This window comes from Peromyscus leucopus, chromosome 2 (assembly GCF_004664715.2).
Source record: "Peromyscus leucopus breed LL Stock chromosome 2, UCI_PerLeu_2.1, whole genome shotgun sequence".
NCBI lineage: Eukaryota > Metazoa > Chordata > Mammalia > Rodentia > Cricetidae > Peromyscus > Peromyscus leucopus.
In genome coordinates this window covers 59,176,109-59,320,287 of record NC_051064.1, presented here as the reverse complement: position 1 = coordinate 59,320,287, position 144,179 = coordinate 59,176,109, and the positions used below count along the sequence as shown (strand labels likewise).

General features: G+C 40.5%; 2 protein-coding genes across 2 annotated transcripts in view; one reads left to right on the top strand and one right to left on the bottom strand.

Annotated features, from left to right (window-relative positions):
• Erp44 (endoplasmic reticulum protein 44) overlaps positions 1 to 45,818 on the top strand; it is an 88,058-nt gene extending 42,240 nt beyond the window's left edge. Inside the window, exons 5-12 of the mRNA XM_028882766.2 lie at positions 15,633 to 15,817; positions 17,164 to 17,279; positions 24,099 to 24,156; positions 27,481 to 27,597; positions 30,931 to 31,042; positions 31,954 to 32,095; positions 43,125 to 43,227; positions 45,472 to 45,818. Of these exons, the coding sequence (XP_028738599.1) occupies positions 15,633 to 15,817; positions 17,164 to 17,279; positions 24,099 to 24,156; positions 27,481 to 27,597; positions 30,931 to 31,042; positions 31,954 to 32,095; positions 43,125 to 43,227; positions 45,472 to 45,573 (935 nt within the window). The 3' untranslated portion in view covers positions 45,574 to 45,818. The remainder of the gene's footprint in view (positions 1 to 15,632; positions 15,818 to 17,163; positions 17,280 to 24,098; positions 24,157 to 27,480; positions 27,598 to 30,930; positions 31,043 to 31,953; positions 32,096 to 43,124; positions 43,228 to 45,471) is intronic.
• Positions 45,819 to 60,704: 14,886 nt separating this feature from the next.
• Positions 60,705 to 114,695, bottom strand: Stx17 (syntaxin 17). The gene is made up of 8 exons (XM_028882768.2): positions 114,627 to 114,695; positions 107,668 to 107,846; positions 97,305 to 97,370; positions 78,602 to 78,827; positions 69,968 to 70,083; positions 69,833 to 69,883; positions 62,169 to 62,255; positions 60,705 to 61,438 (listed from the first exon to the last, which is right to left on the bottom strand). Exons 2-8 carry the CDS (start codon positions 107,788 to 107,790, stop codon positions 61,199 to 61,201), a joined length of 909 nt encoding a protein of 302 aa, XP_028738601.1. The 5' UTR covers positions 107,791 to 107,846; positions 114,627 to 114,695; the 3' UTR covers positions 60,705 to 61,198.
• Between the last annotated feature and the right edge of the window lie 29,484 nt (positions 114,696 to 144,179).

The window sequence follows — 144,179 nt, the reverse complement described above, 5'->3', positions numbered from 1 at the left end:
TTTGTTTTGTTTTTCGAGACAGGATTTCTCTGTGTAGCTTTGCGCCTTTTTCTGGAACTCACTCTGTAGACCAGGCTGGCCTCAAACTCACAGAGATCCGCCTGGCTCTGCCTCCCGAGTGCTGGGATTAAAGGCATGCGCCACCACCGCCCGACAATGTGCCAAGTTTTATGTGTAATAAATTTTTGAAAATACCAATCATCTCATGGGTTTGAGGTGATATGGTTGGTTTGCATTCCCTAAAGTTTAGTGATGTTGAGTGTCTTTAAATATGCTTGTTAGTTATTGGGGAAACTTTCTTTTTTAAAATCAGTTTTTGTCTTTCTGTTACTGAATGGTTAGAGCTCTTTATATATTCTAAATATTAGTCCTTTATCACACATAGGACTTTCAAATATTTCTCTCATCTTGCAGGTTGTCTTTTTACTTTGTTGTGTTTTAATGCATAATTTTTTTTCAATCTCGTAGTACAATTTATCTGTTTTTACATTTGTTGCCAATGTTTTAGGTGTCATAGCTAAGAAATCATAGTGAATCCAATGTCAGTAAGTTCTCCTATATTTTAATAGCTTTCCAGTCTTAGGGCTTACATGGTCTTTGGTACTTTTTGACTTAATTTTTATATATGGAGTAAGGTAGGAGTTTAACTTTATTTTTGTGCATATAAGATATCCAGGCTGAGCCGGGCGGTGGTGGCGCACGCCTTTAATCCCAGCACTCGGGAGGCAGAGCCAGGTGGATCTCTGTGAGTTCGAGGCCAGCCTGGGCTACCAAGTGAGTTCCAGGAAGGGCGCAAAGCTACACAGAGAAACCCTGTCTCGAAAAACCAAAAAAAAATAAAAAATAAAAAAAGATATCCAGGCTGTTTGGAACCATTTGTTGAAGAGACTGTCCCCCCAATTAGATAGTTGTGGCATCCTTATAAAACAACAGGGGATGGTGTATGTGATCATTTATTTCCAAATTCTCTATTCTGTACCATGATCTCTGTCATACAGTTTTATGTTAGCCCTGTGATAACTTTTGAAATATGGAAATGGGAAACTTCAGTTTTGTTCAGTATTGGCTTTGCTGCTGTTTTCAGTTTTGTATTGCACTTACTCATTTGTTGTTGTTGTTATTGAACATGCCACTGCATGCATGTGGAGGTCAGAAGACAACTTGGGGCAGTCACTTCTCTCCTTCTGCTGTGTGGGACCTGGGGATCAAGCTCAAGTTGTCAGCTTGGTTACAATCACCTTTATCTTGCTGCACTCCCCCACCCCCCACGCACACATTTTTAAAGGTAAAATATAATTACTTCAGTTCCCCCTTCCCTCTCCACCCTCTAGTCCCTCTCATGCGCCACCACTCCTTCTTCGTGGCCTTTTCTTTAATTATTATATATATATATATACAACCTGCTGTTTAGTGTTCCTTGTATGTATATGATTTCAGGGTTGATTATTTGGTGTTGGATAACCAATTAGACTAGTTATCCTGAGGAAGACTAATTTTCCTTCTCTCAATTGTCATTAATTGCTTGTAGTTCTTTGTCTAAGGGGGTAGGGTCCTGTGAGCATTCCCCTTTCCATGTAGCATGTCTTTGGTGTTGCCATTGTTTAGGTCTTGTTTAGGCAGCCATATTGCTGAAATATCGAATGTGGCTTCCTTGTTGTTTCTAAGAGACATACTCTCACAGCAGACTTCCTAGTCCTTTGGCTCTTCCATCTTTCTGCCCCCTCTTCCACAGTGTCCCCTGAGCTATGGGTGCAACAGTTGTTGTTGTAGTTGTATTCATTGCCTTTTGGTTTTTTGTTTTGCATTTGTTTGTTTGCTTCCTTGCTTGCTTGTTTGAGTGAGGGTCTCACTAAGTATCCCATACTACCTTGAGGCTTAATATGTAGCTGAGGCTAACCTGGAACTTGTAATCATCCTACTTAAATCTCCAGCGTGCTGGCATTGTAGAACTGTGGCACCACACCTAACTTAAATGTCTTGAATACCTTTTTTAGATTCATTTTACTTTATGTGTATGAATGTTTATATGTATGTACGTATTCACAGCATGCATGTGCATAAGTCCTTGCAGAGTTCAGAAGAGGGAGTTAGATCTCCTGTAATTAGGGCTGTCTGTAGGGAACTGAACTCAGGTCTTCTGCAAGAGGAATAAGTACTCTTAACCACTGAGCCAGCCTTCTGGCCCCATGTTCTTAATTTTGGTGAAGTCCTACTTACTGATTTTTAATGGATCGTACTTTGGATTTTGTATATAAGAAGTCTATTCTTTTCCAGATATTACAAAATTTTCCTGCCTTGTTTTCTTCAATAAAGTTCATAGTATGAAGGTTTCCATTTATGTACATTGTTCATTTAGAGTTAGTTTTTACATGTGGAACAATACATGAGTTAAAGTAGGTGGGTGGTTTGTTTTATTTAGTTGTCAAACAGATCTATCATTACTTGTTGGTGAAAAATCTGTTTTGTTTTTTTTTTCCCCACTAACTGCCTTCACATCTTTGTTGAAATGAACTGGCCCCGTGCTTATGGCTCTATTTCTGCTCTTTTTTGTATTGTTGATCTAGTGTCTGTTCATTGCATATTTTGTGGAATTTGTAACTTATAGAAGATGTACTTTTTTTTTCAGAGTGGCTTTGACTGTTTTAGTGGTACTGTATTTCCATATGACTACTAGCCTCCTAGACAGAATTCTAATTAGAGTTAATTTCATTGGGACCAGTTTGGGGAGAATTATTATTTTAGTAATCTTAAGTCTTTTGATCCATAAACATTCTTAATCTTACCATATATTTAGATATTTCCAATTTTAGCAGTGTTTTCTCATTTTCAGTGTACAAATATTATTCCTCTGATACTCTTATAAACTATATTAATATATTTTATTTTAGATTGCTTGTGTGTGTGTGTGTGTGTGTGCGCGCGCGCGCGTGTGTGTTCCTTTACTCATTTTGCTCTACCATCAATATCTTATGTTACTATATTGTCAGAACTGGAAAACAATCCTGGAACTCCCCTCATGCACTCTGATCATATCTGACCAGTTCTTCCACTGATGTCTTTTTTTCTCATCCAGGCTATTACATTTACTTGTCAGCTCTTGTTTTTTTCTGACTTTTTTAATCTTTATTTTTCAGAACCTAGGCAATTCTAAGGAGTACTGGTTACATAATTTGTAGAATATTTTTCAATTTGGGTTTGTCTAGGTTGCACCAACCTCCAGGCTTTGTATTCTTAACTATGTCTTACTTTTTAAAACTGTTATAAATGGCTTTTGCTTTTAATTTTAAATTTTAATTTGTGTTTATTGTTGTAATATGTAGAAATTGAAATTAACGTTTGTGTATTGCTCTGTGTGTTGGATTTAATTCCAGCAGTTTTATATAGAGTCTGTATGGCTTTCTAGTGAAAATGATTGTGCTCTGTACAAATAAAGTCAGTTTTCCTTCCTGTGGTCAGTATTTCTTTTCCATGTTCTGTCCAGAATACTTGTTGCTTTGGGATTAATTTTGTTGGGGTCAAAGGATTCATTTCCTATCAAGGATACAAGGTAGCTTAAGAATCAATATATCATCCTGACTCTGCCACCTTGTATCTTTGATAGAACAACAATTTGGCGTGCCAACTTGGGGCTCAAATATCCAGCTAGAGCCTGAGAGAAAGCTGAACAACAACAACAAAAATTGGATAGGGCTCCTTTAAGAGTTTTGGCTGGACAGTTTCTGCAGGTTACAGAGCCCTTGAGCAGCTAGTACGTTAAATAGAAACAAAAACTAAGTAAAAGCGTCTGCCACGGTGCAAGCATTGGCACTCTAGAGCTATAGGAAGGCTGAATGCAGTTCCTGGTCAGACAGACTCTGACCGGCCTCAAGTTTCACGCTTGGCCTTCATGACCGAGAAGTGGACAGAGCCAGCTGAGAGCTGCAAGCAGAGAATCCAGGTGTACCTAAGCAGGCTAAAGTTTGCTCCTGTGGTCAGAAAAGACTAGAGATACACAGTAAAAGAGATCCAGATAGAAAGACCTCTAACCAGGTTATAATGTGTTTAACAATGTATGTAGACTTAAGAAAAAGGGTATAGTCACAGAAAGAATTGAATACTTTAAAAATAATGTCTTTAAAGAGAGAGTAAAAGTAATATAACAGAAAAAAGCCATGTAAGATGAGAAATACACAGATCCTGTATGTTGTTTTGGCTTTGAATTTTTTGATTGTTGAAAAGCAAAGGACAGCTGCAAAGAGACCTGGAATTGAAAGAGGGACTCTTGAAATAAATCAGTCTATATACTTTAGGAATGCCTTAACTTAAAAAGTAAAAAAATATATTTGTCAAATGGAAATCAAAAATACTTTGGAGTTTTGTTCCCACAGGAGATGAGAGGCTGTGGATTCCTTCAGGGTTAATATGGATCAGATTTGATCAGGCAAGACCTCTTGAGACTTGACAGGTGATATCTATCAGCAAAGGTTATGGCTGGACTTGGTCATTAATCTCAAAATTTTCTCTCTGGGACCCTAAAGATACTTCATCTGCAGACAGCATGAAGAAGGATGGAGAACACTACACCCGCATTCCCAAGAGTTGGGGGTGTGTGGGTGGCTTTTGGTTATTTGGTGGGTTATGAATGTTTGTTATTATTTAGGGGAATACAGAATATGATACAAATTCAAAGTTATTTTTGTTACACTGTATATGTTTCTACTTTTGTTTAAAAGATTTTTGTATAATGCTAAAAATTTAAAGTTATTTTTTGTTACAACATATTGTATATATGTTTAAATTCTTGTTTTAAGTATTGTACCCATGCAGTTTATTTAAAAATATAAGGTAAAATTCTAGTTTTTGAAAGCTGTTATTATAAACTATATAGCATAATCGGGAATCAGGTTAGTGGTTAGTCATTTATAACAATAATCAAATTTGTAGATATGTTAGGTATAGTTTATATAGTTAAATAGGTATATTTTAGATAGATAGTCTTCAAATAACTTCAAATATCTATAGAATATGGCATTTAAAATGTTTTGTTAACTTAAGATTTTTCATGACAGTGAGACACATCTGCCCCTAGCAGCACCAATTTACTTCAGAGAAGATGATGGACATTGTAGAAACTCCTTATGGGGTTTGCTTTTACTGTGGCAAGGTTAGCCCCTAGGCAAAGAAACTGTTCTTGCCTTTCACTGCTGACAATGTGCTAGCAGACTGGACTTGTTACACAGGAAAAAGACTGTTGAACTTTGCCAAAACAAGGCAGAACAGTCCTTCACAATTCCTGCTTCACAGAACAGTCTGTCAGATATTCTGCAAGACACACAGGAAAGTGACAAACTTTGCCAAAAACAAAGCAGGAGAGTCCAAAATTCCTGCTTCATAGAAAAGTCTGCCAGATACTCTAGGCCTGTATGCTGAAGATGGATTCTCCAATGTTGTAGAGGAATTTTGGGTGACTGTTCAGGCAGCCAGATGTCTCTGTTAGACAATATTAACATCCTTCTGGGTCTTTGATGGAGATGAAGAATAGACAGTTATAGCTGCAGTTTTCCTTAGTTATGATAGAAAGTAAATTAGGTATAAAATTTTGGATTCATGAAGATAGGATAAATAATGCATTACTTTCTCTGAATATGCTAACTACAAATGAACAGAATATTGTGAATGTCATCTTTACTTGATAATTGTTATTGTATATAGTCTTACTATGTTAAAGTTAAAACCTTTATTTTTATTTAGACAAAAGGGGGAAAATGTAGTAGAATATTTTAAGATATGTTACTTTTGTTTAGGTTGCATTTGTTTAACTCTGTGAAGCAATGTTACTGTGCCTGTGTAAAACACCTGATGGTTTAATAAAGAACTGGCCAATAGCAAAGCAGGAGAAAGGATGGGCGGGGCTGGCAGGCAGAGAGTATATATAGAAGGAGAAAACTGGGAGAAGGAAGGAGCCAGAGAAGGAGGAGGACATCAGGGGCCAGCCACCCGGCTACACAACCAGCAATGGAGTAAGAAATAAATACAGAAATAAAAGCCGGGCGGTGGTGGCACACGCCTTTAATCCCAGCACTCGGGAGGCAGAGCCAGGTGGATCTCTGTGAGTTCGAGGCCAGCCTGGGCTACCAAGTGAGTCCCAGGAAAGGTGCAAAGCTACACAGAGAAACACTGTCTCAAAAAAAACAAAAACAAAAAAAAAAATAATAATAAAAATGAAAAAAGAAATACAGAAATAAGAGAACAGGAAAAGCTGAGGGGCAAAAGGTAGACAGGATAAGTTACTTTAAGGAAAGCTGGTAAGAAACTAAGCCAAGCTAAGGCCAGGGATTCATAAGTAAGAATAAGCCTCTGTGTATGAATTACTTGGGAATTAGGTGGCATGCCCCCCCCCAAAAAAAAGAGTAAACCAACAACAACACACATGTCTACTAAAAAAGAGACAGAAATTGTGCTTAGTCCCAGCTGTTTTTTTTTTTTTTTTTTTTTTTTCCAGAGCTGACAGAAGAACAGGTGTCCTTACTAGTCCTGCCTAAGAGCGGGATGTCAGGTCACTTTTTTGGCATTATTCTGACAGTTACCCTCTTCCTTCTCAGTCTGGAAGACTTGATCTGGATATGTGCTATTGTTTATCCCTTAGACAGGGTGGCAGGAGTCTTAGCTTCTTATATTGCACTGAGGGGCAAACTGCAACATGTTTCTGGTGTGGATGCTATATGTTAGGGATGTTAAGGCTCTTCTAAGAGTTTGGCCCATGGAAACAGAAGTTGTAATGGAAGTAGTTACATCAGTAATGGTGATAGCAATGACAGTAATAAAATACAAGACTGGGTGTGGTGGTGTTTACATTGAATCTCAGCATTTGGGAGGCGAAGGCCGGTGAATCTCTGTGGTTCAAGGCCAGTTTGGTCTGGATCAGGAATTCCAGGCCAGCCTAGGAAACAGCAAGGCATTGTCTCAATCAAATAAATGAAATAAAATGTGAGTCCTGTGAGAATATAGACCTTATCTCTGTAGTGGTCTTTCCCAGCACTGAAACCTAGCAGGTATAGTTGTTCACTTGTAGTTACTGAATAGATGAGAAAATGATTGAATGCCTACCAGTAGCCGGCATCTAACAGAACACTGTTTAGTCCTTTAAATAGATTATTTCAGTTCTCCCAGCAGTACATGGAAGTATTTTCTTCTGTATTTCTCCAAATCCAGTTCATCATTGATTATAAGGAACAATTTTATCTTCACATGTAGAAATTAGTGTGTGTCTTACAGGAAGGAAAATTCATTCACAATCTCTTGTGCCTCATTTGTCAACTGATTGGGCTTTTACATGTTTCCACGCAGTGACTGACTCCACACATTGAGAGTATTACCAATATTAAGGAAGTTTTACTCAGCCCTTTATCCTGCAAGGTGCTCAATCCCAACGGACGGACATAAGTTTTATGTCAACACTTTCCTGTTTGACCAACCTGAGAATTCACTTTGTTCTCAATTGAAATATGTCACTGCTAGTTAAATGGGTTTTATTCAGAGTCAGCAAGATAGAATCTAAAATATCAATAGTGGTTTTTCTATAGAGGCTAGAAATGGTTAAGAGTGGAGGCTGGATTGCAAGGGATTCTCTTTTCTTTAGTTTATTTTCCAAAAGTTTTTGTCATTCATGAACACTTTATACATGCTTGTGTGTACATGTATGTACATGTCAAACATACCCTTGCCTCCACTGTGGAATATGATCACATGTCACCTAGAGTCTCCTCATTTGAGAGAGTGGGAATAGAATTCATCCTTCTGTTTGTTGTAAATGCTGCCTTGAATCTGGAAGGTTCAGTCTGCCCCTGGTGGGACAAGGTTCTCTGCTGACCTCCAGTGGCTAGAGTCTGTATGGCATTAAGAATGGCCGCTCATGTTTGTTGGTCAGTACAGAACCATCCAACCTCCCATTAGCATTTCTTGGGAAGTTCTTTGTCCTTGAATTAGACAGTAGACTACCATATGACTGAGTTACTCGTATCTGTCTTCCAATGCTACTTGAATCTTGCTTACTTGAAATTAAGAAGCTTTTATTAGAGCTGTACATAAATCTTGCATAAAGAATGCAAAACCATAAGTGGCTCGTGTGAATAGGGCAGAATTTTGGTGGTCAGGGTAAAAATAGTTGGAAAATAAGCAACTATAAAGAAAACAGTCACATGCATTCACCCGCTGCGCCGCTGTTATTGGTTCTTAGCACTATAGAGGAGTGACTAGCTGTAGTTTGAATTTTGCTGGCTTTCTGCATTACCTGGGGAGCCCAAGTTCTAGGTAAGCTGCAAGATTCAAGGTCATTTTGAATTTTTCTGTTTAGGGTTTTATTTTGATGGTGTGTCTTGGGGGAGAATGTTTGTTTTAGGGAACCATGGTTTAAGAAGAGGAAGAGGTATGGAAACAGCAGTAGTCCTCCTCCTGGATTTTGAACAGTGATAATTTCCTGTTGAAACCATCTGCCTCCTTGGACTGACTCTGTGGATAATAATAGTGGGCCATAGATAAGGCAAGGGCATGACACAGTTTCCCCATTTGGAACCCTATTGGGTGTTTGTGAGGGAGGGAGGAAGAGTCCGTCAAGAAAAGTTAGTGACCACTGAAGCAAAGTACATGCTAATTTTCCAATCAGGAAGTTGTTAACCTCTTGAAATTTCTAATTCCTCTGACATCCATTTTAACATTTGATCTATCCAGTTAATTTTTAAAAACCATTTATTATACCCCTTAAGTCATTCTTTGTTACATTGTCAAAATGTCATGCTGTAATTATCTTAAAATCACTTTTGGCCAAAGCATATAAAAAGTCACCTTTATGCTTGAAATTACTGATCAATGTAATTTTAAAGGTTTTGCTTCTTAATAATTAAAAGTTACCTCATTGTGCAGCATACCTGCTGGCATGTTGTTCAAGAATGAATTCATTGACCAGTCTCCTGATAGTCTCCAGAGATTAGTTTTTCTCTTCATAACCATATTTTTAAGGCAGCCCAACAGTTATAATGACTGAGTATAGAAACAGGCTCTTGCTGCCTGTGCCAGTACTGCAGTACTTCTTACAGTGGTCTGTTACTGCTAGGTGAAGGTTTTGAGAGTCCAGCCCCATAGCTCTCTGGCCAGTTACCACAAACAGGCTAGCTAGCATTCAAATTCTGTTACTATAATAATAACTTCAGACCCTCAGGAATCTCTCTATCTTCCTATAGTCTGCTGTGTACAGATTATTATTTTTTAGTATATTAGGTTTTCATTCCATTCATTGTTTTATCAGTTTTAGAAAGTTAAAAGGAGAAATCAAGAGAGACCATGCATGCACATGAAGTTTGGTTGTAGTAGGATATAGGGAGAATCTAGGAGGAGTTAGGGGAGGGGGGTGAAAATGATTAAAATACATTGTATGAAATTCTCAAAGAATTAATTAAAACACTATTTTTTAAAAAGTTGAAAACATATTGTCTCTAGTAGTGCCTTTTACTGACCATTTTCAAACTGATCCTTACATTGCAAATGAAAAAATAAATGCTTTCTATTAGATTAGTCATTTCATTTTATGTGTTCACATGTCCTTTTTGCCAAATCCTTTTTGGGGAAGTAAAAAGAAATGTTGACACCTTGATGGAAGCTTAGAAACTCACCTAATTTAACCTTATTACCACTGTATATATGCTTAAGTTGTACCTAATAGGATATGTGCAGGGCTTGATATTTTGAGTTTAAATTTTGAGGGTTTTGTTTTTGTTTTTTACCAATATGGTGGACAAAATTTCATTTCATAGTTTAATCAATAACTTCCTGATTACAACTGAGCATGCTTTTTTTGATTATTGATCATCTCTGTTTTATAAATTGAAAAATATCTTTAGTTCACTTTTCAAAAAAAAGAGTATTTATTTATTTTTGGTTTGTTGAGGCAAGATTTCTCCGTGTAGCCTTGGCTGTCCTGAAACTCTCTCAGTAGACCACACTAGCATCAAACTCACAGAGATCAGCCTATCTTTGCCTCCCAAGTGCTGGGATTAAAGGCATGTGCCACCACCACCCAGCTAATTCATTATTTTTGATGGTCCTTTTAAAAGTGCATTCTTTCTTAAGTATTATCATTTCTTTCTTGTGTATGTTACAAGTACCTTTCTTTTAGTTTGTCATTAAAAACTCATGGCCTTGCCAGGTATAATGGGGCATACGAGCAGGCAGATCATAAGTTCAAGGCTAATCTGGGTTACATAGCAAATTTGAAGGCAGTTTGAGATCCTTTTGTAGGCAGAGTTTTTTATCGGGACTGCCAGTCAGCTCTGTCCTACCAGCCCACTCTCAAATAACCACACAGAGACTTCTTATTAATTATAAATGCTCAGACAATAGCTTAGGCTTGTTACTAACTAACTCTTAACTTCAGTTAACCCATATTTGTATCTATGTTCTACCACGTGGCTCAGCACCTTATCTCGGTATGTCATGTTCATCTGCTTCCTCTGCGTCTCCTTGCTACTTGAAAGACTCCCATGACTCCCCGCCTATCCTCTTCCCAGCATCCTTTCTTCCTGAAAATCCTGCCTAGCTATTGTCCATCAGCTCTTTATTAACAATGAGAGCAACACATTTTCACAGTGTAAAAAAAGGATTATTCTATAGCATTTTTCCTTTTTATCTAATTAAAAAGTAAGGTTTTAGCTTTAATGTAGCAAAATTATATACAGCAAAAGCAGTTATCAAGTAAGAATTGCAGTTACATTATCCAGTCCAACTGTATTTGGCAAATTTGGAGACAGTATTCTATTATCTTTGTGAATCTAAACATTTTATACTTAATTTACTTTTTATTATAACTCAGGAAATCTTTAAGTTTAATTATTAGTCTTTAACTCCATCAAAGACCCCAGAAGGGTGTAATGTTACCTAATAACAGGGACATCTGGCTGCCTGAACAGTCACCCAGAGTTCTTCTGCAGTGTTGAGGCATCCAACTTTGGCCTACAGGCCTAGTATATCTGACAGACATTTTTGAGGAGCAGGGAATTTTGAAGGACTGTCCTATGTCATCTTGGAAAAATTTGGCATTGCTTTCTTTTGCTTCCTGCTGGTGTAGTTTTGACAGCATACTGCCAGCAATTGAGGCAAGGGCAGTTTTCTGTTGTTGTTGTTGTTTTTTGTTTTTTGGGTTTTTTTTTTTCCCCAAATGGCTACCTTTTGCCATAAAGAAAGCAAACTCCATACGGAGATTGTTCAATGCCCACCATCTTCTTTTGAAGTAAAGTGGTGTATCTGACTGTCATAAAAAGACTTAGGTTATTAAACACATTAAATGCCATATTCTGTAGGTCTTTGAAGTGTTTGAAGATTATCTATCTAAATATATCTGTTTAACCTTGAAAACATACCTAATATGACTACAAGTTTGATTATTATAGATGTCTGTTAACCTGTATTTCTTAATTATACATTACATTTTTAAATGAACTGCATAAACAATACCCCAATGAAGAGTAGAAAATACATACAGTATAGCAAAAATAATTTTAAATTTATATCAATAAACAAAAATCCATACCAATGTAAAATATTTTGGGATTAATAGTTGTGTTTTGGATTAAGGTAGATTTAATAATCTACCCTTTTATCTCATCATTTTTCCTTTTAGAAAGAGATCTTTGAATTTAACTCCTTTGTTTAGCTTTTTTCCTGACTATGACCAATAACAACTTGTAACTAACTCCTTTAAGTGATGACAAACATCCACAATCAATCTTTTGGGAATGTGGGTATTGTTTTCTCTGAACTGTGTCTTACTGTTTGAAGGTTCTGGCATCTTTGGGGAAACCTTGAGAAAATTTAGGGTAATGGTTAAGTCTAGGCTGGAGTAGCCTATGAGGCTAGACCATCTCAACCAGCAGCCTTGAAGCTGTCTGGATGCAGAATTTGAGGAAGCTATAACCAAGGCATTCTGAAATGCTGGATTACCCGAGCCATTTGTTTTCATTAGTGTTTGGTCCTCTTGCTCTGAAAATATATGAACTTTTAAAGGTAACATACATATCTGCATTAATAAAGTATAGACTATGTGTTATAGACAAGCTAGCCAAGGATAATTTTTTTGTTTTATGTTTGAGTAGGTAAAATATACATCACATGTTTTGTAGTTTTTTTACGTTTATTTCTTTATATCTATAGCCAGGATTTTCAGGGGGGTCTTTTTCAATCAAACCTCATCCATATCAACTTGGAATGAATCTACAGTCTCTCATTTTCTGTAGAAGTAAAAACATACCCAGAAGCACTCCCAAATAACAACACAGAGACTTATTATTAATTATAAATGCTCTGTTGATAGCTTAGGCATGTTACTAACTAGCTCTTACAACTTAAAATAATCCATATGTTTAATCTATGTTCTACCATGAGACTAGGTACCTTATCTCAGTATGGCATGTCCATCTCCTTCTGCCTTTAAGAGGTTTTATTTATTCTTAAGAATTAATAAATATCAATATTTTTATTGTATATAACTTGTTTTGAAGTCTGAACACCCGAACAGTTAAAGGTCACCTACAAATTTATAGCTTTTCTTAGTTGTAATTTTTTATGGTAAAAGCACATAGCACACACACCCTATTTGCAGATTTTAGCATTCCATCATTAACTATTGTTACCTTGATGTACAAGAATCTTTGAATTTATTCCTTATAAGTGTGATTATGTATTCTCTGACAAGCATTTTTAGTTTCTCCCTGACCTCTTAGTTACCCTGGTCTCCAGCAGTCGCCATTACACTCTCTTTCTAAAAGCAGCCTCTTTTTTTTTTTTTTTTTTTTTTTTTTTTTTAGATTCCACATATGGTTATGATCATGCTGTTTTTTGCTTGGTTCATGCCACTTAAACCTTCTAGGTTTATTCATGTTGTAACAAATGACAAGATGTCATTATTTTTATAGTTGCATAGCAGTCTGTTTCTCTCTCTGTGTGTGTTTTCATTCACCAGTGACTGGCATAGGCATTTAGGTGGTTTGGTCTTGAATGTTGTGACTAGTGCTTTGGCAAACATAGGAGTGTGATCTTTTGACAACATTCTGACTGTACCTTTGGATATATAACCCAGCAGCAGAACTGACAGGTTCATGTCATGTTCTCTCTTGAATTTTCTGAGGAACTTTACACTGTTGTCCATAATGACTCTTTCAGCTCTTACATTCTCACCAAAAGTAATGCACAAGTTCCCCTTTTCCACCTCCTCACCAACACTTAGTGTCTTTTGTCTTTTTGTTAAGAGTCAGTCTAATTGGAGTGGGTGATGTTTGTGTTCTTTCCTGTGTGTGTTGCTGGGGCCATGCTAGACTAGACAGGTTCTCTGCCACTGTGCTGTTTCTCAGCCTCTCCTTGTGGGTTTGACTTACATTTCTCTGATGGTAGTGATGTTGACATTTCCCCCCATGTACCTTCAAATAACTTTTACCATTTTTAAATTGAGTTCTTTGTACTTTTGCAGTATACTTGTTTGAATTCTATGTAAAGTTTTAAGTGTTGACTGTTCATTGTTACTTTACAGTTATTTTCCAGTCAATAGATTGTCTCTGTATTCTAAAGACTATTTCCTTTGCTGTATAGAAGCTTTTTAGTTTGAGATAATCCCATTTGTCTAGCTTTGCTCTTCTTGCCTATGCTTCTGAAGTCTTATCCAAAAAAATTCTTGCCCAGGCAAATAGAATGAAGTATTTGTCAGTTTTATATTTTACTCCCTTAGGCTGAAACTCTTGATTCTTAGTGACCTTACTGATATCAAATACTTTATCTACCAAAAATCTGTTAAATTTCAAAGCAACAATACTGGTATTAATGTTTTAAACATTTTATATTCATGTTAAATATTTGCATGGTTTCAACGTCAGAATTGTAAAACCAAACTGTAAGAATGAAATCTAGCTGGGCGGTGGTGGCGCACGCCTTTAATCCCAGCACTCAGGAGGCAGAGCCAGACAGATATCTGTGAGTTTGAGGCCAGCCTGGTCTACAGAGCACGATCCAGGACAGGCACCAAAACAACACAGAGAAACCCTGCCTGGTCGGGGGTGGGGGTGGGGGTGGGGGTGGTGATGAAATCTAAATTTCTTCCAAAGGGTCTCTCAGTTTCTCTCACTGGCGATCTCTTTCCTTTTTTTCCTCCTTTGGAGGTAGAATAGGGACAAATGTTTAAGCTGGAACATACATGTGTGTGTTTGTATATATATATATATAAATATATACATATATATATATATATATATAAGTATATACATACATATACATATATATATACACACATATATATATATGCATTTATATTTCTCCCCTACATTTCTTAGGCTTTCACATCTGGCTGTTTTTTCGCTTTATAGTGTATGCTGAGTATTTCATTTTAGAAATATACAGAGGTTTCATTCCTTTATGTAATAGCTTGGTATTTCATGTTATGAGTGCCTATCCTTAATTAAACCAGTCTCTGGGAGATACTTGGGAAAATTATAACTTTAAAAGAGATATTTTCAATTCTCTAGACAACAACATTGCTTCATCGGTCAGAGGAACTGTTTGATACAGTTTGAAAAGCATTTTAATTAAAAACTCCATTGTATTTATATATCATGTTCATTTGTCACATGTTATGTGTAGTGTGCTGGAGAGGAATGTGTTTTTGACAGGAAGGTCACTTTCTTGTGACTAAGCCACACTTTTGTACTCTGCATTTAGAGCTTGTACTTGTTGTGGACCACTCTCACTCCAGTATAATTGCATCCATTCCTTGCTCATAGGGCCTAGAAACACACTCTCGCATTGTGTGTGCCGCCCAAGAAGAGCTTGTAGCTCATGGACTTTCTGGTTCTGCTATGAAGTGATCTGCTCCTAAGCCAGGCAGTTATTGGCTTTGTTAAATATGTATACCTGTGTTAATAATTCAGATTTAAAGAACTTTGGTAATGAATTGTGATTTCCTCCTTATAAATCCTCCATGGATTTTACCCGATTATGTGATCTAAATTACATATTGGCTTTTATCCACTGTCTCTTTTGAGAACTCATGCTCCAACTTTAATCTCTAATATTCCTTTAGTATTCTCTAAATGCTTGTCCTAGAGAGAAAACAATGCAGCCTTAACTTAGCAAATATTGTAAGTACTGCTGCCTCTTCCTGAGCACTCCAAAGGCCCTGGCATGCATAATGTAATTTACTTCCTGCTTATTGCCCTCCTCCTAGCTTATATGCTGTGAAGGCATAATTGTTGTTGCTGTCTTTTCATTCAGATGTCCATCTGTCATACTTACTGTGCTATGTTTTTGCATTGTCTAATTTGATTCATATAACAGCCTTATTGTAATAGAAATTATCCTTATTGTAGCATGAAAAGTGAGGGCATCACAGTTTATGCCCTTTTAAGGTTCACACAAACAGTAAGTAAACAGTAGCGTCAGAATTTAAGCCCAGGCAGTGAGTCCAGAGCCTGGTTCTGATAACCAGTATAAAGTCATGACTGAGTATTTTCTTTTCTCTTTCACTAAGAAAGATGTCACTAAGTAATTGTAATGTTTCTGACTTTTGGACTAATCTGCTCACCCTAACTGAGTGATAGCTAACTTCTTTTCATGCATTCTTTTAGCTGATATAGCCCAGAGGTACAGGATAAGCAAATACCCAACCCTCAAATTATTTCGCAATGGAATGATGATGAAGAGAGAATACAGGGGCCAACGATCAGTGAAAGCGCTCGCAGACTACATCAGGCAACAGAAAAGTAACCCAGTTCACGAGATTCAAAGTATAGATGAAGTCACCACTCTTGATGTAAGTTAACTTATGGTGGATGAAATGTGCATTGCCTGTGTAATTAACACAAACAGACCATATTATGAATGCAGACTCTGCATGTTCTCTTACAGTTTACTGCAGTGTATTTGACAATATGCATACTGGAAAGAATTTGTCTGGGATTAATTTTCAAGGGAAATGCCAATGATTGCTGAACTTCCAGATAAATGTATAACATATAGTAAAGCTGCACTAATTAAGTTAATGTAGTACAAAGAGAAGCCTGAACTATAAACAGAAGTAAATCAAGCATGCACACCAAAATTTGCCTATTTGCTGTGGTTGACACCTGCAGAGTATCTGCTTTAGTCTCTATTCAGCTTTATTACGATTTGGTGCCCTTTAAAATAGCCCCTCTTGATAAACTTAGCAAACTTGTTTCTTTGTAAGTTAAATAATTAAACACACACACACACACACACACACACAACACCAAAAGCAAAAACTATAGTGTTTAGTCTTTATTCCAGTTGTTATCAGGTGACATGTTAATAAATTAGCCTGTTACCATTTTGCGGTTGTTGTCAGAGGAACATGAGTCCTGAGTTAGAGATGAATGATGTTATTGCTTACATCACAGCAGGCCTTGTGAGCCTATGAGCCTTTCTTGTTATTGCCGTCTCCTAGCCCCTATGTCCTGTGAGAACATGCAAAGGACCATGATGAATGCTTAACAGGCAGTGGGTTGTGGTACAGGAAAAGATGGCTAGGCTAGGGGAGCTTGCCATTTCAGAGCAAACAGCAAATTCTCCTTTATTGTCTTGAACAAAACAATCTGCCATACCTTAATATTTTGGCTGCAAGCATGCCCCTGAGAACTGACCTTTTTAGAGAGTGGACAGGGTCTTATGCAGTAAGCATAGGCAGTACCATGTGGAGACATGTGAGGGACCATGGAGGAGTCTGAATTAATACAGTTTTAATGAATTGATAGTTACATTTTATTGTAGCAATACTGTTTTCAACCCAGCATAATTGTTGATAGTTTTGGACTAGGCATTAAATGCTATCACTGGATTCATAGTTATTCTTCAGTTGCAGATAACTGAACCACAACCAGAGCTGAGTTCCAGAATAAACAGTAAATGAAGTAGCATGCTCTTAAAACTATATATGTCGTTGCCGGGCGTGGTGGCGCACGCCTTTAATCCCAGCACTTGGGAGGCAGAGGCAGGCGAATCTTTGTGAGTTCGAGGCCAGCCTGGGCTACCAAGTGAGCTCCAGGAAAAAGGCGCAAAGCTACACAGAGAAACCCTGTCTCGAAAAAACCAAAAAAAAAAAACTATATATGTCGCAAAATAATTAGATACTTTATTTTACAGCGCAGTAAGAGAAATATCATTGGATACTTTGAGCAGAAGGATTCAGACAATTACAGAGTTTTTGAAAGAGTAGCAAGTATTTTGCATGATGACTGTGCCTTCCTTTCTGCTTTTGGGTAAGTATATTAACCAGCAGCCTGCTAGGAGGTGAGCTTGGTTATCCCATTCAATTCTTGTTGTATTTGGTCATGTTCTAAAGATAACCTCTCCAAAGATGACCTCAATCCTTTTAAAGACACCAATCAGTTATACATATGGCCAATCCTCTAAGGGCCTCAAAGTGTTTGTCGTGTTATGTTTCAGAATGTAGATAAAAACATAGGAGTGGCCTAGTTAACAGTGAGCTCTTTCATGCCCTGATTTCAATTCACTGACCCTTATGCCAGATATACTGCTAACCCATGACTGCACAACTGGCTGAGAATGTTCTCTTTCTAGTTAAGAAGCATAGGTTTTTTTATCTTCCTTTATCTCCATATCTTTACCACCTTCCTTTATTTCTTTCTTGTCTGAAAATAGCACCAACCCCATACACCCTTCCCTCTGCTGGGGATCAGAACCAGGGCTTGCTTCTACATGCTAAGCCTGTACTCCACCTGATCTGGAGCCCCAGCCCTACAGCTCGCCCTTCTAAGACTGATCTCTTCATTCTTGGAACCTGTCCTTGTAGCTCTCCCCGGGACTTTGACCCATCAGTTCTCCCTGCTTTCTCGTGGTTTTACCCTGGCCCTTACAGAAACTGATTTCTCTTTCCGAAATCCCGTTCCTCTCTTTTCTGACTCACCACTTTCATCTCTTGAGCTATAATGCCATCTCTTTCTTTTCATTTCTACTTTTTTAAAGGCTAGTTTATGCTTTGTTACCTTGACTTTCTCAAAGTCTTCCACATAAAAACTCTCAGCTCTTTGGAAGCTGGCTTACACCTCCATCCTTCTAACAAAGCTTGTCTCTGGATAGTCACAATATGATTGGCTAACCCAGCAGATTTTCTTCAGTTTGATCTCAAATTCCCTGAAGACTGAGACATCACCTCCCCTCTTTTTTCTCTTGTCAACACTTGACATTGAGTCCCTCTGGTTTGCCCCTCACAGTTCCTTTTTCTCCTTTTGTTCTTTTTTATCTCTGAATGTAATGATTCGAAGTCCTGTCCTTGACCCTCTCTTCTCTGAGGTTATCTCAGCCACCTTTGGCTTTTGTACAGTGTGACTTCTTTTATTTGGGGCTCTTAACAGTTGTATTAGTCTGGTTGCAGTAGCTGTTCTGATACCTTCTCCAGTTGATGACTTATGCTCCGAGTCCTTGCTTTCATACTTTTGTGTTTTTTTTTTTTTTTTTTTTTTTTTTTTTTTTTTGATGTTTCACTGTGAACATTATCAGTGTTTCTGAAGATCACTGTACAGCATGGGCTTTTGCTTCACTGATGTCTGGTTACTTAGCCCACCCCAGATACTCTGAGCTAGCCTCTGCCTCAGAGCCTTTGAACCTGCTGCTCTTCTGTCTGGAAGTAGTTTTAGATTTTTAGAGTTTCCAGAGTAGCTGCACTAATGTGCATCCCCACCAACAGTGAATGAAGGTTCATCTTTTTTCACAACCATACCAGCATTTATTGTCAATTGTGTTGTTGATCTTAGCCATTCTGAGTGGGATGAGATGAAATCTCAAGAGTTGTTTTAATTTACATTGCCCTAATTGCTAAGGATGGTGAACACTTTTTAAGGTATTTCTTAACTATTTTTATTCCTTCTATTGAGAACTCTCTATAGAAACCTACTCCACATTTTAAATTGGGTCATTTGTTTCCTTGACTTTGTGTTTTTTGAGGTTTGTGTATATGCTGGTTATTAATTTTCTTTGAGATGCATATTGGCAAAGATTCTCATTCTGTAAGTTTCTTTTCACTCAGTTGTTTCTTAGCTATACAGAAGCCTTTTCACTTTACAAGGTTCCAGTTATCAGTTGTTAGTCTTAAATTCTTGATTAATGGAGTTCTGTTCAGAAAGCCCTTTTCTTGGGCTGGAGAGATGGCTCAGCAGTTAAGAGCACTGGCTGCTCTTCCAGAGAACCTAGGTTCAATTCCCAGCAAACACATGGTGGCTAACAACATCAATAGTGGGATCTGATGCCCTCTTGTGGCATAAAGTTGTGCATACAGATAGAGAACTCATACATTAAATAAATAATCTATCTTAGAAAGTCCTTTTCTTCACCCACATCCTTCTGCCTTTCTTCTAGCAGTTTTAGTGTTTCAGGTTTTAAATACATCTGGATCTAATTTCTTTGCAGGATTATAGATATGGGTCAAATTTAATTCTTCTGAATGGGGACATCTAGTTTTCCCAGAAACCATTTGTTGAAGATATCATCTTTTCTCCAGTGTATGTATATCGGTGCCTCTTTGTCAAATATCAGATGGTTTGGATTTTCTATTTTGTTTTGTTGATTTCATGTCTTTTTTGTGCCAGTATCATACTGTTCTTTTATTCTTTTTTTTTTTTTTAAAGATTTATATATTTATTTACTATGTATACAGTATTCTGCCTGCAGGCCAGAAGAGGGCACCAGACCTCATTACAGATGGTTGTGAGCCACCATGTGGTTGCTGGGAATTGAACTCAGGACCTCGGGAAGAGTAGCCAGTGCTCTTAACCTCTGAGCCATCTCTCCAGCCCCTCTTTTATTCTTTTTATGGCTCTTTAATATATCCTAAGATCTGGAATAGCAGATTGTTTTAGCTATCCAAATTCTTTTCTGGTTCCATATGAATTTAAGATTTTTTTTTTTTTTTTCTGTGAAGGATGTTGTGGATGTTTTGATTGGGGCTACACTGAATTTTGATAGGATGGATTTAATATTGTAATATTTTTTACAATATTAATGATCATTTTTGCAATATTAATTCTACCAATCCATGAACAGGATGTCTTTCTCAATCTCTTTCTTCAGAGATTTGAAGTTTTTATTGTAGAGGTCTTTTACCTCCTTGGTTGGATTTATTCTAAGATATTTTATTATCTTTGATGCTGCAGTAAATTGGAAGTGTGCCCATGAGCTCTTTCTCATGTTTGTTGTTGGTGTGTAGAAAAGCTACTGATAAGAAAGAAAGAAAGGAAGAAAGAAAAAGAAAGAGAAAGAAAGAAAGAAAGAAAGAAAGAAAGAAAGAAAGAAAGATTGATTTTGATCCCTGCCTCTTTTCTGAAATTGTTGATTATTTCTAGAAGGTTTTTGGTGGGATATTTGGCATCTCTTATGTATAATATTATACCATCTGCAAATACCATCTCCCAGCAGATACTTGGACTCCTTTAATTTCCTTTTTCTTGTCTAATTGCTCCAACTAGTGTTTACAGCACTATATTGCAAAGGAGTAGTTGGGATAGTGGACAGCTCTGTCTTATTCCTAATTTTGGAGTAAAGCTTAGTTTTTCTTCATTTAGGATAATATTGGCTGTAGGTTTGTCATATATAGCTTTTATTATGTTGAGGTATATTTCCTCCAGTCCTACTCTTTCTAGGACTTAAATCAAAGAAACATATTCTGTCAAAAATTTTTTTTCCTGCATCTATTGAGATGCTCATGTGATTCTTGTCTTGAAGTCCATTTATATGATTTTTTTTTGGTTTTTTTTTTTTTGTTTTTGTTTTTCGAGACAGGGTTTCTCTGTGTAGCTTTGCGCCTTTCCTGGGACTCACTTGGTAGTCCAGGCTGGTCTCGAACTCACGGAGATCCTCCTGGCTCTGCCTCCCGAGTGCTGGGATTAAAGGCGTGCGCCACCACCGCCCGGCTTGATTTATTATACTTATTGACTTACAGATGTTGAAGCAACTCTGCATTTCCAGGTTAAAGCCACATTGATCATGGTGGATAAGCTTTTTGATATATGTTTGTATTCAGTTTGCTAGTATTTTTTGAGGATTTTACATCTCTGTTCATCAGGGATAATGTCTGTAGTCTTATTTTGTTTGTTATATCTTATCTGGTTTAGGTATTAGATTAATACTGGTTTCAAAGAACAGATTTTGGAGTTCTTTTTCTTTCTTTTTCACTTCTTTCTTTTTTTGTAGAGTTTTAGGAAAGCTTGGTTATAGTTCTTTCAAAGTATGATAGATATCTGTTTTGAATCCATCTGGACCTGGACTTTTATAGTTGGAAATTTTTTAATTACAATTTTAATTAACTGCTTTGTTGTGGGTCTGTTTAGGTTGTTGGTCTCTTCTTGATTTAACTTTAATATTTTGGTTGAATCAAGAAATTCATCTGTTTCTTTCATATTTTCCAACTTAAGGAATGAAGTTTTTAAAGCATTCTCTTATTATGTTGTGTATTTCTTTGGTGTCTGTTGTAATGTTCCCTGCTTGTTTCTGGGTCATTGCTTGCTTTCTTTTTGTTAAGTGGGCCAGGAGTCTGTAGACCTTGTGGATCACCTCAGAGAACCAGCTCTTAGAGTAATTGACTCTTTGTATTTTTGTTTGTTTCTGTTTCTCTGATTTTATCATTCTTTGCTGTCTACTGGGTTTAAATTTGGTTTGTTCTTGTTTTTCCAAATTCTCGATTTGTATCATTAAGTCATTTATTTGTGCTCTCTGTTTTTTTTTTTGTTTGTTTGTTTGTTTTTTTTTGGTTTTTCGAGACAGGGTTTCTCTGGCTCTCTGATTTTTTAATATAGATGCTTAGGTCTGTAAACTTCCCTCTTAGAACTATTCTTAATATGTCCCAGAAACTTTATTGTATTGTGCTTCATTTTCAGTTAGTTCCAGGGATATTTTGATTTCTTCTTTGACGCACTCATCATTTAATTTCAATGTTTTTACAATATCATACTTGACTAGTGCATTTACATTTCTACCTCTCCTCATTCTCCCTCCAACTCCGCTTGTCCCTCTATTTCCTCTCAAATTTATGACCTCTTCAACTATTGTTTTGTGCATATACATGTGTACATATATGTACATACATACACACACTCACATTCATCCTGCTGAGTCCATTTAATGTGTATTTGTTTAGGGCTGACCACTTGGGATTGTTAAGTAATCTGTCAGTAAGTAGGCTCATCCCTAGAGAAGACCGATTCTTCCTCTTTCAGCAGACAAGAATTGCCTTAGCTCTTCATCTAGGGGTGGGGCTTGTGAGAGTTCCCCCATCCACGTTGGAATGTCAGCTGTTATTATCATTGCCCAGGACTTGTTTATGCAGCCAAATTGTTGTGATTTCCTGGGTACAGCTTCCTTGTCATATAGAAGACATAGTCTCCCAGCAGACAGCCAAGTTCTCAGGCTCTTGCAGTCTTTCTGTCCCTTCTTCTTTTTCCTGAGCCTTAAAGGTAGGGGTTATATTGGAGATGTATCAACTGACTTTGGTACCTCATGGCCAGTTGTTGCCTGAATTTTAAACAGTTGTGGATTTCTGTAATGGTCTCATTCTCTTGACAAAAGAAGCTTCTCTAATGAGTGATGAGCTACATGTATCTGTGGGTGTAATCAGTTTAGGAAAACAGAAGTAGTAGGTTTTTTCTCTAGGTTCCATGACCTCACCAGCTGTGGGTAGTTGGTTAGGTTTTCAGTACAAGCCATGGATTCCTTCCTGTTGAGCAGCCTTAACTCCAGTTACACAGCTTTCGTTGGTCTCTAATGGGTGCCACTATTACACCCTTGGGAATATCTTGTCATGCTCGTCATTGCCTGCTTTGCAGGCTTTATAACTGGTAGGACTGTTGTGTTCTCCTTTGGCTGTTGTATAGCACCTTTGGATATTATGAGAGCAAGTCCTCAGGGAGGAGGCTTTCAGGTCAGTTACAGGTTGATTCCTCCAAGTCCTATGTCCTAAGTTTTTGTGTCTTCAGCAACAGGATCTTCCCTTCAAGTTCTAAGGGGCAACTAAGGGCAAGTGTTAATAGTCTGTGTTAGTTAGAGGGAGTCTCTTCAACTACCCCTACCAACAACTAGAAGGAAGGTTCTCCAGGCCTGACGCCTAGGTTTTTGTTGGATAGTTATGGCTCTTGGAGGGGGCATCACACCAAGTGGTGTAATTTAATTTGAACCACACATACGTGTGCACTTGTGCACGCACACATACACACACACACACACACACACACAAAATTATGTATAAATGTATATGTACTCTTAAGTAACCATAAAATAATGTTTCCCTCTGGTTTTTCAGACATCTCCAGTGTTACTTATCCCTCTTCCTTTTCTCCCTCTTTCTCAGTATTGTCCTCCCTCCCTCCTCCCAGTAAAATGCCCCAGTTGTCCTCCTCATAGCTCCTCTTCTCATTCCCCACAGAGTGCCTTCCTTACATTCATCAGTTAGCACCTTCACTTCTTTTTCTGGACTATGTAGTCAGAAACTGAAGGTGTATTGGTGTTTATTTAATCCACAAATTATGTAGGAGAATTTTCTAGTTAAATAATTATTATACAAGACCAAATATTTGTTTGCCAGATACTATAGTAGGCCCAGGAAATGACAATGTCCAAGTATACAACCATGCTGTTTTCTAAAACTGTGTTTTTATGATATTGGTTAGTTCTATTCATTTGTTCTTAGAATTGCCAAATTTAAAAAGTAAGAAGTAGAAAGTTAATTTTTTTTATTGATATCTGTGAACAAATTAATGTCCTTAATCTATAGGTGGAAATCAGTCTAGAGTCAAAATGACTGTCATGCTGATCCGTTCAATCCAGACTTGTAAAATCCTAATACCAAAGCAGCTGACTGTAATGTTATTTTAAGAAGTCTACCTCGTATTAGTTTGCTTTTAAATATATGGTTATCTTGGTATTGCATAGTCTAATGAATGGGACAGGTATTGAACAAGTGTATATTTCATGTTTTTATAATTCATACATTGCAATGATTAGTGAATTCTGTTTTATTAAAGTACATTGTTTCAAGTGTGTTTCTTAAAACATTATTTTTTCCCTCCTATCAGAGATGTTTCAAAACCAGAAAGGTACAGTGGAGACAATTTAATCTACAAACCACCAGGGGTGAGTTGCTCTTTGACGTGTGCTTAAGACACCATATTTAATACATTTAATATTTATTTAATACATTTAATAAATGCTAGGAGAAGTACTAGGGATTGAGCACAAGGCCTGTGTATGTCAGGCAAGTGCTCAGACACTTCTACATCCTGGCTCTTTTCTATTTGTGAAGCAGGGTCTCACGAAGGTGCCTGGGCTTACTTGAACTTGAGACCCTCCTGCCTCATCCTCCAGAGTAGTATGGATTAAAGGCTTGTGCTACCATGACTAAGTGATGTAATTTTGAAAAGTGTCCTGGTCTAGTAACCCATGTTCAGAGTGAAGGTTGGGCAGCAGCAGCCTGAAGTCACAGACCTGCAGTGACACATGAGTCCCCTGGCTCCAGTTCTTCTCTCCCCCTCTTCTTGCACTCAGTCTGGGAGGCAAATGTTAAAGATGCTGAGCAAGCCATGTTGGCCACTCCTTTGCATTGCTTCTGCCAACCCCCAGACCTGCTGGGAAATAACTTAGCTTTTTGATAGTAAAAGCACTTAGGTTGTTTTCAACTTGGCAAGTTATTTTCCCTTTCTTCTTTTTTCCCCGAAAGAAAAAAAAATAGATATAGATAGTATTTTTTTAAGATTTATTTGTTTATTATGTATGTATGCCTGCAGGCCAGAAGAGGGTAACAGACCTCATTATAGATGGTTGTGAGCCACCATGTGGGTGCTGGGAATTGAACTCAGGACCTCTGGAAGAGCAGCCAGTGCTCTTAACCTCTGAGCCATCTCTCCAGCCCATAGATAGTATTCTTTAGGAGAATTTTATATAATGTTGTATTTACTCCCTTGCGACACCAACTTTTCCCAGATCTATTCCCTGCTTCCCTACCCATTCAACTTTATCTTCTTTTTTTTTTTTTTTTAAATCCATCAAGACCAACATGTAGTGCTTAACTATTCTTAGGTGTGTGACCTTCACTAGAGTGGTTGACTTAGCAGGGACTACACTCTTGGAGAAAGCTAGCTGTCCTTGTAGTTATTGGTTACCAGTAACTCAACTGATGGCATGGGATTGTGTTCCAGCTCCCCTCCCCATGTAGGATTCGGTCTGGTTTGGACTTACACAGGTCTTGTGCATGCTGTCACAACAGCTGTGAGTTCATGAGTGTAGCTATCTGTGAACAGAAGACGCTGTTTCCCTGTGCTCACTAACCCTCTGCTTCTGACACTCTTTCTGCCCCTCTTCTGCACTGATCCCTGAGCGAGCCTCGGGAGGAGAGATGCACTATATATGTTCTCTTTAGGGCTGAGCATTCCATAGTTTCCTATTCTCTGCACCTTGGCCACTTGTGGGGCTCTGTGTTAATCACCATCTATGCAAATAAAAGTTCCTTTGCTGAGATCTGAGAACTGAATCATCTGTGGGTGTAAAATGATGAGTTGTTAAGAGTCAGTTTAATACTGTGTCTATTTGACAGAATAACAGTGGTAGGTTCTCCCTTTGACTAAGTTTTGTTTTTAAGTGTGTTTAAACATTGCAATAGTTGATTTTGCCTGAGTAAATGGTAGGAACAACTAAGAAGCAAAATTTCCAGGAATGTTATCTCAAATTGACATAAATGTCTATCAGTATGAACGTTTCACATCCCAAAGATAGAAACATGAATATTTTTTTCAGGTCATAGTTTTGGTTTTTTATTGTTGTTGTTGTTGTTTGTTTTTTGTTTTGTGTATGTGTATGTTTGTTTGTTGAGACAGGGTCTCTCTAGTATGTAATTCTGCCTGTCCTAGAACTCACTATATAGACTGGGCTGGCCTCAAACTAAGATCCACCTGCTTCTGCCTCCTAAATTCTGCCTCTGAGATTAAATTACACATCACCACACCTGGCCAACATCACAGTTTTTATTTTAATGTGTTTATAATGTTTTGTCACTAGAATTAATTTTTATGTAGAGAAATAATTTATCATTACTTTTGTAGCTCATTTTCAATTCTTAATTCAGACAGCATTTGAATCCATTTTCTATCGTTATAATATAATATCTAAGGTGGGTGCTTAAGAAGAAAAGAGGCTTCTTTTACTCACACATGAGAAGCTCAAAGTCCAGGACCGGGGTGTTCCTTTTGTTTGGTATCCTTAAGGCTCCCTTGAACTGTCACAGCATGGTGAAGGAGTAGAAAGGAGAAAGATGTACGAAGTAGGCTGCGTGGTGAGAGGAAACTGAGACTAACCAAGAGCAAATTGGCTCTTTTATGACAAGTTAATCCTGCAAACCTACATTAATTCCTATGGGGGAGGCATCTCAGTGACCTGATGACTCTCCACGCTCCACCACTTAGTTAAAAATTCTATTACTTCTTGAATCGTCACATGGACCAAGTTTCTAGCTCGTGAACTTTTAGAGGCCATACACAAGCTGTCTTCAAACCTGGACATGTGGGCATTTGTCTGTTTTTTTTTAGGTGTGTTTCTGTAATAGCAGTTACTCAGTGTTATCATTAAGAACCAGTAGTGTCTTAAGTGTAACGTGGCATTCAGTGAGCGTGGCCACTGGCCTTAGGCTGTGCCTTCTGGCTGTATTATGCTGGGAGTGTTTCTTAGCTTCTGAGTGCTTTGGATTTTGTCATTAATCAAAATAACATGCCATATGGAGAAGTAAGTGACTTATCACCAAGTGCCTATAACAGTGCTGGACACAATAAGCTTACTGAACTAAATGTTAGTTTTTAAATTATTTTCTGTGCTCTGTGAGCTCTAATTTTGAGTGGAAACAGTCACAGGTGATTCTTACTAGAGATGTACTTACCTTAGATTTCCCAGCATCTTTTCTTTTTCAAAGTGTGTTTGACTGTCCAGATTTTCTTTTTCTTTTTTTTTTTTTTTTTTTTTTTGGTTTTTCGAGACAGGGTTTCTCTGTGTAGCTTTGCGCCTTTCCTGGAACTCGCTTTGGAGACCAGGCTGGCCTCGAACTCACAGAGATCCGCCTGGCTCTGCCTCCCGAGTGCTGGGATTAAAGGCCTGCGCCACCACCACCCGGCTGACATTTTCTATTAAAAGGAATAGCTTAATTAATGCATTTAGGTAATTCTCTTTAGCTGCCTGACTTTGATGAAACTGATGATAGATAATTGTCTTAAATCTGAGGGATTTTTTATATCACAAGTTAGATTACCAAGTTCCCAATTAGCACAGATTTGTCCTTTTTTAAAAAGGATAAAACTATTACCTTCTTTCTTAGAAATTCATATTTGATGTTTCTGAGTTAGTAGATGGATTTTAAAATGTGTTTTTTGCCTGCAAAGGTTATAGTAATCTTAATTCTTAATTCTGTTTTTGTAACAGCGTTCTGTGCCAGACATGGTGTACTTGGGATCTATGACGAATTTTGATGTAACTTACAACTGGATTCAAGACAAATGTGTCCCTCTTGTCCGAGAAATAACTTTTGAAAATGGAGAGGTATGGACTCCAGTGTGGGTGATTTTAATTCAGTTGTGTGAAAGAACTCATTGCTTCTGTTCCCATGCTGTTTAGAGTCACCAGTTGTGAGAGTCAAACATTGGGCACACCTGTGTCTTAGCTGTTTTCATAGTGCATTGGCACTGGCTTCACACCTCCCCTATTCTAGAATCCTTGCATTTCTAGTAATAGCAACAGCTGTTAGTACTCTTGAAAATGAACTTGAAAGTAACTGATATGCTTCTGATAGCCACCATTGGGTAAAGGTCTCTGTTTAAGGGGACACCCATTAGAGGGACAGGTCTTAGTGACTGTAGGCAGTCCTTTGCCAGTAGAGGTTTTTCTAGTTCCTGCCTATTCTAAAAAAAACACAAAGAAACAATTGAACAATTATTTCAGAATAACTATTCTGAAATCTTTTTCATTTTGTTCCTGTCCTTAACTTTGAGAACAAGGACAGATTAGACTCTCTGTAATAATAGTTCACCATATGAATGGATGTCTGGTTGTTTCTTGACTCCGTAGACCTTTTGTGTGTTTAGCATACTTACTTTTTTTTCTTGCCTTTGCTCAAAGGCTCAAGAAGATTTGAACAGTGGTACATGATACAACGTGCTTTGGCAGTTCTTGTCAGAATAGTTTCAAAAACAGAATTTCAAAGTTGAAACCTGGAAATCTTAATTAAACATTTCCTTCCCTCTGTGGAAGTTGCCACATTTAATAACTCTCTTTTTTTTAATTTTTTTTATTTCTTTTATTGACTCATTGTGTGTAATGGGGGAAGAGCTTGCAAGTTGGTTCTCTTCTACTGTGTTTGGTGGCAGGTTCTCTTGTTTCTGTCTGAACTGTTTATTCCAGGCTGTTGCATGTGAGCTCCTGCAGGTACCCCTGCTTCCTCCTCCCATCTCCTTGGGAGAGGAGATACAGATGTGCGAGAGGAAGTACAAGTGCTTCTGCATCTGACTGTTTATATGAGTGCTAGGATGACCTTGGGTCAGGATCACAGAGCAAGAACTCTCATCCACCAAGCCATCTCCACAGGCCACATTTAATGAGTCAGAAGATGTAGTATATGTTGGAATCCACCACCCATGCATTACTAAACCATAGGAAAGCAGTTCTTTCTCTTGAATCAGGTTGTCTTAGAACCTTTCTGAATGCTTTATACATGCTTGGTAAAGAATTTGTTGGTGTAGACATGGATGGACATAGACGCCTGAGAAGCATGAGCTACCAGCTGCTGCGTATTTCATTTTGGAAAATTCACTGCTATGTATTTCAAACTAATATCATATGTTTCCAAATCTGTTTGTTGTTTCTCTCTTAATAGTTGTATGTTCATGCATACTTCTGTGGAGTGTAATAAAGTCAGGTGACATGTGCTTTTATTTTAATTTCCTAGTTCTTAAATATCCTCTGTGAGAAGTGGCCAGTCTTTTTCACAGTAGTATTGATTAAGTAGCACTTATTTCTTTGTTTTTTGTCCTGTGTTGCCCAGATCCTTCTGTATGGAAAATCTGGGAGCAGAACCAGGAATGAAATGAGGTTATCTGTCCTCGGGCTTGTCAGTCAGTATTTGACATGTCCAGAGAAAGGAACAACATGTGCTCAGTGCCACCTGGGGGACACTAAGGAAAGCCTGGGAATTCAAAGAGAAAATTAATTTTTCCTTTAGAAACAGGGTGGGATGGGGGTCTACTTTCATGAGGAAACCGTGCAGTCCTGAAGCCAGGGCTGAAAGAGAAAGGGATGCCGAGGAGTGTGGAAGTAGGAGAGCACTGTCACTCATTCTGCATGTTTACGATGCTAGTTAGACTTGGATGTGCACAAGTGGCCAGTTGGAAACCGGCCTGTTAATTCTAGAGTGAGCTTTGTTTGTGCGCTGAGCTAAAGTAGCCTGTGATCTGATGATGGAAACTGTTGCACTAGGGGAAGGTGCAAGCTAGGGCAGAAGAGTACAGAGAGAAGCGTGGATCAGTAAATGAGCACTGACAAACCATAATCCAAGAGAGAAAAGATGAGGAAGAAGAAAATGTAAATCAAATTACCAAAAGATGAAGGTAATGCCAGGAAATGGGAGCAGGGGAAGATGGGGAGTGATAGTTAATAGATGTAAGGTTTATCGTTGGGGTGACAAGTGTGTTCTGGAGGAAGTGAGGATTTTTGCACAACCTTATGAGTATAACAGCAGATTGTCCATTTAAAATGCTGGATTTTTGTGGATGAGAGTTATCTCTCAATTAAAAGAAGGGATACTATAATAAGCTTAATTATTTATCCAAATATATAAGTGAAACAAGTTTAAATATGAGATAGGAACCAAAAGGAAGCCTTTTGTCTCACGTGATAGGTCTCGGGGATTTAAAAAATGGTTATTAAAGATAAATGATATCTGTGCTTCAAGCTGAGGCAGTTTGTAAGGCCAGCTTATGTAGATAGCTACATGAAGAAGACCTATCTGGACTTCTTCATATAAATAAGAAGATGACATTTGTTAGGATTAGATGACTCATATCTACTGTCTCAAGTTTCTTATACTCTCACATAACAAGAATACAAGTTTTAATAGCACTTTGCCATTTTCACGGTTCCTTGTATGTGTGTATATTGAAATGACAAATGTGGAGCTTTGTCTTCAGTCCTTCAAACACTTTCCACCTTTGGGTAGGTCTCACATAGTGGAATACATTGATAATACACTTTAGAATAAGCATGGATTTATGATTCAGATTTATTTATTGCTGGCACACTTGTGTTTCCAGTTTTACTTGTGAAGACTGGCAATACTAGTCGATGTTCATGTCACTCCTGGATTAAGAACTGACTATAATTCTTCCTTTGCTCACCCTAACTGGCTTCATGAGGCTGCCCCTATAGTCATATATGTAGTACTGGCTAACACAGTTCTCAACTTCCTAATGCTGTGGTCCTTTAATATAGTTTCCTCATGCTGTGGTGACTCCCAACCATAAAATTACTTCATTGCTACTTCATAACTGTAATTTTGCTACTGTTGTAAATCATAATGTAAATATCTGAAATATATGACCCCTGTGGGGGTCAAAATCCAGAGGTTGAGAACCACTGGGCTAACAGATTGGCCAAGTTGAATCCATGTCTGTAACAGAGCAGCGCATGTGTCTTTCCTTAGTGTTCATACCTAAGATGCAAACGGTTGAATTCCTTCATTGTCGAGTCTCGTTTTTCACACCACTAGAACCCTTTTTTCCTGATTACTTGCAATTGTTAGTTACATGGATCGAGTCCACACTTGGGATACAGCTAAACTGAATAGAGAGGCCACTGATCTTCATCAAAAACCTCTTTCTTCAGGAATTGACAGAAGAAGGACTGCCTTTTCTCATACTCTTCCACATGAAAGAGGATACAGAAAGTTTGGAAATATTCCAGAATGAAGTAGCCCGGCAATTAATAAGTGAAAAAGGTAGACTGTTTAAGGTGTTTATTTTCAGGTGTTTCATCTTTTTCTCACTACCTTTCTGTTCCTTTCCTGCTATATATTTGGCCTAAACACACTTAGGCTAAAAGTTTAACCAGCTATGTTAACATGTGGGTTTAGATATAAAGGCAAGGAAGCAGTGGAGTTATGATGTGAAGTCGTACTTTCTGTGTGTTTGCTCTTGTTTTCTGTACCATGACTTGTATAGAGGGAAAAGAACAAATGGCATGAAAAGTGGTCCTAGGTCAACAGTATTGTTTGGGGACCCTTTTCCTGGTACCTAAGTGCTTCTCTGACACATTTCCAGAGACATTGCTAAGAGACAACACACTCTGATCCACATTTATTTCTGTATGAAAGTTGAGCAGCTGTCTGCATTTCTCCATGGTATTTTAGCAGAATTTGGGGTATCAAACAGCTTCTCCTCGGTACTGAGGATAAAAAGTCAAATGATGTGAACTGGTGGCATGGTAAAGAGCTGCCTATTTGAATCATTTAGTAGACATTCTGGGTCTAAATTAGATTAAAAAATAGCCAACTAGGCCCCAAGGGGCATGAAGATGGTCCCAAGGGAACAGTGTATGTGTTAGACTTGGGGACTTGCTGTCAGAATCTGGGGAGCCTACACAGCAGACAACTGCCAATTGAAGAAATAAAAAATTCACAATAGCATTCAAACTTGAGTGTTCTTATCATTTCTAAGGGGATTATACTCTGCCCTGAGAACTAAAAAAAAATTGTGCTTCTTTTAAATATTCTGTTTAGGTTCTAGTTTTCCTGGTCTTTATTAATTTCAAGAATATTGATGTTGTTTTTTATGCTGTTTTTGAGAGTTCATAATCAGAAAATACAGTTAAAATTCTAATGTAGTTCTTAATATTCTGTTTCTTTCAAAGGTACAATAAATTTCTTACATGCAGATTGTGACAAATTTAGACATCCTCTTCTGCATATCCAGAAAACTCCAGCAGATTGCCCTGTCATAGCTATTGACAGTTTTAGGCATATGTACGTTTTTGGAGACTTTAAGGATGTATTGTAAGTATCTCTTTTTGTTCTTTTTAAAATTACTGATATATCCCACAAAGGAACAATTGCTTGTTCGTTTTACATAGCTGTATATTATGAAAGTAAACTCAGGGGTGGATATAATAAATTAGAGTGGTTCCTCATACTTTCATTGTGTGTGTGCCATCACTGACTAGAGAAATACAAATGCTAGGTAACTGGGAACTAATCTCTGAAAGAAAGATTGTGTACTGTGAGAAATTCGCTTTACTCTGAGGTTAGTTTTTGCTATATCAAGGAAAATACATATCCTAGGTCAGCTGAAACATTGCTGGTAATGTTTGGTTGTTTATGATTAAATGTTGTAAGAACATTAAGGGCATGTATATACAACTCAGAATTATTCTATGACCAGGAATTTGTAATGGCATGTAACTAGAAACTTTCCAAAGACAGGTACTAATAAACATGGAAGCCTTTTGATTAATGCACAGACCAAAATCTTTCTAGCTTCAGGGATATGAAGTACAGCAATTAAAAGTTTGCAGTATTAATATATGAAAATTGTAAGCAGTACAATTTAAGTAATTCACACTTAAATATTTCTTGAACAATTCACTTAAATTTTCTAAATCTCAAAATATTCTGCAAGAGATAAATTGAAGCTTCACTGAAGCATAAGTAATCCCACATACTTCTGAATATTTCAGTAGAGATGTGAGTTTTCAGAGGTTGTGAAACCCATGTAGTATTGAGTTCTTCCTTGAGCTGGTCACTGAACTGCTGTTCTTTCTTCATGTATACAGTAGGGTTGATAGTAACACTGCCTAATGAGAGCTTTGTGAAGATGACTGAGAGATGATGGTTGTTCTATAAGCCTTGAAGTTGTAATAAATCTTAGTAGATGGTTGTATTATAACTAATAAAGTGTGTCAAAGGTAATTTTTAATTTTACTTACACTCAAAGAGTATCATTTAACCTATTAATTCATCTAATGTTTTTCTAAGTCTTCTAAGTGATAGTAATTATGCTGGATATCAAGTGTGTAAAATCTACTATGACTGGGTCTTCTGGAGCCTGATGCTGGCCCCATGCTGGGCAGGTGGTGGGACTTTCTCCTGTTAGAGATGGTTTGGAGTTTAGGTCTGTGGATGTTGACCTGTTGACTGAACCCAATTGGCTGGTTTGGAACCTGGAGGCTTGACTGGAGGCTGAGGAGTATGCAGGTGTTGGCTAAGTCTTTGGCTTACAAAGGAGCACAAAGTTAGTGGAGGAAATACTAAAAACCAGAACAGGGGAGCCAGAGAGGTGAGTCTGCAATTGCCTCTGGAGGCCCTGGGTTTGATTCTCAGCATCTACGTGGTAGCTCACAACCAGACTCCAGTGGATCTAACATTTGCTTCTTGCTTTCTGTGATACACAGACACACTGCATATGAAATACTTAAAGACATCAAATTTTTTTTAATTAAGAAAATAATCAGAGCGGAAACAAATGAAATGGACTCTAAAAACCATAGAAAGCCAATGAAACAAATTTTTGAAAAGGTAAATTGAAAAGCATTTAGCTAGACTGCAAAAGAAAGGCTCAGTAAATAAAATCAGAAATAGAGGAGTCATTATAAATTATGTTACCGAAATAAAATGGATAAGAGTATCAGAAATAAAATGAAAAATGTGTGAACAAATTGACAACTTTAAAGAAATGAACAAATTTATAAAATTGAATCATGAATTAATAGAATTTTTGTTTCTGTAATGATGAACTATGACCTGAAAATATAAGCTAAAATAAACTTTTTTCTCCCCCAAGTTGCTTATGGTCATAGTGTTTTATCAAAGCAACAAAAAGCAAACTAGAACAATATCCAAAAAAATTAAATCATTATGTCAACATGATATCTGCACTCCCACAATTCATTGCAGCATGTGGATGCAGAATCAACCTACATCTACATCAGCTGAAAAATGAGTAAAGAAAATGTGGCCTACATACCAGGAGTACTATTCACCTGTCAAAGGAGGGAAATTCTGTCATTTGTGATAACATAGATAACTAAGGGAGATATTAAGTGACATAATGCAGGCACAGAAAGATAAATTACATGATCTAACTTTTTGAATAAGATGATTGCGTGATCTTACTGTATGAGAGTGAAATGGTGTTGAACTCAAAGAAATGAGAGTAGAATGGTGGGTGCTCAAAACAGGAAAAGAATTGAGGAAGGAACATGTACAGAAGACTGGGAAAGGCTAGTCAGACTGTATTAGTTAACATTCTTATCTTTGTGATAGAATATTGTTATAATAAATATAAAACTACAGAAAAAGGATTTATTTTAGCTTATGTTTTCAAAGAGCTCCTAGGGTTCAGTCCATGGCCACTAGATCTTGTGCACTTGGGGAAGCTGTCGTGACAGCAGGAATGGATAACAGGAAGTTCTGACTTCCTGTCAGACAAGAAACAGAGAAAGGAGTGGACTGGGGTTCTGGTCAGCTTCAAGAGTGCAGTCCTGCACTTACTTCTCTACCTAGGCCCCATGTCTGAAAATCTTGACACTTCGCAAAACAGTGCCATCACCTGGGACCTAAGCATTCAAAATCTGAACCTGTTTGGAACATATCATACTCCTAACATAGACCTAACAGAGGGGCAGAAAAAAAACGAGGAAAGCTTGATGATCATGATAATCAAGTAGGGAGTAGTGCAAGCAGAAGGGGGCACTCAGCTACAAGGTAGAGATGAAGAAGACAGAAAGGACTGCCCAACTACAAGACAGAGATGAAGAAGACAGAAAGGACTGCCCAACTACAAGGTAGAGATGAAGAAGACAGAAAGGACTGCCCGACTACAAGGTAGAGAAGAAGACAGAAAGGACTGCCTGGCTATGAGGTAGAGAAAAAGAAAGCACTGCCCAACTATGAGGTAGGGCTGAAGCATCTGTTTGATTTGATAGTCTATATTGCAACAAGTTGCAAGTGAAGAAGAAAAAAAGAAGCTCTTGTAAGAAACTGGCCTATAAAAAGAATAAATGAGAGGGGTGGGGACAGTTCCAGAGAGAAATGGATTACATAATTTTAGTTCTCTTGGGTGGAAAACCTAAACATGATTAAGTGCTTGTGAAGAAGAGTCAAATGGAGTAAAGGTGATTGAGATGGGGACGATGCTACTCCATGAAGTAAAGTAGAGATCATAAAGGAGATGAGAAAGAAAGGAAGGGGAGTGATAGCCTTCTAACTCTGAAGGGATTGGGGAGCAGAGTTTCTTTGTGGGTTGGTTGGGGATCTTGGTGGATTGCAGCAAAAGACTGTTGAAGTTCTTGTTTTTAACTGGCAAGTAAGATCGCCTATTGAAAGGGAAGAAATCAGGCAGTTGAGAGAGCAAGGCTGTGTTGGATTTAAAAGCAGAGCAGCTTACCTTGTAATCCATTTCTTTTAACATCCAGGCATGTTGAGAGCAAACCTCCTATCACATAGAGGGCCCTCGTTTGTGTGAGCATTTACTATTGGGTGAGGTCTGGCCACCCTACCTAGTTGGGTGTCTTGTTTTACCCTTCCCCAAAGACTGCATGCTCAAGCTGAAAGATGCTTTCAAAGAGAACACTGACTTCTGGGAGCCCACAGGCAGTGTCTTAACCAGTGTTCTATTACTGTGAAGAGACAGTGACCACAGCAACTCTTACTTCAAAAAATAAAAGCATTTAATTGAGGCTTGGTTATTTAGTTTCAGAGGTTTAGTCCATTGCCGTCATGGCTGGGGAGGGGGGTAGTATGGCAGCATGTAGCAGACATGGTGCTGGAGAAGTGGCTAAGAGTTCTGTATCTGGATCAGCAGGCAGAGAAAGAGTTAGCCACTGGGCCTGGCTTGAGTTTCTGACACCTTAAAGCCCACCCCCAGTGACACTTCCTCCAAGGCCACACCTGCTCCAACAAGGCCACACCTCCTAATCCTAACTACTGCTACTCCTGATGAGTAAGCATTCAAATATATGAGCCTATGGGGGCCATTCTTATTCAAACCACCACAGGCAGTAACTGTACTTAGCATTGAAATGCTCCCTGGCCAGTGTGCCATTTTGATGAAATTCATCAGCACACCACTCAGCTTCTAGTTGTGGGTAGATCGGAGGGTTTGTGTACTTTTGATCTCTTTTTAATGAAAAACTCACTTCCAACTATAAAATCTTAAGTTATTCTTGGAAACAGGCCTACAAGTCAACAACCAAACACCATGCCCAGCTTTTTTTTTTTTTTTTTCTAATTTTTTTTTCTCTTTTTTTTAAAGGACCATAGTGCATTGCATGTATTCATCAAGGCCTTTGGGGACCAACTGACCTCTCATCATTGGCCCAGAGCCCTGTCCTCCTGTCTGTTTAGTTTAATCAGCTAAATCTACAGTCCCTCCCTTCCTCTTCCTCAGTGCTTCAGAATCTGCTGTTTTAACTCTTTTTTTTTTTAAGATTTATTTATTTATTATGTATACAGAAGAGGGCGCCAGATCTCATTACAGATGGTTGTGAGCCGCCATGTGGGTGCTGGGAATTGAACTCAGGACCTTGGGAAGAGCAGTCAGTGCTCTTAACCTCTGAGCCATCTCTCCAGCCCAATTTTTTTTTTTTAAATTAAATTCCTGGGGATATTGTGTTACATGTTGTGGGAGTTCTCTGAAGGTTTCCAACTTGCGTAAGTCCTGTTCTACATTTCTGAAGTCAGATTAATACTGGCATTTGGAATCTCATTTTGGTGTATGAGTCCTGGAGAACCCAAACAAGCACTAGCAATCATATTCCTTTAAAAAAATAACAAATGCTTTAGTTTGTTTTTGTTTATGTGTGTCTATGTGTGCCATCTGTGAGAGTGAGTTACAGGTGGTTATAAGCTACTTGCTGTGGGTGCTGGGAATCAACTCAGATCTACTCTGAAGAGCAGCAAGAACTCCTAACTGTTGAGCCATATCTCTAGCCCTGCAAATAAGAATACTCTTTATCACCTCACTCAGGCTTTTTATTCCTCAGCTGTAGCCTTCTGGACCAGAAATGGGCTGCTGGCTAAGTAGAGCTAATTAGTCATCTAGGAGCATAGCATGCCTTGGGGAGGGGGGCAGGGGGAAGAAAGTAAATCTGAGCCAATAGTAATCTTGAAAGAAACCTGGCAATGAGAACTGATCTTCTCTATACTGCAAGTGGCACACACCTTTAATCTCAGCACTGGGGAGACAGAGGCAGGGAGATCTCTGAGTTTGAGGCCCGCCGGTCTATAGAGCTAGTTCCAGGACAGCCAGGGCTACACAGAGAAACCCTGTTTCAAAAAAAACAAAAATACCATTGCATTTGAAGCTCTGTGAAATAATTCACCTCTTTAATTTCTCCTTTAGGTGTCCAATTTCCCCTTCCTGCTAACAGGGTTTTAATTGGGAGGTGGAACATGCTGTGAGAGCTAAGTGCTAAGCCTGTGTGATGCTAGTGTTACACCAATAAAGCATGCAGCAAGGTGAATCTGACACACTGAATGGCGTGTATAATTGTTATTGTGCTGCCTGGTAATTAGGCTGAAATGATAAGCACTTTCCATAAATTACTGTTATTACTATTACTTAATAACTCAGCATTTCTGGAGTCATCTGGTGGAAGTGTGATTGTAGTAAGAAAAGAGAAATCTATGCCTGCTGGAGGTGAAGACTGCCAGTAGAATACTCATCTTCTTTTCAGAGAAATTGAATCTTCCTGAAGTAAAATGACTTGCAAGACAACACAGATAACCAGTAGCAAAACTAAGATTTATGTAAAATCTATTGGATCCTAGAATCCCAGCTCTCAGTACTATATGCAAAACAGTGACATTCCCAGTAACTGAAAAGCAGTGGAAATGCTGGTGTTTGAAGAGCTAGTGCTTCCCAGTGATGAAATTAGATCACAGTTCTGTGAGCCTTGGCTTGAAAGGAATAGATTTTATATGAAGATGGAAGAGTAGAGATAATTTTAAGACACAGGTAAAAATACTGTACTGTTCTGCAGCCTGAGAAAAATCGTATAAAACTGTTCAAGGACTGTGAAGAAAACTTAACTGTCTTTGGGCCAGAGAGGTGATTCAGTGGTTAAGAGCACTTGATGCTCTTTCTTCCAGAGAACATGAGTTTGAGTCTCAGAACCCATGACTCATGGCTCCCACCTGCCTCTAACTTCAGCTCCAGAAGATCTAATGCCTAATTCTACCTCTGTGGGCGCCTTCACACACATGCACTTAGGCATATTCACACATACACGTAGAAAACTGGTCGTCTTTAAAACTGTAGTCAGTGAATATTTTCTCTAAACTGGAAATCAGCATCTAGACAGATTGCAGGACATTCCTTGCAGACTTTGGTTACTTACTGTCATATCCACCCCAAATGGAGTACTCTGATGATGATGATGTCCCAACTCTGGGCTCCATATTATTTCTCCCCAAACACCAAATCACTATAAATTAGTATTGTAATTTCTTAAGCTCAGGTGACTCTCATTTTGTCCAGAAGGAGGGGTACAAGCAAATTAGTACATAAAGCAATATAAAGCAAGACCAGAGAGGAGGGTGTCCACTGATACAGAGCTATCTAGAGCTCTTAACAAATGATCCATCTCCTAATCTTGGAAGGTGTAAGAACAGTGTAGAAGTTCAAAGACTTCAGAAGGCTATCCAGGAGAAAATATTGCTAGGTTATCACTAAAGTCTCTTCTGAGAATCTGTGGAATCTTGTTCCCTAGGGGCCACCCCTCTGAAGTTGGAAGTGAGGAAGAATGTGGTTATTGGTGGAACGAGCCCTTTCCCTTTCCCCTTCTCTCTTGTGCTAGGCTTTCTTCTGAGACTCATAGTTGAGCCGAGGGTTCCCGTGGGCTGGGCAAATGCTGCATCAGTAAGCTGCACTGTTAGCCCCTTTCTCCTTTTTTACTCTTGAGGGAGGGTCCTATTGTCCAGTTTTAGCTAGAATTTGTGGTTCTCCTGCCCCAGCCTCCTAGCTGGGAGTACAGGCATGTTATACCATGCCCAGCCTGATAGAACTTCTTAAAAGGCACATTTTGTTTATCCAATACTGTTTTTATTATTATCCCTTGTTACCAAGTTGACTGATGTCTTAGGGTTTTATTGCTGTGAAGAGACACCATAACCACAGCAACTCTTATAAAATAAAACATTTAATTGGGGGTGGCTCATGGTTTCAGAGGTTCAGTCTATAATCCTCATGGTGATGTGCCGGGAGGTGTGGTGCTGTATCCTGATCCACAGGCAGCAGAGGCACCTGTGACACTGGGCATGGTGTGAGCATAGGAGACCTCAAAGCCAACCCCCACAGTACATTTCCTCCAACAAGGCCACACCACCTCATAGTGCCACTCCCTGGGGGGGGGGAGGCAATTTTTTTCAAACTACCACCACAGCTGGGCCAACCGAACATCATCATACCAAGAAAGAATTCCCTCTCGTGGAAAATTAACTTAGAATCCATCATAGATGTAAGTAGAAAACATAAACAAGAACATCCTTAAGAATCGGGGTAAGACAAAGTTCTGAGAGCAGCAAAAACACTTAGGAAAAAACGATAAATTGGTTTTCATCAAGTTATAAACCTTTGTTCTGTGAATGATGTTGTTAAAACATAAACAAGATACAGAGATGTTGTTAGGACACAAGCAAGGTGCCCAGGGTCATTATGTAGTCAACAAATGCAAGTTAGCTTCACAGGAAGCTACCTTCAGCTGCAGGAGGTAAAATAGCAACAGTGCCCTGCCTTCACAAGCATGTAGGTCGGCTGCAGTCTGGTGGCACACTGGTACAGTTTGACAGTTTCTTTGTAAGTTAAGCATCTGTGTAGCATCTGACCCAATGTCTTTTCTGGAAAATAAATTTACACAGAAATCTGTGCAAAAGGGTTTGTTGTAGTGTTTCTGATCCCCAAAATCCTGACAGAATCCAAATTAATAGACTTTTATATTCCTCAGGGGAATAGTTTTTGGCAATAAATAGACGACATATAAGGTGAGTGAATGTCAAATGTATATTAACATGAAAAGACATTCTTGTGAGTACATGTATTAGTGTATGTATGGATAGGATCAGCAAACACTTGAGTGGTTGCCAGGGATTAGGAGGAAAGGAAGGTCCAACTGCAGAGAAGTGCTGGAGATCTTAACCTGGTTTACGGAGGTGGTAAGAAGATGCTGTGCATTTGTTAAAACTTAGAGAATTTAGCTGGGTGTGGTGGTGCACACCTTTTATCCCAGCTCTCAGGAACCAGAGGCAGGTAGATGTCTGAGTTCAAGGCCAGCCTGGTCTACAGAGTAAGTTCCAGGACAGCCAGGACTACACAGAGAAACCATGTCTCGAAAAATCAAACCAAACCAAAACAAACAAACAAAAAAAAAAAAAAAAGTAACACCATGGCTCAGCAGTAATTCAGCATTTGCTGATAGGCAGAGGCAAACAGATCTGTGAGTTTAAGACCAGCCCAGCTACATGCTGAGACTGTCTCAAAAACAACAAAACAAGTTACAGAACTTAAGTTAAAAAAGAAAGCAATATCTATTATGCATCATTCTTTGAAAATAATAAACCTAGTTTCTTCCTTATGGTGCACTTGTCAGAGGGTGGTCACAGTTGACTGGTTTTGTATGTGTGTGTTTCACTGTGTCTAAAAATAAATCAGTGTAAACAAGAAGTTTAGAGGGTGGAAGAGACTTAGTGCTCCACACTTAGTGTTCCAATTAGGAAAATTAGAGCCTGAAATAAAAATAGGATTTATTTCTTGTGCCAGTCTTCTTGCAGATTGCCATGCTGTCTACTCTCTAATAATTTATTGATCATTCACTGATTGTCTCTTCCTAATAATGACTGATGGTTTCTGAGCACATGCTAGCTAAGAGTTTTTCCATAATCCATCTGCTTCACAATGTTGTCCCAAGTCTGCCCTCCTCCCTGGCCTTTGCTTTATGCTCACAATTCTTTCTTCCCTCTTGTCTCATGACAAGGGGAAAATTCTGGTCAGTGAAAAGCCCGTCTTGAGTATTCTCAACTGTCACATTTAGGATTTACTCATTCATAAAGTATTCCTTGACCAGCAGTAGTTCTAATGGTCTTAGGAATTTGTAAACAAACCAGCAGCATTATCTCAGGTGTGATAAAACATTCCTAGTCTGTGGCTTGAATTTTATACTTCAGCACTTTGCTGTGGGGTGACAGAAGATGATGTCAGAAGCAATGTAAATTGATCTCCTCTCAGTGTTTATCTCTGCTGTATGTGCAATTACTTTTGCACCAGAGAACCTTTGCAAGGCATTCTGTCAATACAGCTACCTGACAGTCATTTGTATTTGTAAACTGTGCATTTGGCACCTGCTGGTCTCGATTGCGTTGGAGCTAGTGGGGAGCCAGCATGGTGTACAATGAAGTTATTGGTTGGTACAGCTCAGTGGGAGTTATTGAAAGTGGAAAAACAAAACAAAACAAAACAACCAAAACAGCACTTCCAGGACCTCAGGATAGAATTTAAAAAGGAAAAATAAAAACTGGTGATGTTAACAGACTAGCTATTCTTTGCTATGAAAACAAAACAAAAATATTAAAAAGTCAGTCTGTTATACTCAAGGAACTAAAGTATGTATGGAAGTACATTTTAATTTTTGTAATAGATATAAAAAACACTAGGTTTCTATTTGAAGTATATAATGTATGTTCCAAAGCACCAAAATCTCCATAAAAGGCAGGCAGTTCATGTGCAGAGGAGTATAAATTAAGCAATGAAAAGAAAACATTCAATTTGTCAAGAAATGTAAATTAATGGGGCTGGAGAGATGGCCCAGAGGTTAAGAGCACTGACTGCTCTTCCAGAGGTCCTGAGTTCAATTCCCAGCAACCACATGGTGGCTCACAGCCATCTGTAATGAGATCTGGTGCCCTCTTCTGGCCTGCAGTCATACATGCTGTATACATAATAAATAAATAAATAAATAAATAAATAAATAAATAAATAAATAAATAAATAAATAAATAAATAAATAAATAAAGGAAGGAAGGAAGAAAGGAAGAAAGAAATGTAAATTAAAATCCTGCTATCTGTCACTTATCAAATTAGCAAATCAACTTCAGTTTTTAAAAAAAAATCACATTGGCAAAGACTTTAGAATGCAAATCAATGAATAGCAAAAAGTGATTGGCCTTATAGGTATCATTTGTTTCTACTTTATTGGATACAAGTCAAGGAGATAATTCCAAAGAAGGTCTGCCTTGTAAGTCTGCTTTGCTCCACATAGTCTGGACCACCTCAGAAGAGGACTGTACTTCAGGGGATAGGATCTACAGGCTCATGCTGGGTTCAAATGCTTTGAGACACTGAGTGGTGCTTACTAGTTGCTCCAGTTATAAAACAGTACTTTTATGTGATTACCCTCTTATTATGTTTTTTCCCCTTTGAATCCCAACATTTTTAGTGTAGATTTGGAGGATATAGGATTTTTTTTTTGTTTTATGTATATGTGTGTGTGGTGCTAAAAATATATGAATTCTCTCTCTCTCTCTCTCACACACACACACACACATATCTAAAGGATAGTAAAACACATCTGGAATACACCATCTTGATAGCATCGCCTTTGTTAATGGTAAATGTAGTAAAATTTCTGTGGAACAAGTACAATGATTAAACATAGGGACTGAGGAAGTAGTTCAGCAATTGAGAGCCCTGACTGCTCTTGCAGAGGACCCACCTGATTTCCAGCACCTACAGGATGGCTCCCAACCATCTGTAATTTCAGTTCCAAGGGATCTGATACCTCTTCCAGCCTCTGCAGACTAGGCACTAGTGCTGGTACACACATGTAAGCATTCACACATATACATAAAATAAAAACTAAAAAATTAGAACCCTTAACTAGTATCTAGTTGCCTGTAGTAGTTGTGGTAGAATTGGTAGGATATAGTAAAATACTTCTTTACAGCATGATTGTTGCTGGAGGGCTTGAAGTTAATAAACTAGTGGTCAGCCAGTTTTGGCTCTTGAAGCTAAATAATTATTTGCCTTTGTTTTTAGAGTTCCTGGAAAGCTCAAGCAGTTTGTATTTGACCTGCATTCTGGAAAACTGCACAGAGAATTCCATCATGGACCTGACCCAACTGATACAGCCCCAGGAGAGGTAGGACTTAGGTGATTGCCATTGGGGAAATCTTCTGTTGAGATGGCCTCAGAGGGGACCCGAGCTAGAGTTTTAGCTCCTGATACCTCTGTAGAAATCCTGAACTGACAATAACATATTCAAGTTATGCTCCTTTTACTTAAAGTTACTTTTAACTTAACTTAAAGTTACTTTTGAAAATGTTAGGCCTCCAGAAAAATTGTAGAATGTTGTATCTGATTTCTCAATCATCTGAACTTGGGTAGTCTGAATATGATTTCTGTGGAACATGGCTATACAGAGTTAAGTACTATTAGCTTCAGAGAGAAGGAAGAAGGAGGACTTGGAGAGTAGATGAGCAAACAAGTCAGTGGATTCCAGTGGTTGTTCCAGCTTGCTTCTGTGGCTGGACATACACCCTCACTATAAAGAAAGTCATGATTTCTTATTTCCCTCATCCATTCTAAGAACCTTCACAGATGCATTATTGATAATGCTCAAAACTTAGGGCGTAATGCAGCTTTCTCATTTGATGTTTGAATGCTTAACAACTATTCACCAATATTTTATATTAGCTTTTATTCACATACAAATTCTCAATGGAAATGTTACTATATAGATTGATGAATAATAGGTAGATAGATTCTCAGAATGGATGAATGCATGGATTTTAAAGCCTGAGAATTTTATTATTTCTACTTTGTAACCTTTGTTACAAGTAATTTGTATGTCCCTCCTTTTTGAAAGAATCCTACATTTGCATGTTGATGTGTTATTATTTATATCAAATCTATTATACTATAAACCATAAAACTAAGAGGGAGATGATATAGATTAAACCACTTGTTTTATAGGCCAGGACTTAAGTCTACTACTTTGTCCAAAGAACTTGTATTTATCAAAGAAAAATAAAAACTAAATTTTTCTTTACCTTATTTTGGAGTCAGATTAGATTCAAAGTCAAGAGTTCTCATGGAAAGCTGATAAATATGCTTTATTTGAGAAATGAGGTCAGATTTTTTTTGGTCGTTAAGCTGCTATTACAGGGGGAATTCTGCTGTGACAGTAATCCAAAGGTAATTGTTTTCTTCACCCACAAAGCCTGCTCATTCCTCTAGACCAGTGTTCTCAACCTTCCTAATGCTGCAACCCTTAGTAGAGTTCCCTTGTGTTGTGTTGTGGTGACCCTTGACCATAAAATTATTTCTGCTGCTACTTCACAGCTGTGATTTTACTACTGTTTAATGAGATATCTTATATGCAGAGTGGTCTTAGGTGATCACTGTGAAAGGATCATCCAACATCACCACCCCCAGGTCGTGACCCACAGTTTGAGAACCACTGCTCTATATGCTAAAGAAAAACATCTAGTTTACCATATTGCATTGTTTTGTTTTGTTTCACTTTCTCCCTTAGACAGTGTTTTATTTATCCATGTGTTTTAGTCACATTTTTGTACTAAAACCAACTTGGTACGAGATACTGTGTTTATAGTAATGTAATTTCAGCTTGAACATGTATTTCAGCAGAAAAATGCTTACTGAGGAAGTGGAGCCTGGCAAAGTCAAATAGGTAGAGGCATTATCTACCTCCGTTCTTATGGGCGCACACTAATCTAAGTTAGACCATCCGGTGTGTGCCATGTGCTGTCCGATGTAGGGAACTGGGACTGTCCCGTGGTGAAGCTGCTCTTGAGGTGCTCTCAGTGCGAAAGTAAAATGCAGACGGTGCTGCTTTTCTTCAGAGCTCGTGAGGCACTTGATAGTTTCACTGTGTTTTCTCTACTTCTGGCACATGAGTATTACAGAGGTTCATTACAGGATTGAGTGTTTTTCCTCATCTCAACCAGGTTTTACTGATTTCTGGAATTGAGATTATTGATAAATAGCAGGTTTATTAACAGAGTGGGATCGTTTGTATCAAAGCAATTCCTCTTAGCAGTCATTTGTGAAAGTGTAGGGTTAGGGCCAAACTAGGATGTGCCGCCTCTGTGGGGTTCTCTAGGAAGCACTGCGTATTTGGTGTTTTGTCAGTGACAGTGACAGGCCCAGAGTCAGTGGCCTTATGGCAGCCATGTCCTGAACAGAGTAGGGGCATTTACCTCAGGAAACAAGATCGCAAACTTACCTCTTGACTTTGGCATACACTTTTTCTCTTATTTATTAATGCGCAAGTAATTATAAGGCCACTGCCAGTCATGTAATAGTAAAGTATGATAGCTCCATAATACATTTTGGTACGAAGATTCTTTTCTTTCTTTTGTAGCAAGACCAGGATGTAGCAAGCAGTCCTCCAGAGAGCTCCTTCCAGAAGCTGGCGCCCAGCGAGTATAGGTATACTTTATTGAGGGATCGAGATGAGCTGTAAAAACTCAAGAACATTGCAAGTCCTTCAACAGCAGCATTGGCTTATGTGGTGGAAATAGTAAACCTATATTTTCATAATTCTATGTGTATTTTTATTTTGAATAAACTGAAAGAAGTTTTGAGTTTTTAATTTTTTCCTCCCCCTGACTCAAATGCATTGTCATTTAATACAGCCTCTTTTTTAAAAATCTGCTAGGGTTTAAAAAAAAAATACAATAAAAACCAGAGGCCTATCTCCACTTTAAATCTGTCCTGTACAGTTTTTATAATGCAAGCGGAAGGTGGTATTGCCAGGGCGTCCCGTTAACTCCACTCCCACTGTGAAGGCAGAGAATCCCGCCTGCTCCTGTGTCATGTGTGCTCCTGCTTTCTCCTTTTCACGGATTCTTATTGTTACAGGTGGGAAGCTAAGGGGATATAGACTCTAAAGACCTAAGATTTTCACATTGGGTACTGTGTTGTACTGATTGGTCGGGCATTGCTTATGAAAATTCCATAGTGGTTCTTCTTGGATTCCTAATGTGTAACTTAAACATGCTATGAAGAGGAGGAGAGCCATAAGCCAGAGCATTTGGCAGAAATTGTCCTTATGAATTAAGAAAGAAAAAGTGGAAGTATTATTAAATTTCTGTGTGTGTCTGAGAAACCGGCATATGGATGGCATTTAAAATTGTGAACGACTTAACCCTGCAATCAGGAAAGTAGAGACACCAGTGGAGCGGGTTACTAGTGTTGAACTAGAAACGTTTAAGACTCTTTCTGTCTAGAAAGTTCCATTTTCAAAGGGAAACTGTATTTCAATTATTGTAAGCCTCCTTCTGTCTTTTGTAGTTTTGCTATAGTTATGTAGAGCAAAGACAAAGATGTTAAGGAACATAACATTTTAAATTCTTCTCCCATTTTCAACTATTGTGAATTGTTAAAGGGCCTTCCCCCTCCGGCTTCTCTGATTTCCCACACCTGCAGTGTGTAGTCAGAAGGTCCCTGCCAGGCCTCAGTACTGCCAGGGATAAAAGCAGAGGGAGAAGACCCTCCACATTATATCAGGAATCCCATCGCCAGAGGTCATTCAGGCTCAAAACTGGCTTTCCTCGGGGCCTGGGTGTGGTGCTATAGGCCAAGGGTCATTTATCCTTGGGATATAAGTCAGTCCCAGTTCGGGGAGATATTATTTTTAAGCTTAAAAGGTTGACATGTGCCATTATATGTAGTATGTGATATATGTAACATCTTCCAATCCTTTTAAAATAAAATGAATATTTATAATGGATATTTAATAACTGTTATTTTTAAAAATCAGCTTCCAGTTCTTAATTATGCATGACTTTGTCCATAGTTTTTGTAGTTTTATTCAGAATAATACATATTAATGAGGTTATAAGGGCATGTTTAGAATATGTCATCAGATTGTGACTAGAAAACTAGGACAGAGCTTTCTAGAAGCTGGCCTTTATTCTGTCACTTTATTGCTTTTAGTCAGTGTGATATGATCACAGTTGTTGTTTTCAGTGATGAGACTGACCACATCTGAAGGGTTCGGAATGAAAACTCACAGGTACACAGCAAGCTCACAGGCAAGGTCCAAAGAGTAACAAAAAATCAGCTGTAATAAATTGTGATCCTGTAATTAGGTTTGAAAAATAATAAAAGATACCACTCAAATACTGGGCTGCAGACAGCTAGCTGAGAATAGTCATCCGAAAGAAGGCCCTAAGGAGCAAGCACATCTTCAGTGTGCCCTACAGTGGCATAGGTGCCGTCTAAAGTGAAGACGGTGCGTTATGTAGCATTCAGACATAGCCGGACATGGGCTGTAGCCCTGCCACGCCATTGTCTTCTCTGGACGGTGAAGGCATTAAGGACAGTGGTTCTGAACGTTGTGTCTGTGGCTACCAGTTTGGACACTTAAGTAGTCATCTTCAAGTGTTTATTGAAAAAATAAGAAACAAAGTGGCCTTGAGTATTTTTTTTTTTTTTTTTTTTTTTTTTGGTTTTTCGAAACAGGGTTTCTCTATGTAGCTTTGCGCCTTTCCTAGAACTCGCTTTGGAGACCAGGCTGGCCTCGAACTCACAGAGATCCGCCTGCCTCTGCCTCCCGAGTGCTGGGATTAAAGGCGTGCGCCACCACCGCCCCGGCTACCTTGAGTAATTTTTATACCATGGAAAGTGCTCAGCACTCAACAGGACTTGATGCCAGTTTATTAAATGTTCTTTACAAGTTCAAGTGCACCCCATGAAGAGAATGTAGGGTAATAAAATGTTTTAAAACATAACTATCAAGACTGCTTTTAGACAGGCATGGTAGCACACACCTTTAATCCCAGCACTCAGGAGACAGGTAGGGAGATCTCTGTGAATTAAAGGCCAGCCTGGTTAGAACGAGTTCCAGGACAGCCAGGGATACACATAGAAACCTTATTTCAAAAAAACAAAAAGACTTTTTCTTAGAAAAAACATGGGTGAGAGCAGTCTAGGTAATTAAAAGGTTGGCATTGTCTGTCTGGATTCCAAGGGTTGAATTAGGATTGGGGGAAGTCATGGTGGAACAGGTATCAGCTGACAGTTACTCAGAGTAAGGTTTTTTGGTGCTGTAACATTTTACTTAATAGTTGCTTCTAATTTGTCAGGTCAATGACTAGATGAATGATCATTGTAGCAAGCGATTCCAGATTAAACAGGAGAAAATAGAGGTAATGTGCCTAGCACAGAAGCACTGAGTTCCAAAAATTCCATTGAAATTATGCTGGAGTTTTAAAAGATGAATACCTGAAAAGAGGATTTGTCATGGATATAATAATGTGAAACAGCATGATGTACTAGGAAAGAGTACTTTTAGGAAGGCTGACTCACTGGAGGCTGGGTAAAGTGAGCACGCGGCTCAGGATCCCAAGTGAGGGGATTATCCTCTACTTTGGGTCCTGGGGATTCATAGTTGAGAATGGATACTACAGAGGCAGGTCTCCAACGTTACCATTCCATCTGAACCATAAGTCATCAGTGCTACAGACGTTGCCTCACTGTTCTCAGTCTGCACTGAGCCTTAGGCTTCTCAGCTAGAACTAGAAAGGATGCCAGATTGCACTGAAGAATGGGTGAATAAGAACCAGAAGCCAGACTTCCTGCTCCTCCGCCTAGATGATGAAACAGGACATTCACTGTCCTCTGACTTCCGTGTGCATGTGCATGCACACACACACACACACACACACACACACACACACACACACACACAAGCATGGCAGGTTTAAATGAATGTATAAGGTAGAGAATGATCATCTGACATGTCTTGTGGAGACTTACTGATGAGGTCAGTTTGTCAGGTGTTGTGTACCAAAAGAAGGGGAGCTGGCATGATAAAGGCTGCCAAGAGACATGCGATACAAAACAGTGTTTGAAATGGGAATGCTCAGAATGAACTCAAGAGAAAGTGCTAATGTTGCCAAAAAACCTTTCAAAAAATGCATCATGGATTTATAATCAGGAAACCAGGACAACTCAACTTTTTTGACACATAGTCTGCTTGGTCAAAAGTAAAATGACATAAAATTTAAATGCACACACACAAACAAAAAAACTTGCCACTTTAAATTATGTTAAGGCTTTTGGCCTATAATTTGTAGCACACAGCAGTCTCTCTATCGACAACTATTTGGACAGTCTGAGAAACCAGGATACACGGTTAGTTGGGATCAGTATTCAGTTTTCAAAATGATTGTAGTTCGTGGCATTTAGCTGTTTTGCTGGATAAGTCATATGAACAAAATGAAATGCCAGTTGTCCGTGTTGGGGAAGATTTAGGTAGTTCTCAGAGCCTGAGGAGAAGCTACTCCAGGATCATGCTGGCCATAATGATTTAAGTAGTCAGAAAACAGTGTGATAGGACCTCTGCTTAGCAACTTTTTTAGCTGTATGTGAAATTTTGTATGTATTTCCAAATAATAAAACTATATTTGTAAAATACTTATATTTGAGACTTTTTCCTATTTCATAAATACTGCATTATTAATGTTTTACTGGGAATCTAGATGACCAGAGCCACTGGCTTTTCCAGACCATGTCGTGCTTGACTTGATTCAGTGGGGACCTGGGAGTTCATGTGCATGTAACTCAAACCCAGCCTTCAGCTGATGTGTCCAGGTATTCTCAAGAACACTGGAAAAGGCACAACTGTCCTTAGACGATGGAGGACCCTGGAATAGTGCTGCTTCAAATTCCTTCTCTAAAGTCTCGCCCTCCACCCACATACACACACACCCTTTGTCTAGCAAATTCTACCTAGTCAGTGTGTACAGGGCAAGTGTCATCTTGTCCTGGTTAGTCTGTTTACACAAGTCAGAGTCATCTGGGAAGAGGAACTTCAATTGAGAAAATGCCTCTATCAGATTGGCCTGTAGGAGCTTTCTTGATTAGTGATTGATTTGGAAGGGCCCAGCCCACTGTGGGTGGTGCCACCCTTGGGCAGGTGGTCCTGGGGTGTAGAAGAAAGCAAGCCAGTAAGCAGCACTCCTTCCTTGCTCTGACTCAGTTCCTGCCTCTGGGCTTCTGCCTCAGGTTCCCTTCATAATGGACTATAAACTACAAGCTAAACTACATAAACTCTTTCCTCCCCAGGTTGGTTTTGGTTGTGGTATTTTATCCCAGCAATAGAAAGCAAGCTCAGATGCATCTCCTGTATCCTCGCAGTCTGTTGTGTGCTCTAGGTTACTCACAGTTGGGGGTACGTGCGTTCCCCTTATTTCCATGTGCATACAAGGTAGAAGGGAAGTAGGAGAGCCATCTTTCTCTTCCAGCCACTTGATACACTGGAAGAACTCAGCAGGTCTCTGATGGGAAACAAAAGCCCAAGTACAGAACAAGCATGCAAACAGGCGTCAACGACAAGAAATTGTCCCTATAGCTGCAGTGCATGCCGATGGCAAGCCTCTGTGTCTCGGTTACCTGATTTGGTCAGTTACAAAAATCCTACAAATGAATCAGTCACCTTCAGACCTACCTGCTAAGCCAGCTCTGCGCCCCAAAGGCTGCCAAAAAATAAAGGGTCACAGTGCCCACCAAGCTAGAGGTGTGGAGTTTGAATCAGAGTGGTTGCTGTCTTGGCAACAGTCTTGGGTACTGGAAATTTTCTAACTCCACATTTCCTGTAAGTTAGATCTGACCCCAATTTAGTCAACCATCTTTTAGGCAATGAATTGTTTGACAAAACTGCTTTATCATTCAGTAAGCACGAACTCTTTCCAGACTAAAGAGTCAGCATTTAATAACCTGCCCCCTCCCATTACGAAGCTAAAAGTTGAATGAAGCGACAAAATAATAAAAAGGTGGCTATAATTGCACATACCTGCTATGGTCTGAGTCACGGAAAATGGAACCACCTTAGACTACACACAGAAAAGGCACACTTCTATGCCCATATTAGGTTCCTCTGCTCTAGGAACATTGACATTATCAGATGCTGCTGTTACTACTTCTTACTGTAATGGTAAGTATTGCTGGGTATTGACTGACCTATTGTTTCTCCAAACTCATCCATTTGTATCAAAGATCATCCAGTAGCCCTTATGTGATGGACCCTGTGTATTTAATGAGGACAGCTGTGACAGGAAGTTTATGTCTATTCTTGGTGCCCTATGGTAAACTTAACTAGGTAGGAATAAATTCATTTTGGAAGATGATTGGTGCTTTTCCTTGCTCTAATCACGACCCAGGAAGGAAAACCATGGCATTTCTGGCAACACACAGGAAAGGGGGGCATCATAATGAGCCTGATGTTCTGATTTAAGACAGGCTACGTCAGACATTCTATAAGTCAAAGGAAAATTTCCTGGTCATTTGAAACTGAACAGGAGCATATGTAACAATTTTCTAGGCCAACAGATATAAATGAAGATCTAAGATTACTCCTAATCAGATGTCACACATTTTCATTTTGGGGTATCACTCTCGATAAAGATAAATGACTATCAGTCGTCTATCAGTCACAACCCAACCCCCTTTCTTCAACAATTATGTCTTTTAAAATCATTTAATAAATTATTGCTGGCTTCCCAATGAAATTGAGAAAATCAATAAGATACACCTTAAAAACATACTAGTAAATCGGAAGGTGAAGCAGATGAATTTCTAAATGCATATGATCTATTAAAACTGACATCAGATAAACAGTGAGATGGAAATGATAATAGAAAATTTCCTACCCTGGGGAAGCTGACCTCCATAACAAAACTCCAGAATCCTGGAGAAGGCAGGAGTGCTGGGGAGGTGTTTAATGCCAGCACCTGGGAGGCAGAGGCGAGTGCAGTTCTGCATGTCCAAGGCCAGCTGGTCTACATGCCATTTTTCAAGCCCATCAAGGGCTACATGGTGAGACCCTGTCTCAAAAATCCAAACCAAGGGGAGAGAAATTGAAGGTGACTAGAAGATGGAAATGCCTTCCGTGCTCATGAATGGAGGAGTCAATGTTGTAAGAATAGCTGCCGTGCAGTCTACAGATTTACAGATTTAACACAATCTCTGTCAAGATACCAATGCCATTCTTCACAGAAATGGAGTGGTGCAGAGTCTTAAAATTCATTGAATATTAGACCTCTGGTAGCCAAAGAAATCCTGAAAAAGGAATGCTGATAGAATCGCCGTAGCAGATTTCAAGTTATACTGCACAGCCATACTGATAAAAACAGTAAGGCACTGGCACAAAGACAGGTAGATAAACAGAGTGGAATAGAGTGAGATACAAATCCATTCTGCCACAACCACCTGATTGATTATTGCCAAAGATGCCAAAAATACTGGCGAAAAGACACACTCTGAGAAAACTGGTTATCTACAAGTAGTAGAAGGATGAACCCAGATCCTTCCCTCCTCACCCTGTACAGAAATCACTACTGGAACAGAGACCTTACTATAAGACCAGAAGCTGCATCTGCTGGAGGCAAAGGTAGAGAGCCTACATTATGGTGCAGCCATGGGTAGGGACTTCCTGAACAGAACACCAAACCCTCAGCAAATAAGGCCAATTGCTGACAAAAAGGGCCCCATGAAATTAAAGAGCTTTTTGGACAGCAAAGGAAATAATTTTAGGCACAGCCTACAGAAATATTTGTCAGCTCTGTGGATGCCAGGATTTTCTTTCTCAGTGCTGAGGCTTGAACCCAGGACTTTATGCATATGAGGCAGATACTCTACCAATGAGCCATATCCCAACCTCTGACAGGATTAACATATACAATATACAAAGATCTCAAAAGGCTATACAATAGTCAAAAGAAAATGGGCTGAGGAGACCATGGAGTTCTCAAAAGAAATACAAGTGACTTTTTTTTTTTAAAAAAAAGTGTTTAGCATTCTTAGTTTTCAGGGAAATGCAAATTAAAACTGCCCTGAGATTGCACCTCCCCCACCAAAAGGAAGGACAAATGCTGGCAAATGTGAGTGAAAAGAGGAGCCCTCATTCGGTGCTCACGGAGACAGTGAACTGGTGCAGCCATTCCTCAGAGCTAAAAGAGAACTACCAGTTAGTCCAGCTCTGCTCCCAGATGTGCACGCACCCCAAGGACCACGGTTGTACTTCCGAGACACTTGCTCCTCATGGCAGCTGCTTGGTTCACTGGAGCAAGGCAGTGGACTCAGCTGAGATGTCCAGAGACACATGGCTGGGTAATTAAGATGGGGCACATATACACAATGCAATCTTATTCAGCTGTAAAGAAAAAAGAAATTCTGTACTTTGCAGGAAAACAGGAACTTTTTACTAAGTGAGGTGACCCCGCTTTGGAAGTACAAACATGTCCTCTCACATGCAGATCTTAGCTTCTGATTTTTATGTATGTGTATTTATGTGACAGTGAGTATGGGTAGAGACCAAGAAACTAGGGAGGGGCCCATGAGAGAGAGGGGTAAAGAAGCCTTAAGGGAGAGGAACAGAGAAGGGCAATACTAGGAGTGGAGGGGTTTACACTGGGATGTGGGAGAGAGGAAGGTTGTGGGAATGTCAACCTGCTACTTTGTATGCTAAAATAAAAAGTTTTAATGTTACCACCATTTGTCTAGAGGAGAGATTATATCAACCTACTCTTAAAAATTCAATTATTTTCTCATCTCTGCTCATTTTAGTGTCACCCAATATTGCTTTCACTATTCTAGGGTGCAACATACTTTCGCATTAATGCACATGAGTTTTATTGCTATTGAGGAGACACCATGATCACGGCAACTCTTATAAAGAAAAACATTTAATTGGGGCTGGCTTCCAGCTCAGAGGTTTAGTCCATTACTGTCGTGTCAGGAAGAATGGTGCAGTGCAAGCCAACATGGCGCTGGAGAGGTAGCTGAGAGTTCTACATCTGGATCAGCGCACAGCAAGGAAAGAGAGACACTGGGACTGACTTGACCTCTGAAACCGCTAAACCCACCCTCCTCCAACAAGGCCACACCAATAATGCCACTCTCTAGGAGTTTATAGGGCCATTTTCCTTCAAACCGCCACACTGGAGAAAATAATAGTAAATGCTATAATTATAGCTACTAATATAGTTAGTCTGAACCAACCACTATTCTGGGCATTTATCATACATAATTATTTTAACACTTAAGGTCACCCTGTGTCATAGGCAAGGAGGTATCAAAGGAATCGTCTGTAAGAATGTCTTGAGCTGTTGACCCCAACCCTACCCAGATAAGTGGCAGTAATCTTTTATGGATAAGACAGAGAAAAGGCAACTATAGTGTTGCTCTCTTTCCATTCCTATCAGGAGAGGCTGTTTGGTGGGGTAAGTGTATGAATTTTAGCACCAGAAACCTGGGTTCAAGGCCTGTCAAAGTGTGTCCCTCTTAGCTTCAGTCTTATTCCAGCCTAATTCCATTCTCTGCCCAACCAGGCCTTTGCTCTCCTTCAGCTACGTCCTATTTCACTAGTCCATGCCATTGTAAATCTCTTAAGCCCTGTGACGATTAATACTACCAAGTTGACAAGATCTACAATCACCAGACATCGGAACAAGCCTCTAGACATGTCTGCAAAGGAGCTTCAGATTAGGTTAATCTGGGCTGCACTGTCCTGTGGTCTGGGGTCCCAGACTACTTACAAAGGAGAATGCTGTGCACCAGCGTTCATCACGTCCCGGCTGCAGAGGCAACGCCAACGGCTGCCTCAAGCTCCTGAGACTGGGGCAAATAAACCCCTTTCCTTAAGTGTTTTTGTTATTTGCCTCAGCAACAAGAAAAGTAACTAATATAGACCCTAGTAATCCCACAATCCAACCCTAAAACAGTACATTAAAAAAAAATCCCACTGGGCAGCAGTGGCGCACGCCTTTAATCCCAGCACTCCGGAGACAGAGCCAGGCGGATCTCTGTGAGTTTGCCCAGGCTACACAGCAAGTTCCAGGACAGGCACCAAAACTACATGGAAAAAATCCCTCTCTAAGTAAATAAATAAATAAATAAATAAATAAATAAATAAATAAATAAATAAATCTGACAGAGAAATGTCTTCACCTCAAGATTCCAGAATGTTCCTGACATTCAAGTACTCACTGTATTCCCCAAACTTCTCTTGAATCTTGCGTCCCTCTTAATGGCAAAAGTGGGCACTACACACAGACTGGGTATGTCCTAGCTATTGTATTACACACCTCCAAAGTTGGGACTCAAATGCCATGGCCTTACCACTCAAGTGTGCTCTCTTTTCATCGATGTATTTCATGCCCCCCCCCAAAAAAAATCAAAGATGCAAATGTATGGTCATATCCCAAATGAAGCTTCCAGTCTAACTGGAGAGGTCCTACTACCACTAAAGAGAAAATTTCAACTCTGAAAAAACCCACAGATGAATGCATCTGTCAGAAAACATGACCATGGCAAGCGGGATTGGAGGTCCTGGGAACTATAAAAGGTCAATTCCATGGCTCTTCATGGATTTCCAATAAATGTTTATGGAATGCATAATCATCATTGAGAAAGCATTCAGTATTAAACAGTGGGGATCTCACAAATGAGGTGAGAAAGGAAGGTAACTATACTAACATACCAAAAGCTCCAGCCAGTATGAGAACATTTCTGGCAACAATGGGGACCCTTTCACAGGATCACCTAAGACCGTCAGAAAACATAGATACTTACATTGCCATTCATAACAGTAGCAAAATTAGTTATGAAGTAGCAATGAAAAGAATTGCTATTGGGGGTCACCACATTAAGGTTGAGAACTACTGTCCTGGAGTAAACAAATTACATTTTTTAGATATATGTAGCCACTCTAATCTGTCTCCCCTAACCAGCTTCACTGTTAGGTCATCCATTCAATTCCATGTTTTCTTGTTATTAACTCCTTGATTTTTCCCATGTCATTTTACATTTCATGGAATTCCTTTCTCACTTGAAACTTACTAGCCCCTCTTCCATCAGGCATATCTTCCTTACCTACTGCTCAAACCCTGAGCTCTACAAAGCCTTCCTATTCATTTCCAGGTCCTTCATTGCAGCCTCTAACCCTTTGTCCATTGTCTTCTGGGTACTTGGCATGTTTTGGTGTGATGTACCCGTTTTCCGTAACTGCGTGGCTCACTACGACAGAGTCTACAGGTCTATTTTTATAAAGAATGACACTAGCATTCAACATACAACAGAAAATTCGTTTACTGTTTGTTAAATGGGTGAATTTTATTGCATATTTCCTTATTCACGCACCACTCAGCAACATAATAAATGACAAACCAATTCAGGAAGAACTTAATTTTGCAGAAATTCTTGCCATTTAGCCTTTCCTGGTCCTTACCTTGCCAACACCTATAGTTCAAAAATACTGTGGAAAACTCCTTTAAGGGGTTTAGCTAATGAAACCTAAGTAACACAATTTAGTAATTAGCATTAAGAGGAAAAGCTCAAACAGTTGGGAAATGTATGCAAAAAGCAAACTATTGACTGTTGCTCAAACAAATTGTGCAAGGAGTGGACAGGAGCTGATGGAGCTCCCCTTGCTGTTAAAGGGGGACCCTTCTGCTTTGGCTGTAAAGGCACAAGTGGCGAGGTGACTGACACTGTTTGGAAGGTCAAGACATTGTATCTAATTTCCTCTAGGAACATTTCTTTCTACTTGGGCTGATTTGGATCACTGAGGTTGTGTTGAGACCCAATCTTTAGCAGGCAACTTACATGACATAACAAAAACTTAATAAAAACACATGGAGGATCCCCCACCCCAGATCATTCTCTTAGATCTTACACAAAGTAGCTTTGTGATCTTGGGCACTTTTTATGTTTTTATTTCAATATATTTGTTTGGTTAATATTGCACAGATGTATTTTTGTCACAAATTAATTTCTTTGAAGATAGCAATGTAAATACAAAACTTTTACTATTATTTATAACACTCAAGAAGGGTTGTGTGTGTGTGTGTGTGTGTGTGTGTGTGTGTGTGTGTGTAAGGGTGTCAAACTGATGAACCCAAATAGAACCATTTGCTGGAAACATGGGTGTTAGTAACAGTTATAAAACAGAGTTGGATGCTTATAATCCCAACACTTGGGAGATGGCAGTGGGAGGATTGCAAGTTCAAAGCCAGCCTGGGCTACCAGTAAAACCCTATTTCAGAAAACAAAACAAACAAAACTCCATACACAAACAGGATGAATGTGTTTGATGACTGGGTCAGAGAGGAAGCACCCGGCCTTGTTGGACCTCCAACTACTTGAGAACGTCATCAGATGAACCACAGCCACATTCTAGTCTGTGGTGAGAAAGCATTGCGTGTACACTGAGGACCTGACCTCAGGCTTTCCCTCCTCTATCCAGAGTCCGTGTACTCTCAGTGAAGGGCTTCTGGGGCTCTTTTGAGAAATGCCTTTGTCACTAGCTAGTCAAAGGATGGTTTGGCTTCTGGGCTTTTACTGGAATATTGTGTGCTAGATATTTGTAGTTCTATTTCAAGCCGCCTTGTGAACATTGGGTGTTATGAGCATCCCGTTCTCACGCTGCAGAAAACATAGAGCATGGAAGGCAGACAGACAGACAGACAGAAGGACATTTGTGGCCATGCAGGAGTTTCAGGGTAACCCCAGGCCCTGCTCTAGAAGTATGGCCAGTTCTAGGCAGCTTCAGCATGCTCACTTTCTAGGCATGTTAGGTCCCTGGCTTCTGTGTGTGAGGTAGGATAGTTACTTCAACAGAAGACACAAAATTGAGATGGGAAAAGAGCAGGTCACAAAGGTATGGGAAATGGCCTGTGGCTTTTCTTATTTGATGTTCAAAAACAGCCTAAGTGTTCCCAGCACCCTACTGTGTGTGCATGGCTTCCCAGGAGCATCATTTAAAGGGTGATGATTAATTGATTCTAAAAGCTATGAGAGATTTGTCTTAAAAAAGTACTAATGTTTATTTTTAATTATATAAAACATGTTAAACAATGATCATAACCTATGATATAAACCAATGTGTAGAGGGTGGGGCAGAATAGTGGCGCTCTTCATTTTATACTTGAGGAACAGTACAGTGCTATGTTCTGCCATGGCCACAATTAAGAGCAGGCTGTGGACACCTGATGAGGCACCAGAAGACAAAGAAGCAAATGACCAGTTGTTCACAGCTGGCCTTGTAGGCTTCGGGAGAGGTGGCAGAGCATAACCAAGAGAGACTGAGCATCAACACACACCCAGTACCATCTCAGCTTCCTCCTTTGGAATTGAATGACTCTACACATTACTCAATTCCTCTGAGGCCCAGTTACCCTCTCCATAAATGCCTGGTAAAGTGCCTGGCTAACTGCTTGGGAAACACCAGTTCTTCTGTAGGGAAGGATGTTTTCTGAAAATTGCAGGTAGCAATTGGTTTAGTAGATTGAAATTAGTATGTTGAAAAACAAAACATCAAAATGTATTGCACATAATGGTAAACATTTTTATGTATATATGCTCAATTTTAATACATTTTTTTACTGTGTGTTACACCAAAATTTCAGAGAAATTCTCTGATTATAACATCAAAAAGTCTTTAGAAGTGCTGCCATTACTGAAATGAGTCTTAACAATTTTTATGAGCTTAATTAAAGTGGTCCTTTTTAACTAGTTGAAATAAAAATAAGACATAAATCATAGAGAAGATAAATTTAACTTGACACTATGGGGCATATTAAGTCCAATTTTAAGATCACTTCTGTGTCATATTGACTAATTTATACTTTTAAGTACTTTATATCATTTATAGTTGATTAAACACTTCTAAGCAATTTCCACAAAAAGTTAGCTATTAGGTTCAATTGTAGGGAAATGAGGTGCAATTTCTAAGTAACTTTAAAGTATAAAAATTTAAGAAGACTGGAACTTCCTTAAGCATTTAGACGGCTAGAGTCAAAAGCCCAGTACTGACAGTTCATGATCATGTCAACAGTTTCCACATTGGCTCAGTAAAAATGCAAAATCCCGAAGACGTGGGTTTCAAATGCAAGCCTCATCCTGGTTCTTCTAGGTCCTTTGTGCTGTGGCTATTATGGCCCACTGACTGAGTGGCCCTCTGGGGACTGGCGGGATGAGTACTAAGGCATGAGGAAGATGAGGTGAGCATGGGAGATTAAACAATGAAACAACATTACTATTCTTATAATTCCAGCTAAGCAGGCTGGACTGGCTGTATCAGAATTACCCATGATGGAGGCCCAGAATCTTGTTTTAGTCAGGCGGTGGCAGCGTGTGCCTTTAATCCCAGCCCTCCAAGGCATAGGCAGGTGCATCTCTGAGTTCAAGGCCAACCTGATCTACAGAGTTCCAAGACAGCCAGGGCTACCGAGGAGAAACCATCTTGAAAAACAAAATTTAAAAAGCATCTTGTTTTAAATAAAATCTGGATGAGTTCTGCCTCCTGCTCAGGTTTGACATGCCCACCTTAAAGGAGCAGCAAGAAACAGAGAACAAAGGATGAAGTTAAAAACATTACTCCAAATACTTAGTTCCCAGTGTCAGTGCCTCAGAATCTGACACTTACTCGAGTACTTCCTTTTTGGGGGAGGGGAATATTAAAGTCTTTAGTCAGCAGCTAACAAATACTTGATATCTTCTAATATGTATGATGTAGTGTTTCCTTTCATAGGAATGAATGCATCAGTGAGACTCAAAAGCATCAAAGGGAAGGATCTTACAACACAGAAGGAAAAGTTAGCAATCAACAGAGGTCAAACATCAACAACACAGCTTTGTTTTGTTTTGTTTTGTTTTTTGAGATGGTTTCTCTGTAGCTTTGAAGCCTGTCCTGGAATTCACTCTGTAGACCAGGCTGGCCTTGAACTCAAAGAGATCTGCCTGCCCCTGCCTCCCGAGTGCTGGAATTAAAGGAGTGCACCACCACTGCCTGGCTCAACACAGCTCTTAAAAGGATAAACCCTTTGGTCCTTGAACCCATGCTCCTGGCTGACTGTGCTTTCTCCTCAGGGGAGATTAAAGAATGAGGCGGCCAGTGGCTCCTTCCTGTTAGGATGAGTTAGGATGCAGGGTGAGGCTGCCTGCAGTCTTATTCCTTTTCTCTAAATTTCAAACCTTTATGTTTGAGACAGACATGGAGCTGGACTGGCCCGTGGCTGCTGTCCATGTTATCTGTTGGGTTAGCACCACAGATCTTTCACTGGGTCTGACTCTTGGCTGTTTAGAACATGAGAGCAGTTAGGTGTGAGCACTGGGAGAGCGGCAGAGAAAACTGAAGGACAGGAGACAGCCCGAAAGAGGGCAGCGGTAACAGAAGTGAGGTAGAAAGCTCCTTCTCAACCCCGCAACAAGACTGAGGGGCCAGACCCCTTGAGGCAGGTGTGTCAGCCCCTTGAAGTTCTAAAGTGCCCCATGGTGTGACCTTGTGCTCCCATTGCCCAAAAAATGTTGGAAATGTTTAAATTTTTGTTTTTCAATTTAAGAGACTACAAGTAGGGGTAACTAGAGATAGGAAATGATATAAAAAGGCAGATTATGAGAAAAATCCTCACAAGATGGGTAGAATTCACCCCAGAAGCAGAGAACCTTCAGAATCACCAGCTGCAAGTGGGTTTGTGGCTGGGTCAGCAGATCCAGCACACAAGCTTCTGTGCTCCTTAGCTGGAAAGGCGGGGAAGATTTCAGAAAAGATATCACCCATGTCACAATGAAGAGATTGTCAAGAGAAAGTGGGCGTCTCTGTCCATTTTATAGTGTTAGTTTCCTTCACCAGAAAATACAGATGGATCCAAGCACAGAAGGAGTTCACCCGGGGCCCCTTGGTAGCAGCAACATCCCTACCTGATAGAAAGACTCCAGAACTCACATTCCGTTCCTTCCCTGTAGGAGAAATAATCTACACATACACTGACCCTTGTGAGCCCGACACATTTCACACTTCTTAGATCCTTAGAGTTAGAGGTTCAGTTTTCACATTTCCAGGCAGAACATTTTCTCTTTGGCAGTCTTTAAACTGACCCGATAGACATCATATACCCTCAAGCCCAGGCTCCTCTAACATCTCCATTAACAGCCAGCAAACAAATACATCCGGTTATGGTGGTTCAATACCACATGGACATGAAGAGCCACTCCCCAACACTTGTGTTCCAACAGCTGAGCATTCAACAGCAGCAAGGTGCTCCTTAGGATGGATGCATTGGCACCAGCTGGAAGTTTGGGCTTTAACTGCATTTTTTGTCACTTTGGCTAGGGAGATCTGGACAGCTGGAAGTGAGCTTCTCCATCATTTTCTGTTTCCTTCTTTGTATCAATTTTCCACCTGTGAAGCCCAATACCCCACCACCAAGTGCAGCTGCAATTCCTGCCACTTTGAAGCCTGCGAGGAGGCCGATGGGACCCCCCACCACTCCTCCGATGAGTGCACCTGCCACAGGCAGGGCTGCCAGCTTGTACTTTGCAGCCTGTAAAGGAAAAAAAATTCAATTTAGAAATTGAGTTGAGAAAATCTGCCTGTGGTGATGTGCGTTTTCCTCTCATTACTCCTGGCAATGCCTCTTTAACTCTGGGTTCATAATTAACCTCAGAGATTATTCTTGGGAACGTGTGTGTGAAAGTATTCCACAGGTACTGCCATTGCTCCAGACCACAGAACAAAGGGAGGTTGTTCCAGAATGGACAGCTACAAATTGATTTTACTTGCAAAACAATCAATCCACTATCTGGCTGGCTTATTTAAACAGTTTCTGCAGCCACGGGCTCCCACCAAAGCTTTGATTCAGCACAGGGGTTATTCCACACTAGGCAGCCGGGCTGAAAATCACATCATACAGATAATAGATGGTCACACTCCTCGAGTGCTACTGCAGTCTCACTCTTGCTCTGCCTGGATTAATGGACTGCTCTCTCTTCTCCCTAGGCCTCCGCAGATATTCCTTCATAACAACTAAATGCCCTAGAGTGAGAGACCACAGTTCATTCTCTTTGGGGGAAAAAAAAATCTCTCATGACAGAATGAATCTGGGAGTAGAATATTACAGCCATTGATTTCTTACACTACCTATGTGTCATTTCTTCCTTATTTCCTTAATTGCTGGTTCCCTCAGCACTGAAGAGAGTGGATCAATTGGGTTAATACTGGAGATTCCTGGGAGCCAGAGTACCATTGATTTGTCAGCAGGAGCAGAATCTTACCTTCCCCAAGTTTCTGGTTCCCTCTTCAACATTCACAGCAGCACTGTTGACATGGTCTGCAATGCTGTCAATCTTCTCCTGCTGAGACTGGATGCAAAGGAATTATGAGTGAGCGGTCCTGCTGGGGAGCAGTGGGAAGCCAACACACACTATTTTAATTCCTGTAATCAGGCCCTGGGTACTGCAGCCTTGCAGTCTTAATAGTGGTTCATTAATAGCATCTGATAAACCATGTAGAAAGTACAAATTCACTTTCACAAAAAAAGGGGGGGACTTAATGATTGGGTAATAAAAGGGTGGTACCTTCATAGCAAAAAGCACCTCACACTAGAATTCATTCAAACATACAAACATATTATTCTCCAAATGAACCTACTTTGTAGGAGGAAAAAAAATTCAAATAAGCATTTACATATCATGTTGGGTTGATAGCAAAAAAAGGAAAACAAATTCAAACAAAGTCCATAACTTACCTTCTTTGGAGATTTTCTTTAAATCAGATTTACTTTAGCAGTAAAATGCCACTGATCTAACAAATAAAAACTGTTCTTTTGTATGAATGGGACTACAATGCGGAGTAATCCAGCATGAAATCTTTGCACTTTTGATATGCAATAAGGAGTAATGAAAGAATCTGTTGTCTTGAGTTTTACACCTTTTTACCACATACTATATAGTCCAAGTTAAGATAGTTCAGATCAACAATATTAATATAATAGTTTACCCAAAACAGCAACACCTGTTATGACGCAGTAGCGATCGTGACTCCGGAGATCCCTGATGGATGAATCGTGGAGCTGGAGACTGCCATTTGCTCTCTAATGTGTGAAACCACCTCATTGTCACTCATGAGTGGCTACTGAGCTCTGCTCTGACACCTCAGGCACAAGCACTCTGTCCTTACCCTGGAACCAGGATCTCATTAAGATCAACTTTATCTAGTTTTTGTGGGTATATATGTGTATATATATTATATATAGTTAGTTATTAGATAGATAGTTGTATACCACACTATACGATCATGCTGGTGGAGAAGTAGGATAGGTCCTAACCAATGTAGAAACCCATGTGATCACTATGACCAGCAGGGCAAAAGCAATTTCTATCACTTTGCAGAAAAACAGAGAAGAACCTCTCTTTCATTCCACATAATGCCCCTTATACAGTGATTCAACTGTCTTTTATGCTAAACCTATTGAGACTGAGGCACATGTAACCAAAGCTTCCTATTCTAATCAGCATTTCATGTGAGAACATAAGCGCAACCCAGCTCACAAGCCCCCAGCTGTTTCCTATTAGCATTATTGATAGTCTTTCCTTGCCAGGCCTTTTGTGGTGGCCTTTTATTCCAGGATTCTCCACCACCATCTTAACATCCCTAACAATTCCTAAAATAGTCTCTTTTCAATTTTCTTCTGAATCTGTCACACAAGTGTAGCCAAGGCTCTTAAACTTGAGTACAAACTAGATCACCTACAAAGTCTCTGGAAACAAACTGCTGAGCCCTAGCGGTGATATATTTGTAATCTAAGAAATAAAGCTTGCCTGAAGGTTGGAGGGCAGAGCCAGCCACAGAGTTAGCCACAGAGGGCAGGCAGTGGTGGCACACACCTTTAATTCCAGCACTTGGGGTCACACACCTTTAATCCTAGCACTAGGAAGATTGAGACAGGAAGTGATATGGCTGGGCAAAGAAAGGAATATAAGATGGGAGGAGACAGGAATTTGCATCCTTGCAGAGGCTCTGTCAGGCTGAGGAGTTGGTGAGGTAAGAGGTGGTAGCTGTGGCTGCTCTGTTTCTCTGATCTTTCAGCTTTCACCCTGATGTCTAGCTCTGGGTTTTTATTATAAGACCATTTAGGATGCGTGCAAAACTGGCTCTGCCACAGGCTGACAGTCCTGAAATATAGTCTGAGAAGTTCTGCGTGCGCGTGTGCGCACGTGCACACGCACACACACACACACACACACATTAGTGGGTATCAGATCTCTTGGAGCTGGAGTTATAGGAGGTTGTGAGCCACCTGCTTTGGGTGCTGGGAACCGAACTCAGGTCCTTTGCAAGAGCAGTGCATGCTCTTAAGTGCTGAGCCATCTTTGCGCCTCTCATTTCACACACTTTGAAGGTCACTATTGTCCATGATAAGACTGGCACCTAGGAGAGGATATTCGGTGTTCAAATCCCAGTACTGCCCTGGTATGTTCTTGGGCCAAGTACTCTCATCTGCTATATGAAGATAATGATATTTCTACTTCATTGTGTTAAAAGGAGGATACAATGAGATGTCTGCAAAGCACAATGGGAAAACAGAAACACCCATCCTGGTGTTCCCAAGGAAGTGCTAACTCTCATCTTTCCAGCAAAACAATTTAGTGAGCTTGTTCCTAATGATGGTATTCTCAGATAACAGTTCTCCTACCTACTGGATTTTCATTTGTACAACAGCAAAGCTCCTTTCGATCAGCTTTCTTCTAAGCCACAGAAACGAGTGCCAGCTCCAGTAATAGCCTCCTTGCCTGTATCCCTGACAGGACTTCTGTCTGCCTCCACTCTTGCCTCAAACAATCTATGCTAGCAGGTAAGCCACTGCAGTAAAAGCCTGTCACCAGCTTTCCATCTTTATAGCTAAGGTAGAGGGTAACGAGCTCCTCTCCCTCAACTAAGGGAGGAGTCGGCTAGGGCTATTGCTATGTCCACACTCCAAGAGATCACAGACCTCAGGAAGATATATTCTCTGTGCCCCTTCCTAAAACTTAGGATACTGCAACACTATGGCTGTCTTAGTCACTGTTCTGTTGCTGTGAAGAGACCCCATGACCAAGGCAACTCTTATATAGGAAAGCATTTAACTGGGGACTTGCTTACAGTTTCAGGGGCTTAGTCCATCATCATCATGGCAAGGAGCACAGTGACAGGACCTTAGTGGCACCCATGGTGCTGGAGAAGTAGCTAAGAGCTATATCCTGATCAGTAGGCCAAGAGACAGAGAATGGGCCTGGCATGGGCCTTTGACACCTTAAAGCCCAGCCCCAGTGACAAACTTCCTCCAACAAGGCCATACCTTCTAATCCTTTCAAAGAGTTCTACTCTCTGATAATAAACATTCAAATAAATGAGCCTACTAGGGCCATTCTCATTCAAACCATCACAATGACCTTTAAAGTTTAAAGTAGAATATTAAGATAACTAATTTTTCCCTACAAAAATCCTTTAGAATAATTGGAGAAAAGACTACCAGGAAAATGCCTACCCTATGATTACTCATTATTTCAACTGTAATGCATTGATCTGCAACTACCAGCCCAAAATGAGTCCATTTGTCCTGTGGTTGTAGCCCACATCCGTAGGTACTACAGACCTTGGGAAGCTTGTTTAGACATGGGGATAGGAGAAGTCAGAGGGCAGAAAGCCCTACCCTGGGATCAACAGATATCACTCAATTATACAGACCGAGCTGCTTCTTCCTTTAGTTTGGCTTCAATCCCCCAACTGTCTATATCTTTAGATTCTACTTCAAGCATAAGAAGGACTTGATATCCACAATGATTATAGTTAGCTGTAAATCACAATCAGGAGAATGCCTAACTACACTGCATTTAGTCAAGTTCTTAGCTCTGTACGCTGGACCAAGCTGCACATATATAACATTACCACAGTCTGCAAAACCAAGCTTCTCCCAACAGTGGTGGCTCAGGGCCTCTGCTTCTATCTACTTACTTTCCCTCTTTGCTTCTGATTCTGTCTTCATCTACCCAGATTTCCCACACTGGACAGTCTTCAACCCCCATACCCAGCCTAGCATTTTACTCTTTGGCACTTAGAAGTGTTCTCAGCATCCCTTTAATAATGAACTAAGCCATTTGTAAGGCACACTGTAAGGACTATTCAATTAGGTTGCCCTATTGGCCTGAAAATAGTTAAATCTGTATAAACAGTTATAGGGGCACCTAAGATTCAGGAGAAAATGTGAATAATTAAGTTAATACTTATTGAGAAGAATGCAACTTGGGTAGATGAATTAAAAACTAATGAGGAATTATTTTTCCCCTTAAATGCTTGCTGTGGGCACTTGTCAGCCCAACATGAAATAACAGTTCATGTTATCATATCAAAAATAATAGTTCATGCAACAAATTCACCCTCAAATCAATTTGCAACAACAACAAAGCTCTTCTTTGAGAGGTTATTGTATAGTCTTATTAGTGTGCTTGGAGAGCTGTGAGTTTACGACAAAGCCAAACTGTGGCTAGTTCCCTTTCTTCCTCCCTAAGGAAGATCATATGCAATCACACCAACAGAAAAGCCCAGAAAGAACTAGAGATGTGCCACACAGGCAGAGAATGGTTATCTTGGCCTAGCAAAGGCAATAAGGAGGGTGGAGAAGCAGGAACACTGCAGTGGGAGGGACTGAAGGCCACTGATGGCAAAGGTAAGAGGTAATGTAAAGATGGCTGCAGAACAGCTGAAGCAGAAGGGCAGAGGATGAAGGATGCTGTCTGAAGTAGTCCTCTCATCAGGTTTGCAGAACCTGCTGTCAAATAACATGCTAAAGCTCACAGAGGCCATGCATGGATAAATCCAACTGAATCCATTGCGGCCCTATTCTAATGCATCCAGAACAAAATTGGATTCCAAAAGCCACAGAGAAAAAGATAAAAGATAGAAATCAAAACAGACCCAGCAGTAAGCATAGCGTGTTGTCCAACTTTTGGCCCAGAGTTCTTTAAATTCTCCTTGACTAGAAAGAAACGGATCTGGTCACAAGAAAGGGGCACTTGTACAAACAGAGCAGGGGCCTGTACATATTAATACACTTAAGAGTTACTAGGCCATATTGTAATCTCTCATTATCTTTGTGAATCCTGTTTTAAAGCAAACTATGTATACACCTAATATTCTAATGACTTCCAAGTATACACCTTTGGGGCATTTCATTCACAATGTAGAGACATCAGCCTTCTGAATTTAGCAAAGATGTGCATACAGAGACAGTTCCTTGACTGCATGGCTGCCCAGATACAATCACATCCATGTGACAACAGCAGAGGATGTGGTCACTCCTGCATTCCTTGCTTACTCTGTACCTAAATGGAGCTTCTGTGAATCCTTGGCCATGTGTCATAAGAACTCAATCTTCCTGGGAATAACAGTCAAGGCTCTCTTTGAGCTTCTGCCAAACAGCATTGTGCCTCATGTCCTTGCAGAGACAATTATAACTAGGACATTTGTATGGAGCTGTGAGTGTGGCCAGAACCTTCCTGTATAAGTGCTTCTTAGACTGATGTTGCGACCTGCTTACTCTATAACTGAACACACAACTGCTAGTTCTCCACAAATTTTATTTTCTTTCATATGCCTACCCACCGGAAGAGAAACGCATTTGTCTTGAGGAGAGCTAAGTATATCTTTAGTTTGTTTTTTTAAGTCAACTTTAGTGATGTATACTTTACATGTATTGAAACACATTTAAGTGTGCAGATTGATGGCTTTGGCGAGTGCATATATTTATGTAACCATGCATATGAAGACTTTATGAACTGCATTAGAGTGGGAGATTAGTAATTACAATAACTGGATAGATCTTGATTTTAAACAACACATGTGTTTGGAAACTCTTGTATCATTCCCTACCATTGTTAAAATAATAACAGGTCATAAAGACAGCTGGTCTAGAGACGTCTAATATTTTCTTCTTTTGACTTAGAGGCATCAGAAATAATTCAAACAATTTACTACTTTCAATTTTAGTCATTACCATTCAATAAAATATCCATAAGCTAGAACATAAGAAGAATAGGCTAATACCAGATGGTCTAGAACTCATTGGTACAGGAGAGCCACAAATGGAGAAAGTTTCTAAGAAGTGAAAATGTGTTTGGGTAGGTCAAAGAAACAAGAACATTTCTCTCATAACCTTGAACCCCTCTATATTGAAAGAAGACAAATTCTTCCACAGATGGCTCTAGAAGACAAATGTGCCCAAGAGAAATTACACAACAGAATTTACACAAGGAAGAGCTTCCACCCTCTCCAACAACTTTCAAAAGAATGGCTGAGCATCTATAACTGTTAAAAAGACAGAAGGTCAGTGGTCTGAGAAGCTTGGGCAAAGTACAGGCTAGATTACCAAACTCTGGAGTCCTTCCCCATTCCAGCTCTGAGGAGCTATGCTCTAGGAGTTCCCACCTCAAAGCCAGGCCTTAGGGAAGCCACGACCCAGAGAAGCTGGGTTGCCATTCACAGCCTGATCAAGAGCAGGGAACTAACCTAGCCACAGCACAAGCAGAAACTGCTCTTGCACCCATGCAAACAGGTATCCGCACATGTGTTCACACATCATACTTTTTTTTTTTTTTTTGGTTTTTCGAGACAGGGTTTCTCTGTGTAGCTTTGCGCCTTTCCTGAAGCTCACTTGGTAGCCCAGGCTGGCCTCGAACTCACAGAGATCCGCCTGCCTCTGCCTCCTGAGTGCTGGGATTAAAGGCGTGCGCCACCAACGCCTGGCACATCATACATTTTTATAATTCCCAAGGGAAAAACAAACAAACAGTTCAGAAAAATCTATCTTTCCTACCAAAACCATAATGTGCTCCCTAATCTATGACAACAGATTCATCCAGGCCTTAAAGTTTCCTGGTTTTGACTTTACCTTCCTCCAGGTTGATCCTCAAAAAGTCTTCTGAGCATTCCTTTACATTAAAGGTAAATGTTACTACTCTACCTACAGGTTAAGTTCTTGCAACTGGTTCCTAGTTAGTCACCCTCCCCATGACCTCCTCTTCATCATTATACCAGTCTTCCTAAGCAAACTGGACTGCAGGACTTCAGCTTGATCACACATCTGTACTGGCTCCTTCAGGCTCACAGAGCAACCAGCACAAGCTGGTCCTCATCAGTCCTTGCTTGCCCCTGGTTCTGCAGGCTCTGGATAATAGGTACACTTAGTAATCTTTGACAGTCCATAGAGCTCGCCATGTCTTGTCCTAGTTCACCTATTCTGAAGTGCATCCCTTGAGGCCCTCTCAGCATTTACTCATTCTTCAAGGCTCATGTTAACACTAGCTCGGTGATGATAGCTTTAATGCTGCTGTCTCATAAACCATGCCTCCCTCCTTGGAATACATGCTTCTTCTTGGAACTGATGAGGCTTCTCTCTATGCCTTAGATTGCATTTAATCATCATGCTTGAGAATCCCAGCCCGCCTCTTCCTTCTATGGAATCCCCACAGGCAGAAAGTAGACTTGATTTATGTCTTTATGCAACCTTGTAAAACCTCCAATGCTGAGAATCTACAATATTTTTACATAATATTTACTAAATTGCTCTAGAATTTAGGAACCATATTTACAGTTCAATACCATTTTTTAAATTGCAATCTAGGCTCAGTGGTTAAGAGCACTTGCTGCTCTTGCACTGGACCCAAGTTTGGTTCCTAGCATCCATATAGTAGCTCAAAACCATCTGTAACTCCAGTTTCAGGGCATCCAATGCCCTCTTCTGGCCTGTAGGCATCAAACACACAGGTGTTGCACATTCATACATGTAGGCAAAACAGTCATACACATAAAACAAAACAAATATTTTAAAAACATGTGACTTCTATTAAAATTCTAATCAAAAAGACAGTGACAGATCAGTTAGGAGCCTCGGTTACATACTTACATTCACCAGGAGGGAGAAATCAGTGACCAGATGGCTAAGTTCAATTAAGTCCTTTAAAAAGAGAAAGAGGGAGGAAATTACTTACTTTTACATCTCTCAGTAACCAAAAAAAAAAAAAAAATCCACTTAACATACCGCTTCTAAGTTATCCCAGGACTCAGCAGCATTTTGGTCTCGAGGAATTTCAGGCAAGGCATATATCTGAGTCAGACTCTGAGAAGTAGCTTCAGCCTCCGAAGCGTGGAGTGCTCCTGGATGGATACAGGCCTGGTTAGAGCTTGCTTCTCAGAGAGGACAGAGCACAAACTGGCTCCAAAGTCAACTGTTACACAAAATACTTAGAATTCCGCCCTTCAGGCTAAAAGTAAATGAATCAGAATATAAAAACAGCATTATGTACCCTTGGGCAGCCTGTTCTCTGAGTGAGTTCATGGAGAGGCACCAAGCAAGACCTATACATGCTCTTCATGCAACTGAGTGACAAGGGTTAGAGGTGGAGGAGGTAGCAAAGGGAGCTACACCTAAGACACAGCAGCAGCACCAATCTAAAATGTTTTGCTGCTAAATCCTCAGGCTTGGCCTTAGCTATTTTAGTAACAAGGATCAGATATAACAGAAGCAGGACAGTGGGGTCAGTGAGATGGCTCAGCAGGTAAAACACTTGAGTTCAATCCTAGAACCCACGTAGAGATGAAGGAGAGAACAGATACCACAAAGTTGGCCTTTGACCTACACACACACACACACACACACACACACACTCACACACACTCACACATTACACACACAATAATAAATAAATAAACATATCATTTGAAAGTAGGAAAGTAGGCTGGAGTTTATACGGAAGGGCACTTCAGTGTACTAGTAAAGAAGGAAAGTGATGCAGTTATGTGCTTGTAGCAATTATCATCAGTCTTTACTGGTGACAATCTCATCAGCAACGAGCACATTTGCCATATGAATATTTTTGTACATGTAACTCTGCTTAGATTCATTCTTCCACATACTTCCATGGTTTCCCTACTTCTAGTTTTTAAAAACTTTCAACCCACCAAAAACTATTTATTAAACATTACTATAATAACAAAGCAATATACACTACAAACATCTACCTTCAAGTCTTTCTGGGTCTTCATACTGGTTTTACCAATCTTTCATTCATTAAATTGACACTTGTTGCATGCCTATCAGAGACCCAACAGTAGGTTATAAACCCATCCTGAAGTGGCAACCCCACAGGGCTCAGTTCTGCGGCTCTGTCAGGAAGACCACTGTGGTCAGGAAGACCACTGTGGTCAGGAAGACCACTGTGAGAACCCTGGCTTGCTGGCTTGCTGGCTTGCCGTTCCTGTTTGTAAAGTCAGTTGCTGTTTACTTTGCATAGAACTTGGCCCTGCTGCTGCCACTGCTACTGTTGCTGACATGGACAGAGCTCCCATGGAACCTGTGGTAGAGAAATGTAACAGTCAAGTCAGTCAGTATTATCTGACAAGACTATGCCACAGGTTAGTATGATGTATGTAAGTGTAAGCCCGACATCAAATCCTGACTTGTGGAGAGACAGTAAGTAGTCAAGGGTTGAGGCTGAAGCCCGAGGATGAGAGAAAATAAGCCAGGTGGAGTGGGGTGAGGGTGCAGGGAGATGCCTGGAGTTTCTAACTCAAGGAGAGCAATGTGTGCAGAAGCTTGAAACTGGAAGACATCCAGTCTAGCTGATGTACAGACTGTAGTGAAGAGAAACGCAAAGGTTGAGGCTGACAGCCTAAGGTGAGATTATTGCGGGCATCGGAAAGTTTTTCCAAGAGCTGTGTCTTTCTCACATGATCGATCACATTAAAAGGAATTGGAGACTACTGGAAGTTGGAAGGTGTCATAATCGGACCTTAGCCATAGTGTGAAGAACGTGTTAAGGATAAAGTTGACAGGTGAGAGTGAAACCCCAGCTGGGAGGCTTTACCATCTATCCAGTGCAAACAAAATGATGATCTCCAGCTCTAGAGCAGTGACAGTGGAGATGCAGAGGACACCAGACGCTCTGCTCTCTCCTTTAAACCCCAAAGGCCTGCAGTCCTACATTACCATCTTCTAAAATTACGCTTTCTTTATTTATTTACTGTGTGTGGACATGCATGTGTCTGTGCCATGATGCACATTGGAGGTCAGAGGACAAACTGATAGAGTAGGAGAAGGTTCTCTCCTATGTAGGTCTCAGGGATCAGACTCAGATCTTGATGATAGGCACCTTTAACTGCTAAGCCATCTCACTGGTCCAACTTTAACATTATATGTCGTCATTAGCACAACGGATGAAAACATGAGTAATACAGAGTACTACTCTCAAAGAACCTACATTCTAGAAGAATTAGACATACAAAGGGGTGATCATAAAAAAAAGGGGGAGACTGCATTAGCGATAATGAAACAGAATTTGTAGGGAGTTCTAATCTAGCTTGATGTGGCAGGTAGTTCAGACTTTCTGGAAAAGGTGACATTACTCGGCAAAGAAGAGAGGAATATAAATGCCAGATGGAGAAAGCAGCATGAGCAAAGACCTCCAGAGAGAAGTAATACAGCTAAGGTACCATCAGCAGCTGACATTATCAAGCATGAATGGAAAGACAGAGGTGCAGGTGTGAAGACACTGTAAGCGAGGAGGGGCCTTTCTCAACAGGTAAGGACTCTATGTGGCAGACAGCAGAAGGCTGCTGAAGTCTTACAAGCCTGTTAGGAAATGACATGATGACTTGTGACCTGACCTGCTCCTGAGTCAGTCATTATGAAACTATATTAATTCCTATTTCCTTTCTGTTCTTTTTTTTTTTTCAGCCAAGCATAAAGACAAATGATACTTTATAAAACTTTGTGGTTAGTTATCTTCAAAGTTAATGAACACTTTATTCTTAAGATAAAAGCTTGTTTGACCTGACCAGGAAGGACGTAATCAGCTGAACAAAAAATGGCAATGCAGACATCAGAATTCATAGTGGCTATTTTTCAATTCTAAACTTGATTTATTTGAAAAATATATATATTTCTGCTGAGATTCTAGGAGTGTCACATTGTCCATATAGACTCAGGTTTTTCTTAATAAGCTTCTTAAAAGAATATTTTTATTTATTCTTTGTCAACAATATATCTTGATCATGCCCAACCCAAGGTCCCCTTCTCCTCTGCCCGGAACCTCCAAAACTCCCCCTTCCCATCTTCCTGTCCTCTTTTTCTTTTCTTTTTTTAAAATATTAAATCTAATTAGTGCCATCTGTATTGTCTGTGTTTTTGTCTTAAAGGAAAAAAAACAGACACAGAGTACATTTTATAACATTATAGTAAAGAGTCAATCTTGAAAGCTATCAATTATTTTTTTCAAATGCTTGAAATATTTTAATTTTCACTTCAGTCAAGATAAATGAATGAACTATGACTTCTTCTTCACTTCACATTCCATGTAACTTCCTGATCAGCATCAGACAGAACAGAGGCAGCGTTCTAACTGTGTGTACTCTAAAGATCTTAAGTCACAGCCTATATACTATCAAAGAAGATGCAAGTAAAATAGGCACGGTCTATAAAACAAGGTAAGATTATAATATAAATGCTTTATCTAAAAAAAATAGGGATGGGAATTATCTGACATTTTAAACATAAAAGATTTCGGTCAGTACAAAAAAGAAATGATTAGGTCATTTCCATCTCACTTGAAACCAAACTACGTATGTGTCTCAGTTACAACAAAGATGTCCTTTCTTTTCCATGTAAAACCTTGTTGTTAATTTACAACTCTGAACATTACAAATCAATTCAAGGCATGACTGTCAAGAAAGAACTCTTTTAATTTCTACAACCTCTGCAATTCACTTACTTCAACTTGTACCTTAGTGCTCATCCTTTGACTATGAACTCTTAGAAACCTGTAAAGGGTGTGTGTGTGTGTGTGTGTGTGTGTGTGTGTGTGTGTGTGTGTGTGTGTGTGTATGTACATGAGTGTGTGGTGTGTGTATATATGATGTGTGTGTGGTGTGTGTGTTTTCTAACCCTACAACTGGATATAAAGGCTTATAACTGGCTATACATTCAAATAAACCTAAGACGGTTAACTCCCCATGGCTGAAGTGATAAATAAGCTATGTTAGTAAATAACAATGTTCTGCCCTCTCTTTTCCTCTGTACCTTGTGAACTGCAAAGATTCCACCAGGAAGTACAGCCTAATACATGAGAAATCTCCACTAACCTTCACAACATTAGTAGTATTTCGTTGATTGGCTTGATCAGTTTGGGAGGCAACTAGGTAGTGGGACCAAGTCCTGTGCTCATTGCATGAGTTGGCTGTTTGAAACCTGGAGCTTATGCAGGGACACTTGGCTCAGTCTGGGAGGAAGGGACTGGACCTGCCTGGACTGAGTCTACCAGGTTGATCACAGTCCTCGGGGGAGGATTTGCCCTGGAGGAGGAGGGAATGGGGGGTAGGCTGGAGGTAAAGGGAGGGGTGGGAGGGGGAGAATAGGGGAACCCATGGCTGATATGTAGAACTGAATGGTATTGTAAAATAAAATATATATATATAAAAAATAAAAACAAAACATTAGCAGTGTTTCTCTACAAATCTAAATAAATTAAAAAAAAATAAACTTTTCAAGTTTAAGGAATCAATGAAATTAATTTACTGATCATATTGAACATAAACCTATCTATCAAAATAAAATGACTTCTAAGTCACAACTTGATGCAGAAGAGGATTTTGAGAATAAAATCAACTGGATATGGATCTTCTGAATACTATCAGACAAAAACAGCTCTGTGCTCTGTAGAACCATTCAGTGCACACACACCGAAGGTAAAAATCCAGTATTGCTTCAAATTCTATAGGCTGGTCTGAAGTTACCAGCAGCTTTAAGATTGAGATCTTTTCTTCTGAGAGTATTTGTTGAAAACAGACTAAGATTCCCTTCCTGCTGTGTTGCTGATGAGGATGCCTGGATGTGGGGATGGGGAAGACAGACAGGAACTACAGAGAGGCGACTTCACCCCAAATGGCATGGACCTCCATTCTGAATGCAAATCACATGGATGGGCCCATCATTTCTCTTGATAGGGAGCAATGAGAAAGAAATCAAAGTCACCCCACAAGGAGACACAAGGAGCTTCTCGTATCAAGCAGGGTTGGCAGAGTGAACTTTTGGAACTCAGAATCTGGACAAAAGATACAGCAACACTCACAGCTTCCCCCTAAACTCCCTTCATTTTCTAGAGAACATAAGATGCCCTATTCTACTCATTATTTCTATGTGTAAATAGAAACTATTTTTGTATTTTTGATTTCACTCACAGAAATGTGGCAAGATTGCTGCTGAATCTGTTTCCAACCAATGCATTTAGAATCCGATTTAGAAAGAAGAAAGAATTTTAAGACATTTAACTTCCACGCAAACAGCATACATTTCTCTGTATAGGCTGTCATTATTATAACGGGTATGCAAAGCAAAAGTAAGGAGAAACTATAGCGCACAGATTAAAACACGCAGAGTGACAGAAGAGTCCATAGTCTGTAGGCAGCCACAGCACATGCCCAATCTTGTCCACCTCAGAAGCCTGTGAAAGTTTGTTGCTCGTGTTCTTCCCATTATCCTCCTTTGTTAGTAACTTTTCTGCATACAAGGCAACTAAGTACAGACTTACTCTGTGACCTCGGGTGCTGGTCAGACCTGCTTTCCATGGACAGTAGACTTGGGGTCAAGAGTAAGCAGTCAGAAACTGAACTCTCCACTCTGTGTTAGCTTTACCTTGGTTTGTGGCTTTACAAACTGTAACTAGAGTTTTCCTGCCTTGCCCACAGTCAGGACAAATCTCTGTCACCCGCCAGTCCCACAGCCGCTCAGACCCAACCAAGTTATCACAGAGACTTATATTGCTTACAAACTGTATGGCCATGGCAGGTTTCTTGTTAACTGTTCTTATAGCTTAAATTAATCCATTTCCATAAATCTATACTTTGCCACATGGCTCGGCTTACCGGCATCTTCACATGCTGCTTATCATGGTGGTGGCTGGCAGTGTTTCCCTCTCTCAGCCTTCCACTTGCCAGAATTTTCCTCTTTCCTTGTCCCACCCACTTCCTGCCTGGCCACTGGCCAATCAGTGTATGTTTTATTTATTGACCAATCAGAGCAATTTGATATACAGACCATCCCACAGCAACAAACAGAATGACTGCCTTCATCACATCAGCACTGTGTTCTCCAGTGGCAAGCATTAGAAGTTTAGATTATCTGATAGTTCATGAATTGAGAGGTTTGAGAGAATCAATATAGTTTAAAATTAATTTCACATGCTGTTTCTTTCCCCTCATCCTGTCTCCATCCTAATTTTTTTTATTTCATTAATATATACACTTCCTCTGATTCTGCCAAGTCTCAGGTTTCACACTAGCCTTATGTTTATAATGAAGGATAATTGGCATGAAATGGGTAACCAGGTAACTCCCCAGTGACATATACTCAATCATGTTGGCCATAAATAGTTCTGCTTGGATAAATGCATACAATGCAATGTCAAAATGCAAATTAAAGCAATTATCATGTTACTATTGTGAGAAAAGTCCTGGATGAATTCAAGTATTTTGCTTCAGATTAAAACACTAGTGATGAGCCACTTGAAGTTAAAGAGGAGGAGATTGACATCAGCTACTCGTTCCAGAAAATCCTATTATATTCACTGTTATTACTGCCATCATTGCCAAATGTCTAGGTATAGAAGGCAGTCCATTAACACATGGAAGTAGAAAGCCCAGTCTCTACCTAGGCACAAAAGGCATCAGCTCATACTCGGTGATAGGAGCAGCCTTCCTCTGCACCAATATGGTGGTGATAACCATAGAACTGTGCAAACAGTAACAACAAACTATCAAAAAGCACAACCCCCAAATGTTCTTTAAGAGCTGAGCACTAACATTTTAACACTGGCTATGCAGAGAAGTGACTAGAGTACTTTTTTGTTTGTTTGGTTGGTTGGTTTAGTCTTATAAGAAAAGGCTCGCTTGTGTACCCAGGATGGCCTTGAACTCCCAATTGCTCACCCCAGTCCAACTTCCTAAGTGCTGGGATTACAGGTATGCAGCATATCTGAAATGACAAAATTGTCCCTAATATATATTTGCTTATTTGTTTTTTGTTTATAATACATCTATGAACAGTTCAATATGTGTAAAACACTGTGTAACGTTACCCAGAAACTCCGCTGGGCAGCCTAAATGTTTCTGCATTCCTTGCAAAGTACTGAATCATTAGCAGTGAACATGTATACATTTTAAATAATCTAAATTTAGAGCTAAGGGTGAAAACAAGAGTTCCCTGGTAGATAATAAAGGAAATCTGGCCAAGTACAGTATCCCTAAGTTTCCATTTTAATTTCTAATTGATTTGTAGCCCATATTTTTCATGAGGATTAAAGGTCTCTTAAGAGATATAAAATGTAAGGAAATGGAATAAATTAAAAGTAAAAGATAAACAATTACAACAGAAAAAGAAACAAGGTCAGCAGTTATAAAATAAAGCCAACATACTTTACAAGTTTAGTTTTTAAGGAATAAAAAATTTGACTTTAAGCTTTCTAGGAGATAACTCAATTATAGAAATCTTATTAGTTATTCTACTTACTACTTATAAGATTTAAATCTAAGCCAAACTATCCAACAAAACAAAAAACAGATACTTTGAAGTATTAAGATGTATTAAGATAATTTTTTTCTGCATAAAAGATACTAGCACAGTGTCATCTAGGATTATGAAATACATCCTTAGAAATGACATAACACTGTGTTCATAAGGCTGTTTCTTAGAATATTACTTCACAAAAGTTGACACCATGATCCCACCATAAATTTTTCATTTGTTAGTTAAATTCAGAGAATGGAGAGTGGAGAGAGACCTAACAAGTGTGTGAAGCCACAGAAATAAGAACAGCTCTCAAACATGTTGTAAAATAGTGAAAGATGTGTTATATTTGCTTATGCTGTGGAATATTTGTTTAATGATGCAAAGATGTGTTGCATTCTTTAGGCTGCATTTGTTTAACTCTGTGAAGCTGTTGTTACTTGACTGTTTAATACACCTGATGGTCTGTTAAAGAGCTGAATGGCCAATAGCTAGACTAGATAAAGGACAGACAGGGCTGCCAAGCAGAGAGAATAAACAGAAGAGTGAGGAGTGAGAGGAGGAGGAGAGGCGAATGCGAGGGGCCAGCCACCCAGCCATACAGCCCGACACAGAATAAGAAGGAAAGAAAAGATATACAGAAATAGAGAAAGGTAAAAGCCCAAAGGCAAGAGGTAGCCAGGATAATTTAAGTTAGAAAAGCTGATGAGAAATAAGCCAAGCAAAGACAGGGCATTCATAAGTAAGAATAAGACTCCATGTATTTATTTAGGAGCTGGGTGGCAGGTCCTCTAAAGAGCAAAGAGTTAAAACAACCAACTACACAAACAGCTTGCCCCTGCCCTGGAGAGGAGAGAGGTGCACATTACATACAAGGACAATATTATCTTTAATAGTAACTTTAACTTTTCTTTTCAATATATGGGCAAGCAGGTACTTGAAGCCTCCAAGTTCCAATCCACACAATTTTATCTTGCAAAATTTCCAGGGTACACATATCTGGTCTGTTTGGGATTGGCCAGCAGACTCATGGGACATACAAGGCCTCTCTTTGTTCTACCTGAGAATAGGGGCTTTAGCTATCAGCACCGCTAGTTTCAAGAATAAGACATGTGTTACCACCAACGGTTGTGGATCTGGTGAGAGAAGACTGTGATAAGGCTTCTTCCTCATTAAATTGTTTCTTGAGCTCTTCAACAGACTCCAGATGGAGCTGGAGAAACTCTGCTGTGGCCACCGCTGCTGCTTCCTTCACAGGATCAATCATCCTCTTCAGAAGAACCAGGTCATCCTTGTGGACTTTCAAGCAAAGCTTTTCCATTTCTCGGATATTAGAACGGAGTTGCTATAAATGAAAAAAAAAGAAACATTACCAGTGCCATCTCTTCATATAAGACCTATTTCTTCTCAGAATAATTTGCTATAATGATTATGAATGCAAATTAGTACATATTGTCTACCACGGGGCATACAATTTTTCAGTTTCCCACATCTCTTGGCTGGCCAAATCCAACATATTTAGAATCCATGCCCTCAAACTTTGACTTTATATAGTGATTTTTCCTTTATTGAATGTGACTACCATACCGTAAATGTTGTACAACTAGCATTTAGCTTATGGGGCACACGTGGAACTAAAATATTCTAAGGACCCACATGATCTATATGGCTAAGTCACAGATACATTCTATAATTTCTAATAAAAGTAAACAATTCCAAAATGAGTAAGGTAAAAATGGAAATGAAAAAAGAACCAACAGAGCATAAGATAAAAGCATGTAATAGGGGCTAAAAAGATGGCTCAGCAGTTAAGAGCACTGGCTGCTGCTTCTAGAGGACCCAGGTTCAGTTCCCAGCACCCACATGGCAGCTCACAACCAACTAAAACTCCAGTTCCAGAGGATCTGATGGCTTCTGGCTTCCATGGGCACTGCACACACGTGGTATACAGACATACACTCTATGCATAAAATGAAAATGAAAATTAAAAAAGAAAGCAATAATAGAACAAATGATAAAATCAATAATTATATCAAATATAAATTAAACAAATATTCATTATGACTAAAGTTTATTTTAGGACTGGATAAATACACAAAAGAGATACATCTAAACATAAATATAAAATGGTTCAAACTAAAAGAATAAAAAAAAAGCCACATAAACCTACCATCTTCTCCTAAGAATGACTACAGCAACATTATTGTCAGATAAACCCACTTTAAAGCCAACACATTACCAGAAATTGAGAATCATTTTATAATAAGATTCTCTTCAGAAATATATAACAACACAAACAGAATATATATCATACAAAAGCTGACAACTACCAATTGTTTCTTTCAATATGTGTATGTGTGAGTATTCATGTTTGGATGTGGGGAGGGGGCATGTGGTAATGCACATGCATGTGGGGGCACAAATTTGATATCAAGGGTCTCCCGTGGTCATTCTTCACTTTATTTTCTGAGGCAGGGTCTCCGAATGAACCTGTAGTGCACTAATTCCAGCTAGTCTAGCCAGACGCCTTGTTCTAGGCATTCTCCGTCTCTGCGTTCCAAGCACTCTGGGGACAGGTGGCCACCATGCCTGCCTGTCTTTGGTCCTTATGCTTAGGTGGCAAATGTTTTATCCACTGAGCCATCTCCCTAGTGCAAAAATTTTAAATAAATCCACAGTCATAAAGAAAGGCCTTAAAAGCCTCAGTAATTAATAAAAGAAACGGCAAGGGTATGTTAGGTATAGAGTGTCTGAACAAGAAATTTACACAGCTTGATGTAAGTTACTTAGAACATTAACCCAACATACAAAATATATACATAAAAAACAATGTTAAAGCAACTTTCACAAATTTGAAAAACATTTACATTATACACAGCATGCACTCTGAGCATAATAAAGCTAAATTTGAAATCATTAACGAAAACATCTCTATTGTACATCTAGAAGGAAGAAAGGTACTTCTAAATAGTCTGTATGTAAAGAAAGAAATCACAATGGAAACTAAAATACTATTGTTTGAATGCAAAGAAAAGTAATACATATTAAAATTTATAGTGCTTCATAAAACAACTACATATATATTAGCATAGGGCTAGGCTGTCTCTAGGGGCTGCCATGATATTCAGCTGGGTAGGCCCTTGTGTTGTTTGATTAAGAATGAACCCCATAAGCATATATATATATATATATATATATATATATATATATATATATATATGAATGCTTAGTCATCAGGGGTGGCACTACTTGAGAAGGATTAGGAGGTGTGGCCTAGTTGGAAGAAGTATGTCACTTGGGGTCGGCTTTAAGGTTTCAGAAACCCCAGCAAACTGCTCTCTCTCTCTCTCTCTCTCTCTCTCTCTCTCTCTCTCTCTCTCTCTCTCCTCTCTCGCTCTCTCGCTCTCCCTCTCTCAGGATGTATAAATCTCAACCTCTCCATCATCATGTCTGCCTGAGTGCCACCATGCTCCCCACCAAGATGACAATGGACTGATCCCTAATTAAATGCTTTCTCTTATAAAAGTTGCCTTGGTCATGGTGTTTCTTCATAGCAATAGAACACTGACTAAGACAGCTTCCTTCCTTTTTCTTCTCTTCTGTCTTTTCCTTTCAGATGCTTGACAGAGCCAACATATGCTTTTAAATTCCCTGACAATTTGGGTTCCCTCATCCATAAGCGACCATCCTCTGACCTCAGGCTGGCTTTTTTCTCTACTCTAGGCCTCCCCTCCATGCAGCTGACATACACAGCTTTCTCTGGGCTTTTCTTTTATTTGAAAAACAAGAAAAGAATGGCTAGAAATTAGCAAGCTAAATATCCATCTCAAGAACCTACAAGAAGATCAAAAACAAGGGCAAATATAAAGAGGAGAAAATTACAAAGATGAGAAGAAACTTAATGAGACAATGAAACAGGTACACAACAGACTAACAAAGCCAAAACTATTTTTGGAAAGAGTAAAAAAACTGATCAGCTTCACAAAAGTAGTTTTAAAAACAGACACAAATAACCTAAATCATAAACAAGGAGGCATCACTACAAATCTTAAAGAATTAAAAAGATAATAAGAAATTATGAATAAGCCAGACAGAGTGGTGCACACCTTTAATCCTAGCACTCAGGAGGCAGAGTCAGATGGATATCTAAATTCAAGACCAGCCTGGCCTACAGAGGGAGTTCCAGGACAGCCAGGGCTACACAGAGAAACCTTGTCTTGAAAAACAAACAAAAACCAAACCAAAACAAAAGAAATTATGAATAAATTTATACCAATAAGTTAGAAAAGTGAGATAAAATGGACAAATATCTACAAAACTGTAATTTGTCAAACTGATGAAAAATCAAAACCTAAATGGTCACATAAACATTAATTATGTTTTTCTTGTTTTCTGAGATAGGGTCTCATCTAGCCCAGGATAGACTCAATTTTGCTATGGAGCCAAGGCTGGCCTCAAGCTCCTGACCCTCCTGCTTCTGCCTCCTGAATGCAGAGAGCGTAAGCACTGGTCACCATACCTAGTTATGATTAAACAAATTAAATGTGTATTTTTTTTAAATTCTCCTGCCTCTCCTTTACCCATGTTAAACAATAGTCAACCAAACTGTTTTTAAACAACAGAGCAAAATCAGCAGAAATTGTGTCACTAGTCAGTTTTACCAAATATTTATAAGAAATTATATGAATTCCTCATGGGAATAGTCAAAGATTAGGCCTTGATACCAAAAGTCAACAAGGAAAAGAAACTATCCACAGCAAACTCCTGCAGTCTCACAAACAAGGTACAGAAATCCGAGGGAAATGCAGGAATTCAGTACAGCAACAGTAGTAAGTGAGCAGGCCCACTTTAAAAGATGGACTAGAAGATACTGTTGTAGGCAACATCAGTAAACAGCAAGGCAGTCTCAAAGACCACTCTGCTTAGCTCAGTCTCTACAATGTTCTGAAACAGGTTGAGTCAAACTGTTGTCTCAAGGAGTCATTTGGTGGCAAATTTCAACAGAGAAGATAGGAAATATTGGCCACAAAAGTCAGGATGGTGATGCCTCTGGTGAAAGGTGATGGTAATCGAGACAAGGCCACAGGACCTTCTAGAATGCTTGCAGCTTATCCATTTTGGTGCACAAGTACCTAAGTATAATTATTTAGGAGTATATTTACAGTGTAAGTATTTTATAGTACATTTAATATAGTTCAGAGTTGAATGCTTTTAGAAAAGAAATTTACATTGATCTAAGTGATAACCAACCAAAGGATAGATATGGTTGAAAACACCTGTGTAGGGATAAGATGTAGTGGAGGTAGGGTTGAGTTATTAGCCTATGAATCTTTTTTCTTTCATCGGGTGAAAGAAGACTACTTTGGGATGAAAGAGACTACTTTGGGATGAATTCCAACCTACCAACATAAAACCATGCTGTAGGAATAAGCCCTAAGAGGCACACATCAGCATGGAGTGACTGATAGACGACAAGAGGAATACTGCAGTTTGTGAGTCCTGGTTTTTTTTTTTTTTTTTTTTTTTTCAAATTTTATCAGCTTTGAAGAAAAAGGCTGTATGATGCCACAGCATAAATTACTATGATAAGGTTTGGGGGGGGTCACCTTCTAAAACGTGAACTTATGACACTATAAAAGCAAATAAATCCCAAGTGATAAAAGAAAGTAACATCTAAGGATGAGGTATGACTGCAGGTTACGGTATAGGAAATCCAGAATCTTGAGACACCAAGAGGCAAGGGGGAGGGTAGTTGAGTGAACCCAAGAGTGGTGTGAAACAAGGAGAATCATGCAAGTCAGCGCCCAGAATGAGCGGAGGCTGGTGAAAACGTTAAGAACAATAAGAGGCTATAAAAATACACGTACAACAAGAACAAGAGAGAAGGCTCAGGCCCACTGCTTGGGGCAGATGGTGTAATGCTAACAGATGATGCAGAGAGCAGAACCACTTAGCTCCTGTTTTGCTTTTGATTCTGTATTAAGGAAAATTTCAAAATTGCAAGGGACTAAGAAACATGCCCAAAGGAAATCTGTGTCACTACAGAGATCTGGATAGGCGTCACAAAGCAGTAGCTTGGTGTTGTCTCTGAAAAACAGTCTCAGGGACATACTAAACACAAAGCCCTCTTGGTCTGCGCTTCATCTGCAGCAGGACACCCTATCGTTTCCATATTTCACAGCACTGAGCCGGACTAGCTTACACACCGGGCAAAAGCACTGGACCAAGTGAAGTAGCAGCATCTGTCCTTCCTGGAGGGAGACAGCATGATGCCTTAGATGTCGTCCACCCCATCCTACCCTACGCCAATTAGGACATAGGTCAAAGATCCAGAGTCCAGATTAATCTCATAAATATTTTAAAGCAAAATTCAAGTTAAATTCCTCTGAACCCACAATAACCTAGAGTAACTTCCTTTCTATTGACGCCAATTAGGAAGCTGCTTCTTACCTGCCCCTTGCTACCTCCCCTGCTCTCCCAGTTAACTCCTTCCCTCTGAACTGCCGTCTGTTCCCCTCATTCACTCCCTTTTCTATTGCTTCTCCTCCTGCCCAAACACCTTTTTTGGAAATAAAAAAGTAGACCCAGTGTTCCTTCTGCCTCCTAAGAAGATCATGAAAGGCACACTTCCCATCTATCGAGTCTCTGACTGGTTTTACTTTTGTGTATCTGTGCAGCTTACAGAACTGAGTAGACTTCTTACAGGCAGTATCCTTCCAAATGAGTTCTGAAATCTCCTGAACCAGAATCTCTAAGGTGAGCCTCAGTTATGTCTGCTCCCAACAAGTTCCAAGTCAACGTCTGTGGAGAAGTGGAGCTGAGGACATTTCTATAAGGGCCACGAGGGTTCTCCAGTGACTTATACAGTAACAGTTTCCAGCACCTTTACTTCCTTGTAAAAACAGGCCACAAAAGTCTTTCTTAATGCTAATATTTTCTTACTCCAAAGAAGAAAGGTGTTAAGCATATCTATTTGCAGTTTCAAAACCTTAGTGAATGGTCAACTTGTTCTGTTGTCCAGTGACAGCAGGGTTCTGAGACTTGAGCACTGGGGAGAAAAGAAACATGTACTATAGCCCTGGAGATACTGTCAGAGTGTTCAATGGGAAATGAAGAAGAACCTCAAAGTGAGGAACCCATACAAGGCTGGGGAAAGAATCATCTGAAGAGATGAAAAAAAAAAAAAATAGTGCCCAGCACTCGCACAGGGTAGAGGCAGCACTTGTCTCCACCAGCAACACTAGAAAGCTCCCATCCACACGGCACTGAGGGCATGCAGAAAGGAGGAATCATTGAGCAAATTAAGCACTGCTCCAACTAGCCTCTAGTTAATGAATCATCGAAGAAGGACCTAGCATTACCACGTTGGTTCTAAGTAACTAGCAACTTAATAACAATCCAGAACAATGCTCAAGAAATATTATAGGAACATAAAAACATACAGCAGTTAACAAGATCAAGCATCATCAGACAGAAACAGGAGAATAGGAACCATAATGGGGGTAGTAATCACAGATCCAAAATAGACCTGAATGACACAGACACTAAAGCAGTAGAAAGGGATATGAAGTTATTACAACTGCATTTTACATGTTTGAAAAATTAAGTACCAATAAGGAAGATAATTAAGGAAATCCAAGTCAAAACACTCTAGAGATGACAACTTCAATGTGTATGAGATGTCAATATATGAAGGACTAATGACAGATTTAACCCCACCACTAGAGACCAGGAGACAGAGGCAGAGCACTGGGTGTCACTCAAAAGGAAAAGACAAAAGGCGGCAGTCCTTTAACAGCACCAGTCAGCTGTGAGATGACACTAGAACACGCGGGTCTGGAGTTCTTGGAGAAGGGAGGGACAGGACAAGGAAGCAGGAAATAATGCAACAGCAGACTGAGAGGTCAAAGAAACTCAACAAACTGAGGCACATGACAGTGACGAAAAAGCACCATGTCCTGTGACAGTCCCCAAAGCTGTGACCAGAGGAAAGTTGTAAGAGCAGTGAGAGGAAATAGACAGCTTGCAGAGGCACAAAGATGGGTTCACAGGAAACCAAGTGAGACGACAACGGACTGTCTTCAAAGTCCGGAATTCTACACATGCTAAAGTTTCTATCCAAAACAGAAAAAAACAAAAGTGAAAAGAGTTCACCCAATTAGAACTGTACTCCAAGCAATGTCAAATCTTTAAACGCTAAAGGTTAAGATGAAACACACAAAGATGGATCCACACAAAGGCACTTGCAAGCACATCAGAATGGAATGACATGGGCACTACACAGGCTTTTACACCACCACCAAGTCACATTACACGGCAATTAAGTGTTCTAGGGGTTACAGGGGTGAGGTACAGGAGAGCAGCAGTATAAAGAGGCACAGGAGAAACACAAGTGTGTTCAAGTTTCTTAAACATGCGAAGTCCTATACTATCACTTGAAACAAACAGTAGTAGATGACTACAATGAGTCTAAAACAACTACTAAAAGAGTGGAGTTATAGCTAGCAAGTCAAGAAGGAAGACAGTGCAATTAGAGAAAAACTGCCCCAAATGAAATGGAAGCAGCTGATGTGGTGAGGCATGTCTGTACCCAGCTCTAGAGAGAGTAAGGTAGGATGAGGAGTTGGAGGCCATCCCCAGCTACACGGCCAGACCCTGTTTAAAAGAAATCATTAACTATTAATTGGACAAATGAATATTAAAGTTACAAAGCACACTACAGACTTACACTAAAGTACATAAAATTAAAAATACTGACTATATCAAGTGTCTACAGAGACATGAGAAACTAGGTGGGAATAAAATGGAACAATTGTTTTGAAAAACAGGCAGTTTCTTTAAAAGTTAAGTAACAACTATCATGCAATGCCATCATTCTGCTCCTAAGTTATTTGCCCAGGAGAAACAATTCCTCTGTCCATACCAAAATGTTCACAGCAGCTTTATTTGTAACAGACAAAACAATAAACAAACCAAATGTCCACTAACAGGTAAACAGATAAACTATGATAGAGTCATATAATATAATGCTATTCATTAATAAAAAGAAATTAAATATGGATGCATAGAACATGAGGGATAAACTTGGAACATTCACAAAGTGAAATAAACTGGATTTTGTGTTCTATGATATGTTTTTCATAGACTATATAGATTTCATAAAGTCCTAAGAAAACTCCTACCTAGTGAACAGCAGCAGAAAGCCAGTTAGTGGTTTGAGGGTCAGGGAAGAGAGAGACCAAGAGGGCACAGGGCTCCAGGAGTGCAGAGAGAAGAGGTTCAGGTGATCAAACATGCATGACCTTGATTATGGGAGACCTTTATCATATAGATACAGGCCACACATATATTAAAGATTCGGTACTCTAAGTATGAATAGCCTATGGTATGGCAGCTGATACCACAAGAAAATTGAGGAACAGGAGAAGAAATGTGTAGCAATAAATTACTTTGTAGTTCTACTTAAGTCAGACAAAGATTGCATTCAGACGAAGGGGGGGATGGGAAGCAGGATGGAGGAAGGACACACACTAGGCTTTGCTAGAACTGGCACCTTCCTTGAAATAAGAAAAGGAAGGAACTATGAGGCTCATATATAAGGATATGGCATAGATGTGTGGTAAATGCATGATGTTTATTATATTATCTTACAATTTTAAATGTTTCTATGTGTTTAAAATATGTGCATGTATAATTTTTTTAAATGTTCTCAATGTTAGAGTTGCTTTCAGGCAGCTTCATATTCTATTAGACTTGGGGAAGAGATCATCTAGCAGAGTTACAAAGAGAGCAGGTAATAATCCTGCCTATCAGTCACGTGGGGTGGGGTGGGTTAAAGGTATTGTGTATACCTTCACTAATGTTGTACAGCAAATTAAAGTATTCTGTCTTGGAAAAAGGTTTGTTAGCAGGAAGTTAACAGAATACAAAAGGTCAGTAACTGAACTCACAAGTCTGAGGAAGTTCTTGAAACTTAGAAGAGCCATAAGTCCCTCCTACAAGGTTATATTGCTGGGTAGAAGGGACTGTCTCACCGGTCAAGCTGCCTGAAAATCCGAGAGCTCCAGGGCAGCAGCTTTTGTGAGTTTTCACCCCAGCTACGGTGGATTTTCAGGGATGTAGCTGCCTTCAACTCATCCATACTTCTGTAAGTAACCCTTCATAAACTCACTGGTTCATTTACGCTAGACTTTGGTGGAACTGTTTCTTTGATCTATAGTTCATTCCCTGTATGGGATGAGTACACACCTGCTCCTGTCTTCCCAGTAGACACCACACAAAAGCATGTCTAACAAACAGTACCCTGATGATTACACTAGCCGCCTTCTTCATCTGCTTGTTCCTATCATTGGCCCTTCAAGATTATCACTATTATAATAGAAAAGAGATGTCTTCACGTTGTCTCAGGTCACTATACACTCAGAACCTTCCAGAGCTTTCTTCCCAATCCTTGCGGCCTCCCATGGTGTGCCCCAGCTGAAGCCTGACTTCACCCCCTGCCCACTCTTCATGCACACTAGCCGTACAACCTCCTTAGCATCCGGTGGACATGCCACACATCCTCCCACCACAGCCTTCACACCAGACTCTCCCCATGCTTGAGAACTCCATTCCTGAGTTTATGACTTAAGTTTCTTCAGGGCTTTCCTAAAATGTTATCCAGAACCTTCCATAATGACTACTTATAAAAGAGTTCATTACTAGGATTTTTTATCCCTGGCTTTACTTTTCTTCATGGCAAGTGTAACCATCAATTATGTTAGGTATTTATTTACTTAAAAAAAAAACTACCTTAAAAAATAACAAATGCTATCAAGGATGTAGAGAAAGGGGAACTCTTAGACACTCTTATGTGGAAATCTAAATTAGTACAGCAATTATAAAAAAATGGAACAGAGGTTCCCACACACAAAAATGATCACCCTGTAATCCAGAATTCCCACTTCAAGGTGTCTATCCAAAGGAAATAAAATCAGTTTGTCAAAGTGGTTTCTATCTGTATTCCCATGCTATCCACAGCACTGTCTGCAAAGCCAAACAAAATACAAAGGCAACGTAAGTGTCAGCCAATGGTGAGTTGGTAATGAAAATCTGGTGGCAGGTAGACATACAAGTGGAACCTGTGCACCCGAGAAAGAGTAATAAAGCCTTTGATTTGCAGCATGGATGAATCTGGAGGACATTACACCAGGCACAGAAGGAACAATGCCAAATGATCTCACTGATCTCCAAATATAAAATGGTTGCTCTCCTAGAAGCTGAGTGTAGAATAATGGTCACCAGAAGCTGGGGAGGGAAGAGGAAGGTGGAGAGGTTGTTCAGCAGGCACAAAACTGCAGTTCTAGTGCACTCTGAAGTTACTGTACAGCAGGGGAACAACACCTAACCACACTTTCCGGTATGTGTCCAAACAGCTAGAGGATTGTCAAGGTTGTCACCACAGAAAAAACTGTCACAAGTTTGAAGTGACAGAACTGCCTGGCTGCATCACCACATCAATATACCCACTTAAACCAGCATACCTGGGGCTGAAGAAATGGCTCAACAAGAATGAACACTGGCTGCTCTTGCAGAGGCCCTGGGTTCAGTTCCCAGCACCTACATGGCCACTCACAACTCCAGCCCCAAGGCTCTCTTCTGGCCTCTGTGGGCACAGAGTGCATATGGTACACAGACATACATGCAGACAAAACACCCATACTTATAAAAAGAAATTTACTGAAAAAAATCCTCCCCAAATATGGATAGTTCTATGTTGTTAAAAATAAACACTTTGGGCTGGGGATATAGCTTTGTAGCAGAGTACTTGTCTGTCGTGTATAAGGCCCTGGGTTCAGTCTCCAGAACCAAAAAAAAAAAAAAAAAAAAAAGAATAAAATTTAAAAATGTATAAAAACAAAATCTCTTGATTCTTTCCCCATGCCACTACACCAAACACAAGATGTACAGAAGAAGAATTTTCTCTTCTTTTGCATATAGCTCTTTCCAGTATCTACAGTAACACTGAAGAAATGGTAGATGATAAAATATTTCTGTTCTTCTAGTAGTTAGACCAGAAGGCAGGAATGCTAAACCCTGAAACTACAGGAAGGGTTAGCCCACAAAGTCCTGGTTCAAGACCAGCATGGCATTAAACCAGTGTGGTGAGTGTTCTTGTAATCTCAGTACTCAGAGGAGGAGACAGGAGGATCAGGAATTCGCGGTCATTCTCACCCACATAGAAAGCTCCAGGCCAGCTTGTGCAGGAGACCCCATCTTATAATAACAATAATAAAAAATCTACAGAAATATACACAACTTAGAGCAATGGAACCATAAGGATAGCAAGCTTTAAAAAGGTAAATTTATCAACTCAGCATTTAACACATTTTGCAAGATACAAGTTTATAAACTGTAAACTATGCCCAAACTTTCAAATAAGAACATATCCTCACTTATTCAGATTAGTAACTAAATTTAATAACTAGTCTCTTTTCCCACTTTGTTCAGAAATAACTCCAAATTCCTGTCTAAAGCTTAAGATATAGTCAAATATATACTTCTCTATATGGATGATAATTGTAAAAGCAATTATTCTAAGTTAATTGAGAATTCTAAAAAATGGCTAATTATGTATTTGATGATTAAAAGATGAGTGGCTATGCATATATTTGCCTTCATTAAATATTGGTTTAGGATTCCTAATATGTTTTTATAACATGCAATTTTGAGAGCAAATTGTGTACAGCAGAAAACATTTGGTATCGTAATAATTAATCAGATTTCTTTACAAACACAAGCACAAGTCCACTGGTAAACATTTAAATACCACAGCAAACATATTCTAGACATAGTATGATTTGCTGCTAAGGGCTCCAGAGTCATAACTATTTAATTAAAATAAATCTGGACTATTCTTTATTTGTTCTGTTTACCTCATAAAGGTTATTGATAGTATGATGTTTCACATGTTTTAGTATCAACCAGTACTAAAAATAATGTGTAAATATATTTTAAACTAATAACCAAGTATTAAAAAGATTGAAAGTCACAGAAGAACACTTGCCTAGCTTGCATGGCACTCTAGGTTCAATTTTCAGCATGAGGTTGGGGGAGCAGGCAAGGATACTAAAATGTCAAAGGGAAAAAAGGGACTTAGTTCATTTATTCAAGTATTTAATGAGCATCTACTATTATGTGTTAAGGGCCATATTTCAATGCCTATCCATTTGAGATAATAGTAAGAGATTATACAGAAAATATGACTAAACATGGGAATTGATTCTCAATATGGCAGTGGTTCTCAACTTTCCTAATGCTGTGGCCCCTTAATACAGTTCCTCATGCTGTGGTGACCCCTAACCATTAGATTATTTTCAATGCTATTTTACAACTGTAATTTTGCTACTGCTATGAATCTTAATGTATCTTAATAATATTATATATAATATATAATAATAATGAATCTTAATGTATTTGCTAATGTTATGAGTCTGATATGCAAATGGTTTTTAGGTAACCCCTTGGAGGGTCATGACCCACAGATTGAGAACCACCATACTATTGCATCTTGTGGGAGCCCACAGAGGTTTCTCAGTGAGATCTGAGTTTGCTTTACCCAGTGGGGCTGCAAAAGGGAATGACTTGACCATGTGTGTGATTACTAGGTATGTGGAAGGGTCTGTACTTGGCTGTGCAATGGGCTTTGATCTAGCAAGGGGAAGGTCTTTTGCCCTGCCCCTTGGCATGTTATAAAAAGCCCTTTATAAGAGACAGAAGGGTCCACTGGGTATTGATCCAGGTCCTCCCAAAGCTATCCTATGTTTCTTTCCTCTTGTTGGCTAGGCCTACCATTCTATCTAATATTTCTTATTCCTCTCTCCTCCTCATAGGAACCCTTTAAAAGGTGGGAGCAAGCCTCCCACAGCATCTAACTAAGCCTCTAGAGCACTGAGACCTGGACTCCTAACACTGCCACTAAGTACTTCAAACACCAAGATTCTCAAATTCCTTTAAAAACTATATTTTAGACAAGCACTAAATGTCTCTGCTCTTCTCGTTTCTTTTATCGAAAAAAAAAAAATTACCCACTATCCAGAATCCAGATAGATAATTTTTATAATACATTTCACAACTACTCAAATACTGACTTTCATTAACTCTTCCCAAGCTTTAAATCTCTAAACAGCTACTGAACTGACGGTTTGCACTGTCACCCAGCCAGGACCCCTCCAGGCAGAAACTAAGAGATACTTTTCATAACCTCTGTTAGCAATCAGTGTTCCCAATGTGTGTTAGGATTTAGAGGGAGACAAGAGACACTGCTTTTCAAAGCATTTATTATAGGGCTAGGGCTATGCTCAGTTGGCAGCATGCTTGTTATGTAAGCATGAGGAGGTGAATTCAGATCTCCAGCAGCCACATAAAAAAGCCAGGCACAGTGGCACGTGCCAGGGATCCAGCACTGCGGCGGCAGAGACAGGAGGATCCCTGAGGCTCACTGGCCAGACAGTCTAGCCAAATAGGCAGGCTCCAGGTTCAGTGAGAGACTCAGTCTCAAAAAATAAGGTAACTGAGAAAGACACCTGACACTGACCTCTGGCCTGCACACATATCCACACCCAAAATATTCATTTTACACTTTTATAGGATGGGTCAGAAGAGTGGATGAAAGTAATGTGATTATATAACCCATTTATAACTAAATCACTGAATATCTGCTGTTATTACATGGGCTGTGTAGGTTCTTGGCACATATGACTGACAATCTTACAATCATCCCCAGAGTTAGGGACCATTATGTTAACTTGAGGAAGCTCAAGTTCAGAAATTGTATGTAACTTGTATAAAGCAAACTGTCTCATATGATTCAAACTATTAATTTATAATTTGAATATAGTATAATGACATTTTACATCCAGAAAAATAGAAATAAAAACAGAGGGGAAGTGAACACAGGTCCCACCCTTAACCAGGAAGCAATTTGCAATTGATACTGCTGGCAAAGGGAAAACCAGTTTTTCTACAAGAAAGTATCACTGGGTACACGAGCCACACCCCAGGGCAGGCCCCATGCCCAGGAGTAGTTGGTCAACACAAAACTGACTCAATGGATTTTGTGTACCTTTTATTTTGTTTCATTTTCTTGGTTTTTCCTCTTACTGGATTTTTTTTTTCTGAGAGAGATAGAGACTATGAAGTCTAGTGGGTAGAGAGGTGAGAAAAATTTGGGCAAGAGTTGAGGGAAGAGATGCAATAAGGTCAAAATATACTGTATGAAAAAATTTAAATAAAAGAATTCTTTTACAGAAGGAGATGTTTTGTTTTATACAGTGTTTAAATTGTTTTTATTTTAAGTGTGTGTGTGTATGTGTGTGCAGTCAGCATGCAGAACAATCATGCAGCTATCAGTGGCAAATGTTTCTCCTGACATTCTCAGCCATGGCAATTTTAAAAGGATATATTTCAACAAGCTTTTTTTTTTTTTCTTTTCAAGTCAAATTTCTCTGTGTAGCATTAACTGTCCTGAAACTCACTTTGTAGACCAGGCTGGCCTCAAACTCAGAGATCTGCCTGCCCCTGCTTCCCAAGTACTGGGATTACAGGTGTGTGCAAACACCACCTGGCTGAATAAGTTTATTTTTAAGCAACTCTTTCAAGTGGTCAGTAAGCCAGATTAAAAAAAAAATCAAGTAATCAAAATAAAATAGGAATCTGAAAATATGGTGATACTGTAAGAGAAGAAAAAAAAATAAGTCTCAAAAAGTTGAACTAGAAAAATAAAATCCAAAGGGATTACAAAAAATTATTAGAAATTATAAGAGTTTAAAAGTAATTGGCTATAAAAATCTATTTATGAAAACTAACTACATGTGTACATTGACCAAAAATTTAGAAAGCCTAATTAAAAGAAAGTCAATATTCAACACTTCTCTCTACATACACACACACACACACACACACACACACACACACACACACACACACACTGTAAGGTACTTAAGAACAAATTAACTAGTATCCTGTATAGTAGTGTACACCTGTTAATACTAGGGGCAATAATACTAGGGCTCAGGGCACAGAGATAGGATGATCAAGATTTTGGGGCCATCCTCAACTCTATAATTTGTTTAAGGTCAGTCTGAGCTATATAACATTGTATCTCAAAAATAAAGTTAATGAAGTAGTTTGAAACAAAATCTTGTTTATCATCATATAAGTATGGAGAAAAGTACTTGCACAAGATACCAAAAGCATAAAACATAAAAGAAAAGGTTGGAAAATTAGATCACATAGGAAGTCCTTTGTCTCAAAAGATGAAATAAAAAGTGAAAAAAGGAAGGTTTTACAGAAACCTAATTCTGATAAATCTGGAAAACCTGTAACTTGTTTCTCCAAAATAGAAAAATGTTTTAAATCGCAAACTGGCCATGAACAAGCCTATACACTAAATCCAGAGCAGAAATGAATAAAGTAAGGAAACACATGAATCTAACAAGTTTGATCTCATTACTTCAATGGCACACATAAATCTTTTATGCCAGATGGAGGCCAATAATGTCAACATGATTTTAAAAATCAGTACGCAAATTCTCTGACACAGTCAATATCTCAATCAAATCATGTGATTATTAGTGAAACATTAAACAGTCAAGATGGTAAGAAGCCCAAGTCATAATAATCTCATTAACATTAACACGCTCAGGACCACTGGACCTACACTAAACCTTGATGGCACCAGCACATGGGATCCAGGAAGAGGCAAGTGCCACCTCTTCCTTAGGCCTATAATCTAGTTACCATCTTGTACAAACAAGTCATACTTCCATCTCAATCTCAAACCAATCTGCTTTTCTCCATCTTATTTGCAGCTACTAATGGCTATTCCTAGCACTTCTGGAACCTAGGGACATCTTGTATTCATTTAATACAATCTCAATTTTCACTATATTGCAGCTATACTAATTTAAATATATGCTGAATCAATTTAATTTGTGCATATGTGCTTGTGTGTAAGGTAAAGAACAACCTCTGGTGTCAGTTCTTGCCTTGCACTGTTTTGCAAGGTCTCTCTTGTTCACTGCTACACTGAATTCTCCTGACTAGAAAGCCCAGAATCTTCTGGAGGACTCATCTGTCTTTGCTTCCCATTTTGCTGTAGGAACGCTGGAATCATGGACATGTACTATGGTGTCTAGCTTTTGATATGGGTTCTGGGGACTGAACCCAGGTTCTTAGGCTCATTTTTAACCACTGAGCCATGCAATCTGAGTTCCACCATTCAGTGAAACAGAGACTGGCAACCCTTTTTGTAGGGCCAGGTAGTACACAGCTTAGACTCTGCAAGCCATATCGACTCTGTTGTTACTATTCAACTCTGCATTTGTAATATAAAATAGTAAACAGACAAACAAACGAACAGACAGCTGTCAGGCCAGGTACAGTCTGGGAGTCAGTTTACTGACCCTTACAGTAAAATAGAGTGTATACAGTTTGTACATGTATGTGTAACCCTTTGTGTGGAGTAGAGGTCAGCATCTGTTGGGTGTCTTCCTCTATTCCTCTCTACCTTATTTTCTGAGACAGGGTCTCTCACTGAATCTGGAGCTCACTGAGTATCTAGACTGGCTGGACAGCAGGTTCCAGAGATCCGCCTGTCTTCACTAAGGTCACAGATGCACGCCACACCTGACTTTTACACGTGCTGGGGCCCTGAACTCAGGCTCTCATACTTGCACAGTGGTCATTTTACCTACTGAGCCAGCTCCCCAGCTCCCATAACAAAATATCTTCAAATTAGAAGGAGGGAGAGGGAGACAGAGAGAGGGGAGAGAGAAGAAGGGTGGGACGAATGAAAAAAGTCCATTGCAAAGTCTGGGGAATCAGGTGATTCAGATTTTGAAGGAATTACACACAGAGCTGGAAAGCACTCACTCTTGAAAACCAATTCCAAAGGGAATTCTACACCTGGTGAGGTTTTCTACAGTGAGGGTTTTTGACACACAGTTACTTAATCCTTTACCTCTGGGTGCTAACCAACAAAACAGTGGAGGAAATATGGAGGAAAACCAAATATCCATGAAAACTCCCAGCTCCTGCATAGAAACATCCCAGGGAAGTTCCCAGCCATGCATCAGACAGAGTCCACACTGGAACTGGGGGATGAAGGGCTTAGGGATTGAACTTCCAAAATAAAGAATGGGACACATATATCTAAACACATGAAAATATCATCGACAGCAATATAAGACATGTGGAACATTTTAACACAACTCAAAAATACACTGAGAGAAAGCTAGGTAATTAAAAATAAGGTTGTTATTAACTTCAAAAAATAAATAAAGGGATGGACTGTATTCCACTATATTTGGCTTGGCAGAAAATAATGCCCTTATAATCAAAACAATGAAGTACTGAGTGCTAACTGAACCAAGGGACTGTCTATGTGCAATTATAAAGGAGAAGGGAGACAGGAGAGCGAAGTGGGAGGCTAGAGCTCCACCCACATGGCAGAGTGAAGAGATGGTGTCTAAACCACACAGCTACACGGGCTAGTCAGTAATAACAAGGTACCATGGAAAGGAGCCAAAGCCTTCACATTGGATTCTTCCAAATAGGTCTTAAAGATAGAGAAGTGTGGGGGTTCTGCCTCTACTGTATTGTTCTTTCTTTAAAATTAATGATTGTATCTTTTCAAGATATACATTTTCTTACTTATTTAGTGTGGGAGTGCCTGAGTGCCATGGCACACATATGGAGGTCAGAGAACAACCAGCTGGAGTCAGCTCCCTCCTTCCACCGTGTGGGTCCTGGGATGGAACCTGGGTGTCAGGCTGGGTGACCAGTGCCTCTACCTGATGACCATCTCACAGGCCCTGGGTATAATACTGTTTTTTAAAAGCTAGTTTAAAATAATTAGAACTTATTTTTTAAAGTAAATAACTAAATATGGATAATACATTTCATAGGTAGAATTTTTTTTTTTTTTTGGTTTTTCGAGACAGGGTTTCTCTTGTGTAGCTTTGCGCCTTTCCTGGAACTCACTTGGTAGCCCAGGCTGGCCTCAAACTCACAGAGATCCGCCTGCCTCTGCCTCCTGAGTGCTGGGATTAAAGGCGTGCGCCACCACCGCCCAGCTAGAACTTATTTTTTAAAGTAAATAACTAAATATGGATAATACATTTCATAGGTAGAATTTTATAACTCTCAAATTATAGATGTTGGTGTCTTACAAGTACAGCTACATAACATACATGAAGAACACACACAAGAAATATTTGCACAAGGCATATGTGAAAAACTTTTACCCTTCAAAGCAATTTTTTTTAAAAAGGTTAAAACTACAAGTAGCATTATGTCAACCAACCAATTAATTAATACAACTTGTGAAATACTATAAATTTTGTAAGGTTTTTGGATAATGTATTAATTGTAAAAATATAAGTTAATCTATTATTCCTGAAGGAAACTAGACAACATGAAATGTGACTCAGCAGTTCCCAGTAAGACAGTAACAAATATACACAAGAGGTCAGCTAGGAATTAGTAAACTGAGCACCCCCTCTTCAAAGCCTACAAGTCCTAAAGATCTCAAACCTGCCACTTTCTAGCCGGTGGAATGCACAGCTGACCTCATGAGATGGAGCCCAAACATGGGTGCACTAAAAATCCTGCCATTGCCTCAGGAGTGTGTGAAACGGGAATGGACTCTGTTTACACTTGTCTCATCTCATACATCTTGAAATGAGCATTTTAGATAAAGCTTATATCATCCTCAATTATTTTAGCAAAATTTTCTCAAGACTGTCTTTTTCTACTGATTTGCCACACACAGCAGCCTTACCTGAACAGTGCGCCCTGCATTGATGTGCTCTTCATGCAACTTGTCCCAAATTCTGCACCGTTGATACTATTAACAAAAAACGAAAAAAGGGGAAAGTGCTGAGTTTCCCATCATGACACCATGTCCAGTTACCACAAAAACCTTTACTGCTCTACTCAAACATAACAGGCAGGGAAAGCAGTGATTTTTGTAATGGTAATTAACTTTCTGAAGGTTTTCAATATTACATTTTAAAAATTTAGAAATGATGGTAAACAATAACACAAAATAGTATCAGACCAAATTACTTTTTTTTTTTAATCAAAAGAAAGGTTTGTCTTTGTCTATCTACAAACTCTCTGGGGAAAGGAAACCTAGTGAATGAGGATAGAAAAGAAGCTGGAAGATGAACAGCATTCCTTACACATCCTTACTACATACGTAGAATTTTAAGTGTTTGTTAATAGTGATGTTAAATGTTAAAAACTAAGATCAAAAATTTTTAAAAAGCAATAAAATCCCAAAAGCAGGCAGAAAGAAAAAGATGCTTGCGGTGCAGAGGAAGGAAGACAGGAGTGACAGAAGTCTCTGATAAACCAGCCAGAACACACTGGAACAACGTGCAGGTCACAGAGAGGAGACACACTCAACTACAACTCCCCCAGGGAAGTGAAGGAGAAGCATCTGCACACATACACAGTAGCTGACGTCTGTCACCAGTGCACAGACACTGTGAGAAATGCTGATGGGACCGGACAGAACTCCGACTCTCCACAAAGGAACCAAGTGTATAGACAAATGGTAAGCACACAGATAAATATCAACTTTTTCATTATTTCTAAACTCTGAGGCTGGCAAGATGGTTCAGCAGATGGGTGCCAAGCCTAACTACCTGAGTTCCATCTCCAGGACCAACTCCCACAAGTTGTCCTCTGATCTCCACATGCCAACACAGCACATGTGCCTACACACACACACACACACACACACACACACACACACACACACACACACACACACGGTAAGTATGGATATTCTGAACCATAAGGCAGCTGCTAAAAAGTAATCCACACAGATTACATTATACTTAGTGGAGAAGGACCCTTCTCTAAGACTGGAAAGAAGGTGAAGATCTGATCTTACTAGTCCTAGTCACTAGCACACTAAAAACTCTAGTCAGCACTCTAGGGTAAAACCAAAGAGAAAGGGAAGAATGAAGGGAGGAAAGGAGGCAGGGAGAGAGCTACAGAGGAGGAGGGAGATGGGGACAGGTGGAGAAAGATCAGAAAGAAAGAAAACTGTCTTCATAGCTGCCAAGACTGACTACACAGAAAACACTACATCATCTGTAGAAAAGCTACACAGCATTAGTAGACGGACCAGTGGTTAAGGGCCATAAAGTGAGGATTACTCACATAATGAAGATAACATCTACTCCAGAGTGCAGATAAGGGTAACTGCCTCACCTTGACTACCAAATATTAAAAATACAAAGACAGGAACAAACATGAAGGACAACAGGAATGTTCTAAATCTAATATACTAGAAATTATTGATGGGCAGTGCCTATGCCAAAGGCCTGGGTAGGTTAATTCACTAATTACATATTCCACTTTTGAGCATCTACCTTGTGCATAGGATGTTTTTCATATATATATGTGTTTGTGTGCATGTATGTTGTACATATGTGCTTACCTTGTATGAGTGCACATGTCAGGAGGTGTGAATGTATGTGCACAGAGTGTGTAGAGCCAGATATTAACATCAGTTATTGTTGTGGTTTGTGTGTCTACCTCAGTTATTCTCTACTTTACTTACTAAGTCAGGGTCTCTAGCTGAACCTGGAGCTTGCTGACTTAACTAGTCTAACTAGCCAGCTTGCCATGGTTTGCTGGTTAGTTTTTATGTCAGCATGACACAAGCTGGAGTCATCTGACAGAAGGGATCTCAAATGAAAAAAAAAAAAAAAAGCCCCCATATGACCATAAGGTCAGACTGCAGGTAACTATAGAACATTTTCATAATTAGTGACTGATGTGGGAGAGCTTGCCCATTGTGGGTGGTGCTCCCTTTGGGCTGGTGGTCCTGGGTATTTTAAGAAAGCAGGCAGAGTCAGCCGGTAAGCAGCATTCTTCCATGGCCTCTGCTTCAGTTCCTGCCTGCTTGAGTTCCTGCCCCAACCTCCTCAGTGATGGACTGTGACCTAGAAGTGTAAGATAAAGTAAGCCCTTCCTCCCACTTGCTTTTGGTCATGGTCTTTATACAGCAATAGAAACCCTAACTAAACTCCTGGAAATCCCATCTCTGCCTCCTCAAGTTCTAAGATTACAAGCAGACTACCACAACTGCTTAACTTTTATGTGGCTACTGGGAACCCAAACTCTGGTCTTCATGCTTGTTTGACAAACACTTTATTTACTGAGCTATCTCTCCAGTCCCATCACATAATATCTCTCTCCTTACTATGATCTTATGCAATTATAATTTCACTATCATAAATGTCTGGAAACGCAGACATTTGCAGCTTTGTTCCAAACAATAAAACATGTGTGTTAAGTCTGTAAAGGTTAAGGTCTCCTCCATAGTGCTGTGTTAAGATGGGGCATTTCTATCTGAGGTGAAGGCATCAGTCAGAGCATTTGGAAGTACCTGAGCTGGGGTCTGAACAAAACACCACGCTTGAATGGCAGCAGATGGTGAGGTGTATGTCATTAACAGATGTAAGACAGAAAGCAGAACTGTTCATTGCCTTTGTCCCCCTTCTTTACTGAGGAATTCACCTTCAAAGTAGAAAAGCACTGACAAGATCATTAGGAGGAAATTAAGTTGGCTATGAATGAGCATGCCTGCAATCTCAGCTAACCAGGTAGCTGAGGCAGGAGGATTACCTGAGTCAAAAGTTCAGGACCAGTTTGGGTAACATATGGAGACACCATCTCAACAACAAAAGCAACAGATTTAGGCATACAGCCCAGAGGTGCAGAGCTTGCCTAGCATTTAAGAGGCTCTATGTCCTGTCATCGGCAAATCCAACCACTTTCCCCTAAAAAAAGAAAAGAAAGGAAACCAAGAAAGAGTGAACCTACTCACTTCAAATGAGTTCAAATCAACAGGCAAAAGAAAATGATATCTGAGTGAACTAAGAAACCTTGCAAACACTTCTGTTTATTTATGAAGAACTGGAAAAATTCCTAATATTTGCAAATATTGACCTAATTTTCACAAAGAATATATATATCTAAAAGACTTGGGCTATAAATATTAATGTAAATCTTGGGGGAAGTCTTTACTTGATTAGTAGAGAGATGGCATGTGAGAACTTAAGGAGCTGGAGGCCCTGTCCCTTCCTGTCCAGCATTCTCACTGATGACTTCAACTGTCAAATTCCCAGGTGACATAAACAAAGAAGAGTTAACATAGCTGGAAGATCACAGCTGCACTTGGTGAGGACTACAGTAATGCACATATGAGGCTCTGCACTGGAGCTGACAAGAGAAACCAGAACAGCACTATCTGGCTCCGTAGCAACCAGGTCACAGGAATTACAGAGTGAGCAATAAGAAGTGGTATCCAGAGAGGACAAGTGTTAGGCTCTGCATTCATTCATTCCATGCCTCTGTTAGAAGCACACTCTCAAGTGCATATAAGTTGGACACATGTACTAACATAGCAACCTCCAAGCATGCAGCTCAACTGCTCGAAATGTCTCTCCCTCTGCGAAGTGACACAAAGTAAAGTGTGATGTGCAGGCCTGTAATCTCAGCACTAGGAAGCTAGGAAAGGAAGGTCATGTGTCAAGGCCAGTTGGCGCTACATAGTGAGACCTTGTCTCAAAGAGCAAAACAAGGGCTGGTGAGATGGTTGAGCTTGCCCCTAAGCCCAAGACCTGAGTTTAATCCCTAGGAGCCACACCATAGAAGGAAAAGAAATGATTCTGAAGGCTGTCCTCTGACCTCCACATCCCCCTGTGCCATGTATGTCCACACACACACATAAATAAATTAATAACTCTGGAAAAAAAACCCTAAAAACAAAACAAACAACAATACTTGACCTGTAAAGCTACTGCACGACTAAGTGCCATAACATACAAAAACTTGTAACATAACTCTCAACAAAGGAAAGCAGCAGCCTTTGCTACTATTGTCATTATTTGTCCACTTATCAAAGAGGCTATTGAAGAGATTACTGTCTCGATGGCATTATCTCTTCTTAAAGTGAGTTATAAGAAAAATAAAGAGAGAATTCTCAACATAAGAATCTCAAATGGCCAAAAGACATTTAAGGAATTGCTCAACATGCTTAGTCATCAGGGAAATGCAAATCAATACAATTCTGAGATACCATCTTACACCTGTCAGAATGGCTAAGATTAAAAACACTGAGGACAGATTATGTTGGAAAGGAAGTGGAGTTAGGGGAGCACTCCTCCACTGCTGGTAGGAGTGCAAACTTGTACAGCCACTCTGGAAATCAGACTTCTCAGAAAATTAGGAATCAATCTACCTCAAGACACAATGATACCACTCTTGGGCATATAACCAAGGCATGTTCAATCATACCACAAGAACACTTGCTCAACTATGTTCATAGCAGCATTATTCGTAATAGCTATAACCTGGAAACAACCTAGATGCCCCTCAACTGAAGAATGGATAAAGAATATGTGGTACATTTAAACAAAGGAGTATTGGTCAGCTGTAAAAAACAATGACATCATGAAATTTGCAGGCAAATGGATAGAACTAGAAAATACAATCCTAAGTGAGGTAACCCAGACTCAGACAGACAAACATAGTATGTACTCATTCATAAGTGGATACTAGATGTAAAGCAAAGAATAACCAGACTACAACTCACAGCTCCAGAGAACCTAGCTAACAAGGAGGACCCTAAGAGGGACACATGCATTGCCTTGGGAAAAGGAAACAGATGAGATCTCCATGAGTAAACTGGGGGCAAGCGGGGGCAATAGAGGGGAGAGGATGGGAGAAGATGGGATGGTCAAGCTGGGGGAGGGACAGAGTAGGAGAGCAATGAAATAGTTAATCTTGACAGAGGGAGACATTATGGGGTTAGGGAGAAACCTGGTACAAGGGAAATTCCCAGGAATCCACAAGGATGACCCCTGTTTAGACTACTAGCAATAGTGGAGAGGGTGCCTGAACTGGCCTACCCCTGTAATCAGATTGGTGAACATCCTAACTGTCATCATAGAGCCTCCATCCAGTAACTGATGGAAGCAGATGAAGAGATCCACAGCCAAGCACCAGGCCGAGCTCCAGATTCCAGTCAAAGAGAGGGAAGAGAGATTCTATGAGCAAGGGGGGGTCAAGATCATGATAGGGAAATCTACAGAGACAACTGAACCAAAATCGTGGGAACTCACCAACTTTAGACCAACAGCTGTGGAGCTTGTATGGGACCAGACTAGGCCCTCTACATACGGGAGCCAGTTGTGTAGCTTGGTCTGTTTGAGAGATGCCCTGGCAGTGGGATCAGGATCTATCCCTGGTGCATGAGCTGGCTTTTTGGAGCCCATTACCTATGGTGGAATGCCTTGCTTGGCCTTGATGCAGGGGGCAGGGGCTTGGTCCTGCCTCAACTGAATGTACCAGGCTTTGCTGAGTCCCCATGGGAGGCCTTACCCTTTTGGACAAGGGGATGGGAGGGGGGTCGGGGTAGGAAAGGATGTGGGGGGAGCAGGAGGAGGGATGAAAGAGGGATCTGCGGTTGGTATGTTAAATGAATTAAATTTTTTTTTTTTTTTTTTTTGGTTTTTCGAGACAGGGTTTCTCTGTGTAACTTTGTGCCTTTCCTGGAAACTTTGCGCCTTTCCTAGAACTCGCTTTGTAGACCAGGCTGGCCTCAAACTCACAGAGATCTGCCTGCCTCTGCCTCCCGAGTGCTGGGATTAAAGGTATGCTCCACCACCGCCCGGCTTAAAAATTTTCTTAATAATAAAAAGAAAAAGAGTAAAATAATTAAGTTTGCTACTGCTTACTATTCAATTTTGTATGAAATTAGGATATACTGTGAAAAGCAATGATCTCAAGCATTTGGTGAGAAGGGTAAAAAGCAGGGTGATGTAATGTGTGAAAACCTCTAGAAGCAACCTGTAAACTTGTAGTTAAGTTTGGGCCACTGGCAAGCATCTCTAAGCAGCTGGCTTCTGCGGGAGATGGTCTTTGTCTATCCGCACAGCAGGACAGGCAAGTGAATTAAGGCAGAACCACAGCATTATGCTTCAGGTTGCTAAATACAGAAACACAAACTTTAAAGTGGTTCCAACAGCAAACACACTCTCTACATCATACAGAAAGCAGCCAGGAGTGTGGCAGTCATCCCAGGTGGTTCAGTATAGGCACTTACAAGGTCATCAAGTACCAGGTTCTGCCTTCCGCACTTTCAACAAAGCCCTCAAATTTGTCTCCGAATGCTGTAGGGCTGGCTATAGTTCCATATACAACAGGAAGACATAACCAGACCACTAGAAGAAAGGGGTCTGTTTCCTTACATGTGTATCTTTTTTTAAGTAGGAAAATATTTCTAGAGGTCCAAATTCCTACCAGGCTTTTGGCCAAGGCTTACTGGCCAGAACTGCAAGATGTGCCTATTGCTCCTTGATAACGAAACATGGGCAAGAGCTGAATCAGCACATTCACAGACCCAGTATCATTCACCATCGTCTGAGTTTGATAAAGGAGATAGTCACAGGATGGTGAGGGGGCTATATTGTAATAACAAATTAACAAACAAACAAATATGAACAAATACATAAGTACTAAGTCAGCCTGCTTCTTTCATTTGGTACTACTGGGTTCCAGCTGCAAACCATCTGTCTAGTCCATGTCACCCATTTCGCACATAGTCTATGCTGCCTCTGATCATTCTTTGATTATTTTCTATCTTGTTTCCTTAACTGAACTGCAAACTTCTTGAGAATTGAAAACCTATTTCTACATATCATTCAAGGCTAACAATCTAAGAAACAGCAAATACAAAACACCAATAAATACTTAAGGAAAGCTAATATTTATTTCCTATAATAAATAATCTTGTTTCTCATTAAATCTGACAGATTGAACACAAATATTCATTTCTGCTCTTTTCCAACATCCCACAAAAGGACAATAAAGAATGTTAAGAGGTGAAAATTCACAAGAGCAATGAGAACACAACAGAAGACACCAACAGACAAGAACTTTTAACCAAACTTTGGAAGCTGGGAAGACTATAGACACATTGCAGTGGGTACAGCAGATCAGAGAGAGCAGCAATCTGGGCCTGTAGAAGTGGCTGGACGGGAGAGAGGCACAGAGACCACAGGCAGGCTAGATGTTCAGAAATACTAGGTGCAGGAGACCAGTTAAAAAGTGTGGTGGAGAGAAAAGCAGGACTGGTGGGAGGCTTACATAAGCCACACGTAGTTACCACATCACCTCCCCACAAGCAACTGCCCTGCCCCATGACCACAGAAGGTAGCCCTCTCTGCAGGGGCCCACGAGAGAAGCTGGGGAGCCTGGGCTCCAAGCCTAACAAAGGCAAAGATGAGATGGTGTACCCAAGCAGCCTGGACCAGCTCCGAGTGATGGTGAGCCTGTTATCTTCCTTGCTCACTTTCCTTCTCTTAGGTCAGATGGATGGTCACATAATGTGTGGTATACCCACCCCTTTTAGCTCCCCGCAAACCCCACTTCATTCCTGCTACAGCATCACCTCTAATAAAATAACTCCAACAGGTATACTGGGGTTAAAACGTGGATGTTCAATCTGTAAATGTTAAGGTCTACTTCACAGGGTTGTGTCAAGATAACATGTTTAAATATAAGGTGATGACATCAATCAGAGCACACTTCACAGGAAGTACCAGAGCTGGTATTTGAACAAAGAACAAAGCTTGAATGGAGGCAAATGATGGGGTGCATGTCATTAACAGATGTAAGACAGAAAGTAAAATTACTCAGGGCCATACCTCCTCTGCCTTCTTTACTGAGGAATTCACCTTCAAAATAGAACAGTGCTAACAAGATCATTAGGAAGAAAATGAAGCTGGGTAGGACGGAGCATGCCTGCAGGTAATGGATGGCTTCCATTACCCTGAGAGATGAGATGGAGGCAAACCTAAGACAAACAAGCTCCACCTTATCTGATAGCCATTTGGGGGTTTTCTCACCTGCTTCTCAGCCATACAATAATTCATATAAATCCTGTGTGTACATCCCTCACAGTAAGTTTCTTCTTAGACCCCAACAATATGAAACAAAGAAAATTGTGTTCCAAGTTGGCTATCTTGTAGCTCCTGTTTACTGTGCTATACCTAGGACACACTGGCTAAGAAAGCTGAATGCTAAGGCTTCCAACTTCAGGATCACATGTTCACAACCATTATCATGTGTAAGAGTGCACAGCTGAAGCCTACGGAACACGGCCCAGGTGTCCACAGCACACTGCTCTCTTTGTTCTCGCTGCTGCAGAATCGCTCTGTAAAGGCTTACCTTCAATTTCCCTCCAGTCTGGCTTTTTTCTTTTAAATTCGTATTGGATGACTGATGGCCAGAATAATAAATATTGTATCTTTCCACACCTTTTCCTCAAGAAGAATATGCCTTTTTGAAAGTGAGGCACTGTAAGACACCTGGAGCCTAACTTTAGTTAACTGTCAAGCACAGAGTGAGCTCTACAGTCTTTAAATATGTTTACATGTCACAGCCTAGCCATCCAAATATGCTAGTCAATCCTGTACAGACAAAGAGGTATGTTCATAATTAATCTAGAAACCCTACAGACAGTGAAATATTCAAGCATATTTTTTAAAAGCATAAATCAATATGAGTTTGCCTTCTTAGCTTTAGATATTATCATCTGTTTGTCCATTATAATTATCTGATAATGTCTGAAGGCTTCATAATAAGTAAAAATGCTAAAAGAAACATGTTCAGGCAGAGCAGAATCAATGGCACTAACTTCAGACAATTCTCTTCCGACACCTGGCACAACTAATCCAATCAGTAACAGACCTATTCCTTCCGACCCTGCTGCAGGGCTCTCACCTCCCGCCACCGAAAGGACTGCACACACATGCAGCGAGGCTTGAAGAGCAATGAAGAGGCATTTTCACACAGAATAAGAAAGACGTGTTCAATCTCAAAGGTAAAGTAGGCAATAAGGGGAAATGGCTTTAATAGTCCACAGACCTCTTGTTTCTACCTTTCAGAATCGATTCATCTACCTAATTCTTATCATCTTTGTAATGGAGAAATCGGTATAGCTCAGGACTTTGAAGCACATCTTATCAAATCTTTTACACATTTTTAACACTGTAACAATATAGAAACAGAACTGTTTACTTTGCATTGCTCAACTCTAGGTAGAAGATTTGGTATGTTTCTCTATCCCATGAGCAAAGCATGGAATCCTTTCACATGCTTCCATTCCAAGATAACCAGTTTACCAGACAATCCCTTCTGCATCCTTACAGGTTATAGCTATCATTTACATCTTACATGTAAAGAAGAGGAATTAAGAGATGAAAAAAATATTAATCCTGAATTCTAAAAAAGCCCTCAAAGAAATTTCCATTTCAGACATCTTAGAATTCAGTTTCTGTGTTTTTTCAAAAGCACTTAAATACTAGAAAAATTGGTAGGAGAAAACAAATTGGTATTTTTAATGAATAGAGCTTATATTGAAAGGCTTATTGACCACAGAGTCTACCCTAATCCTAAAATTAAAAAAGAGAAGTCGATGTTTAAATGCTTAAAGCAGAAGACGACCCACCTTTCCAAGTCAGAGCTCAGTTCTCAGTAAACCTGAGGCTGCTGTAATTGTCACAGCCCCACATCACAGCCTGTCCACGGTCTCTGAGCAGCTCATCTACCCTCTGCCTGCTTCCCCAGCCCTCCTTGGCAGTACTTCTCAATCTGGGCCTTTGTCAAAGAGAAGCAGTGAAGAAAGGGAATTCCCTCCCATTACACAATGATTTACATCTTTACATGAAGAGGACAGAAGTTACTGATAGGCACAAGTTCAAAACACTTGCCATGGGGTGAATGAGATTAAGGCAGCTCCATCAGCCACAGCTCCCACCTTCCCATTATGGGGCACTATCAAATAGTTTGAGTTTAATTACTAACTACCTAAAGCCTCCACATGTAAATTAAAAAGGTATAAACTCTACTCCTATCACCCTTCCTTGACATAATAAAGAGAATATATGAGCATTACATTTGTAGAACATGAGACCAGCTTAAAAAGTGAATGCTGCTGTATCAGTGAAGTGGGGGTGTCTTAGGAAGTCTCAGGTTCTCTGCTCAGCTGAAATCATAGACAGCAAGCAAGAATCCATGCAGGTACCTGCTTCTGCAGTAGAAATGAACCTCACCTTCTCAATGTTTATCTGGTGTTTTCTTAACCTCTCCAGGTCTGTCGGGATCACTATCTTTGTGAATTTCTGGATAGCTGGTTCAAGGCGGCGTAGCTTCACCTTTTCTTCATCCTCAGACATCCTAAAGCCTGTTAAGCCTCTTCCACTGTAGCGGCTCTTCTCTCATGCAGAAACACCTACAAAGGAACATTTAAGAATGCTTTTACAACAGGTTCTGTTCTTTTTAGAAATAAGGAATACAGAGATGGAGAGACAGCTCATCAGTTAAAAGCACTGGCTGCTCTTCCAGAGGACCCGGGTTTAGTTCCCATCACCCACATGATGGCTCAAAACCACTTCTAACTCCAGTTTCAGTTCTCATACCATTTTCTGGCTTCCTCTGGCACTGTACACATGGTGCACACACATACATGCAGACAAACATTCATATAAAATTTTTTTTAAAAAAAAATCAACCAATATGTAATTACTCTTTACTCCAAATACATACTAAACCCAAAATTGAACTTGAATGGCTTGGTTTTTCTATGAAATTATGTATATTAAAATATTATTTTTATAAAAAGTAGTATCTAGCCATTCTCAAATACTTTTCAAACTGTTTTATTTTCATAGCACAGGCAGGACAGGAACTATGTAACTCTAGGCTGGCCTGGAAACCCCGATCCTCCCACCTTTACCTCCCAATCTACTCTAGAATGTTCAGAAAATATGTGGGGGCCCATGACATGGCTCAGTGGGTAAAAGAGCTTACCACCAAGTCTGAAGCCCTGAGTTCAGTACTTGGGACCCACCCAGTAGAGGAAAAGCATTGACTTCTCTAACTAATATGGTGCATGTGTCTACATGGGCACACACACTCTAAATAAAAATGCAATCAAAAAGTTTAAAGAAAATACAAAAGTGAACAGAATAAAATAAAACTATCAATGATCTGCTCAACCTTAAGTACCTATTCTTTACATTTTGATGGCTCTCTCCTAGGGTCTTTTGCAATGTTAAGTATGTATGTAAACACCACTAAAAATGAGGACATCCTAATATACTTTGGATAGTGAATAGCCATCTTTCAAAAGAATTGCCAAATAGCAAAACTGTAAGGAAAATTTTCACTCAATGTTTCTACTCATATCAAACTCCACTTCCAACGTCATCATAATATAATTGTGTAATTATATACTCCAAGTACACTGCAGAATACAGAACTCCTTTCACTGAAGGCCCTCATCTCTTCCTGATTAGCAATGTCTGCTAAATGACCGGCAATAGAACTCCAATAAGAAGCATATTTATAAGAGCAGGAGACGGCTCTAAAAGCACTTGCTGCCAAGACACAACCTGAGTTCGATTCCCAGGTCCTCCATGGGAGAGAACTGACTCCCTCTGACCTCCACATGCACACTGTAGCACACAAATGACATACACAAATAAATAAATGTACTTAAGTTTTTTTTTTTTTTTTTAAGAACCAGATTCCCTGCAGATATATGGATGTGGTTTTGTTTTTTCCCCCTGCGTCACCAGGATTCTATAGCCATATAAAAAGTCCCAGCATATGCTTCTGGGGACAAGACAGGAGAGGTAGGAGCTGGAACTGAGCATGCTCCAGAACCCCACACTGGCTTTAACTAAACAAATTTTTCTTACGTCAATTTTATAAATTTGAACTTCTAACTGATTTTACATAAATGCTTAGCCAAGCTTGAACACTAACAACATATATCATGCCTTGATGCCACCTCTTTAGGCCACAGCCCAACAATAATAAAGTTGAACATATAATCCTGTTGGGTTAATGGTTTCCTAGTCCTGGTCTCATATAGATACACATTCACGTATTGATTCTGTGAGACCCTGACTCTTTAAGATCACTGTTTTCAGATTCTCAAAGAGATCTAATGCCCCCAAACATTAAGAACTGCTTTAAATAAGTTCTGTTTTTCTCCTTTCTTCCACAGTTGAAAATCTTGAAGCAAAGGCTATAAAAAATGACTTCCACTACCCATAGCTAAGAACTTGGTTCTTATGCCCAATACAAGCTCTCAAGGAAAATGTGCAGGCACCAAAAGAGTTAAAACTGAACCCCAGAGGAGACAGGAACTAGAGAGACGTGGAGAAGTAGAGCATGAAAAGAGACAGACTCAAGAAAAACAAACAAACAAACAAACAAAAACAGAAAATAATAACACAGGGCCTGGGAATGAGAAAGTGATCAAAAAGAAAAGAAATGTCAAATCTATTCTTAAATATACAAAGACATAAATGAAGAAACAGACTTTTCAAAGTCTGTGTGAAAGAAGGAGTGGATTGTTGTTACAAAAGAGTTAACAGGCCAATTGGAACATAAAGCAAGTAAAAAAAAAAAAAACCCTCTAAATTGAAAAGAGAGGACTAGTGAATGGAAGCTATCAGAACTCGGAAGATGAAAAGATGAAGAATATAAATGAGGAGATAAAGAACATAAATTCACAAGCTGAGTAACAAACAGAAAAGAACACAGAAAACAACCAACAGAAATTATTCAAAGGAAATATTCTGAGAATTAAGGCAGAAGATCTCAAGTTGAAAAAGCACACAGCCTTGCTAGTATAAATAAAAACAAACTCACCTAAGCACATGACAGGAAACTGCAGAGCATCAAGGACAAAGGGAAAAATCTTAAAAAGCAAACTAGAGATAACAGATAAATGAAAACAACAAATGCAGCCAACTTTTCATCAAAGCAATATATCAAAAGATAGGAATGTCTTCAAAGTACTAGGGAGTTGTTACATACCCAGGCAAATTATCATTTATGGTAAAGTCAAAATAATTATTTTCATACATGCAAGACTGAATTTAATAAACTGCTCATTAAAAGAACTACTAAAAGGAGACAGAGGAAAAGAGGTAGATGAGAGAGAGAGAGAAAGTGTGCGTGTGTGTGTGTGTGTGTGTGTGTGTGTGTGTGTGTGTGTTCATGAACATTTCTTTTTGGTGCACCTCAGGATCCTGAGAGTCTGTTAAGGTATTTGGTAGGTAATGTGGTCAATAAACATTCATTGAATTCACCCTTCTCCTCCTCAAAACACTGCAAAGGAGTGTAAAAAAACATGTTTTAACAATAAAGAAAATAAAAGGATAGAATAAACATAGTAACCTATTACTGGACTCAATGGATGAATGAATGTTGGATTTATTTGAATAACATGATCAAGTATATGGAAAATGTTACCATGTAAATATTTCTATTGCGTACTTACTTTTAGTAGCATAGGATTACATTGTGAATGTTCCATAATCTAATCATCCATTGTATGCTATTTACGTTGATCTCAATTTTCCACTATTATAAGCGAATTGTGATTACTTTCCTCATACATTAATCTATACTACCACCATGATTATTTAACACAGACAGCTAAAAATAGAAATATTAAGCAGACACACTTTTAAGTTTTAAAAATATGCACATTGCCAAATGTGCCATAAAAGGTTCTCATGGTTTACATTCCACCAGAAGCACTTCTCCATATTCTAACCAAAGGTCTGATTAGTGGGGAAAAAATGGTGTCTCAAGAGACTTTTCTACAGAAGTTCAGTCTCCTTCTAACTAGAATTTAAAATATTTTCCTCTATCATTTTCTGTTTTTACAAAATTGTAATATATAGTTATATATTATATCGGAGAGCATATCATTGAAATGATTGCAGGCACAATGTTATCATAACAAAATATTGTCTAGTATGGCATCACATCATGGAACAGTTCACATTTGTCACCTGTTATAGGAAGATCCCAGTTCAATGTCAGAATGTGCTGTACAAGTGTGTTTAAATACTGACTGAAAGTACATTCCAGCACTTTTTATTTTTTTACTCAAAAAGATGGAACATGTTACATGATTAAAACACTAAACTAAAAAAAGGATAAAAGAGCTCACACCTGTAAAAATGTCCAAAAATATACAAAATGCCTAAGTTCCCAAACTTCTGTGAAGTTGTTATATTATTTTAATGGTTTTTAAAAAGTATAAAATATTTGTGATAGAATTTATTCTGTCATGGTGAGGTGATATACAGCTATTTGCACTTGTCAAAACCAATGGAACTGTATGCACTAAAGAGTAAATGCTACTGCATAAAAATTTAAAAACACGAAGATGTAGGAGAAATGTAAAACAAAAAATAAGCTATCAAAAATAAGGCTGCATTACCACGGCACTAAGTGGGGAAAGAAGCAATCAAAGCCCAGAACAGAGTCGTTTTGCCAAACATTGTAAGGCTAAAGATTAAAACAGATGGACTGTGTTTTCTCTGTTGCAGAACAGTTGTTTAACTATGTAAAGATGTGTTGTATTTAATTATATAAAGATGTGCTGCTGTTTTGCCCTGCCTGCCTAAGGCACCTGAGTGGTTTAATAAAAAGCTGAATGGACATAGCAAGGGAGAAGGTGTAGACAGGACTTCCAGGTAGGGAAAGTAAGTAGGAGGAGGAATTTAGGCTGGGGAAAGAAAGAAAGAGAGGAAGAAAGAAAGACAGACACAGAGGAAGCAAGAAAGTAGGACATACAGAATGAAAGAAGGGTAAAAAGCCCCAGGCAAAATGTATATGAATAGAAACAGGTTAAATTAAGTTAAAAGAGCTAGTGGGACAAGCCTACCCTACGGCCAAGCAGCAATAATTAATAATAAGTTTCCATATCTTTATCTGGGAGATGGTTGCCAGCTCAAAGAAAATGCCAACTTCATCTCTCAGTAGTATATTTTAGATATCCTGGCATTACTGTCTGCCCATACCAGGACTGAACAAATAAGGAAACATTTCCCAGAAAGTGAGTCAGTTCTCACTGTCAGAGAACAAGCAGGAGCCAATACCAGGATGAACCTGGAGGTATGAAGACAGAGATACCATTCTGTACTTTTATTTTTTAAATCTATACAAACAGATACATAAATATTGATCTTGCATACATGGTTGTATACATGCACATACTGCTGCTGTCCTTTGTGAGGCTCTGAAAGCAATGGCACCCTAGTAGCAGTGAGCACCCCTGGACCACAGCTGTTGGTATCTAACACCATCCTGAAAGACAGAGGGCAGCAAGCAACACAAGAGAGAAGGAAACCGGGAGTCCTTGGAGAAGTGGTCGATTCCAGGACTGGGGCAGGGAAACAGGGGTACAGAAAAAAAAGGACAACACAAGACCTCCCACTGGTCAAAGTGAGAACAATTTGATATATTAAGTGCATAATAACAGAAAAATAATCACATGAGACTTTGTTTGGGTTTGGGTTTTTCCAAGACAGGGTCTCTCTGGCTGCCCTGGAACCCAGCTCTGTAGACCAGGCTGGCTTTGAACTGAAGAGATGTGCCTGCTTCTGCCTGCCAAGTGCTGGGATTAAAGGTGCGCACCACTACTGCCCAGAAATCATAGGAGTTTGGCACAAAGAACTGAATACAGATAAAGAAAAAGGAAGAATGGACAGCTCCTTCTTAGAGAAGAATTCTAATGAAGGAAGAAGGGAAACTGAAGGGTGCCGCGGTACCAACGTAATAGTACTTGGAGAATTACTGGAGTAGCAATTGCTGTGGAGAATCCCCCAGACACCAAGTTTAACTCACTGATTAAAGTTGACACAAGCAGCAGGTCCCGTGCCGAGGATCCATGGCGGCATAAACTGCAAAGGGTACTTATATTTTGTGGTATTCTGAACAAAAAGCAACAATCTACTCACAACAAACTGTAGCCAAATTCCCACTTGGAAGGCTACCAAGACTCCTGGATCTTCAAAAGCATAAAAGTCACCAAACTGTCCAGGATTGGAAAAGGTGATAGTGCCATGTAGATAAAGAGTGAGGCTGGGTCTTAGATCCCATTATAGAACACAGAAAATGCTCTAATAAAAAGAATGCTATCACAGGAGACCCAGTTGAATCTAATATTAATTTCTCGCTCTCAGTGACTGTATGGTATGTAAAATGCTAACCCAAGGGAAGCTGTAGTCTTCTGTATTACTTGTGGGATCTCTCTGTCTCTGTCTCTGTGTCTCTCTCCTCTGTTGTTTTGTTTTGTTTTTCAAGACAGGGTATCTCTGTGTAACCATGGCTGTCCTGGAACTCGCTCTGTAGATCAGGCTGGCCTTGAACTCCCAGGCTGGGATTAAAGGCGTGTACCACCACCTCCCAGCTGCTTGTGCAAACTATCAATACTGTAAATTACTCCACAGTTTGTTTTGTGTTTGTATTTGTGCATGTTTAAGAATTGCTGTTTCATGACCGAAAGAACATTTAGAAGCCGGAAAGGCGGCGATCATTTTCCAGGCGCACACATTTGCAGTGGGAGGCGTCAAGTGCTTTGCAAACTTGATCTCCTGGTACTTGCAACTAAGATGAGATGGGTACCGTGATACTCAGGGTCCCGAAGAAGAAAAAGTACTCAAATGTGAAGTAAATTACTGGAGACTTACTTAGAAGCCAAAGAGGCCCTTTCCTAAAAAATGTCCCAAATAGCCCACAACACCATCCCTCAAAGTAACTGGTCCCCTTGGGCTTTGTGGGAGGCGCAAGGAGTGTTGACTTTAGAGTGCAGGCCCGGACCCCGAAACTGCGGCCTCTCCGCGTCCCGCCTGGGCACCGGCGTCGCGTCGTCCCCCTCGGCGGCGTCACCAGGGCGCACCCGGGCCACACCGACCGCCCCCAGCGGCGCGGCTGAGCGGGTGACCCGACGACCCAGGCGTCTCTCCAGAGCGGCCCCGGAGGCCTTGGCACCGCCGGGTCCCGTCCTCCCCGTGCCCGCCGGGACAGCTGCTCCAAAACTGAAACCTGGGAGGCTCGGCCACTTCTGGACGCGGCGCTCGCACCGACCCAAAGCCGGGCTTGCTGCCCGGCGCCTGTCACGGACGTCCACACCCCGGCCGGCGCTGCCACACCGCAGCCCAGCGCCCCTGGAGGAGGCCGCCCCTCAGCCCCTTACCTCCCGCCTAGAAGCTCGAGGCCGTCGATATTCACAGCGCAGGCGCAGGAGGGGCGGGGCATCTCCAGGGGGCGGGGTCAGGTGGTCCCGCCCCCTATCGTCCCAGCGGGAGGGGAGGTAGGACCAGCTGGGCCAGCCCCTGGAGGATCGGAACTACACGTGCTTTGTAGGTCGCCTTGTGGGCTGTGTCCACGACAGTTTACATTTGGATACCCCTCTGCATGTTACAGTTTTCCTGCGCATTTTGTCGGGTTCGTTGAATTCTGCAGGCGAGGACGACCACGTGTCCCTAGCTCTTTAGGTGTGTGGAAACAAGCTCAGAGAGGTGTGCCTTCGCCCCGCCCCCCAAAGCTCCTGAGTGACAGGCTGGCGGTTCCCGGGGTGGGAGTGGGGTGCTGGGGGGTGGAGGGGGAGGAGGGTGTTGGGTGGCACAGGTGGAAGCAGGGACGAATTATGGTTTTGTCCAGAGCCTGCTGCAGCGCTTTGGGCGTCTGTCCTTATTAAAATGATAGTTGGTGACTTTGAGGCTCAGCATAGATTTGAAGTGACTCACTCCAGCTCAGCCTGTTTGTGACAGAGCTGTACTCACAGCTGATTTACCCAATTTCCTTCTCAAGTCATTCCAGTTGGACGAGCTGCTGCAAGAACAAGTGCAGGTCACTGGTCCTCCTCTCTGAATGGTTATACCTCCAGACCCAGCCAACTAATAAGCGTGTGTGTGTGTGTGTGTGTGTGTGTGTGTGTGTGTGTGTGTGTGTGTGTGTAGATCCGAATATTGCTTAGAATGGTTCCCCTGATGTAGTTTTCAACAAATCTTAAGGATGTTCATATCAACTCTAAGGAAACTCAATTCTTTTTTTTTTTTTTTTTGGTTTTTCGAGACAGGGTTTCTCTGTGTAGCTTTGCGCCTTTCCTGAACTCACTTGTAGCCAGGCTGGCCTCGAACTCACAAAGATCCGCCTGGCTCTGCCTTCCGAGTGCTGGGATTAAAGGCGTGCGCCACCACCGCCCGGCAGGAAACTCAATTCTTAAGGTCTGCAAGTGGAATGGAAGTGGAGGGAGAATTTTGGCCCTCAGATTATGGGTTTAAAAAAGTATTGAAAGCAGTTTCTAAAATAAAGCATACTACTTGCTAAGTGACTTGGATTTTCTTTGGGGAATACTGGAGGCTAGTGTTTACGGTACCCTTAGTTTAAAGAACGAGATATCAATCAAATTTTCATCTTAAAGAGAAAAATAAAGACATTAGGCAATACCATAGGAAACACTTTTTTTTTTTTTTATGTCAGAATTAGTTAAACAAGAAAGCTAGGGCAGGGTTTAACTGGTAAAATGCCTGCTGTGCAAGATTGAAAACCCCGAGTTCAGGCACCCAGCACTCAAATAGCCAAGCTCTGTGGCATGTTTTTGTAATCCTAACACTCTGGAGACAAATGGGGGATCCACGAGCTAGCTGGCCAGCTGGCTAGCCCATCTTACTGAATTGGTGACCTATGGGTTCACTGAGAGACTATGCTGTCATGCACGCCAAAAGATTGAATTAAAGAGAATTGGTGTTGAGTTCTGAAAAGGAGGCCTCCAGTGCAAGAGGGAGCCATGGCACTCTAGGATTGACTTTGGCCTTCTTGGTGGTTATATGATGTTTGCTATAACTTAGGTGTGTCATGTAGAAAGATAAAACCACTTAATCTAACAGTTTGGCTAGCTACACATATAATCTTTCAATATGTAGACATAGGTGTGTGACCTTTTTTGCTCTTGCCCTAAGCCATAAAGTTATGAGAGTCAGATCTGCTGGTACAAGACAAAGTTTTCCTGAGATCCTAACTGAACCCAGTAGATCCTAACCAAAGAAAACAGAAAGCAGTATACATTTTGGAAAGAAACTGAAAAGAAATTACTGTCTGGTAGCATGATTATGTTCACATAGACCTGGCAGGGATGCATTGAAACAAATTCAAGGTGATCAGAAAGGCAGCTTTCCTAAATGATAATCACAAGTTTAAAGACGTAGCAGGAAAGTGAACACCCAGAAACAAGTATGCTTGTGTTTATGAGGAACCACAGATGAGAGAGTGCATGTGGCATCTGTCTTTTGGGGTCTAGGTTACCTCACTCTCTATAATATGTCTTAGTTATTTTTCTACTGCTATGACAAAACACCACGATGAAGGCAACTTATTAAAAAGAGCATCTAATTGGGGATTGCTTACATTTTTAGAGGGTGAATCCACATAGTCTTCTTTTTTTTTTGAGAAAATATCTTTTATTTTTATATTTTTAGTAAAATAAAATATAAGATAAAACAAAAATCATTACATTCAAGTTGGACAAGGCAACCCAACAGAAGAAAAAGAACCCCAAGAAAAGTCACAAGAATCAGAGACCCATTCTTCCACACATTCAGGAGTCCCATAAAAATACTAAGATGAAAGCCGTAATATATACACAGGGGACTGGGGACAGACCCATTCAGGCCCTGTGCTTACTGCTTCAGTCTCTGGATGTTCAAATGAGCTTTGCTCAGTTGATTTAGAAAGCTTTGTTCACCTGGTGTACTCCATCCTCTCTGGCTCTTACACTCCTCTGTCTCCTCTTCCACAGGGTTCCCTTCCCCTTTATTGTTCTAACTACCTCAGGCAAAATTTTAACAACTCTCAATCAGCACACTCCTAGTTATTGCATACACACCATCCTGGTGTTTCTACCATCTGGTGCTGCCACTGGACTGAATGTTTTCATGGATTAACTTCTTTGTTCTCTGATCTACTGTGTTGTCTCTTGCTACCACACAGATACAGACACAGGCACATGCCTGTGCATACACCCACTACCACTATCACCAAGCAATATGCTCATCTTTATGAAGAGTCTAGAGTTTTTTTTTTTAAAAAAAATCACATTGCCTGGAGTACACACCGTAGGCAAACAGGGACACAAGGATTTTCTGTTTGTGTCCCTTTCACTATGTGTGGTGGTTTGAATAGGTATGGCCCCTAGACTCATGTGTTTGAATGCTTGGCCCATAGGGAGTGGCACTTTTGGAGGATGTGGCCTTGTTGGAGTAGGTGTGGCCTTGTTGGAGGAAGTGTGTCACTATGGGGATGGGCTTTAAGGTCTGATAAGCTCAAGTTTGGCCAGTGTGGCACACAGTCACCTTCTGCTGCCTGAGGATCAAGATGTAGAACACTCAGCTCCTTTTCCAGTACCATGTCTGCCTGCACGCTGCCATGCTTCCCACCATGACGATAATGGACTAAACCTCTGAAACTCTAAGCCAGCCCCAATTAAATGTTTTTTTTTTTTAATAAAAGTTGCTGTTTCTCTTGGTGTCTCTTCACAGCAACAGAAACTCTAAGATACAATGCAAGCACTTGATCACCATTTTACATGCAGAATATCTTATAATCTCAGATCTTCCTGTAAAACCCCTCTCCTCAGCTATTTTTCAGATGTTAGTTTACCTAGGTCAGGTGTTCTTAAAATGCAGGGTGTCTAGGAATTGCTGCACAAGGCAGTATGCATAAAAACCACACTGCATGAATTTTATGGGCAATTTCAAAATTTTTCTAAGGTAATTATGATTTTGATGATATCAGAATTAATGTCACTGAATAAAGCAAACTTTATCATCCCAACTCATCTTCAGCTTTTTACTGCATTTCACATTAGAAGATAACAAGCATGCTTCTTGTTGTTGTTTAAGACAGGGTTTCTCAATCCCAGCACTCGGGAGGCAGAGCCAGGCAGATCTCTGTGAGTTCAAGGCCAGCCTGGTCTATATAGCGAGATCCAGGAGAGGTGCAAAGCTACACAGAGAAACCCTGTCTCGAAAAACAAAAACAAAAACAAAACAAAACAAACAAACAAAAAAGACAGGGTTTCTCTCTGTAACAGCTCTGACTGTCCTGGAACTCACTCTGTAGACCAGGCTGATCTCAAATTTATAGAGATCCACCTGTCTCTGCTGCTGAGTGCTGGGATTAAAGGCATGCACCACCACCATTTGGCACAAACATGCTTATTATTAAGATGACAATAAAAAATTGTTTAAACTTTAGCCAGTTATAATGCTTCTTGAGTCATGTGGTATCTTAGTTGTTATCATGGTCAATTATGTTACATGAAAGATGTACAGTCATATAAGTGAAGGAAAATTCCTCACGGACCCCAGCTACCTTTTAGTTTTATATTCATTACTTTCTTCAATTCTATAGAAATGAAATTCTCAATGTTTTCTTTACATCAGTCCTTTCTGCAATCTAAAATATACCTTCCTCCTGGAATACTTTGTACCAATTGCAGCTCCCTCTCTGCATGTCCAGATCCTACCCATATGTCCATTTCTTTGCTAGTATTCCTGGTTTCTAAATATGTCTCCTTCTTCCAGCTTACTAACTTATAATGCAATCTTCCTTAGACAATTACTTTCTATACCATAATATATCAATCAAGATGTTTTGTTGTCCCTGAAATTCTTTTCAATCTTTCAGCTTTGTGCTCAAAGTAATAATGGTAACAATGATTGGATAATTATGGTATATGGAGAAGCATATAACACAGTACATAAAATATGCAGTATCTTGAGGGAGAGGAGGAATACTCTATTAGAAGGTATTTTCAAGGAGAGATGGCTTAGTGGTTAAGAGCACTGGCTGCTCTTTCAGAGGACCTGGGTTTGATTCTCAACACCCATGTGGTAGCTCACAACTCCAGTTCTAGTGGATCTGAGGTCCTCTTTTGGCCTCTATGGGCACCAGATACACATGTGATTCACAAATAAACATGCAGGCAAAACACTCATACATATAAAATTAAAAAGAAAAAGAAAAGTAAAAAGACGGTATCTTCACTGTGGTAATAAGTCATTCGGAAGTGGAGTTAGATTAATTGTAATATATATTTACACACACATTGTGTGTATGCACATATATCATACTCTAAGGCAACCACAAAAAATTTTAAAAAGGATAATTGGTGTATCAGAAGAGACAGAAAGGGAGAGGGGGGTGAAAAGAAATAAAGAAAAATGCAAAGAACAGAAAACTCCATGGACACAGTTAATGGGAGAAATATCGCTAGCAATCCATGGAGTCTGCTTAAAGGACAAAGGCATTTATTAGAGAGAGAAACTCATGATACAGAACAGAGAAATTATTGCAGGATCCTGGAAGGGTGAGGCACAGTCCCACACTGTTCTTCCGCCTGAGATTGTCCCAGCATCCAAGTCCCACAAGGAAGTGCAGAAAGTCGCATACAAGATCCAGATCTTAAGGGTCCCAAGCGGCCACGCCCCAGGGGTGTGTACTTCAAGGTCATAGGCAGGTGTAACAGTTACCTGCTACCTCACTAGGAGCGAATGCTTCAAGGTCATAGCTAGAACAGCCACATGCAGTAGATATTAAACCAAATATATCAATGACTTTAAGTGTAAATTGTAAGTATATACCACCTTTTGTAGGTATAACACAAAATAACAATATAACTCAACTATGCAGTGTCTACAAGAAACTCATTTTACATATAGAGACAGATATGTCAAAAGTAACTGGGATACAAGAAGAAATTCCACATTGCTCTAGTTTCCTAGGGCTGCAGTAACAAAGTACCACAGCCTAGGTGGCTTAACAACACAATTTTATATCCTGACACTCTCTAGGCTGGATGTCTGAGATCAAGGTGCTCCAGGACTGTTTATTCCTGCAGGCTGTGAGGAAAGGATTTGTGTCAAGCTTCTTCCCTGAGCTCTCAGGTGGCGAGCCTCTCACTAACCCTTCATATTGCCTCTTCTCTTCAAGTCTGTCCAAATTTTCCCTTCTGAGAAGCACACTATTCACAATCAGTTAGGACCCACCCTGGTGATGTCATTTTAATTTAATTGCCTCTCTAAAGACCCTATTTCCAATCCAGTCATAATCTAGAGAGCTGGGAGTTAGCACTTGACAAATGAATATTTAGAGGGACCCGATTCAGCTCACCATATGCAGTGTTACCATGAAAAGAAAGATGGAGAGGCTGCTACATGAGTGTCAGAACAATGGAAGTCATCAGGGCAAGGGCCATGGTACCAAATAATGAAGGGCTCAACCCTCCAAGATAACAGTCTTTAATGTGGACACACCTAACATCTGGAGGTCACAATGCTGCAGACAAAAACTAAGAGAGATGCAGAAAGAAAGAGAGACAAAGGGTCATGCAAACAGTGTGAAAATTAAGCTTATGAAACCTGCCATTTCTTCCCAGGGTAGCTGGATCCTTTCAAAGAACCAAGTGAGCAGAACAAAGGCAAAATTACTTTGGAGACACCAAATATTTCTACATTCTGGCTAGAGAACTCTCTTTCACAGGATTATCGAATCGCTCCCTCAGTCTTTTGACAACTGACACTCTCCCCAGTAAACCTTTTAATCTCCCAACTAGTGGAATACATTTAAGGAATTGGAAATCAACAAAATCCGCAAAGAGCCCCACCTCCCCTCTCGCACAGCCCAGCAAGTTCCAAATCCCATTGTCCTACCCGTTAGGGGATGTTTCTCCTTGAGTACAGGCTTCAGTGCTTTGCAAAAGATTTTTGAGTGATGTTTATATTTGCTATAGCCAAAGGTACACTAATATTTCTGGGCAGATCATTACTAACAGAAGAGAAGTCTGTACTTGTTCCTTGGAAATAAAATTGATAGGTCATTTTGCTAATGTAGGTGAACATTTGAGAAAAGCAATGCTCTGAACCCAAGTGGATGGTTTTAAACGTGGCAAGATTTCCTAAGCCCTCCCCCCACCCTCCCAACCCCCCCACCCCCGTGCTTAACATTTACTAAAGGACACAATTGATAATTTGAGCTTTCTAGACATCTGGTAAGTGCTTCCTTCCTTCTTTCAGGCAGTTTGACTCAACAGGCTTGCCAGCCACTGGAACTGTAAAATAATGACTGACAGTCAACAAAGATCCGTTTGCTACCTTCAATAGCTTCCAGTCTGGATAAATCAGCAGACACGTTAACAAACGCAACACAATTAACAAGTGTTGAACCACTGTTGTCCACAAAAATGCTACAGAAAGCAGTGCAGACCAGTGACATGGGAGTCTAGTCAATATGCCGGGCTTACCAAAGGGCAGGATGAGCATTCAGAGTAGAAAAGTGACATAGTGAGAGACCATCACAAAAAAACACAAAAACATCACTGTGGTTTGTCCCCTCTAAGAACTCAAGTTGAAATTTATTTCCTACTGTGAGACATGAAGAGGTTGGGAACTTAACCCGACTGCAGTGTTTGGAGACATGGCCTTTGGAAGTGATTAGACTCACATAAGGTCATTAGGGTGGACCCGCCATAATTGAATCCTTGTGACTTACTAAGAAGAGGAGGAGACCAGAAAAGCCCCTACACACATGCATGCACACATACACACACACTCATGTAGTGGGATGCACCAACGATGCTGAGGAACATTAGGTGACTGTCCAGGCTGCCAGCTGTCTCTGTCTACTCTTGAAAGACTCCTGAAAGTTGCCTGTGTCCTTCTCCCATTTCTCAGATGTTATTGTATTCCTTCTCAGGTCTTTGATGGGATTGAAGACTTAACAGTTACAGTTACAATCTTCTATCTTCGCTAGAACATATGATGTATTAGATTCAGATTCTTCAGGATAGGGCACCTTTTGGAATGATCTCTGTAATGTGCCATCTACCCATTCTCCAGACTTCTCTGGATCTTAGTATGTGTCTCTTGTTTGATATTGTTCGTGTTGGTTGTAGTTCCATCTTGTCTAGGTCATTATCCCTTTATCCTGGACAATATTTGATAATCATTCCAATTCTATATAGTTTTGTATTAGGTTAGAACTTTCTTATTTAGACAAAAAGGGGAGATGTAGTGGGTAGCTGTTCCAGCTTTGACCTGGAAGTACTACCCCCATTGAGGCTTCAGGTAACTATCACACATATGAGCAGGGCCCAGAGAGGAGCCCTTAAGACCTGAGATCCAGATGTGCTGGCTCTCTTGGTTTCTGGATCCTGGACACTGGAGGTAGACTGAGCAGAGTTCTCCTGAGAACACCGCTGGACTGCATTACACCTTTCCTGGACCCTGTAACCTATCCCTTTGCTTGTACGTTACCCCACAGAATAAACCTCCCTTTTAGCTACATGGAGTGGCCTTAATACTTCCACCAATACACTCACACAAAGACATACCTCTTCCCTGTCTCTTGCCATGGGATGTTCTGTGCTTCCTTGGATTCTGCTGGCATGAAGTATTGGTCAAAATAAACCCCTTTTCCATATAACTTAGTCTGCAGTGCTATTAGCAACAGCAAAACTAAGACAAATGTCCCTTATGATGCTCATTGTGTAGAAGATGAAAGCAGAACAGTTCCCCATGAACTAAACTCCATGTCATAGAACATCAAAGGCATGATGCACCGTGTGTCCCATGTGAACAGTGCCTTCTCCTGGAATTGTATAACACTCCCTGTCAGCATAGGGTTCTTCTGGTCCTGAGATTGGGGTGAATTCAGTCCACTTCGAGTCTATCCCCAGACTGGTGCCTCACTCTGAGCAAAGGTGGAGAAAGCACAGCTGCCCTACTGAAAGATTTCTGTTAAATTATTTTCCTCCCTGATGATGTCATCAGAAACACCTTAACGAGGAGCTCTTGTCAACATGTCCTGGTTCATCCAGTGGATTCCTGATAGACTTGGTCCTTATATCAGTCACAAAGGAAACCAAAAAGTCTGAAGAGATTGATCTTTTCCCAGAGAAATCTTTGGTAAAGGGAACCCGAGTTTCAGAAAGAAAGTCAGTTCATTTGTAGAACAACCATTCTTTTGTCCTTTGCCACTAGTAAAAGTGTTTATAGAAAAAGAAAATACATATAATGCATATATGATTTTAGATTATAACTCTCTCTCTCTCTCTCTCTCTTGTGTGTGTGTGTGTGTGTGTGTGTGTGTGTGTGTGTGTGTGTGTAGTTTAACAACTAAAGGAACCCAGGGGTAAAAGGAAGCCACATCAGCTACAAAAGTTCTCCCAGCACCCACTAGAAAGTATGGCCCTTAACAATGGCAGTCTCAATGGTTCTTGAAAGATGATGGTGATCTGTGGAGTGATCTATTGAGTAGTTCTTACTTTTTAAATTTTTTTTTTATTTTTAGAGAATATGATGATGTCACAGGATAATCAAAGTAAGGAAATATTTTTTTCTTCCAGTGAAATTGTAGTGAGAATGAAAAAATAAGACTTCAGCACAAGAAAGTGTTTTGCACTATATAAAATTTATGCCATTATTATTACTGACATAAGTGATGTACAAACTGAATGTCATGGGGGTTGAATGAGAGAAAGAGGCTACATCTCATTTAGAAAACAAGTGGAAATGGTATCTCCCACTGGGTCAGTTACTTGTTGCTGTGACAAACGAGCTAACAGAAGCAATCTAAAGAAGCTGATTTGGCTCACAGTTTCAGAGGGCTCAGTCATCCATCACGGTTAAGAAGGCATGGTACCAGAAGCAGCTTCAACCATGGCAGCAGGGACAGCCCCATCCATGGCAGCAGGAGCTTGCAGAGTGGCTGGGTCACACCCTGGCTACTGACTAGGAAGTGAGTCTTGAAATCAGAAGAATAACTGGGCTAAAACTCTCATTCCAGGTAACCTACATCTGCCAGCCAGGCTCCACCTCCATAAACAGGTCCACCAGATGGGGAACAGATATTTAAACACATAGCCTGTTGGGGACATTTTGAATTCAAACCATGGGGCTGGTGAGATTGCTCAGTGGTTAAGAGCACTACCTGCTCTTCCAAAGGACCCATGTTGAATTCCCAGCACCTACAAGGCTATTCACAGCTGTCTGTAACTCCAGTTCTGGGGCATTTGATGCCCTTTTCTGGCCACTGTAGGCATGTGGTACATAGACATATATTTGGGCATACAGATAAAATAAAAATTTAAAAAAAACTTAAGCCATAACATTGCATTTAATAAGGATATGGTCTGAATAGAGCTTGGTTTCTGCAATGAAGAACAGGGACTATGATCCTTGCTCTGACTGCAAAGGATGAATCACAAGAAATGACAAAGACTTATGCACTTGTATTTTGTGCACTTATAGAACACTAAAAACAACAAACAAAAACAAAAGCAAAATGCTGCTTTGATAGCTATGATTGGTAAATGATATATTAGTCTTATGTAATTAATTTTAAATAAATTGGTGTTCAGTAAGTACAGCTGGCAGGGGAAGGCCTTCTAGATAGAGATGAGGACTGGGGAGGTTTTAGTTAACTTTATAGAATGATTGAGAGCCTTGCTGGAGGAAGTACATCACTAGGGTGGGTTTTGAGGATTGCATAGTTGGGCTTCACTTCCTGTTCCACGTCAGCTTTCTGACTGCCAGGCAGGGCTCCTGCTCCTACTGCTGTGCCTTCTCTGTTGTGATGGGCTGTATCCCCTTGGCGACTGTAGGGAAAATCAAACCCTTTCTCCATTAAGCTGTTTTCTGTCAGGGTGTCCTGTCACAGCAACAAGAAAGCACCTACTAACCGCTGGACTTCCATGAACCTCCATGAACGTAAGCCAGGCCTCCACAGATGTGCCAATAGACCAGTTTGGTGTAGACAATACCTCACATCACAAAGAACCTGGAATGCTGTACTCCTCTAAAGACTACAAAAAAACTTATGAATTAAAGAGTTGAAAAACTTATGAATCATAGAACTGTTTCCTTCTCTGTATTGGTGATTCATAAGCCAAAGCCAACTTTGGTGAGGATACAGGACTTCAAAGTATTTGAATATGAATCTTCTCCTCAGTTTATTTATCATTCCTTGTTTTTTATGAATTCTTGTTGAATTATAGATAGTTTAGTAAATTGCTTTCAATTCATTTCAGAATGAGGTTATAAATAGATACCAACCCCTGCTTTTATTTCTTATTTAATTAACTTTTTGTGAAGATGAGTTGAAACATCCCCAGGGGAAAGTGACACAGATGGTGTGTGTTGAAAAGTAACATTACAACCATTACTTTTGGGCACTAATACTGTCTCCCAACTTTTAAATTTTGGTGAAAGTCATGTAAAACAAAATAATTGAATATAACAAATCTATTGGCAAATGTGTATTTTTGCACTTAAAGTTTGAATTTTGTTTTCAAAAGAGTTCAAGATGCAAACTTAAAATCTCTAAATCTTTTTTTCTGTGCTGGAAAAATTCTGTTTACCAGTATAATTCCTAACTATATTCTAAATACTTAATCCTTAGACCCACAGGTGTGGCTCCACTTCTCACCAAAGAAATTTCTTTGTTTGTTTTGAAACAGGGTCATTCTATGTAGCCCTGGATGTCCTGTAACTTGCTTTATAGACTAGTCTGGCCTCCAAAGAAGCTTATTTTTGAAGCATACAGATGCAATCACAGAAAACCACAATTGATGCCCAACCCAATAGACAGACCTACAATACAACCCCTACTCAAGGCTCAGGGATGTCTTCTAGATACATCAGGGAAGTTACACCCATGAAATCTAAACGATATGGCTGCTTAAACAAGACCTGAATGATGACAATACCAGTTGACTGCCAACATGGATGAGGGAAATCCCACTGAGCCCAACCTTAGATGAAGAGCTACAGGCAACCAATGATTATTGAGAGAGGGAGAATTAGTCTTCACGAGAGATGAGCCCCCTAAATGGTTACCTAATCCAAGTGGTCAGCCCTAAAGAAATACACATACAAACATCACTAAATAGACTCAACAGGTTGCATTTATATATTTGTTTGCATACATTTATGTAACAATAAGAATTACAGAAAAAGAGGCCATGAATTTTTTTTACATTTTTTTTCTTTATTAAGAAATTTTCTACTCATTTCACACATCATCAACAGATCCCCCCTCTTCCTTTTTCCCACCCCCCCCAGACTTCTTTCCAAGCCACCCTACATCCCACATCCCCCAAATCAAGGTCTCCCATGGGGGGTCAGCAGAGCCCAGCACACTGAGCCTAGGGAGATCCAAGCCCCTTCCCACTGCACCAAGGCTGTGCAAGATTCACACCACAGGCACCAGATTCCCAGAAGCCTGCCCATAGACCAGGGACAGATCCTGATCCCCTTGCCTGGGTGTCCCCCAAACAGTTTGAGACAAACAACCATCTTCCGTATCCAGAGGCCCTAGTCCAGTCCCTTGGGGGCTCCACAGCCACCAGTCCACAGTTCATAGGCTTCCACTAGTGTGAGGCCATGAATTTGATAGGGACATGTGGACAATAATGACTTGGGAGGGGATAAAAGGATGAGAGAGAAATGGAGAAATGATATAATTATATTTTTAATAAAAAATCTGTTTAAATTTAAATAAAATAACTAATATCTATAGCTTACAAGGACATTAGAAGATGAAATCTGTTACCTTGATTTTTAAAATCATACTGTGAAAATGTCTGTGAAATGAAATGCAGTTGGTCCTGTTACTAAACTGTATTTGTATTGTTTAGATTATAATAGTATACTGGAAGAAAGAAGGCAGAGAAAAGCTTGTTTATATTCCACATTCAATTTTTTCTATCATTTAGAATTTGAAGATGTCAAAGACATTTTCTTCAATTAAAAAAAAAACCCTAAGAGATCACGTTTGTTTATGTTGCATTTGTTTAATTATGAGAAGGTGTGTTGCTGTTTCGCCTTGCCTGCCTAAGGCAACTGATTGGTCTAATAAAGAGCTAAATAACCAGTAGCTAGGCAGAAGAGGGATAGGCGGGGCTGATGGGCAGAGAGAATAAATAGGAGGAGAAATCTAAGCTTGAGAAGAATGGAAGAAGAGACAACAAGGGAGAAAGACAGGGAGAGAGGGAGGGAGAGGAGAGAGGGAGGAAGAGGAGGAGATGCCTGGGGCCAGCCAGGTAGCCACTAGCCAGCAGACACACAGTAGGACATACAGAATAAAAGGTAAAAAGCCCAGAGGCAAAGGGTAGATAAAGAGAAATAGGTTAGTTTAAGTTAAAAGAGCTAGCCAGAAACAGCCTAAGCTAGGCTAAGCATTCAAAACTAATAAAGCCTCCATGACATGATTTGAGAGCTGGTTGGTGGCCCCAAAGAAAAAACCTTGTTTTTCTTGTTTATTTTTAAAGAGATTTTGGTTTTGAAAAACAAAACAAAACAAAACAAAACAAAACAAAAATGCATTCAGTCTCCATATGGGCAGTGACTTTCTGCCTGTGAAAGATAGAACACAGGCTTTAGAAAGGAAACCGGAAGTTAGGTGTGGTGGTGCACACCTACAATCTTAGTACGTGGAAGGTGAGGCAGGAGGATTGGGAGTTTCAAGCCAGCTTCAGCTACATGAAGAGTTCAGGCCAGCCTGAACTACTTGACATCTTGTCTTAGGAAAACAAAAACAAATAAAGAAAGAGGGTTCAGGGAGATTCTAAATCAAGGCTGTCTTGTGGAAGGATTGGAAGGACACCTTCTAATCCCAGAAGAGACTGGAGTGCTGCAAGAACAGAGTGGAGTTTATCGCTATTTCGAATCTATTTGGAACATAAAAGAAAGTCAAAAATATCATCAAACTGATTTTCTGTCTTAAATAGGAGCTTGCCCTTAAATCCTGTGAGCCAACAGATCAGCATGCTGCACATAACCCAGACTAGAAAGTATACAGTAGCCACATGTGGCCAGGCACTGGAAGCAAACCCAGGAACTGTGCACTCAGTGAATCTGGAGGTTTACCTCAGACTCATTTTCCTGTCCTTCCAGGTTTGATTCATTTCCCTGTTTGGAGCATCAGAACGTTGGCTTGTTTCTAGGGTTTAAGCCCCTCTTCTTCTCTGGTGACATCTTCAATGTCTCAAGGATGACTGGCTGCTTATTGAACACTATTGGAGTAATTCCTATGGGCTTAGGGACTTCTGAAGTCATGTAAAGTAGTTAAGGGCACTTAACTCCTTCTCCTCATGTCTTGAGATACAGTTCTCTGTGCTTCTGTCTCTTTTGAATTCCTACTATGCTTCCATTTGCTTCAGAAGAAAATGGAAATCAAGTTGAAATTGAGTATAAAACATCATAACTAGAAAACCCCATTAAATCAAGCCCAGATAAAGAAACAAAAGGGGACTTTACTTTGTCTTGTTCCTTATGGAGACAAGTACATGGGGCTGTATCAGAGACAAAGCTATTAAACACTTGAATTATGTGCTGGCTCTCTTGTTCTGAGTTTATGCTTATATGCCACAGACTTCTCGCAGTAATTGGCTTTCTGTGTAGACCTGTCTGGAAACAAAAATGTCTTTATCAGAGGATCCAAGGTGCCAGATATATATATATAAGCTCACCTGCATATATATATATATGCAGGTGAGCTTCTTGTTTTGTGTATCAGGGCTTGCTAGTGTGTGTCACAGTGGTGTGTGTGTGTGTGTGTGTGTGTGTGTGTGTGTGTGTGTGTGTGTCTTCCTATGTTTAAATCAGGTTCCTGAGGTATAGACTCTGGTGATCATGCCAGGTTCCCTGTGAGGCCTCTTTGGAGACTCAAAACCCTTCCCCATGGCTCCTTCGACTGCATCTTGGAGCTAGGTGTCCATAAATGGCTGCTTGGTGAAGACCATCCACCTCTGGCTTGGTAAGGCCAGGCATGAACAGCTCCCCTCTAGGAGGCAGTTACTGACCACAGTGGATCTTCTTTTTTCTAAGAGCAAAACCTGGAATCCTCCTCCCTATTGACACCTGCAGATCTTCGGAAATACTGCACGGAACAAAGACTGTTGTTTCTGCTTTGAGTGTATGACATGAAAATCCATTTTTACAGCTGCACAGTGAAATGCACAGCTGTGCAGAAAGCTTCGGGAATAAAGAAAGATTACAATAGACTACTCCAAACCTTTTAGGGATTCTTCAAATGATGGTGTCTAATTTGAGAGTTTGATACATGTTCCAAAGACTGAATCCTAGACCATTTAAAACAACTAGGAAAAAGGATCGAAAACACCTAAATGCTTCTACACCCATTTTTAAAGATGCTTACAAAATATAATTATTGGAAAATACTGTTTGGAGCCATGTCATGATTAAGGATGCACCTGAAAATGAAGTTGCTTGGCAATTTTGAGTTATTCACCCACTTTAAAAAAAATCCATTTGACGGACTTTAAAATGATTTTGTATTTAAAAAGTATGCGTCTCTATCCAGGTTGACAGCTTAAGTACTAGGCTCTGTCCAGATAAGATCTGAAGTGAACTAAGGCAGAGTTTCTCAAATAAGAGCAAATTGGACCTGCCATTCTAATCACTGCCGTGTCTGCAGGCAAGGCTCCATTAGCATTCATACTCCCTTCTGACCCGGGAGTTGCCTCAGACTCACAGACAACCATTGTGAACCATTCAACAAGTACAGGGTAAATCAGCAAAAGGTTCCTAGCACTCTGCCCTTTGGTCATCCTGGGTAGAATGGAGAATTGTGTAGGATTTAGAAGTTCAAGTCTTGGATGCATTGAAAGACAACATATGTGTAGTTGCTTCTCTTTCTAAATGCCATCTCAAACTCTCCCTAAGACCCTACCCTCACTGATCTTTATTGGTGCACCACTGTTTGCTTTCTTACCTGTTCTTGCTTTACATCTCTTCTTTGGTTGTACTCCTGGCTTTGTGGAATCAGTGTTTGAACTTGATTACTATTTCTTTAGATTTTAGATCTTCTTAAGATTCCAATTTGGTTTATGCTGCTCTTTCCCAACCCAGCTACCTCAGTCCTTGCACTTGTGAACCTGGTTTTCAGCAGAGTACATTGAGCTACTTGGCTTTTTCTCTGTATCTACAAGAGTGTTAGGGGTGGGGCAGGGTGGTGGGGAGATCTGGGTGTATACACAGCTTGGAAAATCCATCACTAAAATAAGATGGGCAAGAGGGACAGAGGGTGAGCCAGCAGAGTGGAAGGAGACATGGGGTGGGATGGGGGGTGGGAATAGGACAACCGCTAAACATAACAAGGGGGTAGGGAAGTAATAGACTTTCAGTTCTCTATTGACCATCCTGAAGGCTGAAGTAGATTTCCGTTAGCTGTTGCTTTCCCTGCCAAGAATTTTATCTCAGCCCTCAGATTTTGCTGTCACCTGGTGCTAGAATGTTCCAGGAGGTGATGACTAAATAGTTTCACAAACTCCAGGAGAATGTAGGTTCAGAAGTGACATGAAATGAAGATGATGGATACTTAGTCTATAAACAAAACATTAAAAAAACTAGCTTAATATAATAAACAATGACTGTGGTAAGCCTCTTAAAACAAATTTATAACAGGTATTAATGCAAATCACCATGTAATTTTGAGATATCAGCATCTCTGGGGGAGTATGAACCATACTGGCCCCCATTTGAGCCAGCACTGACAAGTGTTGGAGAATGCCCCATGTTTATACACAGTCACAACAAATATTGTGTCTCAGTCAATGGTCTCCTTCAGTGGGAAAAAATTGTTGTCTCTTTGTTCTCATTGGGATTAGGTATACATCACGGAAACTCTTTTTCTTTTGTGGACTTCATTGGTTTCCTACTTCTCATTCTCCATCCTGCCTCCACTGCTCATGGCTCCTCTAAGCAGGATCTGCTTTCATTGTTTCTCAGTTTTCCAACATGATGTCTGTCCCTGTTCCAATCTTTGTTGAGAAAAAAAAAAATTTCCAGATAATTACCTATCACCCAGACTAACTCCCCCAATCTAATTTAGTTGTTGTTGAGACGTGGTGCTGCTATTTAGTCCATTCTAACCTAGAACTCATGATCCTCCTGCCTCAGCCTCTTACGTGATAGGATTACAGGTGTGCACCACCAACCCACCCCAATTCAACTTTCAAAGAAATGCTGTGCTATTGGGCTCCCGGAGCAGGATTTCAATGACTTGACATTTGTTTTAGCTGAGGGACATGAAAAGAATTTCCCAAGGTCCCGATAAGAGAGAGGTTCAGTTGTAATATAAATCATTTATCTGAGGTCAATTGACTTTTCCACAGATGACCCAAAGGATTAGCCTCACACCACCATTCGTACAATATGACTGAGTCTCCTTCCATGGAAAAGCGGAATCTGTGTTCTCTTTCATGATGTCTGGATGGGCCTTGATTTTGGAGGATGTCACATGACTTCCAACGTCAGAAGAAACGTGATAACTGTTCTGCTTGCCTGTTATGAAATACTTTTAGAACATGGCCCTGAAACAGCTACAAAGAAACTCAAATTAGCTCATGCAGGGACATCTTATCGAGAGGTCACTTGTACTTCCTCCAGCCAACAACTCGACTGAGGTCCCACCAAAACCAGTACCAGCCATGGGCACCCCTCCAGCTGATGTGATCCAAGCCACCGAGTCTCCTGACCTGACCCCAGCCTTTATGCCTTCACAGCTGAGGCTCAGTCATCAGAGAGCAGACAGGGTCTGCAGTGAGACCCAAACTTCTGCGACACAGACTGTGAAGATAACAAAGTTTTGTTTATGCCACTGAGGTTTTAGTGTGACCTTTAGGTAGACATATAACTACAGAAATTGTCTTCTTAGTGTGTTAAAAATTGTGAGAAAGCGAGGTGGCTCAGATTTCAACTCCTCTGTTTCTTAGACCTGGTTCCTTGCCATGGGAAGCATCTCCCTCAAACAGTTGGCGTCCTTTCCACCTGCCCTCTGGTTGAGAGTTTGACTTCCAGCATCCCAGAACCCTTCTCAGAACTCTCTGTTTCTTTCAGAAGATCTGGGACTTCCTTGAAAACACTTGCCTTCTTGTTTGCAGCCCGTGTCTCGCTGTTTATCATCGGCCATTCATTCTACCATCTGCCCTTGGGAGCCACATCTTGGGACAAGTGACATTGGGAATTTTACTTCTTCAAAGAAGACATTCCAACTGACTCACAGAGGAGTGACCTCGCCTGCAGGTTCCAACAAGGCAATTACATGTTGGATGACCCAGGGTCAGTATTTTCTAGATTATTCGTTTTTAATGCCAAGATAATGGATCTGAGATATATTGAGATACTGTGTGTTGTGCTAAACTCCCTCCATGCCCCTTTGATGATTTGCCTGAGGTGGCACAGCTTGAAAATTGTTGAGAGGAACTGAGCGGCACTGAGGTCTAACAGTTAGGATCACTGTCTTAGTCATGGTCCATGCATAGAGCATTAAATATCTGATAGTCATGAGTCAGTGAGCTTGATCTTTTTGAAAACTGTGCCAAGGAAAAGGTTAGTGTTTCTTCCAAGGTTATCCTGCCTTTCTCTTCCTCACACCTTCCTATATGCGCATACAAGGACACCTGCATCTCCTCAAGACCCGAGTATCTATAAGTGTAATCCTCCAGTTCAGTTCTGTACAGAGAAAATAAACATTTCCCCCAAAGATGTAAGAGTCTGTGGACCCATCACTCTGGCTGCCAAAATCTTTCCAGGACAATCTACATTACAGCACATCCACTTTTATTTATTTATTTCTTTTTAAGGCTGAGATATCAGCATTTTGGTTACATCATGAATAGGTGAATGCTGGTTTTGAGTAACAGGCTGATTGATTCCGGCCTTTATCTCCCCGAAACAAAGAATAATCTGTTTCCACATGTCTTCCTGTATGGCAGAAACCACTCATTGCCCCTTTGTAACAGAGCACAGCATTGTTCCATCGGCCAGTGCCACTGGGGTGTGAAGCAGGCTCCCTGAGGCAGGCAGAACTTTCACTCCAAGCCTGCTACTGAAGCTGTAGTCAACACAGGCGTAGAAGTCTACCAACCATTCCTTCTATGTGTGTAGAAGAGGAAGAGGATGTTCTTGCTGAAAATCTCTAAGGGGCTAATGCAAGAGTGTTTATATGACAAAATCATATTTCAAACCTTAATAAAATCCATTTAAATATATCTTATCCTTCCCCCATTTTCTGTTGTGGGCAGCAGGTTTCCTCTCCAGAAAACGTCTCCCTCCCTCTATGACAGCCTTCCATACTCCTGTATCTCTACAGCCTCTTTCCACATCTGCCTGTCACTCCAATCTCCACATCTGCCCATCACTCCACTCTCCACATCTGCCCATCACTCCACTCTCCACATCTGCCCATCACTCCGCTATCCTCCACATCTGCCCATCACTCCACTCTCCTCCACATCTGCCCATCACTCCACTCTCCACATCTGCCTCCTCCACTCTCCACTCTCACTCCTCTCCACATCTGCCCATCACTCCACTCTCCTCCACATCTGCTCATCCCTCCACTCTCCTCCACATCTGCCCATCACTCCACTCTCCACATCTGCCCATCACTCCACTCTCCTCCACATCTGCTCATCCCTCCACTCTCCTCCACATCTGCCCATCACTCCACTCTCCACATCTGCCCATCACTCCACTCTCCTCCACATCTGCCTCATCCACTCCACTCTCCTCCACATCTGCCCATCACTCCACTCTCCTCCACATCTGCCCATCACTCCACTCTCCACATCTGCCCATCACTCCACTCTCCTCCACATCTGCCCATCACTCCACTCTCCACATCTGCCCATCACTCCACTCTCCACATCTGCCCATCACTCCACTCTCCACATCTGCCCATCACTCCACTCTCCTCCACATCTGCCCATCACTCCACTCTCCACATCTGCCCATCACTCCACTCTCCACATCTGCCCATCACTCCACTCTCCTCCACATCTGCCCCACTCTCACCTCCCACCTCCCTCCTCCACATCTGCCCTCACTCCACTCTCCACATCTGTCCCATCACTTCCACTCTCCACATCTGCCCATCACTCCACTCTCCACATCTGCCCCATCACTTCCACTCTCCACATCTGCCCATCTCACTCTGCCATACTCCTCCACATCTGCCCATCACTCCACTCTCCACATCTGCCCCTCACTCCACTCTCCACATCTGCCCATCACTCCACTCTCCACATCTGCCCATCACTCCACTCTCCACATCTGCCCATCACTCCACTCTCCACATCTGCCCATCACTCCACTCTCCACATCTGCCCATCACTTCACTCTCCACATCTGCCCCATCCACTCTACTCTCCACATCTGCCCATCACTCCACTCTCCACATCTGCCCCGTCACTCCACTCTCCTCCATATCTGCCCATCACTCCACTCTCCTCCACATCTGCCCATCACTCCACTCTTCACATCTGCCCGTCACTCCACTCTCCACATCTGCCCATCACTCCACTCTCCACATCTGCCCATCACTCCACTCTCCACATCTGCCCATTACTCCACTCTCCACATCTGCCCATCACTCCACTCTCCACATCTGTCCATCACTCCGCTATCCTCCACATCTGCCCATCACTCCGCTATCCTCCACATCTGCCCATCACTCCACTGTCCACATCTGCCCGTCACTCTGCTATCCTCCACATCTGCCCGTCACTCCACTCTCCACATCTGCCCATCACTTCACTCTCCACATCTGCCCATCCATCACTCCACTCTCCTCCACATTTGCCCATCACTCCACTCTCCACATCTGCTCATCACTCCACTCTCCACATCTGCCCATCACTCCACTCTCCTCCACATCTGCCCATCACTCCACTCTCCACATCTGCCCATCACTCTACTCTCTCCACATCTGCCCATCACTCCACTCTCCACATCTGCCCGTCACTCCACTCTCCTCCATATCTGCCCATCACTCCACTCTCCTCCACATCTGCCCATCACTCCACTCTTCACATCTGCCCGTCACTCCACTCTCCACATCTGCCCATCACTCCACTCTCCACATCTGCCCATCACTCCACTCTCCACATCTGCCCATTCACTCCACTCTCCACATCTGCCCATCACTCCACTCTCCACATCTGCTCCATCACTCCGCTATCCTCCACATCTGCCCATCACTCCGCTATCCTCCACATCTGCCCATCACTCCACTCTCCACATCTGCCCATCACTCCACTATCCTCCACATCTGCCCATCACTCCACTCTCCACATCTGCCCATCACTCCATCTGCCATCACTCCCTATCCTCACATCTGCCCATCACTCCACTCCTCCACATCTGCCCTCACTCCCCCCTCGCTCATCCTCCTCCACATCTGCCCGTCACTCCACTCTCCACATCTGCCCATCACTTCACTCTCCACATCTGCCCATCCATCACTCCACTCTCCTCCACATTTGCCCATCACTCCACTCTCCACATCTGCTCATCACTCCACTCTCCACATCTGCCCATCACTCCACTCTCCTCCACATCTGCCCATCACTCCACTCTCCACATCTGCCCGTCACTCCACTCTCCACATCTGCCCGTCACTCCACTCTCCACATCTGCCCGTCACTCCACTCTCCACATCTGCCCATCACTCCACTATCCTCCACATCTGCCCATCACTCCACTCTTCAGTCTCAGATCCACGTAGAACAGAAGTCCTTTCTTTAGGAGAGGGAAGATCATGTCTACAGCAAACAGTTTTTTTCTAGTAACAAATACATTTTTAAACAGATAACCTGATGGGAAAACTTCTGAACATCAATGTTTAAAACTGTGAACTAAGCCTTACACACAAAGAATAACAATTTAAAATTTTTACATTTATTTATTTACTTACTTTGTGTGTTTGTGTGTGTGTGTGTGTGTGTGTGTGTGTGTGTGTGTGTGTGTGTGAGCATGCATGCGTCATAGCACATGAATGGATATCAGAGGTCCCCTTTAGAGAGTCAATTCTGTCCCTCCATCTTGTGGATAGTGAGGATCCAATTCAGGTCATCAGGCTTGGTGGGCCTTTCCCCTCTGGGCCATCTTGCTGACTCACTATTAAGCAATGTATATACATATGCTGAAAGAATAAAAAATATACTGACCCACAAAACCCATGTCTAGCTTAGTTGAGTAATCTTGGTTAGGCTGGGAATGGGCTTTTTGCTGTGGGATGTTCTGTATGTCCTGTGGGAGCCCATTCTTGGGTTCCTCGTGGCTTTACCCAGCAGGTCCACATAGAGGATGATTAGGACCATGGGCCTGAGTGCAGGTGTCTGAGATGATCTGCACTTGGCTGTGCTGGGGGGATGGTCTGTATGTCAAGTTGCTCTGATTGGTCAATAAATAAAACCTGATTGGCCGTGGCTAGGCGGGAAGTATAGGCGGGACTAACAGAGAGGAGAAATAAAAGAACAGGAAGGCAGAAGGAGACTGCCAGCAGCCGCCAGGACAAGGAAGATGTAAAGTACCGGTAAGCCACGAGCCACGTGGCAAGGTATAGATTTATAGAAATGGATTAATTTAAGCTATAAGAACAGTTAGCAAGAGGCCTGCCATGGCCATACAGTTTGTAAGCAATATAAGTCTCTGTGTTTACTTGGTTGGGTCTGAGTGGCTGTGGGACTGGCAGGTGACCTTCCCCCAACTGCCCTTCCCTAGATATCCAACTATTTTGGTTGCCTGGCCTTGTACATCTCCTCTCTTTGGGCCTCCTGCTGCTGCACCTGGTTCCCCTTTCTCCCCTCTCCCCTCCCCCATCTCCTCACGTGGCACAGCTCAGTCTGGTCATGTCCACTCTGGACTCTCCAGATGTCCCTCTGGCTACGCTCTCCTATATATCTACAATAAAGTTTCGCCTCCTAGGAGTAGTCATCTCGTTTCTTTTTCTTCGTTCATCTGGTGCTGAAACCTGGGACCAATCATTTCCTTTCCATTTCTTTCTTTCTTTTTTTTTTTCATTCACTCAGCACAACCCAGCTTTCTCTGCTTTGCGTCTGTCAGCCATATTTCTTGCTGCCTGACCGTATACTCTGCTGCAGCCTCAGAGGGTTCTTTGCTGAAGCAAAACAATGTTTCCTCTGATATGGACTGATAGGCAAATGCTTTTTCCTCAGTGGCTGCTAGTAAAGGTCACAAAAAGCAGGTGTTTAGGTCAACAAGATCCAGTGTTTGCAGAATGTCTGTTTAGAGCTGTGATTAACAGGTCATCTATATGTTGAGTGTATGCATACAGGAATTTGGAGCAAAACTATGCCATTCTCTCCAAATTACTATTCTTTTGAAAACAGCCTATGGCTTGCTCCTGGACCCCAATAGAGACTAATTACTTATCTGTGGGACACCAAGCTATCATGTGAGCCATCAAATCTATAATGTTGAGTGCATAGAAACACTTCACCATCAAGAAGAATGCATGGAATTGGCCTCAGATAGACCTGAAGACAAACAAATTGCTTTGGCAAGTGGCTCAGCTCTGGATGAGCCTTGCTTCTGATATACTGTTTCTCTTTTCTTAATCTGTGCCCATGGTCTCACAGGGTATTCCTTCTGGCCAGTAGAATGATAAAGAGAACAATAGGGATAAACTTACAGATGTCTTCTAAGAATGTTGGAAGAAATTGGTATTAGATGCCTGTAGTGCTATAACCCCACTGAGATAAAGCCGGGAAAGATGGTCTTTTCGTTAGTTAATTTGTCTGGTTTTGTCAACTTGATAAATGCTAGAGTCATCAGGAAAGAAGTCACCTCAGCTAAGAAAATGCCCCCAACAGATAGGCCTGCAGGCAAACCTGTGGGATGCTTTCTTGATTGACGTGGGAGGACTCAGACTACTGTGGGCAATGCCATCCATGGGTACTTAGTCCTGGGGTGTATAAGAGAGCAACCTAGGGTAAAGGGGGAAAATAAAGCAAACTGAGCAAGCCAGGAGGAGCAGGCCAGTAAGCAGCCACCCTCCATAGCCTCTGCATGAGCTTCTGCCTCCAGGTTCCTGCCTTGAGTTCTTTCTCTGACTTCCTTTAGTGATGGAGTGAGTCCCAAGAACTGCAAGCTGAAATAAGACCTTACTACCCCAAGTTGCTTTTGATCCCAACTAAGACGGAGAGCTGGTCATCATTACAGGTGTGTCCATTTATGAACAGTTTGTTTGACTGATTGGTCACAAAGTTAGAAGAAGGATGATTAAAAAATTGGAAACGGTGGTGTCTAGAGAACTGTTGTAAACACAGACTTTTCTAAATGAACACAGAATACGGCACTTGTGCCTCAGGTGAGTAACCTCACCAAAAGATAGCCTTACCAGGTAACAAAGATGACTTGGGTTTGGGTTTTCAGTCAGTCTCTTTCCTATTTACTCCTCTTCTTGCTCAGTACATCCATAAAGTAGCCATGACTTCAAGGTGGAGGGTTTCTACCGGAGTGGGCTTTCTCTCATTAAAGCCAGTTTGGTTTCCTCCACGGTTATCTCCAACAGCCAACCAAAAACACCAGCACCAACTGGAAACTGGCACCATTTTTCAGGCCAACTATTTGAGGATGACAATATTGGATCACCTCCACCACAGAAAGAGAAGTGCATTGCTTGTATAGAATGCCTTGTTTGCTGTGGCCCCACGGTTTCCCATACAGCCTGGTTTCTGGGCTGAGGAATTCATTTTACAGAGAACAAACATCCTAGTCTTGCCATGGAAGGAGTTGACCTGATAGCATTTTGTTTAAAGACTCAGTTCAGAGCCAGATGAGTAGCAAAACTCATTAGCTGAATCCTGTTCTACTTGCTTTTGTGTTTACTTGGGAATTAAATATAGCTAAAGAAGGGAATATATGAATATCAAGTTGGACTGATTTCCTAGGTTGTACTGTGCCAACACAGATATACCAAGAAAGAAATTTCCTCCAGTTCCACTTCTTAATGGGAATCTTAGAGCTGCTCTAGAGAAGAACCTGGGCTAGATTTGAAAGGCAAAAATGAATCCGTTTTCATGGCTTCTCAAAAGTTGCTGGGTTCAGAAACGGGGATCCTTAGCTGCAGAGGTGTTCAGAGGTGTTCAGAGGTGCCAATGTCGTCACACACCAGCACTTAGCTTCCGCTTGACTTCACGCTCTTCCATACTCCACCTTTTCTTCCTTCATGCCATCTGTGCTCAGTGTCACCTTTCATCTGGATTTTCTGTGACTGCCCTGGCTGCCTCCTCGCTGAGGCCCCTTTACCATTCTCCGGGTACTCATTCATTTTGAATTTCTATCCTATTATGTGGCTCTCAAGAATATGCCTCTCCAGATGCTTCCTTTGAGTTTCGTATTTGCATATTCGGCTGTATCTTCAGTGTCTCTCCTTGGGTGCAGGTAGGCTCAATGTAGTCTGCTTTTAACTCATTTCATTGTATTTCCCCTCCAAGAGGAGAGTCCTTTATTTGTCAGAGAACAGCATTGCTGTCCAACTTGGTGTCCAAACCGAGCCTGAGAGTTTTTCCATGCCTTCCTCTCCTTGTTTAGGTTGCCTTTATCCGTTGTCTGGAAGAACGGAACAGGCGTTCTTCTGAATCTATGAAGCTGTAATTGTATGACTCACTTAGAATGCACCACGCAAACCTTAGAATTTGCCTTCAGGGTAGATGCATCTTAACCCTGAGAATGTGGGGATGAAATCAATTTCATAGCCATTCATGAGTTCAGATGCACAAAAGAAAAATGCCTCTGTGACAGCAGACCTGGTTGGCGGCAGTGCTGTGCTGTGCAGTCCACAAATATTTATCAAGTTCCTCTCATGCAGAGGAACTGTGTGCCTTTAGGAGAGGCATCTAAAGCAACGCCTCGCTGTGCTCTGAGCACAGTGTTATGTAATACACAGAGACGACAAGATGAAAATTCATGGTCTCTGTTCCTGAAGGGCACTTGACATCTTCCACTCGTTGCTCCTGTTGAATGGTGTCTCAGATGGTCCCACCTAATGTGAGCTCCTCCCCTAGGCAGCGTGGTAGTGAAGTTCCTTCCAAGACCTATTATTTCAGAGAATAAATTAAATGGAGAGGAGGAGAAAGGTCCCATTTCAAAGTCAATCTAGAGACATATGTAGGCTGTTGTCTAGATGCAAGGATTCTTTTCCAGTGACACATAGGACCCACCTCCTTAAGACCTGAATTAAATTGCAAGCAATCTCAGTAATGAATTCAGCCTTGTGTTCAGCCCATTCCCAGAACCTCTGGCTTAATTATGAGAAGAAAACCTATTTATTCTGGGACATCACTACTTTGGGATAAATTCCTGGAAGCCATCAGAAAAGCATAGGGAAGATCTTTCTCAGAGTTGCTTCTTTGGATTTCTGAGAAAGGAGTAGTTCATGTTTGGCCTGTCAAGTTGCTTTTAGTCTCAGCTTGTGGATTCACGCTTTATTTAATTCTCTTTGAACTTAGGTCTCCTGTTCATAGAGAGGCCTCCTCTAAGAGACTGAACCAAGCTTTGTCTTTCCCTGAGCACGTGTTTATGTTATTGGCTGTAAGAAAATAATAGTACTTCTACAGTGCCTCCTAGTTTATAAAACTCAAGTACTTTGGTTCACTGCATCCTGACAGTAACCCAGAGAGGCAGAACTAGAAGGAATGAAGGCTCTGAAAAAGAAGTAATTTGTTCAAGATCACAACACTCTGAGATGACAGATCTCACGAAGGACGTGGGTATTCCAATTCCTGTCTGCTTCCCACCTTTTCTTCCTATAGTCATCCAGTGTCCAAAGTCGTTTCTAGCCAGCATCCATTGTGAAATGGCTCTGAAATCTGAATAAAACTCGTTGGCATTAAGAACCAAGGAACACTGTTGTTTCTCTTAGTATCTAGCTTGGTTGTGGGAACAAGTGGAGTCCCTGTGTAAATCTGAGCCCCAAATCCTTTCAGGAGCAAGGAGATGGAGGAGGGCCTCATACAGCAGTGGTTCTCACACTGATAATACCTGGGAATCATAGAAAGAATACTGAATCCTGGCTTACACTCCAGAGATTCTGATCTTAGTCACTTAGATAGTCAAGCTCCCTAGGGGATACTAATATGCACCAGAGCTTGAGAAATGTTTACCTACAAGCCTCGCCACTTACCTGTACCTTGTAGGACCTGTGGGCTCATTACGTCTTTGTCTTTGCTAAATGTTTATTATACCAATCACAAATAATCACAGAGTAAAATATAAAAAGTACAGATTACTCATAGCTAGTGTTCATAATTACACCACAGAGAAAATATTATGTTACCAATTAGGCATATATTGTCCTACACATACACACACAAATAAACCTACACTCATTAATAAAGAATATGCATATTGCTGTATATGTTTTCTATTTTTTGGTTATTTTTCTGTGAATTTAATTTCATTAAGTACAAATTAATACCGTTGTCAAAAGCTTCATAGTAATCCATGGTTGTATTTCATTTAGTCTTCAATAGCCGGAATGTTATTATATCCACTAAATTTCTCTCTCTCTCTCTCTCCCTCCCTCCCTCTCTCCCTCCCTCCCTCCTTCCCCTCTTCTGTCCTTCCCTCCCTCCCTTCCTTTCTAATTCTCTCTCTTCCCTGTCCTGTGGGTTTTATGTATGTGCATGGTGAATGGCTTATGTAACCCATAATGACAATGGATTCTTCAAGCAGCAGAGAATAACAGAATTTCCAATCCTCTTGCCTCTACTTCTCAAGTGCTGAGAGTGTAGGTGTGCACCACCATGCCTGGCCATTTTTACTCCCTTTTGAGAAGACACTTGAAACATTATCAATAGAATGTAGTAAAGAGGATCAGATTTGGTCCACCCTCTTACTGTCTGAGGTAAAATTTTAATATAGTATTTTTACTTATTCTTTGAGAATTTCATACATGCATATAATGTTTTTCAATCATGTTAACTCACTACTTTCCTCTCCAACTCCTCCTCTCGTCTCTCTCTTTCTTTTATAACTCACTGAATCCAATTTGTGTTGTTCATGTACTCATGGATATAGGGCCACCCACTGGATGAAAACTAACCCTCTCTCCCTTAGCAGCCTCCAGTTGTTAATAGTCCCTCGGTTTGGGTGGGCACTCATGAGCCATACCCCAGCACAATGGGCTTGATCTTATACAGGTAACCACAGAGGCTGTGACTTCATGATGGTAGTGGTTCTGCCATGTCCAGAAAATATTGTTCCATGGCATTCCTCCCTGACCTCTAGCTCTTAGGATCTTTCCACTAATTCTTCCATAATGTTCCCTGAGCTTTGGGTGAAGATGCAATAGAGATATCTCATTCATGGATGAGAATTCCACAAATCACTTGTTCTCAGCAGTTTGGTCAGTGGTGAGCCTCTGTGGTAATCACTGTCCACTGTACAAAGAAGCTTCTCTGATGAGGACATGGAGCCGTGCTAGCATGGATGCCCTTCGGTCTCCTTGGTGAACCTATTGCTTTGTCTCCACAATCCTGGTCTGGGCTCTACTCACCAGCATTGTTTTTCTCTTATGAACTTCAGCTCCCCTTCTGTGTGGCATTTTCTTGATTTGGTGAGCCAGATAGCCCAGGTGCGGTTGTTGTGATCCGTACCCAACAGGCAGCAGTGATGTGGTTTTGCAATAGTGGAGGGCACTGTTTACAGCTTATGCTTAATTCTTTGTCCAAGTACTGATTATGGTCCTGGCAGCAGTCACTGGGAACCCCTTCTATAAACCCCTGCCAGCAGCTTGTAGATTTCCTCATGAGGGTTTTCTAACCAGCTTGCAAAAACAGTCCAACCTGATGGAAGAGAAGCTTCTTGGGTCGGACAGTAGAAGAGGTTTGTGGGAGTGTTGTTTTGGAGATGCCACCGATGGAAGGATAAAATATTTCCACTCCCTCCGTTTCTCCAACTGTAATCGACTACTCATCCAGAAGTGGCTTCTAAGTCACCATCTTACCCAGAAGTCCTGAGCTAGTTTTAATTTACCCGGAAGAATCACAGGCAGTAAAATAGTATAAAAGTTTGGAAAAAGGCCTTTCACGGGAACTGTCAAGTTTATCAATACCCCAAACTCAATAATTTTAAAGAGCAAAAGAAACTTTAGGTTTTATAACCCTCGGCGTTTCATCATGTCTTCAGTTACTTGAAAATTTTTTCTCTTATAATTGCTCCATAACCTGGGTAAGGGTAAGCTTACCAAGGGACTCAATGACACAATTCCAGCAACGATAGCCACAAAAACTGAGGGCAAGCACAAACTGAGCAGTCTCCAGTACCCAAACAAACAAGCACGTGACAATTACTATTTACAGATCACTTAGGGGTGGATAATTCCAAAGTTAAATACAAACTAATATAATTTATTAAGCATCCCTATTGAGAATCAATGTGCCAGGCACTGAATTAGGTATTTAATAGAGTCCTCCAGGATGGCCCATAAAGTTGGTGCACAGTGGCATTATTACCCACTCCTATAGGTGAGACAGACATGATCCAAGGAAACCGAGGTTGCAGACACACATTGTATCAAAATCTTACCCAGTGTTGTGTTTCATAGCCTAGCTCTGTGCTCTGTCATTCTTCTTCTTGCCTGATTGGATTTCTGGACCTTCATTTTCTAGCAGTGACCACTTACACGATGGTGACTTGGCAGCCCTTGCATGCTCTTTGTTTTCTAAGGTAAATCATTCTCATCACTGCTGGCTCCATAGCATTGGCGTTGCCTGTGAACTTGTGGGAAATGCAAACTCATGGACCCCTCTTCAGTCCACTGAATCAGGATCTCTGGGCATGACTACCAAGAAACTATCTTTCAATAAACTTTCTAAATGGTTCCCTATGATTATAAAGATGAGCATTACTGTTTA

What these genes read in the sequence shown, in the direction of transcription:
- Stx17 (XM_028882768.2), bottom strand. Translation starts at nt 107,790, where the DNA reads ATGTCTGAGGATGAAGAAAAGGTGAAGCTACGCCGCCTTGAACCAGCT. An exon ending in ACCAGATAAACATTGAGAAG is followed by an intron (nt 97,371 to 107,667) that starts GTGAGGTTCATT and finishes TTTTGTTAATAG; the next exon opens with TATCAACGGTGCAGAATTTG. An exon ending in ATTTCTCCCTCCTGGTGAAT is followed by an intron (nt 62,256 to 69,832) that starts GTAAGTATGTAA and finishes CTTTGCATCCAG; the next exon opens with TCTCAGCAGGAGAAGATTGA.